Here is a 121,896-nt window from a genome sequence, read left to right on the forward strand (position 1 = left end):
TACAACAACCTGGATGAATCTCAAAGTAATTTTTCTGTGTTTAAAAAAAACCAAACAGAAATGAGTACATACCATATGATTCCATTTACATAAAACTCTAAAATATACAAACTAATCAATAGCAACAAAAAATACATCAGTGATTGCCTGGAGAGATGAGATGGAGGGTCCAGGAGAGAAGGATTACAAAGGGGCATGAAGAAGCTTTTGGGAGTAAAATGTTCATTATCTTGATTGTGGTGATGAGTTCATGAGTGTGTACATATGTCAGAACACATCAAATTGTACACTTTAAGTATGTGAATTTCATTATATGTCAGTTATAGCTCAATAAAGCTATTAAAAATAACATAAAAGTTTTCTTCTGCAGTAAATTAGCTTGTATTCTAAAGATGTTCAGTTGCATTTGGTGCTTTGGCATCAGTGCAAAAGACTCAGAAGTAATGAACAGAATGAGAGACATGGTCAAAGACCAGCTGCCTTGTGGGTTAAAAGAATGTAAAAATAACTTCAACCAACTGAAAAGTTAGTACAAAAAGGGGAAGCAGTTTTAGAAATAAATGGTAATAATTCCTCATTTTATAAATTATTTCTAAATATATTTTGTTAGTAACCTGTTTTATTCCTTAAGTTGAACTTTTTTTAATTTAAAATTTAAAAGATACATAAACACACACACATTTCAAGGAGGAAAGAGATTGCAATCATTGTGACCAGTTATTATCAAATAATGTGGCATGCTTTGTAACGTAAATTAAAGCTGAGAGAAGGCAAATGTTCTTTTAAGGTAATAAAACAGAAGTGTTACTTCCCAATAAATAAAAGTCCAGTATGTATTAGAGAGAAAACTGGATTTCTCTTATAGGCCTTTGTCTTTTGTCTCTTATAGACAGACTTTTGGAAGAAAATTAATTTTTGTGAAGGCAGGATGTGTTTGATTTTAAATTCTCTAGAAGATCAGCTAGAGCTCGTCATTCTTCATGTCCCCCTTCTCTATGACCCTTTTCCAACAATAGAGACCACCACAGTCTGAGCTTATCTGCCTTAGAGCAGTGGTAACTAGAAGGAAAGGAAAGGCATATTGAAATTAGGGGTACCTCAAGCTACAAAATCTGCAAAGCTCCAGAAGAGACTAATGGGTGCTGTGACTTAATTATTTCTACTGGGGAATTTGGCAAATACTTAGGGCAAGGCCTATCTCCTGCCCTACCCTTTACACCAAAGGAGAAGACTAAAGAGAGAGAAATGGTTTGGGAAACATACCAGTCTGAGTCAAATCAAGAAAGAAAAAGCACACAGAGGAAGTTTGATATAAAGAATTATTAATGAGAAGTGACATCAGCAAGATAGCAGAATAGGAGATCCCAGCCCTCATATCAATACATGCATCATGGAAATCTCAGAAAGAGAAGAAAAAGAGAAAGAGGCAGGAAGCTTATTAAAGGAAATAATGACTGAAAACTTCCCAAATCTGGGGAGGAAAATGGACATCCAGATTCATGAAACCCAAAAGATTCGAACAGGTTGAACCTAAAGAGGTCTATACTACTACACATTATAGTTACAGGCATACCTTGTTTTATTGTGCTTCGCTTTATTGTGCTTCACAGACATTGCTTTTTTTTTTTTTTTAACAAATTGAAGTTTTGTGGCAACCCTGCATAGAGCAAGTCTACCAGTGCCATTTTTCAACAGCATTTCCTCACTTTGTGTCTCTGTATCACATTTTAGTCATTGTCACAATATTTCAAACTTTATTATTATATTGTTATGGTGATCTGTGATAAGTGTTCTTTGATGTTACTATTGCAAAAAGATTACAACTTGCTGAAGGCTCAGATGATGGTTTTAGCAATAAGGTGTTTTTAATTAAGGTGTGTACTTTTTTTTTTAGACATAATGCTATTGCACACTTAATAAATACAGTATAGTGTAAACATAACTTTTTTTTTTTTTTGGCCACACCGTGTGGCTTGTGAGATCTTAGTTCCCTGACCAGGGATTGAACCCATGCCCCCTGCAGTGGAAGCATGGAGTTGTAACCACTGAACCGCCAGGGAATTCCCGTAACTTTTTTTTAAATTGACATATAGTTGATTTACAATGTTGTGTTAATTTATGGTGTATAGCAAAGTGATTCAGATATATATGTCTGTGTGTGTGTGTGTGTGTGTATTCTTTTCCATTATGGTTTATCACAGGATATTGAATATAGTTCCCTGTGCTATACAGTAGTACCTTGTTGTTTATCTATTTTATATAAAGTAACTTGTATCTGCTAATCCTAAACTCCTAATTTATCCCTCCCCCCCTTTCCCCTTTGGTAACTGTAAGTTTGTTTTCTATGTCTGTGAGTCTGTTTCTGTTTTGTAAATAAGTTCATTTGTATCATGTTTTAGATTTTACATATAAGTAATATCATATGGTATTTGTCTTTCTCTTTCTGACTTCATTTAGTATGATAACCTCTAGGTCCATCCATATTGCTGCAAATGATATTATATATTCATTCTTTTTTACGGTTGAGTAGTATTCCATTGTGTGTGTGTGTGTGTGTGTGTGTGTGCATGCGCGCGTGCATGTGCACACGCACATACACCACATTTTCTTTATCCATTCGTCTGTTGATGGGCATTTAGGTTGCTTCCATGTCTTGGCTATTGTAAATAGTGCTGCTACTAACACTGGGGTGTGCATATATCTTTTTGAATTAGAGTTTTCTCCAGATATTTGCCCAGGAGTGGTATTACTGGATCGTCTGGCAACTCTATTTTTAGCTTTTTAAGGAGACTCCTTAACTGTTTTCCATAGTGGCTACACCTATTTACAATCCCACCAACAGTATAGGAGGGTTCCCTTTTCTCCACACCCTCTCCAGCATTTGTTATTTGTAGCCTTTTTAATGATGGCCATTCTGACCAGTGTGAGGTGGTACCTCACTGTAGTTTTGATTTGCATTTCTCTAATAACTGGCAATGTAGAGCATCTTTTCATGTGAATATTGGCTATCTGTATGTCTTCTTTAGAGAAATGTCTATTTAGGTCTTCTGCCCATTTTTTGATTGGGTTGTTTTTTTGATATTGAGTCATATGAGCTGTTTGTATATTTTGGAAATTAAGCCCTTGTCAGTCGCATCATTTGCAAATATTTTCTCCCCATCCATAGGTTGTCTTTTCATTTTGTTGATGGTTTCCTTAGCTGTGCTAAAGCTTTGAAGTTTGATTAGGTCCCATTTGTTTACTTTTGCTCTTATTTCTATTGCCTTGGGAGACTAACCTAAGAAAACATGGATATGATTTCTTTCGGAGAATGTTTTGTCTATGTTCTCTTCTAAGAGTTTTGTGGTATCATGTCTTATATTTAAGTCTTTAAGCCATTTTGAGTTTATTTTTGTGTATGGTGTGAGGGTGTGTTCTAATTTCATTGATTTACATGTAGCTGTCCAGTTTTCCCAACACCCCTTGCTTAAGAGACCATCTTTTCTCCATTGTATATTCTTGCCTCCTTTGTCAAAAATTAATTGACCATAGGTGTGTGGGTTTATTTCTGGACTCTCTATTCTGTTCCATTGATCCATATGGCTGTTTTTGTGCTAATACCACACTGTTTTGATTACTGCAGCTTTCTAGTATTGTCTGAAGTCTGGGAGGGTTATGCCTCCTGCTTTGTTCTTTTTCCTCAGTATTGCTTTGGCAATTCTGGGTCTTTTATGGTTCCATAGAAATTTTAGGATTATTTGTTCTAGTTCTGTGAAAAAGGTCAGGGGTAATTTGATAGGAATCACATTAAATCTGTAGATTGCTTTGGGTAGCATGACCACTTTAACAATATTAATTCTTCCAATCCAAGAGCATGGGCTATCTTTCCACTTCCTTGAATCATCTTCAATTTCCTTTATCAATGTTTTATAGTTCTCAGCATATAAGTTTTTCACCTCCTTGGTCAGGTTTATTCCTAAGTATTTTATTATTTTTTGAAGTGATTTTAAAAGGGATTGGTTTTTTTTTAACATTACCTTTCTGATATTTCATTGTTAGTGTAAAGAAATGCAACAGATTTCTGTATGTTAATCTTGTATCCTGCTACCTTGCTGAATTTGTTTATCAGTTCTAGTTGTTTTTGTGTGTAACTGTAACTTTTGTATGTACTAGGAAACTAAAACTTGCTTTATTGTGATATTCACTTTATTGTGGTGGTCTGGAACCAAACCCACAGTATCTCCAAAGTATGCCAATAAATTGTCAAAAGTTAGAGATAAAGAGAATCGTGAAAGCAGCAAGAGAAAAGTGACTCATTACATACAAGGGGACTCCCATAAAACTAGCAGCAGATTTCTCAGCAGAAACCTTGCAGTCCAAGAAAGAGTGGGATGATATATTCAAAGTGCTCAAAGAAAATAACTACAAACCAGTAATACTAACTGTACCTGACAAAACTGTCCTTTAAAAGTCAAGGAAAGAGGGACTTCCCTAGTGGTCCAGTGGGTAAGGCTCTGCACTCCCAATGCAGGGGGCCCTGGTTCGATCCCTGGTCAAGGAACTAGATCCCACATGCATGCCACAACTAAAGATCCCGCATGCCACAACTGAGACCCAGCACAGCCTAAATAAATAAATAAGTAAATATTTTTTTTAAAAGTCAAGGAAAGATAAAACTTTCCAGACAAACAAAAACAGAGAATTCTTCACCACTAGACATGCTTTACAAGAAGTGCTAAAGGGAGTCCTTCAAATTGAAATGAAAGGACACTGAACAGCAACACAAAAGCATATATATGTATAAATCTCACTGGTAAAAGTAAATATATAGGCAAATATAGAATAATGTGATACTGTAATAGTGGTGCATAGAACACATTTAACCCTGGTGTTAAAAGACAAAGGCATTAAGAACAAACATAAGCACAAAACTTTGTTAGTAGATATATGATATAAAAAGAAGTAAATACTGGTATTAATAACATAAAGGAGGTGGAGTTAATATGTAGAAATGTCATATGCAATTGAAGTTAAGTTGTTATTAATTTAAAATAGAGTAGTATAACTATAAGAAGTTCTATTCAAGCCTCACGATAACCACACAAAAAAACTACAGTAGAAGTAAAAAAGATGATTAAAAATAATCAAAGTGCATTACTACAAAAAAAATCAAATCACAAAGGAAGACAGCAAAAGAGGAAGAGAGGAACAAAAGCACTACAAAGCAGAAAGAAAATAATGAACAAAACGGCAATAGTAAGTCCTACCTGTCAATAATTACTTTAAATATAAATAGATTAAAGCCATTAATCAAAAGATACAGAGTGATTGAATGTATAAAGAAACAACATATGCTGTCTACAGGAGACTCACTTTAGATTTAGGATGCATATAAGCCGAAAGTGAAGGGATGGAAAAAGATATTCCACCCAGATGATAAACAAAAGAAAGCAGAGATGACTATACTTACATTAGACAAAACAGACTTTAAGTCAAAATTGTCACAAGACAAAAAAAAATTACATAATGATAAAACTGTCAATTCAACAGGAAGATAGAACAACTGTAAATATATATGTACCCAAAATCAGAATGCCTAAATAGGTAAAGCAAATATTGACAGATCTGAAGGGGAAATAGACAGTAATAATAATACTAGGAAACTTCACTAACCCAAATTCAAAAATGGTTAGATTTTCCAGACAAAGTCTTTAAGGGAACAGCAGATTTGAATGGCACTGTAGACCAAATGAACCTAATAGACATATATAGAACATCCAACCCAACAGCAACAGAATACACATTCTCCTCAAGTACATATGGTACATTCTCCAGAAGAGATCACATGCTGGGTCACAAAATAAGTCTTAACAAATTTAAGAAGACTGAAATATTTCTAAGTATTTTTTTATGACCACAATGGAATAAAATTAGAAATCAATTGCTAAATGAAAATGGGAAAACTCACAAATACATGGAAATTAAACAACACACTCTTGACAACTATTGAATCAAAGAATAAATCAAAAAGGAAATTAGAAAATATCTCAACAAAAATGAAAACAGAACATATCAAAACTTATGGGATGCAACAAAAGCAATACTAAGAGGGAAGTTTATAGCACAGATGTCTGCATTAAAAAAGAATATCTCGGGCTTCCCTGGTGGCGCAGTGGTTGAGAATCTGCCTGCTAATGCAGGGGACACGGGTTCGAGCCCTGGCCTGGGAAGATCCCACATGCCGCAGAGCGGCTGGGCCCGTGAGCCACAACTGCTGAGCCTGCGCGTCTGGAGCCTGTGCTCCGCAACGAGAGAGGCCCGCGCAGCGCGATGAAGAGTGGCCCCCGCTTGCCACAACTGGAGAAAGCCCTCGCACAGAAACGAAGACCCAACACAGCCAAAATCAATCAATCAATCAAACATACGCATCTGATTCAAGATCCTCATTAAAAAAAAAAAAAAAAAAAGAAATTCCTTTCTTTAAAAAAAAAAAAAAAAAAAAAAAAAAGAATATCTCAAACAATCTACACCTCAAGGAACTAGAAAAAGAATAACAAACTAAGCCCAAAGTTAGTAGAAGGTAGGAAATAACAAAGATCAGAGCAGAAAGAAATTTAAAAAGACTAGAAAGACAATGGAAAAGATCAGTGAAACTAAGAGCTAGTTTCTTTTTAAAAAATAAACAAAAGTGACAAACCTTTAGCTAGACTAACTAAAAAAAGAGAGAGAGAGAAGACACAAATAATCAGAAATGAAAGAGGAGACACTAAAACTGATAACACAGAAATACTAAGGATCATAAAAAACTACTGTGAACAGTTACATGCCAACAAAATAGGTAACATTTAAGAATTGGATAAATTCCTAGAAACATACAACCTACCAAGACTGAATCATGAAGAAATAAAAATCAGAATAGACCAATCACTAATAAGGAGATTGAATCAATAATAAAAAACCTCCCAAGAAAATCCAAGGACCAGATGGCTTCCAGGTGAATTCTATAAAATATGTAAAGGAGAATTAATACCAATATTTCTTAAACTCTTCCAAAAAAGAAAAGAAGAGGAAATACTTCTAAACTCATTTTACGAGACCAGCATCATCCCAATACCAGACAAAGACACCACAAGAAAAGAAGTCTACAGGCCAATTTCCCTGATGAACATGGATGCAAAAATCCTCATCAAAATATTAGCAAACTGAATTCAACAGCACAATAAAAGGATCATACACCATGACCAAGTGGGATGCAAGGGTGACTCAACATATATAAATTGATCAATGTGATATATCACATTGACAGAATGAAGGATAAAAATCACATGATAATCTCAATAGAAGTAGAAAAAGCATTTGACAAAATTCCATACCCTTTTCATGATTAAAAATAATCTCAATAAATAAGATAAAGAAGGAATTTACTTCAAAACAATAAAGGCCATATTTGAAAAGTTCACAGCTAACATCATAGTCAATGGTGAAAAAATGAAAGATTTTCCTCTAAGATCTGGAACATGGCAAGGATGCCCACTCTCAACACTTCTATTCAACATAATACTGGAAGTGCTAGGCAGGGCAATTAGGCAAGAACAATAAATAAAAGGGATCCAAACAGGAGAGGAAGAAGTAAAATTGTCTCTGTTTGCAGATGGCATGATCTTATATGTAGAAAACCGTAAAGACTCCCCACATGCCCAAAAAAATCTGTTAGAACTAATAAATTCATTAAAGTTACAGGATATAAAGTCAACATTTTAAACACCAGCAACAAACTATCCAAAAAGGAAATTAAGAAAACAATCTCATTTACAGTAGCATCAAGAAGAATAAAGTACTTAGGGATGAACTCAACCAAGGAGACGGAACACTTGTACACTGAAAACTGTAAGACATTCATGAAAAATGTTAGACACAAATAAATGGAAAGAAATGCTATGTTCATTGATTGGAAGAATTTTTGTTAAAATATCCATACTACCCAAAGTGATCTACAGATTCAGTGCAATCCCTATCAAAATCTGCATGGCACTTCTTATAGAAATAGAGAAAACAATTCTAAAATTTATGTGGAACCACAAAAGATCCCGAATAGCCAAAGCCATTTTGAACAAAAAGAACAAAGCTGAAGGCATAACACTTACTGATTTCAAAATATGTTATGAAGCTACATTAATTGAAACAGTATGGTCATAACATAAAAATAGACATATAGACCAGTGGAACCAAATTGCTTGGAAATAAACCTACACATATATAATCAAATAATCTTTGACAAGGGTGCCAAGAACACACAATGGGGAAAAGATAGCCCCTTCAATAAATGATGTTGGATATCCACATACAAAATAATGAAGTTGGACCCTTATCTTACACCATACACAAAAATTAACTCAAAATAGATTAAAGGCTTAAAAGTAAGACCTGAAACCGTAGACTCCTAGAAGAAAACAAAGGGGGAGAGCTTCTTGACATTGGTCTTGGTGATGATTTATTTGATATGACACCAAAAGTTCAAGCAACAAAAACAGAAATAGACAAATGGGGCTACATCAAATTAAGAAGATTCTGCACAGCAAAGGAAACCATCAACAAAAGGAAGAACAACCTACAGAGTGGCAAAAAGTATTTGCAAACCATATATTTGATAAAGGGTTAATATATAAAATATATGGGGAATTCCTATAACCCAATAGCAAAAACAAAAAAAAACAAAACACAATTTTTAAAATAGGCAAAGGGACTGTATAGACATTTCTTCAAAAAACACATACAAATGGCCAACAAGTATATGAAAATGTGTTTAATCACTAATCATCAGGGAAATTCAAATCAAAATCTCAGTGAAATATTACCTCACACTTGTTAGGACGGCTATTATCAAAAAAATAAAAGATAACAAGTGGCAAAGGTGTGGGGAAAAGGGAACATTTGTGCATTATTAGTGGGAATGTAGATTGGTACAGCCTCTATGGAAAACAATATGGATGTTCCTCAAAAATAGAACTACCATATGATCCAGCAGGCCCACTTCTGGGTATATATCCAAAAGAATGGAAATCAGATCTCAAAGATATATCTGCACTCCCATGTTCATTGCAGCATTATTCACAAGAGCCAAGAAATGGAAATAACCTAAATGTCCATTTAGGTATGAATGGATAAAAAAGATATGGTATACATTTACAATGGAATATTATCCAGCCTTAAAAGGAAGGAAATCTGTCATTTGTGACAACATGGATGAACCTGCAGGACATTATGTTAAGTGAAATAAGGCAGACACAGAAGGACAAACACTACATGATATCACTTATATGAGAAATCTAAAATAGTAAACTCATAGTAGCAGAGAGTATACTGGTGGTTGCCAAAGGCTGGGGGAGAGAGAGAATAGAGAGGTATTAGTCAAAGGGTACAAATTGTCAGTTATGCAAAATAATAAGTCCTTGACATCTACTGTAAGGCATAGTGCCTATTATTAACAATACTCCATTGTATACCAAGAAGATAGATTTTATGTTTAGTGTTCTTATCATATAATATGTCAATAAATGAAGAGGGCAGGAGGAAACTGTTGGAAGTGATTGGCATAGATTGTGGTAATGGTTTCATGGGTATATAATTATCTCTAAACTCATCAAGTTGTATACATTAAATAGTTACAGCTTTTTATATGTCAGTCATACTTCAATAAAGTGGGTTTTTTTTTTTTTTTTTTTTTTTAGTACTAGGTTATTTTTTGTAGGGTGGTTTACTTTGTTGTTTTTTTTTTTAATTTTTTTATAGCTACTTTATTTATTTATTTATTTTTTTTATTTTTGGCTGTGTTGGGTCTTCGGTTCGTGCGAGGGCTTTCTCTGGTTACGGCAAGTGGGGGCCACTCCTCATCGCGGTGCGGGGACCGCTCTTCATCGCGGTGCGCGGGCCTTTCACTATCGCGGCCCCTCCCGTTGCGGGGCACAGGCTCCAGGCGCGCAGGCTCAGCAATTGTGGCTCACGGGCCCAGCTGCTCCGCGGCATGTGGGATCTTCCCAGACCAGGGCTCGAACCCGTGTCCCCTGCATTAGCAGGCAGACTCACAACCACTGCGCCACCAGGGAAGCCCAAGTGGGTTTTTTTTAATGAGCAAAGAATACAAAGAGGCATTTCACAGAGAAAGAAATAAAAATGCCTAATTAAATTTTTTAAAGAATCATTAAGTATCACAAGTTGGGATAATAAGGGATTGCTTAGTAAAAGGTAAAGAGAACTCTACAGAATCTAGGAATAGGAGATGTAGAAGCAGCCGCCACTCCTAGACCCAATCCAGAGCTTGCTAAGAAGTCATGGCCATGACTCACTGGATGACAGAGAAGTCATTGTGTTGTCATGTCAGCAGAACTTGCTGGAAACCCACTCTAGGAGTCTTCTAGGATTCCTGGGAAGCTGGTCACGGAGGTGTCTCACAAGAGTCACTCTGCTATAAAACCACTGCAGATGGGAAGCTTCTGGACAGTCGGTGCTGCTGGATTCCGTGCACCGCGGGAGCTGGGCGCTGGAGAAGTTACCCGCACTGGGGCCACCCAGCATCCTGAAGAAGCTTGCTGAGCAAGCACATCAGACCATGACCCAAAATCCTTTCCTCTCGCGATGTCCCTCCAGCACCTTCTACTGACAAAGCTTCACATTGTGCAGCTGGCAAAGGAAGAAGATCTTAAAAAGTCCAGACCCATTTTCCCATAGCAGGGGAGAAGGGTGTATTTGAAGCTTAGAGTCAATGTATCAATACCTGGCACAGGAGGTGAGAAAGGAGGAGCGGAGGGGTCAGTGAGCAAGGTGATGAAGGCCTAGGGAAATGTCCGCACGGCACACCTCCCACGTACCCACCACGTTCTGAGGAACAGGGAGCTGAATGCACTGGTCCTCCTCAGCCCTCCACCCGTAAGGTTTTGAGTCAGCTACTAGCTCTCTGCAGGTAAGAACAGTTCAGCATTTGCTCTGGGCCCCGTGTGCCTTCCCTTCAGAAAACTATGGTATCTTAGGCCGGAAGAAGTATCCTCATCCTCCAGGCTCTTCAACTCTCACTGGCTATGTTTATAACGTGGTTTGATAGGAGCCCAGGAGCATTTACCCAGAGATGGTGGCTTGAACAGACTAACAGTATAGTCATTTCCCCAGCTTAACCTTCCCCAGCAGGCGACCAAAAAGAAAAGGAAGGGTAACGTAAGAAACATTTATGAAGTGTTCTTTACCACATACTGTAGTGGGCACTTTTATTACATTATATGTATACGTGTGCATTTATATACATACATTTTACAGAAGAGGCATCTGAAAATTAGTTAGTTGCCCATGTGGCAGAGCTCTGACTTCAACTCGTACCTTCTGACTCCAGTTCCAGAGTTCACTAATCCATGTGGAATACTGGCTCCCCATAAATATCACTGAGATGACTTGCTGACAAGACATAGCTGAGTGTATTCTTTTTTTTTTTTAACGTCTTTATTGGAGTATAATTGCTTTACAATGGTGTGTTAATTTCTGCTTTATAACAAAGTGAATCATCTATACATATACATATATCCCCACATCTCTTCCCTCTTGCGTCTCCCTCCCTCCCACCCTCCCTATTCCACCCCTCTAGGTGGTCACAAAGCACCGAGCTGATCTCCCTGTGCTATGCGGCTGCTTTGAGTGTATTCTTTTTTTTTTTTTTTTTTAACTGCATTTTTTTTCACACTAGTGGCTTGCTTTTTTTTTTTTAATTTTTTATTTATTTATTTATTTATTTATTTTTGGCTGTGTTGGGTCTTCGTTTCTGTGCGAGGGCTTTCTTTAGTTGTGGCAAGTGGGGGCCACTCTTCATCGCGGTGCGCGGGCCTCTCATTATCGCGGCCTCTCTTGTTGCGGAGCACAGGCTCCATACGCGCAGGCTCAGTAGTTGTGGCTCACGGGCCCAGTTGCTCCGTGGCATGTGGGATCTTCCCGGACCAGGGCTCAAACCCGTGTCCCCTGCATCGGCAGGCGGATTCTCAACCACTGCGCCACCAGGGAAGCCCCGAGTGTATTCTTACTGCAGTAAAAAAGGGCAACCTTGGCAGAATCTTAGGTGGGGAGGGGAAAATCAGGATATTTATGAGATTTGGAAGTCTGGATTAAGGAAGGCCTTTCGATGAGGAGTCTTGGCTAGGATTAGGTAAGAATTGTGATATATGATAACACAGTTTTAAGATTGGTGGACATAGCAAGGTGAGGGTTTTCAGGGCAAGGAATTGAAAGTCTGGGCATGTAATGTGTCTTTCAGAAAGTTCCCAGAATGAGTGATAAAGTTATTTGCAAATATTATCTTCTTGGGCAAGAGTCTGCGGAGATAGTAAATTATGGTGATGAAGACAGTGGAGCACGGAGGAATAAAGTCACATTAATAATTGCGGACAGTAAGCTGTGCGGGTAGATGGTTTTGGTTGTCATCCATAAGGAGTCTTTTCTTTTTCTCTTTTTCTTCTTGGTGAGCGAGCATGATATGCGGCAAATTATTCTGTTATTGATCATTAACCAATTTATACATTAAAACTAGTCTTAGCACAATAACTAACTCTTACATAGTACTTTCTATGTGTCCTTCATATACTAGGTCATTTAATCATCATGACAATTCTATGAGGTAGGTGCTATTTTCATCCACATTTTATAGATGGTAAAGTGATGCACAGAGAGGTTAAGTAATTTACTCCAAGTCACAGTTCAGTAGACAGCTGAGCTGGGATTTGAACCCAGGCCGAAAGGATTTTAGAGTCCTTTCTCGGGAACTAATTAGTATACTAATTATTCCACGCTAGGATTTTACAGCTACCACTTCCTCAATTCATGTGCAATTCATATCATTCAGATCAAAGAGGTGATTCAGATCAATCCGCTGCTCAAGGTCATTCAGTTAATAAGTTATGGCCTTAAAACGAAGTTTTTGGACTTCCCCACCCCCACTTGGTCTTCTATAACTACCCCTTAATTTCCAAAGAACAATTAAATTCCTTAAATATTGCCCAACAAAGATTAAACACACAAAAAATTTAGTTCATTATTAAGTTAGAGTTTTTTTGCAAGTTAGAGCATTGACTAAACTTCGATTCCTGCTATAAAATGGAATAAGAAATAGACACAATTTTCATGTTCTCGTAGCTTTGAAGTGGCTTCACTAAATGACTTTCATTAAAAGAGGTGACTGAAAGTAATATTTTATTTAAAACAAATATTCAACTCTTATAATAGAAATGTAAACAGATTGAATACCAACTTTGCACATGTAACTGTGCCTTAATGTGTCTCTATGGACATTTGGGTCCCTTCCCAATCTCCTTCCCTATTGTTATCTACGAAATTCACTGGTGGGAGAAGAGTAGATCTCATTTTCCAGCTAGGTTTGAAAAATTAGCAGGTACTATAGCTGTCATGTGTGGATTTATTTTCCTATATTTATGGAGAACATCATGCAGAATCTTTTAAGTAAATTTGTAAGAGATTACAATCTGTAGCTCTGTCCTAACATATTAGGCCTGTTACCTTAGCATAGATTAGATTATTATTTTAAAATTTATTATTAAAAAAAAAGCAGGTTAAAAAAAAAGAAAGAAATGTAAACAGAGCAATGGTTTGTGATTTCTCAATATGTTTTTCCTTGCTGAAAGGACCTATAGTCAGGATAAGCACAGTGCAAACTTAAGATTTATAACATAAGGACATGCAGACAGGAGAGATAAGCCATGACGTAAACCTTTTTTGGAAAAGAAAAAAAAGCATGGCACCATTAAATTTCTGATGCTAAAGATGTTTTCCATTAACCCAGGAAATAAAGCTTTATAAAAGTCATACGGTTGACCTTCTTTAGATTTTAGCAAAATGAAAACTCTTTTGTCTTTTACTTGATGTGCCCTTTGTTCTGGATTCCAAACTCAGTGGGCAAATTGATATACAGTCACTCTTTTCTCACCTAAACCTCTAGAGTAAATTTTGTGTATGTGTGTCTTTGGGTGTGTCACGCATGTGCACCTCAAATAAGTATTGCTAACTTATATCTTTTGTCAGTGAAGAGTGATGACGATAAGGGTGTTTTAGCAAGGGCTTTTGTGAGTGGTGGAACTTTCTCAGGAAATGTGGCAAGGGCAGAGTACTGTGGCAGCGTATTTTCACACTAAGAATGTGGTTGTGTTGGTGGGTGAAGGACTCCACAAAAGGGCAAAAGCACTGATGCAGACATAGGGCCAACAAATACATCTCAAAATAAAAGGAAGGGGCTTCCCTGGTGGCGCAGTGGTTGAGAATCTGCCTGCCGATGCAGGGGACACGGGTTCGAGCCCTGGTCTGGGAGGATCCCACATGCCGCGGAGCAACTGGGCCCGTGAGCCACAACTACTGAGCCTGAGCGTCTGGAGCCTCTGCTCCGCAACAGGAGAGGCCGCGATAGTGAGAGGCCCGCGCACCGCGATGAAGAGTGGCCCCCACTCGCCGCAACTGGAGAAAGCCCTCACACAGAAACGAAGACCCAACACAGCCAAAAATAAACATAATAAATAAATAATAAAATAAAAATTTTTTTAAAAAAATAAAAAAATAAAAGGAAGGGAGAAAAGGTAAAGGAATTAAACAATTGGGAGTCCTATTTGCTTCCCAGGTTCAACTCAAGTACCAAACTAGCATAACAAGTTTTCCTTTAGGCTACACTAGACAGAGGCACTGTCAGTGTGAGGTTACAAAAGCACATTCAGCCTCTATAGATTACTAGCATTCCAACCCCTCTGGCTCACGTTGGAAGCATCCCTCTGTAGTCCCGGAAGTGGCCAGTGTCCTCATGTCTTGTGGCAGGCCGAATAATGGTCCCCCCAAAATGTCCATGTTCCAATCCCTTGAGCCATCCCATGTTCTAATCTCGTGGCAAAGGGGATTTATGGTTGCAAATTGAATTACGGTTGCTAATCAGCTAACCTTATGATAGGGAAATTTTCCTAGATTATTCAGTCGGCCCAATGTAATCATAAGGGTCCTTAAATATGGAAGAAGGGGACTGTCAGAGTGACGCAATATGAGAAAGACTAGACTGGCCATTGCCTACTTTGAAGATGGCCTGAGTCAAGGAATGCAAGCAGCCCCGAGAAGCTGGAAAAGGCAAGAAAAGGGATTCTCCCCTGGATCTTCCAGGAAGAGAGCAGCCTTAACAGCACCTTGACTTAAGCTCAGTGAGAGCCATTTGGGACTATTGACCTCAGAACTGTAAAATAATAAATGTATGTTGCTTTAAGCCACTAAGTTTATGGTAATTTGTTACAGAAGCGATAGGAAACTAATACAGGTCCCATATGGCTTCTTGGTGATATTTTTAATATATATTTTTTTACTTTATCGGATTTTTATTTTTAAAAAAGTTTTCTGTTCTTCCTCACTAATCCTGCCCATCCAAGGTTATAATGTAATAGTTATCCTTCCCCAGGTTTTTTTAAATGAAAAATTTCACTTTTGCAACTTGCTTTTTTCACATAAAATTCCATGGACGTTTTTCCAGGTACTTTCACATGGATGTAACTCAATATAAAAGTTAAAATATTTATTCTTTTTATCAGGGAAATATAAAGAAAAATATACAGAAAAGTCTAAAGTTAAAACAAGAAACATAAAGAAAAAAATATTGACCCATGACTCCACAACCTACATAAACTCTGCTGACAATTTCAAAATATCAGTAATAGATGTAAAGGAGTAGAAAATCCATACTGTACAGATGGGACAAGATGTTAAGTAAAAGATTTCCTTTTTCTCTTCTTCCATATCCCTTTCTCCAAAGGCAACTACTCTTCAAAGTTTCATGTGTTCTCTTCTAGAATTCATACATATGTGTGTATGTGTGTATGTTTGTATGTGTGTGTGTGTATATGTATGTTCCATACACATCAGGGACCATTCATGATTGTGTACCTTTTTTTCTCTTAATAATTTATCTTAGGGAGTTTTCCCAGTTTGACACACAAAGTCTCATTTTTAGTGGTTATATCATACTCCATCTGAAGGATGTTCCCAATCTATTTCACCAGTTTCCAATTAATCAATGCTTTAGTGATTTCTTTTTTTCCTATACAATAATGTTGTAATGAACATCCTTTTGAAAACACTTTGAAGAACTTTTCCAAGTGTATTTCTAGGTTAAATTCCTAGCAGTGGGATTTCTGGATGAAAAGAGCATTTAAATGATTGGTAGTTCTTGCCAAATTGCCCTCTAGAAGTCACTGCTGTCGATTGACACTCCCTCCAACACAATATGAGAATGTCTGTTTCTCTAAACTCTCACCATCACTAGATATCATAATATATTTTAATTTATTACTAATCTTAGATATATAGCATTTTATTATTTCAATTTTCACTTCTTTATGCACAAGGTTGGGGTAATAATACTTTTGACATTGAGTTACTCTGATGGATAATGTGCTTATTTGGAGGTATGACAAATCTGTTTATAAGAAAATAAGTAATACTTGTACATAGTCTAAATATTAATTTGCAACTGACAAGCTCTGTCACTTTGAGGCATCCCTTAATCTCCCTGGGCCTCAGTGTCCTTATTCTCAAAATGAGAAGGTTTAACTCGATAATCTCTAAGAGTATATCTAGTTCCAAGTCTACAAATAGAATTGATAAAAGAAAAAAGGATCAACGGGTATCACAATTATAAATAATAAATGTCTTAGTCCATTTGGGCTGCTATAACAAAATATCATAGACTGAGTGGCTTATAAACAGCGAACATTTATTATTTCTCACAGTTCTGGAGGCTGGAAAGTCCAAGATCAAAGCACCAGCAGATTCGGTGTCTGGTGAGAGCCTCCTTCCTAGTTTATATAGCCGTCTTCTCACTATAACCTTACACAGCAGAAGGGACAAGGGAGGTCTCTGGGGACTTTTATAAGGGCTGAGCCCTCATGACCTTATCATCTCCCAGAGGCCCTACCTCCAAACACTATCACATTGGGGATTAGGTTTCAACAGACCAATTTTGGAGGACACAAAAATTCAGTCTATAGCAGTAAATAAACCACAATTTGTAGATGTGAAAAAAAAGTTTAAGATAATAATAATCCACAGCCCCAAAGAAGAATTTTATCTCTGACTTTTAATGTATTTTCATATTTTTATGTCTATACGTGGTAGAAAATAAAGTCAAACCAAAATAATTAAATGAGAGGAGAAACCTTCATTTAAAAATTATTTGTTATGGGACTTCCCTGGTGGCGCAGTGGTTCGGAATCCACCTGCCAATGAAGGGGACACGGGATCGATCCCTGGTCCGGGAAGATCCAACATGCCGCAGAGCTTAACTAAGCCCGTGAACCACAACTACTGAAGCCCACACACCTAGAGCCCGTGTTCTGCAACAAGAGAAGCCACCGCAATGAGAAGCCCGCACACCGCAACGAAGAGGATCCCCCACTCGCCGCGCACAGCAGTGAAGACCCAACGCAGTCATACATACATACATACATACATTAAATAAATAAAATTTGTTATTTAGCAACAGGGTCCCTTCCAACCCTACTGCTTATACTATAAATTTTATAAGGCTGGCATCAACATCTGTACATTGTTTTACTTAGCACTATGTTATATATTTATTTACATATATTTATATGGTCCAAACATTTGTCATTTCTAATGGGACTATTAATCCATTACCCAAACAGATCACAGTTTGCCTAGTAATTTCTCCACAGTATTTCAGATACTTCCCAGTTTTGCCTGGAATATGATATGCAAATGTAAACGTCTTTCTACAAGATGGTCTTTTTCTTTTCTTTTGAAGTATTTCCTTGGGAAAGATTGTGCACATTCTATCAGCACTGTATAAGAATATCTTTTTTTCCCACAACCCTGTCAAGCAATGATCTATTTAAATTGATTTACTTTTTACTAATGATAGTTACAATGATACCATATAGTTGCTCTAATTCACAAAATTTTAAGTTCTTCTGGGAGCTTAACTTTTAAATAACATTTGGGTCTTCCCTGGTGGCACAGTGGTTAAGAATCTGCCTGCCAATGCAGGGGACACGGGTTCAAATCCTGGTCCGGGAAGATCCCACATGCCGCAGAGCAACTAAGCCCGTGCGCCACAACTACTGAGCCTGCACTCTAGAGCCCACAAGCCACAACTACTGAACCGACGTGCCGCAACTACTGAAGCCGATGCACCTAGAGCCCGTGCTCCGCAACAAGAGAAGCCACCGCAATGAGAAGCCTGCGCACCGCAACGAAGAGTAGCCCCCGCTCGCCACAACTAGAGAAAGCCCGCACACAGCAACAAAGACCCAACACAGCCAAAAATAAACAAATAAAATAAATAAATTTAAAAATAAATAAGCATTTGATTACTACATATATTTTTTCTTATGCAACTGTACATTCATATTCTTTGACCCTGCTACCATTAGAAAGTAGTTATTGCCTTTATAAACCAGTATCTCTCTTACTTACATATTTTGGATCCAAAATTTTTATTCCTACATATCAAGTACAAATATCTTTCTCACTCAGTTGTTTTCATTTTATTATTCATTGTTGTGGGAAAACATTTCATTTCCTATTTTATCCATTTTACCTTAGATATTTTTATTAGTTTAATTATCAAGAAATTATCTCCCTTTCACAACCAATTTAAGGTTTATGATTCTATTTTCTTCTGGCCTTGGTCATAGATGGCTTTTTAATATTTAACTCTAATTTGAAATATATTTAGGATATAAGATATTACTATAAATTAATTTTTCTTCATATTCCTATCCATTTTCTTCAGCACATTTATTAGTGATTCATTTTTATTACTTTGTGTCACTTGACTTGCTATATATTGCCATCTTAAAATGGTTTTTTTTTTTTTAAAGCACAGTTTTTTTTTTTTAAATTTATTTATTTATGGCTGTGTTGGGTCTTCGTTTCTGTGCAAGGGCTTTCTCTAGTTGCGGCAAGTGGGGGCCACTCTTCATCGCGGTGCGCGGGCCTCTCACTATCGCGGCCTCTCTTGTTGCAGAGCACAGGCTCCAGATGCGCAGGCTCAGTAATTGTGGCTCACGGGCCTAGTTGCTCCGCGGCATGTGGGATCTTCCCAGACCAGGGCTCGAACCCGTGTCCCCTGCATTGGCAGGCAGATTCTCAACCACTGCGCCACCAGGGAAGCCCTTAAAATGTTTTTAATATCTATTCTACTTCATCATTCTGTTTTCTCTCCAGAAAATTGTGACAGTCATTTAAAAGTTTGGCAGAGCAAATCCTACACTTTAATCTTTTTTTTTGTAAAAACATTGCTTGCTTGAATGTTTTTCCATAAAAAGTTTACAGATAATCAAGTTCTGTTAAGTAGTCTGTTGGAATCACCATATAATCAGTTAACGTTTTCTAGTTTACACAGCATTTTCCCATCAATTATCTCATTTGAGCTTCATACCAACCTTGGGAGGCAGGTCAAGTTCCAGACTTGTGACTTCAGAGATGAACACATGTAAGAAGTTAGCCCAGAGGTCACTCAGCAATAACTGCTGGAAATAAGTCTCAAACTCCAATCTAGAACTCTTTCCACCTCCTTGTTGTATTGCATCAGAAAACAGTGAAATGCCGATTTTTTCTTTGTTATTATTATTCCTTAACTGTCATTTCCTTCAGATCAATAAAAATTCATGAAGGGTCACATGGTACAGGGAAAAGCACAAAAATCCTGGCACAGTCATTTATTACTCTTGTGCTAATAAGCAAGGCTTAAACTCTTTGAGCTTTGTCTTCCTATTTGTAAAATTGGAATACCACTTGTCTACTTTGCGAGATTTCAGTGATGAAATGGCATCACACATATGAAAATCCTAAAGAAATGTTACCCGGCAGAATCATCAAATTTCTCTGAATCTAATATTTAATGTGGAAAATGAGGCGTGATCTCCAGGGTTTTACCCAACACAAATATTCCATCATTCAAGGCTGTTAATTAGGGAAGCGATTTACATTTAATTTAAGGATATAGTGTCCTTACTAGATAATTGCAATTTCCACCTTTTACTGAGGGTGGCAGTGCTGATCTCTGTAAAGACCAGAATTTTTGGAATTACAGCAATCTCTAGATTTTTACCCTTATTACCCCTCTTAAATGTTATATATGTATATGCACATGTGTATTTGTTAAGTGGAGATGAAGTGAAACTTTTTCTTTTGAGTTAGAATATAGTAATATCCTATTATTTTTTTAAAAAGTTCACCATTGGGATGTCACTTGTACTGAGGTTAGAATTTCAGTCATTTGTGCAACTCCAAAATAGTTCTTTACACTTGAATGTTATAATATTCTTGCTGGCTGCCATCACTGCGTCCACATCAGTTCTTTAAGTAGGTTAGAAGTCATCCTTTACCTCCACCCTTTTTATTACCTATGTGAAAGGCAGTGCCAACAATTGAAAGCAGAGGAGTCCCTGGGAAGGCATTAAGGCACTCTGGTCCATCAACTACCAACATTGGATTTTGTATACTTTATTAAGCAGAGTTAGTCTTGGGCCAAAACTGTGAAGGTTATGTCATTTATCCTCCAGCTCCTAACTTTCCTTCTACAGCCTCTCCTTGACCTTTTGCCCAGTTCTGTCCTTTCAAGAGGAGCCAGATCTGAGAGGCAGAATATAGAGGAAGGAGAATGGCTCCGGCATCAGAAGACCTATGTTGTCACCCTTACTCTGCTACTTTGAATTTGATTGACTCCAGGTTAATCATTTAAACCCTGAGCCTGGTTTCCTTATTTATAAATTGCAATGAATGATAGCTTATCGAAGGTTGCCAGAAGACATGACAAATAAGAAAGTTTTTATATAATTGATATACATTCTGGTTATTAATTTACCAAGATCTAAACATAAATGTTTAATGTATTGCTCCTTACAGCAATTTGTGAATAATCCCAGGGTCTTTGCACATGCTGCTGACTCTGCTTGAATGACTTCTGCCCTTTACCCTCCGGATTCTGGCTCTAGAAGGCTGGCTAGAGTTCCCTTCTTAGAGGCTCCATAGTACTTATGCTTACTTCTGTTTAGTCTTTACCACACGTTTCAATTCCCATTCACGTGTCTACATCTCCCTCTAGACCAACGAGAGTCTTCTGAGGGCAGAGACTTTGAGAACAAGCATCTTTAGAAGTCCAGATAAAATATAGGATGTCCAACAGATAAGTCATACAGAGGGAAGACGAGAGAAAGGATGGATAAAACAAGTAAAATAATAATACAGGGCAGGCTGTGAGATGTTCTATGGGAGTTAAAGTAAGAAGAGGTCATATTTGCTTGAGGAATCCACTTGATGGAAGAAGTCGAATTGGAGATAGGCCTTGCAGGATGAGAATAATTTGATAAGCAAAAATTGGAAACACAGCATCCTAGATGGTGAGAACAGAGCAGTCAAAGGCACAGAACAGGAAAAGAGCAGGATGTCTTTGGGAAACAGAAAGCACGCTCGTTGGCAGTGGGTAGAGTACAGATGGGGAAGTTGTGGAGGATGAGACTGTAAAAATAAACAGGAGCTTACTCTGAATTCAGAGATGAGGAAGTTTTAAAGAGTTCCCACTGCTGCTTGGCCAACGTCCATTTCTTCCCCTAAGTGCTCGGAACAGGCTCCGCCCCCATTTCTCCTCTGCTTACAGTCAGGGCACAGCCTCTTTTCCACCATTAGTAACTAGCTTGTATTGGGAGCCTCTTCTGGGACTATCAGAGTAAACCCCTACTAATGATTTACTTTTATTGCCTCTTCTTCCTACCATCAGTTTACACATACTGGGTCTTCTGACTTTGTTACCCTTATTTCTGTTCCTTAAACAATCAGAACCAACCACATGGGCATGGGCCTGCCCTGATTTTTATTATTTTAAATAGTCACATATGATTTTTCACATGATCCACACTTGACAAATTAACCAGATAAGGCGGAACATGATAATTGCCAACTGAATCATTTAGACAAGCGGTATAGCAGGTTAAGGGCTAGAGGCAGTGGGTTTATGAGACAGAAAAAAGATTGTGAGCTAACAGAGTTAGTCCATGTTTTTTTTTTTTTTTCTTGCCAGGCGCTGAGGACCTTTAATAACTTTTCATGTCTGGCCCTAGCCAAGCCTGACCAAAGCAAACCTTCCGGGGCCTGAAGTAGTCTTGTGCTATTAACCTTGGCCCAGTGCTTGCTGTCATGCTGCCACCTTGACTCTGACCTCTTCTGTGTCAGCCAGATATATGACCGTATGTCCGTGTTGCTTTCCTGATATACACAGCAGTGTTCTCATTCCAGGGTACTAATATGGCTCTGCCCCGAACAACCTGGCTGGCCCTCTCCAGTAGGGTCTTGTCATGGCCTAGAGATTGCAACTGTGGTACCACATTGGATCTCCTGGAATAACAGTGCTGAACCAGAGCAAGCCCATATCTACCAGGTCCCTTTAAACTGTGTCGTTTTTGCTGCTGACAATCTTAGAAGCCATTCCTACAGACTAGTTCTTGTAGCCCCTGGATCCATCTCTTCCTGCTCTTCACCATTAATCACCACCATGACCATCTCTGCTGGTCCAAAGACGAGCCTATCAAAGATGTGAAAAGGGGAAGGTGTATTAGATTGCGTTGTTGGCCCCAATTCTTCAGCCCTACCTGCAGGCAGACACTTGTCATGGTCTCATCATGGGTGGAGTGGATTTCCCTGCCCCTTGACCTTGGGCTTGGCCATGTAACTTGCTGTGATGAATGATATCTGGATAGAAGTGCCAGTGTGACAGTTTCGAGCCTAGGCCTTAATAGGCCTTGCACGTTTCCATTTGTTCTCTTGCACTTTTGCCATCACCATGAGATAAACATGCCTAAGAACAAGCTATCTCACTGAAGCAAGGAAGGAAAGAATACACATGGAGTAGAGTTTCCCTATCCAGTACACAACTAACAGTGAGAAAAAGGGCCACCTGAGCTGCCACAGCTTGAAGCAGTGGCACCCAGCCGAGTCCAGCCTAGATCAGCAGAACTCAAGACAACCAGCAGATGCACAGAGTCCTTGCCCAACCTATCTGTCCCATGTCACCCTTGATGACTCAATCAGGGTGATCACTTGATTAAAGGGAAGCTTACTCATAAGCAGTAGGCAAATGAGTCAATTAAATTTTTGAGGGTTTATATTTGGAAAAGATTGTAATCAATAAGGGATGCAGTCTTCTAGACATGGAGACTGAGGTGTCATTTGAAGCCCTGTGCAACTTGATGAATAAACAGAGAAAGCTAGTCTTCAAAATTAAGTAGGAAAACAGAACAGATGCTCAAAGAGTTTCAGAGAAGAGTCCCAGAGAGACCAAAAAAAAAAAGAAAAAACAAGATTAGAGTAGACTTATTTCTCAGAGGCTTCCCAGCACCAGCAAACATAAAGCCTGGTTGAGCCGCAGGTCTTGTGTATAAGACGTTGTCTGTTTTGTCATCAAAATCATCCCTTAGGGGCTTCCCTGGTGGCGCAGTGGTTAAGAATCCTCCTGCCGATGCAGGGGACACGGGTTCGAGCTCTGGCCCAGGAAGATCCCACATGCTGTGGAGCAACTAAGCCCGTGCGCCACAACTACTGAGCCTGCACTCTAGAGCCCGCGAGCCACAACTATTGAAGCCCGTGCGCCTAGAGCCCGTGCTCTGCAACAAGAGAAGCCACTGCAATGAGAAGCCCGCGCACCGCAACAAAGAGTAGCCCCCGCTCGCTGCAACCAGAGAAAGCCCGCGCACAGCAACAAAGACCCAACACAGCCAAAAAACAAAAAGACCATCCCTTACCTCACTTAGCATATGCACATGTGCAGCTGCACACACATACGCACATATATACACACAGAGTTTTATTTTTAGCTAACTTAAATGGGTTTTGTTCCTTGTAACTAAAGAACTGGACTAAGATATTGCCCTTGGGCTTCCCTGGTGGCGCAGTGGTTGAGAATCTGCCTTCCAATGCAGGGGACACGGGTTCGAGCCCTGGTCTGGGAAGATCCCACATGCCGCAGAGCAGCTGGGCCCGTGAGCCACAATTACTGAGCCTGCGTGTCTGGAGCCTGTGCTCCGCAACAAGAGAGGCCGCGATAGTGAGAAGCCCGCGCACAGTGATGAAGAGTGGCCCCCACTTGCCACAACTAGAGAAGGCCCTCGCACAGAAACGAAGACCCAACATAGCCATAAATTAAAAATAAATAAATAAAAAAAAATTAAAAAAAATACAGTCAAAAAAAAAAAGATATTGCCCTTAATGGAAGAAGAGGAAAGATGAGCAACCAGTTGTGTGATCGGTATTCCCTCACATGATAGAAAACCAAACTGATTGAGACTGTGTATCACGTAGCTTTTGCTGCATAACAAACCGTCTTGAAATTTAGGGGCTTAGAATAACAAAATATTTTATTTAGTTCACAATTCTGTGGATTACCTGTGATGACTGGCACATTTGTGATGGCTCTTCTGGACGAGGCCAGCTGGGCTGAGGCTAGACATTCTAGGATAGCCTCACTCACATGCCTGGTGATTGTTAAGCTGGTTTTTCTAGTAGGGCCTCAGTAGCAATGACTTGTCTCTGCTCCATGAGGTCTCTCATCCTCCAACAGGCTAGCCCAGTCTTCTCCATGTGGTACTTCGAGGACTACCAAAGGAGCAACAAAGGAGCCCTGGACCAAATGAAGAAGGTTGTTTTAAGTCTCTGCTCATGTCATAGTTACTATTGCTCCCTTAGCCAAAGCAAGTCACCTGGTCAAGTGTAAACCAGGGTGATGGAGACTAAGCAAGGGCTTGGATACAGGAAGAAGTGAACACATTCAAAGCCATTATTGCAACAACATAGGGCAAACTACAATGGGCAGGGAGGGAGGAGGGAATATTGCTAAAGAAGGACCTGTGAGCAAAGGCCAAAGGCCAAGGGAGTGGTATTTTTAAAGGAGTGAGTCTAAGAAAACCTCCAGTTTGCTACAACTTGTCCTACATACCTTTAGAAGAGATCAAGATTTTAACTCAGAGACTCGTGCGACTCTAAAGCCATAGAAATACTGGTCTAAATAGTTATAAAACAGAATGAAATCTTGCCATTTGTGACAACATGGATGGAACTTGAGGGCATTATCCTAAGTGAAATAAGTCAGACAGACAAATACTGTATGATCTCACATGTGGAATCTAGAACACAAAACAAACAAAACACAACTCATGGATTTGGAGAACAGTGTGGTGGTTGCCAGGAGCGAGGAAGGTTGGGGGGTGGGTGAAATGGGTGAAGGGGTTCTGGAGGTACAGACTTCTGGTTGTGAAAAGTATAGGTCATGGGTATGGTGAGCAGCATGGTGATGATAGTCAATGGCATCGTCGTGCATGTTTGAAGGTTGCCAGGAGAATGGATCTTGAAAGTTCTTATCACAAGAAAAAAAATTGGGGGGGGGGACTTTTTGTGGTGCTGGATGGTGACTAGACTTATTGTAGTGATCATTTTACAGTGTCTGCAGGGTCGAATGATTACATTGTACACCTGAAAGTAGTATAATGTTGTAGGTCAATCATACCTCAATTTTTTAAAAAAAGAAAGGAAAAATGTTATCAAATATACAAGTATCTGTAGTATTTTCACTCTCATTGGAATATATAATCTGCCTTCCCTCCTTTAGAAGAAAAGAATATCAGTAGAATTAACAGGGGGAAAATATCAAAAGATTGAAAATAGTCTTTCCTGAATGCAATCCACATAACAAGCTCTCTTATACTTCTTAGCAGAGAAGGCTCCCAAATAATAAATGTAATTATAGAGGGAAAAGCTATTCTGCTGCAAAACACTTCACTGAGGGTACCACAGAAGGCATCAAACCCTTACTTGAAATGGGGCTTGTTCCTTTAAGCTTCATAACCACATAGCTGTGAATCATCACTCTGTCCTCTATTTCTGAACACATATGCCAGTGTGGGTGTCCATATCTGTGAGACCAGCAGACTGGAGATCTCTAAAGGATGAAGCAATATGGACTCTGTCACCTGTGGAATATGCAGGCATCTCAAAGTATCTAGACATTGGCACTGCATCAAAGCAAGTCCTCTTTAATGGGCAGAGATGTCCTCTCACCCCATCCAAAAGCAAAGGAGGTCATGAGAGGAGAGTCATACAAACTCATGGTTTCTTCACTGTACAAATACTAATTTACAGATAGAAGTTATTTTCCCCTTAACCAGGTTCCTTTTGCTATGTTGCCTAACCAATGATTGTGACATCACCATCATTTCCAGACATGAACTACAAAGAGAAACTTTCCATTTGTGCACTGTAGTGTCATGAACCAGCAATTAGGGAAAAGGGCATGAAGGGGAGTGGAGAAGTTAAGGTATGTTTGAAAATGTAAGTACAAAGTGTTCTTGAAATTCTCCTGAATAGCAGGGATTTGGGGACCAACTGTTCTTAAAAGGCAGAAAAAACCCTCTGTTCTCCAGAAGTTAGTGATTCCATGATGTGCCAATTTGCACAAAATATTTTAAATAGCCTTAGCTTTAAAAACTTATTAAGGGCTTCCCTGGTGGCGCAGTGGTTGAGAATCTGCCTGCTAATGCAGGGGACACGGGTTCGAGCCCTGGTCTGGGAAGATCCCACATGCCACGGAGCGGCTGGGCCCGTGAGCCACAACTGCTGAGCCTGCGCGTCTGGAGCCTGTGCCCCGCAACGGGAGGGGCTGCGATAGTGAAAGGCCCGCGCACCGCGATGAAGAGCGGTCCCTGCACCGCGATGAAGAGTGGCCCCCACTTGCCGTAACTAGAGAAAGCCCTCGCACGAACCGAAGACCCAACACAGCCAAAAAAAATAAATAAATAAATAAATAAAGTAGCTATAAAAAAAAAAAACTTATTAAATTCATAAGCTTATTAAAATACAACTAAAAAGAATTCTGATAACATTTAATTTATCATAAGCAAGGAAATATCCCAATGCAAGCAATGTGGTCAAAAGTAAAGGAGGTTGAGGGAATTCCCTGGTGGTCCAGTGGTTAGGACTCCGCGTTTCCACTGCAGAGGCATGGGTTTGAGTTTGACCCCTGGTCGGGCAACTAAAATCGTGCATGCCTCGAGGCGCTGGCCATAAATAAATAAATACATAAATAAATCAGTAAGTAAGTAAGTAAAGGAAGTCGAGACCAGAGAATCGAAATGGCAGTGGGAGGGAAAGAGTGGTGATTTCTCAACCAAAGTAATGAATGCTCAGTAACATACAGCCAGCTGAGGAGGATAAGTAGGGGACAGAACCATTCATATCTATCAGAACTATTTCTACAGTTTTTTTTTAAATAGATTTTTTTAGAGCAGTTTTTGGTTCACAACAAAATTGAGCAGGAAGGATAGAGAATTCCCATATGGCCACTGCCCCCATACCACAGCCTCCCCCGTTACCAGCATCCCCTACCACAGTGGTACATTTGTTACAACTAATGAACCTACGTTGACACATCATTATCCCCGACTGTCCATAGTTTACATTAGGGTTCGCTCTTAGTATTTATATTCTGTGGGTTTAGACAAATGTCTAATGACACGTGTGCATCATTATAGTAATGATACAGACCTGAAAATCTTCTGTGCTCTACCTATATTCATCCCCACACATCCCCACCCCACAACCCCAGGCAAGCACTGATCTTTTTACTGTCTCCATAGTTTTGCTTTTTCCAGATTGTCACATAGTTGGAATCCTATAGTGTGTAGCCTTTTCATATTGCCTTCTTTCACTTAGCAATGTCCACTTAAGATCCCTCCATGTGTTTTCATGGCCTTGATAGCTCATTTCTTTTTAGCGCTGAATAATATTCTATTGTCTGCATGTACCACAGTTTATTTATCTATTCACCTACTGAAGGACATCTTGGTGGCTTCCAAGTTTTGGCAGTTATGAATAAAGCTGCTATAAACATCTGCTGCGGGTTCTTGTGTAGATATAAGTCTTCAGCTCTTCTGGATAAACACCGAAGAGCACAGTTGCTGGATCCTATGGTAAGAGTTCGTTTAGTTTTGTAAGAAACTGCCATGGTGTCTTCCAAAGTGGCTGTACCATTTTGCGTTCCCACCAGCAATGAATCAGAGTTCCTGCTGCCCCACATCCTTGCCAGCATCTGGTGTTTCTCTATGGTTTTTTTTTTTTTTTAAAGAAATTCACGTTCTTTTATTTATTTATTTATTTATTTATGACTGTGTTGAGTCTTCGTTTCTGTGCGAGGGCTTTCTCTAGTTGCGGCAAGTGGGGACCACTCTTCATCGCGGTGCGCGGGCCTCTCACCATTGCGGCCTTTCTTGTTGCGGAGCACAGGCTCCAGACGCGCAGGCTCAGTAATTGTGGCTCACGGGCCCAGTTGCTCCGTGGCATATGGGATCTTCCCAGACCAGGGCTCGAACCCGTGTCCCCTGCATTGGCAGGCAGATTCTCAACCACTGCGCCACCAGGGAAGCCCTCTCTATGGTTTTTAATTCCTCAATCTGTAACATAGATTGGTGATAGAGATGAAGACCTAGGTTTTGTGTACAGTGGTGAGATATGGGCCTTGGGAGAATGGAGTACAAAAAGTATGGTAGAAAAACTCTGAAAAAAGGCCACAGGGAATTCCCTGGTGGTCCAGTGGTTAGGACTCTGTGCTTTCACTGTCAAGGGCACGGGTTCAATCCCTGGTCAGGGAACTAAGATCCCACAAGCCACAGTGTGGCCAAAAATAAATAAATAAATAAAGAAGCCACAGGTTTTTTTCACTGATGGCTCAATAATTAATATATATAATGTTTATATGTTTACAGTATCTTTGGAAAGTAGTACTGTTGATTCATTGTAGGTTGGCATATACTCTGAGTTCTTTTTTCATGAATAGTAGCAAATTCATAAGACACACATGTGCATCTCACCACTTCGTGACCAACTTCATACATTTGAGTGACCTTGGACAAGCGACTTAGATTCTTGCCTTTATTTTCTCCCACTCTGATAAGTTCAGCTGAGCTAGGTAATCTGAAAAATTATTTCCAATCCTTTAATTAAAAAAATAAATCCATATGTTTCTTCACACGTAAGAAGTTTCCCCAAAGACACAGATGATTTCAGTGGAATGTTTCAAAAATGAATAGTCTCCCATTAAAAGAACAGTGAATATACTTCAACTAAGATCACTGTTCCTCTTTCCTTACATGCCATTACTGAGTGATAAATGATAGATTTTCCTCCAATTTTTTTCCTAGTCAAGTTTAAATAGGGAGCTTAAACAAATAAACTGTAAAGTTACCTTTTCTTTTCAAGAGCACACATTTTTTTTCAAAGAATCAGCAAATCAATTATTGTAATCTCACTGAGATTAGTGAATTCCCTTCATCCATTCAACATGTATTTTGTGCCTACTATAAGACTTGTCAGAAAGGCACTAAATCAATTTTCTTTTCTCTGTTTGATATGAATGTGTGAATGGAGCGCTGGAAAAGTCATTGCCCCATGATTATGAATGTAATGCATAATTTCTAATCACAAACATAATTGAACACAATATTGAACATAATTGTGGTTACTTTGCATTTTGGTCATTATTCATACTTTTTACATCTTTATAGTGGCAAAAGGCAGAAAATAAAAAGGAACATACATCTTTGTCTTCTGTTAGCCACTGGAGGCTTGGAGGTGAGCATATAAAAAGGGAAAGACAAACAAGCACACAAAAGAGAAAGCGTGAGGGATTTAAGAGGAATGTGAGACTAGAGGGCCAAACAGATGCTGGGGGAAGGAAATAAAAACAACCAAAGTGACAGTGGTCCCACCTTAAGCACCACTGCCCTTAACAGACCCAAGCAAGACTTCAAAGGCATTCCAGGTATCATCCCTGCCCCAGAACCTTATCAGGAACAGGTTTTCAAATTGAAGGCTTCTCAACTTGCATCACTTGAAAGTTTTTGGAAAACAAGAAAGCTTCTGGATGCTCATACTTTGATTTTTCCAAAAGAGCCAGTGTCTTGGTTGTCACCAAATATGACTAAGAATTAAATTCTGTGAGGAATAGAGATCACACCAAAATGTACTCACTGTGTCATTTCTCTGTTGCTCCAAAACCAAGTGGCTAAAAACAGCAACCATTTATTATCTCTCATAACTCTGTGAACCAGCTGAGCGTATCTGGTTTTCCTGCCTTAGGTGATATTGGCTAAGGTCACTCATTCAACTAGGCCACTCATTTAACAGCTGCAATCAGCTGGGAGCTCTGCTGGGGCTGAAATATCCAAGATGGTTTCATTCACATATCTGGAAGTTGGTGTTGGTCAGCTAGAATGCCATAGTTCTCCTCCACTTGGCTTCTCATTGGCTAGTTTGGCTTTCTCATTGGTTAGTTTGGCTTTCTTAACAGCATGGCAGCTCAGTTTCAAGAGGGCATATGTTTCTTGTACAAGTACTTATCAAGTCTCTGTCTGCATCATGTTTGCTAACATCCCATTGACCATGAAAGTCACGTGGCCCAAGCTAAATCTCCTCTGCACCTGTGAAGGGACAGAAGTGAGTTGTGACTAGTTTGGATGAGTGAGAGTAGAGTAGTTACAGGAGATGGAAATGTTTATAAGGTAATGGATGGGTTTTGTCTGCTTATCAAGGGAAATGTTACCACTTTATACCAAAGGCATTAATATGGACAGGCTTTGACACAATGTATTCCAAAAAACAAGTTTATATTTTGAAATGGTTTTTTACAGCTTAGACTTTGTATGTACTGCCCATGATACCTGTGACAGTTGTCTGCCTTTATTTTGTATCCAGCAGCAAAGCCTATATTAAAACTTTAAAATAATCCCCCCCCCAACAAATGTGGGAAGTTACAACACAAGGACATTATTATCAAAAGGCATGATTCATTAGGAACCGCCTATGTAACAGTCTATCACATTGATTGATTGATCCATTCAACCATCACTTATAGAACACCCAGACCCTAGGGATATAATAATGATCAGGACAAAATCCCTGGCACCAAGGAGCCTCGCACATTGCATTTGAGGGGTCGGGGTAGGGAGAAGGTGGCAGGAATCTGAATCCTTAACAAGTGCCCTAGGTGATTCTGACACAGACTAATGTTTGAGAATCTCTGCCTTGAACCTTTACTACCAAATATTCTAAGTGGATTATTCGATTGTTAGCAGAAAACTAACATTTGGGACAAAAAGGTCTACACAAGTCATAAGACAAATTTCTCATACCTCACAGTTCTGCCAAATCCTAGAAAAATAGAAATTCCAGCATACCCATAGCACAGTGGCTCTCAAAGTGTGGTCCTTGTACCAGCAGTATCAGCACCACCTGGGAGCTTGTTAGAAATGCAAATTTTCAGAACTCATCTACTAAACCAGAAATTGTGGGGTTGTGGGCCCAGGTTTTAACAAGTCCTCTAGGTGGTTCTAATGTAGGTAAAATTTGAGAATCACTGCCATATCCTAACTCTATTACAGCTGTAACATTGCATGAAGTGATACATAATATTAAGTTGTTATACTTAGATTATTAACATGCATGTGAGTGGATTGTCCAGTTCGCATGGGGAGAGGGGAAGGCGCCCAATTTGGCTGTTTTTATCAAGTATATTTAAATTTTGGATCTGTCTTTAACTTCCTCTGCTACCTTGGGCAAAGCACTTTGTATATCTGCCTAAATTATCCCAGTTCCGTAAAATAAAGGAGTGCTGCTCCCATTTATTGTCATGCTTTCCAGCACTAACTTTCCATGTTATGGTGTTTTTTTTTTCGTATCTATATCAATCCATATCCAAGTAATCATTAGAATAGCAGGGAGAGATTAAGGAAAGGCTAGCTTTTCAAATAGACTAGACTAGAAAAAACAAGACAGGCCAATATGGAAAGACCAAGAAGCACTACTGGACAAAAAAAAAAATTCCCTAAGGAAATGTAGCCTTTCTGCTTATATAAATTCTGTGTAAATTAAAGAACAAGAAAAACTAGAGGAGGAATAAGTGAAACAGCCAGAGACTCTCCAAGGGCTGGGTGGGGAGTTAACACTGATTTCTTGCTCTACCAGTCAGGAATATTTCACAGTGAGCTTTTGATGACTCAGCCTACTTAAATCATTTGCATGAAGGACCTTGGTCTTTACCTCTGGATTTCTTTGATAGAAACACACTTGCCAGTGAGACTACATCTTGCCTTTCATGATGAACTGTGCTGCTTGTAGAGTGCTTTCACAGACACTATGTCACTTCAGTCTCACATTAACCCACCCACATCAGTGATTTTCCCAATTTTACAAACAAGCAAAAGAAAGACATGGGAGGCAATGAGTTACTCAAGTTTAGGAAGATTAAGTGTTGAATGCCAGGGCCAACACAAGACCAAGGTGCTTAGTTTTCCAATCCAGTGTTTCTTCTACCGCTTTGCCTTCAAATCTCAATGGGCGTTGGGGAGATCAAGGCAGACCATCCTACCTTCTTCCTTTTTATCCATTTCTCTTCCTAGTTTTCCTCAGGTTGCTATCAAAGGGCACTAGACTTGTGTCAAGGAGATGGAAATTCTAGTCTTGGTTCTACCACAGAAGGACTCAGACGAGTCACTTATGCACTCTGGGCTTCACATGGACCATTGTTATGATGAAATTAAATTCATATTTTATGGCAAGACAAGAAAAATTTAAACATAAAATTATTCTCTGCCTGTTTGGGCTTCCTCCCTCCTCTTTAGTGTGTATTGTGCATCTGCATTAACCAGACCTCCTTAGGAGATAACATTCCTTCTTAATTTTGTAAAGAGACAGAGTGACCCACTACTAGCTTTCTACGTGCAGATCTGCATTGTGCAAACTGTCAATATGTCATTGGACATATCACCCTTTGTCTCAAAAACATAACTGTGCTGTGTCTTCTAACAGTCCTCAGAGCTTTCTAAAAAACTCTCTCCTGGGTTATAATCCTCAGGTTGGCTCGAATAAAATTTTCCATTTCTTTCTTAGATTGATTATTGATTATTTTTTTGTTTTGTTTTTGGCCGTGCCACACAGCACATGGGATCTTAGTTCCCCGATGAGGGATTGAACCAGTGCCCCCTGCAGTGGAAGCCCGGAGTCTTAACCACTGGACTGCCAGGGAAGTCCCTTGATTAATTTGTCATCAACAGTTATTTCTTACTTTTTCTCAATCATAGTATGAAAAATGGAATCAGAAGATATATTGGTTGACTTTTACATTTATATAGATTTAAGTTTACAGAGTGTAGCTGGGGTTTAAAGGGATGAGAGAGGGCAGGCAAACGGGGAGATTCCAAAAGGATAAAAGCAAATAGGTTTATGACAGTCAGAGTAAATATTTAGGGTGTGGAGTTGAGATAAGGCTGAGCTGGATTCTGCCATTTAAGACCCTTCCCTTGGTATCAATAATCAGTATCAAGGCTGCAAAACAAAGAGCTTTGTGGGAGTCTTAGGAATTGCAATTCTGGAGACACAGATTCAGGTTCTGTTCTGGGGAAGAGAAAGAGTCAGGGGCTTAAACAGTCAAAAGCCATAAGGTTGTTCAAGAATTACAGTTGACCCAACACAAGAAAGGAAATATTTGTCTTTAAGGAATCGTGAGTTATTTTAGGGTAGGGGTCCGATAAGTATCTTGAGTTTCTGGAACATTGGGCAGATGTTCTGAATGCCTATGTTACTATGTTAAGACAAGAAGGGATCATAGTTCAGATTCCATCTGGGATGAGACGTGCATAAGTCACATTTCCTCAGTGGCCTAAGTTCTGTTTTGGTGAAAGGAATAAGGATGTGGAACACAGACTATTGTGGGAACCACAGGATCAATAAGTTTCAGAATCTCTCGTGTACGTCTAGCCCCACTTTTTCTGAAATGTCTGAATTCTGATCACATGATGCTGCTGAACAAATAGTTTGCTGTCCTGTTAGAATCTGAGAGTCAAAAGTGTGTGAAAGTTCAAACATGGTCAGGGATTTTTTTTTTCTTTTAATGGATCAAAGTGGTAGGTTTGGTGGCTTTTTTTTTAACTTTTTAAAAAATAAATTTATTTATTTTATTTATTTTTTAAATTTTTGGCTGCGTTGGGTCTTTGTTGCTGCGCGCGGGCTTTCTCTAGTTGTGGCGCATGGGCTTCTTATTGCAGTGGCTTCTCTTGTTGTGGAGCACAGGCTCTAGGCGCACAGGCTTCAGTAGTTGTGGTACGCGGGCTCAGTAGTGGTGGCTCGCGGGCTGTAGAGTGCAGGCTCAGTAGTTGTGGTGCACGGGCTTTGTTGCTCCGCAGCATGTGGGATCTTCCCGGACCAGGGCTCGAACCCGTGTCCCCTGCATTGGCAGGCGGATTCTTAACCACTGCGCCACCAGGGAAGCCTGGTGGCTTTCTTTTTACTGCCTGTTAGTGTCAAGGAAATCCTTATCTATTTCAGTCAATTAAGTTTTTCAGGGTGTTTAGGGGCAAGTTAGCCTAGTGCCTTTACATGTGCCTGTATGCCTGTCTGTGTCTCTTCCTCTTCCAGGAAATTCAGAAATACTGATTCATCTGCACTCCTATCCTAAAGCAAGCCAGTTTATCAGTAGTTACCAAGTCCAGCATCTCTACAAGTAGGCCTCATCTGGAACACTAGAATTCGATTTCTAGACAGAGTATAGGAAAATTTGCTTCCAGAGCAAGAGTTGTAAAACTATAAACACAGAGATGAGTAAGTGAGGTGGTGTAGAGGAAGGCGAGAGGGGGGAAAAATAGAAATGATGTTCCAGAACCGTGAGAGATTGGGGAAATGGGGTGGAAAAAAATGTGAGAGTGGGAATAGTACAATGCTTTTGAAATTGATTGAGCATGCTGGTTTACAAAATCAATTTAGTGATTTTTCAACCAGCATTTTTTAAAAAATGATATGCAATAGAATAAAAAAGATACAGAATGCATAGCATTGAAGGATAAATATTGTTTTGGAAACATTTAAAATATATGTAAAAATGTATAAAATGTATTTATATATATGTAACTATATAAATTATAAATAAATGCGCGCCCGCGCGCGCACGCACACCGCCCCCCCCACCACCACCCACACACCAGCACACAGGCCCGGGGTTGTTTTGTAAGCTATTTCTCACACTGGGTCTCGGTCCAGAGTTTGAAAACTCCTGGAACATAGGATCTAAGAGAATCCAGCAAGGTAAATTCAAGGTCAAATAAGCAGGACTCTTTTCTCCTTTTGCTGTCCACATCATTTACCGGAGGGAGAGGAAAAGGGCGTGTGAGGGAGGGGACATCAGACTGAGGTCAAGCGAGGAGCAAGGGCGCATCAGGTGGAGGAACCCGGCGACTTCTTTCCGGATAGTCTACTGATGACCCCAGAAGGTTGATTTTTTTTTTTAATTTTATTTATTTATTTATTTATTTATGGCTGTGTTGTGTCTTCGTTTCTGTGCGAGGGCTTTCTCTAGTTGCGGCAAGCGGGGGCCACTCTTCATCGCGGTGCGCAGGCCTCTCACTATCGCGGTCTCTCTTGTTGCGGAGCACAGGCTCCAGACACGCAGGCTCAGCAATTGTGGCTTACGGGCCTAGTTGCTCCGCGGCATGTGGGATCTTCCCAGACCAGGGCTCGAACCCGTGTCCCCTGCATTGGCAGGCGGATTCTCAACCACTGCGCCACCAGCGAAGCCCCAGAAGGTTGATTTTGAACGCTTCCCTTAAACGCTAATCCGAAAGAACTTCCTCGTTCATTATCCCTGAAAAGCCTCCAAAGGCGAAGGATTCGCGCTGCTCCTGAAGGTGACACTACATAGGGTCAGTCCCAGTAGAGGGGATTATTCTTTTCTTGGACGAGGAACCAGGAAGTGGGCGGGGCGTGGGAAGCGCGGGAAGGCCCGGTAGGGTCGGTCCAAAGAGTGACTCACGTCTTGCTCTGCACAGCCCACCAGAGGAACAAGCAGTTCTGCACTTTGGGACCCATCCGCGAGCGGAAGCCCCAGGGCGCTGGTAGGGTTGTGCCCTTTCCGCGGGCCAGAGACGCTCCCTGACCGTGGGCACCACCTGCCTCAGCCCCGGACCTGCGGCAGGCCGGCCTGGCCGGCTCGGCCGCCTGGTCGCCGGGCCCACGTGACCTGCCGCGCGGGCCACCGCCTCCGCCGCGCCCAGGCCCCGCCCCCGTGACGTCTAGCTACCTCAGATTGTCTGAATGTTCCTTCTCTTTCCGCTTTCGGTAATTGGTCGGCCAGGCAGACAGCGCCCCCCCTCCGCCCCGCCCCCGGAGTCGTGGGGAATGCTGGTGGGGGCGGGACCTGGGCTGGAGGGGCGGGGTGAGAAGGCTCCGCGCCGGTTAAGGGGCCGCCCGAGCGCGGTCCGAGCCATCTACTGCTGCCGGCCACCCGGACCTCCCGACTCGCAGCCCGCCCCTTCCCCGCCCGCCGCCGTCACCAGGGAAACGGGCCGCGACCGCCTGCCGACCCCAAGCTGGTTTCATGGCAGCCGCGAAGAAAGCAGTTTTGGGGCCATTGGTGGGAGCAGTGGACCAGGGCACCAGCTCGACGCGCTTTTTGGTGAGCCCGGGGTGCCCCTGAGGAGGTGATGAACCGGGGCGGGAGCCTTGGAACGCCGGGGCTGGGTGTCGAGTCCCCATCCCGTTCTTCCCACGGCCCGGGGCCCCGGCCGCCAGGCAAGAGAAGGAGGCCAAGAGCCCCGGAGCGGGACTTGCCACGCTGGAGCTGCCCCGCCCGGGCCTGGGGGAACGCGGCCTCTCGAGACCCCCGCGGCTGAGCTGAGCAGCCCTGGCCTTGAAGGAGGAACCAGGCCGCCTTCTAATGGAGGGACTCCTCCCCCGAAGGGAGCTAGGACTCGTCGAGCGTCCGTGAAGAGCAGCCCGCCTGCAGCCAGGGACAGGTGGCCACATTGACCGCTGCTGCAGTCTTCCCCAGAAGCATTTGGCCTGCCGGGGGCAGGACGTCCTTGGATGGGGGAAGCTGTGTCACGGCTGTGGTAGCCTAACAGCGTCCTTTGGAGCGGTGGAACGAATATAGTATTAGCGTGATGATGCCTTGTCATTCTCTCCCACAGACATTGCAGAAGGTAGAATGCTAAGGCGGGGGGCGGGGCGGCGAGTGGCAGAGCACATTAGGAAGAAGTCACACTACACTGCTTTTACCAGAATCTTAATTTAATTTCGAAGATTCGTAAATTTCAGTTCTGATACTTTGCCCATTGCAAAGGTGACTGTCCTCTCTGCGCTTCACAGCATAAAGCGACAGGGAAATTCTATTTCTCTTTTTATTTACCATGTCTGACAGCAGAGTTTTGCCATAATGGAGTGCTATTTAAGTGACTTTCTGCTGATTAATTTGTTTTGGGCAATTAGAAAACTTGCTCTTAAAGTGATCTAGCACTGACTTCAGTAAGATAATTTAAAAGTAATTTTAAAAAACTATTGTTGTTTAAGAGCCCATGCTTTCAGTGGACATTTGACTAATCTGGCAAGTTGATGTAAATATTTAATGACTACTTAGCTCCCTCTTCACTTCTTTGTCTCAAATCATGTTCTCATGCATTATTTAGTATGTATATATACTGTATGTATACATTGTACATACAGTATATGTATATTTTTCAGAGCTCTGTTTAGTTGACCACTTGACCAAAACCTGCATTTGTACCTTCATGTTGATACTCATCTCTCTTGTCTAAAGTCAAAAGCCTTCAGTCCAGTTTTAGCTTGGTTCTTATTTAATGACTTACCCTGGTTTGAGCTGCCAAGACATAATTCTACCATCTCTTACATTGTTTACCTTCTGATCACCCAGGGCAGGTTTCACTATGTCTTATTTTCATATAAGTGTCTATAAAGTAATCCTGAATCATAAGTAAGAAACTTAGCCTAACTGGATTTGATTAATAAAATACACAAGCATCACTGCCATCTTCCCAAATTAAGAAAGACCATTAAGACAGTGCGCTAACTGTGGGTTGAGTTTTGAAGCCGTATTCAAGAATTGCCCACACAAATGCCTGCAGGGGCCAGGCAGGTAGAGGGAGGAGGGCAGACTGGAGAGCAGACTCAGGCTAAGGGGAAACCTATAGCTGCCAGGCAGGAACACTGGCCCCGTGCTGCCAGATCTTCAAATTCTTTAAGAAAAGCTGGTAGTCTAGAGTTTTCAGTGAAATCTTCCTGTTCTTAAATGTTGGCAACTAGTTCCTAATGGATTGTAGGGGCCAAACCAAACATGGCAGTTGTTCTCAAGTTTATGCAGCCTTTGCCCTCTATGAAAGTGGGTAAAATATTTCATAACTCTGTAGGCTGCCTTTTTAGTTGCCAGCCTGACTGTGCCTTTCTTCCTTTTGACTTTTCACTGTTGCTGTCCCTATAGCCCAGCAATCTTCTTTATCTACTGCAGGTTGTTCCTGGTCCCTCAGATTTTGTTGCCCAAGAGGCATCTTTCTGCATTGGTGGGGAAGGAATGAAAACTTCGTATCATCACAATCAGTTGTTCAGTGTCATGAGCCTTTAAAAAAGTTGGGTGCTGTTTACTGTGGCTTGATCTCAGTGAGTAAGCTAAGGTACACATTCAGAAGGTTCCCATCCTGCTTATAGAATGATGTTTAAAAGTTGATCAATAAAGTTTCCTGCTGCTTGAGAAACAACTATGCAAGAAAGCTTCAGAGGTAGATAAAAGACTACCTGTGTGAAGGGATCCTGTGTGAAGTAGAGAAAAACTTGGGAATGGTTTAGAAAGGGTTTTTTTTTTCCCTTGGTTATAAGGAAAGAGATTTGCTAAAGCACTCCCTACAAAATACAGATAATAGATTTGCTGAATAAGTGCTTCAGTCACAAGGTGATTCCCAAGGAGTTGTTCTAGTCATATTGTTCCACGTTGTAATTATGACTCAAAAATATTTGCTTACCTTCTCAGGAAAGAATACAGCAGATAAGAACTGTCATAAGGAAGCTTATAGAGTGAAAGGTATTAAAATAATTTCCTGACCATTATTCATTAAATTGTCATATCTCATTCAACATTCACAAGACCAATAACCTTGCTAAGCTTTCTTTTCCCTTTTTCTATGCCAGCTATATTGGCTTTCTCCCATAAGGGACACAAGATTTCTTTATTCATGTTCTTTCATCCAAGGGAAATGCCTCCTCCCTGTGAAAATTTCCCATATCTGCTTCTTGAAATTGTGCTCTACCTCCAAATTTTACTCCAAATTTTACCTCCAAATTGTACTCTACCTCCAAATTGTACTCAACTGCCATCTCTTGGTAGAAGTCTTCCTCAAACCCTTAGTCAGAGTTTCTCCCCCTTCCTATAGCATTCTTTTTTATCTGTTAATAGCTCTTAGCACCTACTTCGTGTTATTGTATATCTGCTGTACTTGAAAGCAGGAACCTCCTTTTTAAGACTTGTTCATCTTTGTATTCCTTAAAATATCTTGGTCAACATGACAAATGAACACCTGTTGTATCTACAGGGAGCACTTTATACATATTTGTTGAATAGATTTTTATAGGTCAACTGAATTTTAAATCTGGTTTTCTTTTTTATCTTGTCAAAAAATGTTAAAACTCTCTGACTTAGGTATGTTTGATTACTTAATTTCTTTTTTTTTTCTTTTTTTTTAAATGGTGTGTTAGTTTCTGCTTTATAACAAAGTGAATCAGTTATACATATACATATGTTCCCATATCTCTTCCCTCTTGCATCTCCCTCCCTCCCACCCTCCCTATCCCACCCCTCTAGGTGATCACAAAGCACCGAGCTGATCTCCTTGTGCTATGCGGCTGCTTCCCAGTAGCTATCTATTTTACGTTTGGACCTGCAATTTTAGAACATGTTCGTTTCTTCCTCTAGTTGTCAAAGACTTAAATCTTGGGACCCTATGCTTATGTTTTGTACCAAAGGAAAATTTCCAACTTGTCTGATAGGAAAGTGAACTGGGCTTGGCATGTGTTTACCCAGATTGCAGAGTAGGAACTTCTTGGAAAGAGAATTAGTGTAACAGGTTTAAAGGAGGAGCCATTTCTTCATAAGACAAAAGCTTCAGCTTGAACAGTCAACTTCCTTCTTTAATTTGGTAACTTTATTTTTTCCCCATTAAGTTGACTGTTAAAAAAACCCCAAAAAACAAAGGCTTAGAATGTGTTGTGACTTGAAATGTGTCAGGCACTGCATTGAGGACTTTTCCAGCGTTATCTCATTTAATCCTCATAACAAATATGATGTAGGTAGTATTATTAAGCTCCTTTACCCAGATGATTAGACCGTGCTGAAGAGTGTGCCCAAGGTTACAGAGTAACGTGGAACTGGGATTCAAGTCCAGGTCTGTCACAGTCAGAAGACTATCCTCCTAACACCTCCTGCCTTAGGCTCCCGAGCTACCTGAGTACAGTCAAACCTCGGTATCTAGGAGACTGGTTCCAGGATGCTCATGTCCCTTATATAATAAAATGGTGCATTATTTGCATAAAACCTATGCACATCCTTCCATATACTTCAAATCATCTCTAGATTATTTAAACCTAACACAATGTAAATACTATGTAAGTAGTTGTAAATACAACGTAGATGCTATGTAAATAGTTGCTAGGCCCAGGGCAAATTCAAGTTTGGCTTTTTGGAACTTTCTGGAATTTTTTAAAAAATATTTTTGATCTGCGGCTGGTCGAATCTACAGAAACGGAACCGTGGATATGGAGGACTGACTGCACTGTGAAGGGAAGATGGGAGGCTGGGGAAGGCCATTTACCAGTTCTGATTATGGTCACAGATGAATCTTCACCAAGAAAAATGTACTTACACACAGGTTTCACAATATGTAAAAAATTGTTGCCTTTGAAAAAGTACTGCTGGTTTGGATCATCTTGTGACTCAGATTAAGCGGGGCCTGGGCAGGGCTTTAGGTGTAGTCACCATGGCTAATGGTTGCGTAACCATTTTGTTCCAATAGCCAGCATCTATGAAGAATGACTTGAATTGTAGCTCCGTGCTTATTTTGGCAGGAAACATTGCCTTGACCCCGGTTGTCTCATCATACTTAGAGATCTCAAGGTTAAGGGATAGATTTCCGCTTTCTTTCTTTCATTTATGTATCCAGCACATAAGTATTAGGCACCCATTAAGGGCCAGGAACTAATGAACAGTAAATCTGGTAAAATTAATTTGGCTCATAGCTCAAATGAGGCCCCTCTTATAATAAATGTAACTGTGATTCTTTTGTGTTCCCCGCCCCCACTAAGTTGGTTAGTTTTCTTGACCATCACATTACGGACATGGCAAGAACATGTTCTCATCAGAGAGCTGCCACACTCTCTTGTCCTCTTGTCTCATAAGCGTAAATGTTCAGAGCCTTCAGTTTTGAGTTCCTTGAGGGGCAGAATGATGTCTTTTTTTCCCCTCTCCAAAGCCTAATACAGCATCTGGCGTCTGGTCGGTGCTCATTACATGAATAGACATCAGCAGAGAGAGGCCTCCAGGGCTTGATGTGTTGACTACAACTCTTGGACTGAAAGACTAGAAAGGGAGAACTTGCGGGGTCTTGGAAAAAGTTGAATTTGGCAACTATAGCTATGTTAGATGTATGAATATGCTATTTAATATAATTTCCTTTTTTAGGAAAAATATAATGCCATTTGCTGTGTTTACTTCTGTGGCTTGTTGGAGATGCCATTATGCCTTCTGTGGTCAAGTTTGCAATGTAACATGTTTGTAGCTAGTATTTTTATTTTAGGTCCTGCAAATTTACATAGTGTTTTAGAGACGGAGTTTATATTCCTGAAGAATGTCTTACTTATCACACAGTAAAGTTGAGTATGGCATGAGTAGGCTAATGGGGAAACCACGTGGGGAGGGAAGTGAATGCATGTTTATGATGGGATGGCTGAGTTAGTCATAGGGTGAGTGAGGCAAGCGTGAAAGACAGTTACTTAGTAAGGACTGCATTTCGTCTTCGTCTCTCCACTACTCCCCTTCTGCTGAGACAGAAGGCATGTGTTGTTTCAGAAAGTCCTTTTAAAACAGTTTTTATAGTAGTAATTTTCTTTGTTTCTTCAGCTTTTTAACTGTCCCCTTCCTCCAAATCTGCAATTGACCATGATTTAAGCACAATGGTAAATATAGAGCTAATGACTTCTAATTCTAATTCTCCTCTTATAATAGAAGTAGTAATAGTAGCAGTAGTAGTAATAATAATAATAATAAGTAGCAGTAGTAGTAGTAGCAGCAGTAGTGGTAACATCTTTTGGGTTTATGCTATGCGCCTGCACTGTGATGAATTCCTTTCCTATGTGAAGTTGTTTCTTCAGTTTTTAATTGCCCTCCCCCACCAAAAACAAAATCTGGAACTGAGACAGGATTTGGGCTTAGAGATGAATACAGAACTGGTGATTTTTTTAAAAAAAATATTTATTTTATTTATTTTATTTTTGGCTCTGTTGGGTCTTCATTGCTGCGCGGGCTTTCTCTAGTTGCGGCGAGCAGGGGCTACTCTTCGTTGCGGTGCATGGGCTTCTCATTGCGGTGCCTTCTCTTGTTGCAGAGCACGGGCTCTAGGTGTGCGGGCTTCAGTAATTGTGGCACGCGGCCTCAGTAGTTGTGGCTCGTGGGCTCTAGAGTGCAGGCTCAGTAGTTGTGACACACGGGCTTAGTTGCTCCGCAGCATGTGGGATCTTCCCGGACCAGGGCTCGAACCCCTGTTCCCTGCATTGGCAGGTGGATTCTTAACCACTGCGCCACCAGGGAAGCCCACTGGTGATTTTTTGAATCCTAACTCTTATCACCTATCTGCTGTGCTGGTGGTAGTAGTAATAATAGGAACAGTAATAAAAATAGTACCAGTTGTAGCCACAACAGTAATGGTAACATCTTTTGGATACATGCTATGTGCCTGCCCTCTACGAAATACTTTTCATACATTATTTTTTTGATTATATTCTATATATTTTCGATGTTTTAAATGAAAAAATTTAAAACACACTGAAAAGTAAAAAGACAAACGTAATGAATGGCTGTGAATCCATCACCCAGATTTAACAATTATTCATACTTGTCATATTTTCTTAATGTAGTTTTTTGGTGAATTTAAACCTGGAGTCAGCTATTTTTTCCAAATATTTCTCCAAGTTTTCCTTTAGTGATTAACCATATTTAGAGATGGAACTCTGAGTTCTAGTGTTGGTCATTGTCACAGAGATGTCACTGTCTCTAGGCTCTTTCAGGGGACAGATTTTAAAAGCCTGAGTTCATATTGATATTTCCAATTCTAATTAACTTTACAGTTCACTTAACTTCTTTCATTTTATATTTATTTCCTCTTGCACTGAAAAATCTTGGTTCCTGACAATATTAGCATACATTATTTTATTTAATCCTTTTACAGATGGAAAAGTCCAGGCTTAGAGAAGTTAAAGTCAAACAGCTGACATGGGCAGGGCTGGGCTTGACCCCCAGTCCCAGCTCTCCCAGGCCCATGCTCTTTGCCTCCATGTTACACCAGGCATAACGTTCTCAACTGCCTTTTCCGGCCCACATGAAATTCTAAGACTGGATCTCTTTTTTTTTAATTGGCATATAGTTGACATATAACGTGGTATAACTTTAAGGTGTCCACCATGTTGTTTGATACAATTGTATATTGCAATACGGTTACCACCGTAGCATTATCCACGTAGCTCTACCATGTCACATAATTATCATTTATTTTTTGTGGTGGAAATAATTAAGATCTACTCCCTTAGCAACTTTGAAGTTTATGATACATTACCATTGACTATAATCACTCTGCTGTGCATTAGCTCTCCAGGACTTATTTATCTACTAGTTCCAAGTTTGTACCCTTAATGGATCTCTTTCTTTAAGCTTATGACCTAAAACATAAGCAATTGACTACTGGGTGTCTCCACTTCTGTGCCGAGTTACACGTTATCTAAAATGAAATTTGCAATCTCCTTACCCCCTTCTGTACCCTAACTACTTCTCCTTACCCTACCTTTGTCTTGTAAACACTGCCTACTCTAACTTGTAACCTGTAACCTGTCAACCTTGAGTATTCCTCCTTTTTCGTCACTCCTCCCCATCCAAGCCCTTGACGCATCTATTTGCTTATACCTCCTAAACTGAATCTCTCTCAGCAGTGCACTTCATTCAGTCCCCACTGCTGCTGGCCTCCAAGTGGGGCCCTCCAGATGTCTTACCTGGATCGCTGCAGACACATCTGCAGCTGCTCTCCCTGCCTCAGCCTAGCTTCCCCACCGTTCGCAGTCCCACTCGGACTCCCTTGTATTCACCCTTAAGTCTTAGCCTGGAAGTTACCTCTTCTGAGAGCCCTTCTCTGACCCCACCAGTCTGGGTTGGATGTCCTACCTCCTCGTTGTAGCATAGGCAGCCCTGTGTTAGAAAACTCCTTTGTATTCACTGCCACTTAATGAATGAAAAAGTCCTGATTAGTATCGGTCTGATTTTGTACTGGAAAAGCTCTGCATTGGTATTTAGAAAACCTAGAGTTTAGCCCTGTTTTGTCAGTATTATCCGATCTCTTGGAGCTCCCTTCGCAAATAAGAGAGCATTCCATTAGGGCCATGGGTTTCAGTGTGTGTTGTCATTTTGTTTTTTTGCCTTGGAACTCCATTGTTAAGCTCTCTTCTGGAAGCTGAAGTCAGTAAAATGTGAAATCTAAGGGACGGCGTGGTCCAGAGGCTCAGCACGAGCTCCCTGTCGTTCCCTCTCAGCTTCTGAAGGGTCCTAGAGATGCGGGCAGCACACTTTGAAAACACTGGCCCAGAGGAACTCTAGGATCTCTTCTAGATCCCATAGACTCTTGTGTCTTAAAGTATTTCTTTAAATTAATTTTCTTAGAGTTTTCTGTTCTGTGCCGTTGTGCGTCTGAAGTTTTAACTAATTTTTTTAAATTAATTAATTTATTTATATTTCTTTTTGGCTGTGTTGGGTCTTCGCTTCTGTGCGAGGGCTTTCTCCAGTTGCAGCGAGCGGGGGCCACTCTTCATCGCGGTGCGCGGGCCTGTCACTATCGCGGCCTCTCTTGTTGCGGAGCACAGGCTCCAGACGCGCAGGCTCAGTAGTTGTGGCTCACGGGCCTAGTTGCTCTGCAGCATGTGGGATCTTCCCAGACCAGGGCTCAAACCCGTGTCCCCTGCATTGGCAGGCAGATTCTCAACCACTGCACCACCAGGGAAGCCCTTAACTAATTTTTAAATTAGGTGAATTTCAAACTTGAAAAGGGAGAAAAAGATGAGGAGCATCTGTAATTCTGGGGTGTTTCTCCCTTGCCATCTAATGATTTTTAGACAAATGACCGTGCTAGACCTTTTATAAAGCAAACTGTATAGCCACTGCCATCTTTCATAGACAAGGGCTTTTGAAATCTACTTGAAAAGAACAGACTAGCACTCTCGCTACTCGGCAATGTGTTCTCATACGGAGTGTCTCTCATACTCTCCAGCCATAGAGTCTTATGGAAACATCATTAGCCTGCTTTGTATACTTGTCCGTCTGCAGACAAATGGATAATCAGGCGGCTTCATTACAGTTCCTCACATGAGCCTAGATATATGAGAAAAGCAGTACTCCACAACTTCACTGTCCAATATGACAGCCACTAGCTGCAGGTGGCTATTGATCACTTTAAATGTGGTTAGTCTGAATTGAGGTGGACCATAAGTATAAAATCTATACCAGATCTCAAAGACTTAGTACTAAAAGAGTGAAAGATCTAATTAATTTTATATTGATCACCTGTTGAAATAATTTTAGATATATTGGTTTAAATAAAATGTTATTAAAATTAATTTCACCTGTTTTTTTGTGGGGTTTTTTTTGGCTTCATTGGGTCTTCGTTGCTGCGCGCGGGCCTTTTCTAGTTGCAGCAAGCGGGGGCTACTCTTTGTTGCAGTGCACGGGCTTCTCATTGCAGTGGCTTCTCTTGTTGTGGAGCACGGGCTCTAGGCGCGTGAGCTTCAGTAGTTGTGGCTCATGGGCTCTAGGTGCACAGGCTTCAGTAGTTGTGGCACGCGGGCTCAGTGGTGGCTTGCGGGCTCGGTGGCTTGCGGGCTCTAGGGCACAGGCTCAGTAGTTGTGGCGCACTGGCTTAGTTGCTCCATGGCATGTGGGATCTTCCCGGACCAGGGCTCAAACCCGTGTCTCCTGCATTGGCAGGTGGATTCTTAACCACTGCACCACCAGGGAAGTCCCCATTTCCCATTTTATTTAGTAATTTTTTCTAATAAGTACCCGATAGACCACAGTTTTTTAGATATTCAACAAATATTTATTGATTATCAAACCCTATGCCAGGCACTATTCTAGGCCCTAGAGGTACTTCAGCAAATAAAATGGGACAATTGGAATGGACATCCTAGAGACCTACCCAATGCTAAGTTGTAAATTACTGGGCTATTACATGGGCGTCAGCCAAGTGCCTTTTATTTATGATGTATCAAGTTAACCTTTGCCCTGCAAGATATTTTATCTCCTCAAAGGACTTGAGAATTTGCCTTCTTGCTTTCATTATGTTTATTACTTCCTCCCCCAAAAATGATGTGTGTGGTGGGGAGGAAGGGGAGCAGCAACCCCACCCACTGTGTGTTTTCCCTTATTACTTTCTTTGTTAGTCTGCATTCAGCAAGTAATTTTCTCCCACAGGAAACCTAGGCCTGGAAACACTTTCTTAATTGAATGTGACTTTACTGCTGCAATTATAGTGATTTTGGAAGTTAGTTTTAATTAAAATATGAATCCTTAGTCTGAAAGACTAAGTAATTTGATACTTAAATATAGGTACACCCAGGTGAGAAATAAATATATCTGAAAAAAAGGTTGCTAAGTTTTTAAGAAGTGTTGTTTTAGTGGTTTTAAATTTGTGGAGGCTTGTACTGCACTTCTTCTTTGGTAGCTTTCATTCATTGGTTTTAATGTTTTATCATCAAGGGTCAGCAATTCATGACAAGCATGTCACAGAGAGCACTCAGCTTGATGCCATGGTACTCTTCTCCCCCTGCTGATATGGCTCTACTTACCTCTCCTAAGAGCTAGACGCATTGTTACACTTCCCTTCAAAGGAATTTACACAGTATACTTTCCTGCCTGGGCATCTATGACTCCTGTCTCCACATCCAAGGTGGATGCAGAATGGAACCTTATACTATCACTATCAGCATTTGGCCAGCTCTCTTTTATTTTTGGTTTTCCTATTCTCTAAAAGAAAAATCCATACTATTAATTGGTTGATGTATTAAATTTCCTACACCTGGAACCATTTGTTTTAAAGAATGAGGAATTGCCTCTTTAGCTTTATCTTTAATAGATTTTCATTTATCTAAAGAGAAGTTATTATTTCTGAAGCTACATTATAACTTACATGATTCTATCTGAAGAGAAAGTAGAACATCTTGTAAGGCATTTCATCTGAAATGATTTTTCTATCAGTGAATAAGAACTTCAGTTGCTGAATAACTTTTAAACATCTTTGCTCTCTACCTGCATTTTTACCCTAATATTGCAATATATTTTTCAGGTTTTCAATTCAAAAACAGCCGAACTACTTAGTCATCATCAAGTGGAAATAAAACAAGAGTTTCCAAGAGAAGGGTATGTTTCCCAATTTAATATGTAAAGGTACATCATGTTTATTAGTCCATCTCACCCCGCCTGCCCTGTGCTTTTGTAAAGTAAACTTAACCAAACACCCTCCTGAGAAGACGTGAGGGATAGGTATTAGTCAAAAAAAGAAGCAGTAACTTGGTAGCTCAGCAAAAACATGTGGATGATTGATGGCTTAGGAATTCAGTGACAAAAGGAAGCGATAATAAAGTAATAAAGCAAAGGAGTATTAGATATCAGAAATTCCACGTTGACTTTGAAATCATTTAGTTCTGTGTCTCCATCATTGCCAAACTGCCGCTTTGCTGATTTGCATGTAAGGGTTTTTTCCTTAAATAAAGATATGTTTTTAAGAAAACATTCATATATCTTATCTAATACTAAAATCATCCTTTTGGGGAATAATGGTCATATATAGTAATTGTGATATTACTACTTATATATATGTATTATATAGTACATATGCATATATTATACAGTATTTTATTTAAAATTTGATATTTATGATACAACCACTTTGAAAAACTGTGTGGCAGTTTCTTATAAAATTAGTCATACATCTGCAACATTCCACTCTTAGGAATTTATCCAAGAGAAATGAAAGCATATGCCTATAGAAAGACTTATGTACATGAATGTTTATAGTAGCTTTGTTCATACTAGCCCAAACTGGAAACCCCTCAAATGTCTGCCATCAGTAGAACGATAGCAATGAAATACTGTTTGACAGTTTTTCAAAAGTGACCTGATACATGCAATGACATGGTTGAATCTCTTTGATATCCTGGAGAGTGAAAAAAGCTGGCCACAAAAGAATACATCCTGCATGGCTCTATCTGAAATTCAAGAAGAGGCTAAACTAATTAGGATGATGGAAATCCGGAAAGTGGTTGCCTGTGGAGTGTGGGATTGACTTGAAAGAGGCATGAAAGAACTTTTCTGGAGCAATGGAAATATTCTATATCTTGACTGGGGTGTTAGTTAGATTGGTATATACATTTGTTAAAACTCAACAAATTGTGTGCCTTCAATCTGTTCATTTCATTGTAAAATTTACTTCAATTTAAGAAAGAGAGGGAAAACAGTGTCTTACCAAATTTTCCATTAAAAATTTTCTCCTAGGTTTTAGAGAATTCCTTTGTTTAATAATAAAAGCTATTGATATGTTAGCAGCATTAGAATGACCGTCCACAGGCCTGATCCCAGTGCAATTTAGAGAGAGAACAGCTAGACTTGGAGGGACAAAAATTAGAAATATGTGGAAGGAGATTGGGTTTTGGAAAAAGAGAATTTAGAGACAGAACTCAAAGCTCAGGAAAGCCAGGCAGGCCTGAGGAAGGCACAGAAGAAAGGCATTTGGAATTCCCTTGCTACTTCCAGATTCTAGCATAGGATTCTTTTAACTTGTGTCATTTCTACTTTTGCGTAGAAAAAGTATGCCATTTGTTTCTCCCAGGTATTCTTCCTTTTCATTTATTATGAGCCATTCATCCTTCTGAGGTCCTTGTACCTTAACCACAATTGCACTGGGATTGGGTCTGAAAACTGGGACCAGTCACTTGTCTACATGAAATAGTTATTGGAAGGAATGTAAATTTTTTCCCTAAATTCTAACAAAACATTTTAGGAAACAAAATGACAAAAGAGATTAGTATACTTATTTGACTTTTTAGAATTTGTTTTACTTCATAAATAAATAAATACACAAATATATAAGTAAGTAAATGAGGAAATCAGTGTATCAAAAGAATAATATCTATATCTAGTCTGTTTAAAAATGACTAATGACTAGTGAAACATAAAGATAGTACAATCAGAATTCATCACACCCACAGAATATAAAGAATTGGGGAACCAGTTTCTTATTGGATTTGAAAAATAATTTAAAAATAGGTAGAATATTTGCTCTTTGTGGCCTGGTATTACTTACCTCCTTTCAAATGATTAATTACTGTATGAAGAATAATAAAAAATGTAAAGTAAATAGGCTCTTCGTTAAATCATTTCTTTAGAATATTGGGTGTGCTTTGCTTATCTGATTTTCTTCGATTTATGCAGCCACTCCCTCATAAGTGAACATCTCTAGAGAAATAAATTATATCTGTCTTGCTCTCTTGTGGACTAACCAAATACATTCTTTTGTTTGAAGATGGGTGGAGCAGGACCCTAAGGAAATTCTGCATTCTGTCTATGAGTGTATAGAGAAAACGTGTGAGAAACTTGGCCAGCTCAATATTGATATTTCCAACATAAAAGGTATTTTTACTGTTTTACTCTATATATGATTATCTCAATTAAATTCATTCATTCAGCACATACTTGAGTGCCCATGCAGTGGCAAGCATTTCTTTGAGAACTGAGGATACAACAATAAACAGGAAGATTAGGTCCCTGTTCTCATGAAGCTTTTATTTTGGTGGGGGTGAGACCAACAATAAGAGCAGATAAGTACCAGCTAATTTCAGATGCAGATAAGTTCCATACAGAAAGTAAAACCCAGTGATATGCTACAGTGTGCATAGAGAGGCTTCCTTTAGATTGGAAGGCCAGAGAAGTCCTCTCTGAGGAGGTGACACTTTTGCTGTGGTGTCAAAGGCCAAAAGGGGCCAGCCATGCAAATATCTGGGGGGAAAATGTTTCAGGAAAAGAAAGCAGCACATGCAAAGGGCCTGAGGTGGGAATAATTTTGGCCCATTCCTGGATCAGAAAGAAGGCCAGCATGTCAAAAATACAGTGGAAGAAGGGTGACAGGTGAGGGTGGGTGGGTAAGGGGTTTCAGAAGGAACTGAAATCTGAGAAGTGGATGGGGCCTTGTCGGCCACAGTTAGGAGTTTGGATGTTATTCTTAGTATCACAGGGAGCCATGAGAAGACTTTAAGCAAGGCCATAGGGGGTGACAGGATCTGACTTGCAGTTTAAAAACAACTTCCTGCCTGCTGTGTGGAACAGTGTGGAGAGTGAACAGTAAAGGCATAAGTGTGGACACAAGGAGACCAGTGTGGAGGCCGCCGTGGAAGTCCTGAGAGAGAGGACGATGACTTGATTGACAGTGGTAGCAGTGGAGGTGGGGAGAAAGGGCCAGAACTTGCTGATGGATTGGATGTCAGGGTAGCAGAGAGAGTAGTAGGGTGGGGGAAGGGATGGGTCACAGATGAGGCTTGGGGTTTTTGCTGGAGCTCCTGGATGGACAGGGATGCCCTTTACTGGGGAGAGAAAGACTAGAATAAGGAACAGCTTGGGGAGGGGGGAGGTTGTTAGAAATCAAAGCACTTCACTTTTGAAATCTCCCTTAAATAATTGTCTGAGAGTGTTAGGTTATCACAAGTATCTCCCTTTAATTCCTAGTAGTTTAAATAGAATATCTACCTGAATTTGGCTTTGCATCATTCATAAGGGAGAAAAAAAAAACCCAGTCATCTAAAATTGATATGCTACTAGTGTAAAGGGTGGAAGCATAATGTGGTAATTGCCATCTCCTTAGAGTTTAAATTTTTCACGTTCATCATTCAAGGGCTACTTTTTTTTTCTTTCTTAGGTAATTTGACTGTAGATAGGGGGAACCATCAGTTGTTGTTGGTGGTGGTTCCTTAACTCACGTCATCTTGGCTCTGAAATTTACCAGCACTCCTGTGTTGAAACATTGATTTTTTTTCAGACTTTCCCTTATTTGTATAAATAAGACTCACTTAAAAAAAGGCTAAGTATAATCAAAACCAGTCATTCAGCAAACTCAGAGTGCCTACGATGTGCTAGGTGTGCTAGGGCAACAGTGGAGCACAAATAGGGTCGTGCCAGTGTCCAATGGGGGAAACATGTTAATCCAATCACAGATTAATGGAAAATTGTAACAGTGATATTTCTGTTACTGCAGATTTTTAAAAGAAATACCCATGTACGATTTGATATTTTGTTAACAATTTTTTAATATCCTACCTTCATTTTATCCCTACATCTAAGTGAAGTACTTCAAACTTCTTTTAGAGTTTCATTCACCAAGTTTTAGATGAGTCCTGTGTCAAAGTGATTGTTGGTCAATTTCCTTGAACTGTCCTCACAGCTTTCATGGTCTAAACAGTGTAAACACGTAAGAGGCATTCAGTAACATACTCTGTTGTCGAAATATCCATTACCAGTGATGTGAATAATCTAGGTGGCGGAATGCCATGTTCAGGATGTAGATTCCAGAGCCATTGGCCATGATTTTGACCTCATTCTACCTCCCTTTCAGGTAAGGTAGGCTGCGGCATGTTGGCCTTCTGGACCCACTCAGGTGGCATTCTTTTTTCTCTTGTTTTTGTGGTGTTCGTGAAGATGACACATAACTCCAGTCCAGGTCACTTGTCTTCCACTTGCACTGTCTGCAAGAATACTGAGCACACAGCTCTCTGCTCTACGCTCCTCTGTGTCTGGCCAGTGTGAAACCCATACCTGAACCAAAGTGACCCAGCACTTCCTTCTCAACAACTACCAGCCTATGGCCAAGGAAGAGAACGTTCCACAAGCCCCTCCATACCAGGCCAGTTGTGTTAAAAAAACTTTTTCCCAGATAATTTATTGAATTGGCACTGTCAACGGCCAAGCTTTTGCTTGCCTATGTAGAGCTCTAGGTCACAGAACCCTAATGCTGTAAAGGATCTTCCATCACTTAGACCTAGCTGCAAATGAGAGAACAGGGACCCTTTGCAGGTCGTGTAGCTATTTAGTGGTGGTATAACATGAAAGCACAACTGCCCTGTCTCCTGGTCCAGTGCTCTCTTTCCTGAGCCACACTGATAATAACCTCAAAAACCACTTGAGTTTTTGGTTCCAAAGTGGCAAAGAAATGAGTTTTTTCCAGCTAAAGAGTGATTCATTTGTCATCTTACCTGGTAATCATTGAGTTCATCATAGCTGGTTGTATTTCTTTGGCAAACTCCTGTTTCATTGGTTTTAGTTGTCCTCATCTGCCAAAGTTTGTTGATTTCAGGTCCCTATGAACAGTGTCTCCAAAATTAAAGTTCACTTTCCAGTTTAACAGCTCACGTGAGCCCAAGACAAGTAAATAGGCTGCTTCTTTCCATCTTGGCTTAGAGAGCTGGGCCGCTCTGTTTGCCTGTCACTGGACTGAAGGAAATACAAACTCTAAAGAGTTACAGTACCAGATAGTCTCATTCATCCTGCCTCATGAGATACAAGCAAAATACAACATACACTGTTACAAAGTTGAGGGCATCAAGTCCTCAGCGATTAGGTTAGACAGTACTTCTCACACCCTTAGAGGACAGCGAAGCCCGCACACCCACTGCCTCGCCCTAGCCAACACATCCACCCACCTTTCCTTCGCCTCTGAGACTCGGCCTCTCAGAAAGGCACTCTTTGTCCTAAAGGGCCTCCCAGCAATGGCCACATCTCCCTTGCAAGTGGTATAACTTGCCACAAGCACACGTCTGCCAGACATGGAAGCTTTCCACCTCTTCCCAATGGCGCCTTTAGTAGTCCCAGAGCCTTCCTCTGGGGCTCATATTGTTTTGCTATGTGCGTTTATTGGGTTGTTGTTGTTGTTTTCTCCAGAAATGTGTTCCAATTAGAAATTATAATTTCATTTTTAAATAAGGGTGCATGTCATCTATAATTCTACCAAGACAACAATGATAACATTCTGGAGTATTTCCAAAGGCTTTTTTCTAAGTATATTTTCTTAACTGTGATTATAACTTTTCACAGGCAATATTAAGCAAAATTTAACCAGATTTTGAATATAGCATTTAACTAGTTAATTGTACTAGTGACACTCAGTTTTCAGGAAAAAAAATCCCCTGAAAACGAATATATGGATGAAGAATGGACCTACTAGATACGAGAGTAATGTGTTGGGTTTTATATTGTCCAGTGATTTTAGTATCTGTAGCTAAAAGACTTGCATGTCACATTCATTTGCTCTTGTGGTAGGTGAACTAGGGTGGAGGATTATAAAGCCTAAACATGTTATTCTGAAAAAGAAGGAATTAAAATTAGGAACTATTAAGAGAAGCACATGTGCTGGGATTAGCAGTCAGGAAAGTTTTCTTTAAGAAATATAGAAAAACATAGAGGACTTTAGGGTAAAAATGACAAGAAATTAGCACAATTAGAAGTTCAGAAGTTCAGAGGCAATGCATAAGGCCTGTGTCGGGAGAAACTGGTACTAGACTTGTTTGTGGCTGGAAGAGAATCCTGAGAAGCTGGTTCACTGGACTTTGATTGTCTGCAAGAAAAGCAATTTTGCTTGGCACGAAGGAACCAAATTAAGATAGAGGGGAAAGAAGAAGTGGTTAGAGTGAAACCTGTGACTAATGAATCAGATCGAAATAGCTCTAGATAATGTTCTGAATACCAGTTAGAATGAGCCAATAAAGAAAGGTAGCGTGAAGGACATAGAATAGAAACTCCAGGATTGGGACTTCCCTGGTGGCGCAGTGGTTAAGAATCCACCTGCCAATGCAGGGGACACGGGTTCGAGCCCTGGTCCGGGAAGATCCCACATGCCGCGGAGCAACTAAGCCCGTGCGCCTACAGCTACTGAGCCTGCGCTCTAGAGCCCACGAGCCACAACTACTGAGCTCACGTGCCACAACTACTGAAGCCCACGCGCCTAGAGCCCATGCTCCACAACAAGAGAAGCCACTGCAATGAGAAGTCCGTGCACCGCCATGAAGAGTAGCCCCCGCTCGCCGCAACTAGAGAAAGCCCGTGGGCAGCAGCGAAGACCCAACGCAGCGAAAAATAAATAAATAAAATAAATAAATTTATTAAAAAAAAAAAAAAGAAACTCCAGGATTGCAACTAAGGAAGCAGCCAGCTAGTTAATGGGAAATTAATGCAGTGGGGAAGAATAGGAGAGTTTAGTAGACCATGAATTCATTGTGAGCCCTCATTGTAAAGTTGTCACATATCACGTTCACAATACTCCACCTTAACAACCATTGCCAAGGTCCTGCCGAGGTCTCTGGCCTCTGCTGTGCCCACAGTGCTGCTGGGGAATTCCTTTATGTGTCCCACTTAGCTCAGTGCCATTCTTTGCAACTGGTACTCCAGTCTCTGTGTAACAATGATGACAATGAATGGCAGCAATAAGTGACATTTATGGAGTGGTTACTATGTCCCAGGCACTGTTTTAATATGCATTAACTTAGGTTTTCCTTTTTGTAACCCTGTAAGATGGGAACTTTTATCATCTCCATTTTACAGAAGATAAAACTGAGACCCAGGATCATGCTGCTAGAAAGCAGAGGAGTTGGAATTTGAACCCCAGCAGTCTGGCTTCAGAGCCTGAGCTCTACTGAATAGCGCCCAAGCTTCACAGTCCCTGTTTTAACAGATAACCTTGCGCCCTACTTCACAGAGAAAGTTGAGGCTCTGGGGTCTAAATTCCTCAACTTCCTGTCCCAGTACTTAATGTCTGGCTCTCTTGCCCCCTTCCCTCCATCACAAGGGAAGCAGTAGCCTTCCGCCCTACTGAGGCTCCTCCCTCCACCTGTGTATTAATCCCATCCCCTCCTGTCACTGCAAGAATCAGGACCGTGTCCCATTCATTTCCAGACCCCTTTCCCCCCACATTCTCCTTTCTCTTCCTTTATTCCTACAGACCTTTTGGCCTTCTGTTTTTTAAAAAACACCCCCAAATCTCTTCCTTTTACCCTATGCCTCTAGGTTTCCTGGTAGTAGAATCTCATTCATCTTTATACCTCTAGAAAAGGTGTTAAATAAAGTAAGTATATTTGCGTTGGATAAAGATTATTTAGAACAAGGGAACTGCTGGTCCCCTTCAGCTCTCTGTTGGTCAGAACATTCCTAGTATGTCTTATTCTGGGTGTACAGCTTGAGTAATTTGGACAGATAGTTGCATGTTCCTAGGAGAGGTGGTGAAGGGACTTGAAACCATGCCCTATGGAGGTGGGGCAGTGGAAGGAAATTGAGCTGTTTAGTCTAGACAGGGGAAGAGAAGCCTGGAGGGACAGAATAGCTGCTTCAAGTGTGAAAGACTGACATGTGGAAGAAGGATTCACCTTATTCTTTGTATCTCCAAAGAATGTAGCAAAGATCTATAGGTGGAAGCGATGAGGAAACAAATTCTTTTTAAATAGCAAAGCTGTAAAGTAGAGATTTGTTTGCCTGGAGAGAGGTAGTGAGTATCTTGCACTAGAAGTGCTGTCTGAATGGTCACGTAACAGGCAATTCCAGAGATTTGAGCATAAGATGGGTTGATTATGTAGCCTTTAAGGTCTGTCCTAATCTTAAATTGTGGAAAAGCTCCATCCTTTAGCCCAGTGTGTGCAACTCTGCACAGTAGAATCACCTGGGGGAGTATTAAGAAAAAATAGCAATGCTCAGATGCTACCCCAGGTTAGTTAAATCAGAAGATTTGGGTCAGGGCCTGGGCACCAGTATTTTTTAAAAGCTCTGCAGTTGATTCTAATGTACAGCCAAGTCTGAGAACCTCCAATTTAGCCAAATCAAGCCGAATTGAATAAGATGGTATGGAATGGTATTTTACTTATAGTAACTTACTGTAACTATAGCCCTTGAGTTGTATATAGGTTAGTATAATGTAATTGCCATCACATACTGTACTTATGCCTGATTCAAACTCTGTGTCTTTTGTTTGTTTGTTTGTTTGTTTGGTTGCGCTGGGTCTTAGTTGCGGCTCACGGGCTCCTTAGTTGTGGCTCGCCAGCTCCTTAGTTGTGGCACATGGGCTCCTTAGTTGTGGCATGCGAACTCTTAGTTGCGGCATGCATGTGGGATCTAGTTCCCTGACCAGGGATCGAACCCAGATCCCCAGCATTGGGAGCGTGGAGTCTTAGCCACTCTGCCACCAGGGGAGTCCCTCAAACTCTATGTCTTGTAACATATTATTAAAATACATGAAGAAAACTGAATTTCTAACCAAGCATAATATGAGTTTGCCCAGCATGAAGGATTTTATCTGTGACTATTTTCTTAAAATACAGGCATGTGTGCACACACACACACGGAGGGAAATTTCTTGTGGCAGTTAGTAAATAAATGAATGAGGTTATTGTTGGTCTCCTCAGCATGATAAATTGGGTATCGTAAATTTGGGAAGTTATTGCATTCCCTGTTTATAAGGCAACCTGCGAGTCTTTCATTTGGCTATTGATCTGGGTCCATGTCATGGTGTGCTGGTAGTGAAGCAGGAAGAAGTCTGTAGAAAGAAAAAGAAGTAGTTGACATTGGTGGTTCGCTTTTCCTGGGCCAGTCAAAGAAAATCAACTCAATACCACTACAGACGTTCCAAATGTTTTTTTTCAAATTTTTATGTTTAGTTGTGCCTGTAAAAAAAAAAAAAAAGTGACAACTATCCTCAGATTTCTGCTTGTTTTTTTAATCCTTTCTGTTTAACTTTCTCTTTAAAGCTATTGGTGTCAGTAACCAGAGGGAAACCACTGTAGTCTGGGACAAGTTAACTGGAGAGCCTCTCTACAATGCTGTGGGTAAGCTGTTGTGCATGGATGTCAAACTCAAGGCCTTTCTCCACTTGCAGGTGTTGTCATACTAAAACATCTGGCTAACAAAGCATGTAGTCATGTTCCCTATAATCTCATGGGTTGGGCTGAAGAGTCCTCTAAGAAATGAGTTGTTATATATTTACCATTTTCAGATAGTTATTCCCAATTTGAATTAACTCTTTCCTATGCCTGCCCCTTCCTGATAATTTGTATTATACAAATGAGTCAATGTTGCCAGAACTTTTTATAATCCCTGCTGTTTCTGACACCTGATAGAGATCTCACCTCCTCCTCCCCTCAAAAATCAAGATTACAGATGTCCCCAGTCCCTTCTCTACCTTTCCATAAAGTACTTGTATAGTTGTTCTTCCCATCTAGAAATTTGAATCGACTCTGCTGAGCTTATGAAAATAAAATGTCAAAAGTTGAGCTCCTTCTGCTACAAACTTGGCTATTTCAGCAGGGATTCAAAAGCTCAATCTCAAATATACCACCAATAGATATCACATCTTATTAAATGTAAATAACCATGGGTATATTTTAGCCTCACTCTTAGTAGCACATGACAGTTGAGCACTGGATGACACTGTCATTTGCTAAAAGGAAAGTTTTGTTCTAAATATACAATCGCTAAAAGGCATTATTCTGTCACAAATAGCAAAGCACAATTTTTTTGTCAATAAAGTAACAGGTTGTGGGTTGGACAGTGGAGGCAGAAGTTGTCAGAGATGGGATGATTTATAGAGTGAGCTCTTTTTACTTTACAGTTACTTTAGTAATATATTTAGTTACTTTAGTATTGATTGGAAAAAAGTGATATTCAAGCAGAAAATATACTAACAAGGTGCCTTGTAAGAGTAGTGTGAATTCCTTTGGAAATAATCTTTATAAAAAATGAAGGTCTTTAATGTTGTTGTGTTATAAGAAAGCATTTAGTATGTCTTCTGTATCTGTGATAAAAAATTCAAGATGCAAAAAAGGTCAAAGAATTGCAACCAAAGGTTCTCTTACACAGAAGTACCTCTTTTAAAGCTTTATTTTGTTCTCATTCTCATGAGCAGCCCATTTTGAATATAAGCAGGATATTACAATTTTAATGACTAGTATCTAGGAGAGTATTCTTTCACAGACCAATGTTAGCCAACTTCTTATACTAGTTAAGGTTTTACTTTTTGTTTTCCCCCTCGTGAAAGGAAGGGCCTACTCACAGGAACCAGAAAGTTCCTGTTAAACTCTAAACTTTGAATTGTAAAAATGCAGCTTTGGACTTTGAGTTGTCATTTTAAAATAATGCAACTAGGTTAGTTGAAGTTATGCATAAGTGAAGGATTTCAGTAAATATTTTACCAGAAAAACTTTTTGAGATGTGCTTATTTACTCATTCCTTTTTCTTCTACAGTTTTTAGTTTTCTATTTAAAAAATATCAGGCATTCAAAACAGAATGACTGAAAACCAAAAGAAACAACTGACATTAGAAGCAGACCAATAAGAAATCCTGATATTAGAGTTATCAGACTTTAAAATAACCATCATCTACATGTTCAAGGAATTCATTGAGATGAGTGATAATCTTAGCAAAGAAATGGAAATTTAAAGATCGAAATTCTAGAACTGTATTAAACTCAGTTGTTGAGTTTTACATCGTATTAGACACAGCTGAGTTAGTGAACTGGAAGGGAGATCAGAAGTAAATATCTAGACTGAAGCACAGAGAGACAAAGGTTTAGAAAATACAGAAAAGAATCTAAGAGAAATATGGGGTAAGGTAAGAAGGTCCAACATATTTGTAATTGGAGACCCAAAAGAAAAGGAAAGAGAGATAGATGATAAAAGTTTTTCAAAACTGTTGAAAGATATCATGCCACAAATTCAAGAAGCACTATGATTCCCCAGGCAAGATAAATACACATAAAGCCATACACAAACATATGCTGAGACCTGAAGATAAAATGAAGGATTTTAAAGTAGCCAGAGGATATGACCTTCAAGAGACCAACACTAAAACTTTCAGCTGATTCTCAAAGAAACAGAGTACAATGGAATGAAATCTTTAAAGTGCTAAAAGACAATAACGTGAACCTAGAATTCTATATTTAGTGAAAATATTCTTAAGAAATGAAGGTGAAATATAAAAGCAAAGACAAACAGAGACTTATAGGAATCATTACAAGCAAACCCCTACTAAAAGAAAAACTAAATAATGTTTTTCTGGTAGAAGGAAAAAAATGTTCTCAGGTGGAAATTTGGCAATGCAGGAAGGAATGCAGAGGCCTAGAAAGGGTAAATATGTAGGTCAATCTAAATGAATTTTGACTGTATAAAGAAATAATGTATTGTGATATTCAAAATATATTAAAATTTTAAGTACTACATGGCAACAGTAGTACATGAAAGGAATATGGGGTAGATGAGGTTAAAGTGTCTTGTGGTCCCAGTATTGTCAAGGATGCATGTTGTAATCTCTAGGGTAAGCAGTAAAAGAGTGAATAATGTATAAGTCACAAGCTTATAAAGGGGGAAGATGGAATGACTGTAAAAAAGAAGGCAAGAAAGGAAAGAAAAAGGAGTAGAAACAGGAAGGAAGGACAAATAGAAAGCATTTATATCCAGACATGTAAGTAATTATATTAAAAAGGACAAGATTACTCTCTTCAGTAAAATCTAGCAAAGGACTTAATTGAGACTGCTAATGAGCTAATGGGATTAGAGCGGTAAGAATGGAGAGACAACTTTGCCAGACCTTTCAGAGGAAAGATACAGCTGGTATGTTTGGAAATTGAATAGGGCATAAAGATGAGGCAAAAAGAAAACAGGGCTGCAAGATTTTTAGCCTGAGAGAACAGAAGGAAATTAAGTAATATTTAAAGAGTACCAACGTGGGAGAAAAATGGCTTTCTTTCTTGGACAAGGTTAATATTGGACTTGCAATCAAAGCTCATTTCTGGACAATTAGAATTTGTAGCTCTGTTGTAAAGAGATTGTTCAAAATGTAGACTTAAAAGTTGCTAACTTAGATAGTCTCAGTTTATTACAGAAGAATTCACCATAGGAATGAAGGTAAAATTAATTGATTCAACAGAAGTTTAGATACCTTTCTGTAGACAGGTTCTGTGATGACCCCTAGGCATGTAGTGACAAACCAGGCAATCACCATGCTTGCCTTTGTGACACAGAGGCTAGGGATAGGAATTTGGAGGATAGACGAGGAAGGGGCATAGAAAAGGAGGACAGAAGAGTAATTAGCTGGGAAGAGAAGCCACTAAGTAATCACAAGGGTAGATTCTACCTCCAGTTTTATTCCATCTAGGAAAACACTAAGGTGTCATATCTCCGTGCAAGTTTTCAGTTGAGAATATCAACACAATATTAAATCTTTAGCAGCTTTATCTTAAAACAACACAAGGTGGGATTGATGGAAGCAGAATCAGATTTTTACATATCTTCGTCTTTGAGCTTCTTTGTTTATATCAGAGCCTGTGGGTTTTCTACTTTTCCCCTCTCTCTCTGTATGTTTTCTTCCTTCCTTGTCCCTCTCTCTTGTAAATCTCTGTCACTGAAGGCCTATCCTGCTCCTCTTCATTCTTCTCTCTCTTTACTTAGTAAATTATATAACTGATGAGCAGTATTTGTTACAGACAAGCAAATGAGAGGGGCAGTCTACATTCTTTTAATTGCCTTTTGTGTCGCCATATTTATGGCTCGGAGTCCTCGATAAGCAATCCACTCACTCACCCCCAGTACAGTAACAGAGAGGAGAATTTCAGGGGCCTATTAGTGGACATGAAATAGGCTAGGTGAAGAAGTTGAAGACTGAGAAAGGCTATTTGTTCTTCCTCGCAATAAAGGTGTATTTGTTTACTGACATCTTTTATAATGGTATGCTTATGAGAGTAGAGGTGGCCTGTTTTAGAAGTTTCATATTGTTTTAGAATTCATGTGTTAGTTCTGTGATAGACGAGGTGAACACTGCAGCCATTTACCATGATGGCCTCACAGGTGGATTGCAGCAGCTTTGTGGCCCTGGATCTGAATGAAGCAGGCCTTTGACTTCTCTCCCCTACCTTTAGTTTTCCTCATCCCTCTGGCACTTTTTTCTCTCCCTCTTAGCATTATCTTCATCACTATTCTCCAAAGAATTCCCTCCACCCCACTCTCCACCTTTTTCTAAGCCTTTTCCTTCCAAAACCAACTCTTTTTTAGTGGTCTACAGGCCTTGCTGTCTTCTAAGTAGTATTGGAAAGAAGGTTTGGGTTTACAAATGCACCATAGACTAAATTGATAAAGAAGCACAAAACTACACAGGTGGTTCAGATGTTGAGTGGGGGAAGGCTTGAATCAATTGATATTTAGTGTGTTCATATTCACATTTCGCTAATGTTACCGGTGAAACGTTCTGGCCTAACTAGGATGGCCCAGCTCTTTCCCCTCTTCTTGTCCAGGTTTCGTCACTCACTATTGAAGTTGATTGGTGTACACGGCAAGCCTAGTGCAATATGACCCTCATCTCGGTAGCTTTCTGTAGAGTACAATTCATGATTTAATATAAAAATATTATTCGTAGTAGGGACTAATATCCAGGAAGGCAAGAGTCACTAATTTTGAGTGACTATGGTATACTTAGTATACCTTAGTACAGTATACTTTACTATATACTAAAGAGAAGTTTAGTATACTAAAGAAAACCACCAACAAAATCATGTGTCTGTGAGTCATTATTCCTTATTTAGACGGGATTGCAAACATTTTTTGTAAGATACTGGATTTAAAGTTCCCTATGACACATAACTCTTTCTGCAGAGCATGGCAGTTTTAAACATTGGTTATCCTCTTTGCCTTTTTTAATTTTTACATGCTAGTTAACCCTGGGCCAATGATTAAACCTGGTTAGTCATCTGTTGAGATCTGAAGGAACATTGAGCTCAATTCTTCTATCTTTTCTGGAACTGGGTTCTGTTTCAGAGTATCAGCATGAAAGAAAACCATAGAAGGCAAACCAGCTAAACCTCCTAAGCACGCTTAGCCTTAAACAACAAAGGTGTGGTTTTGTTTTTTATTGTTTTGCTATGGAAGGGAGCAGATTTTTTACTTTTGTAAAATCTAGAGTATTCAGCCCTATCACGATCTACTTATTTTTCATTTTGTCAAGTCTCTTATTACATGGTTCTTTGAATGCCTTACATCTCCTTCAATCCTGGATGAAGAAATACTGCCGTATTTTGCAGTGATTGAATTCCTCAACTCTGGCCAGTTTAAATAAAAAGAAACTAAATTAGAGTTCAACTGTATTTTTTCATGTTCTATTTAAGACTATGACTTCATCCTGACTGTACCTATATCGTAGAGATTTCATTCTGGATTCAGACTCTGCCTTTTCCATTTACTACCATTCTGTGCCTGTTGCCTCAACAGTTAAGCTGGAGAAACTAAAAGTATGGATCTCATAAGCTTGAGGTGAAGATTAATGAGTTAATACATGTAGAACACTTAAAACAGTGCCTAGCAGACTATAAGCCTTCAGTAAGTGTTCAGAACATGGCCACTGTTCTGAATTAGATGATAGCCTTTTCAGTCCAGGAATGCCAGATGAAATGGCTGATTTATATACAACAGGTGTTCTTAGGGAAAATGCAGAGCTTACCTGGGGTCACACACACTCATGTCAGCCATTGGCATTTTGGCATTTATACACCTAAGAGCTGAAATAGGTTTCAGCCCCCAAAGTTTGACATGCATGTTTTAATTCACACCCCCTCCCCAACTCTCCACGTTTCTTTCGGCCCCACCTGATTTCTGGAAATGTCATCAGGTGAGGGACAGCGTCTTTCCCATTGCAAATGACCTCATAGCAATTAAATCTGGTTTACTAGATGTAATGTCTACTGTGGGCAAAACGACCCGATAACACTTTGTATAACTGTCAGCAGTCCTTGCTTAGGGTGTGTTCCAAAACCTGGAGGCTTACCTTCATCTCCCTTTCTGTCAGGCCAGTAGCACCTCATAGCAAACCATCCGGAGGAGATATATTATTTGCCTTTGCTTCTAGTCAACTGAAAATAATTTAGTTTATCTTTAGTGTGTTTGCTTATTTTTTTTTCCTTAGGTATATTTCCCTTCTATTGTTATGACTAACCAAAACTGATGCAAATTTCTAAATATTCTAAAAATGATTTCTTCCTCTACGCTGTCACTACATCACTAAACTAACCTTGGTCCGTGGGCTTTGAGGCAACTGCATTTTTCTTCACTCTTAAAACTTTGTTTTCAGAACAAACTAAATCCACCAGACATATATTGGATGTGACTTTATTTAATACAAATAAAAATTTCAGATAACCCAAGTTGGGTTTTTTTAACCTATTCACTTGGTGGTCTGAACCATTTAAATCCAATTTATTTGGTCTAAGTAAGGGACATGCGTTGTAGAAACAGGCTGTATGGTATTCTGGACTCTATTTTCCTTTTTCTGATGTTTTTCTGAATCACTTTGGAACTTAGCAATTCCCTGTTCCCTTTAGATATGCTGTTGCTTTTTGTGGAGATGAACTTCATCTCCTGCCACCCTACCAGGGAAGTGCTTTCCTGGAGCCGTGCCCTCCCAAAGCCCCCATTTGTGTCTTTCTGCAGGTGGCCCCAGCAGAGATTGTAGCACTGCTACAATGCTAATGCTCCTTAGCATTCCTTTCAGAAGTCCCTTAGGGATGCACTCTCTCACTGCTTCACATAGCCTTTCAATTCAGTGGTTGGGTGAAAGTCAACTGAGCCACTTTCCTAACTAGGACGCAGATTTGTGACAAGGTAGGGAAGAGTCATCCTGAACAAGAAGCAGTTACTTACCTGGTCTTTGTCCAAACGGAAATGCTGTTGAACCAGAGACTCTGACTGGACTGCCTCTGTTCCCCTTCTACTCCATGTCTCTTCCTTCTCTTTTTCTACGCTCAAATGTGTAGGAAAATGTTCATCCTGATGAACTTGCCCATGTGATCTACCATTTCCTAAGTGGTCAGGAAGAAAACGCAAACCTTGAACCTGGCCATCTCTAGCATGAATTGCCATTATCTCTCCTAATGCTCCAGCTGCTCCAGTTTCTCCTGGCCCTTCAGATCCAGCTGCCGTTGTTCCCTCTGGCTCTTCAGTTCCAGCTGCTGGCCCTTCCTCAGGTATTGGTGCTCTGGCCCTTGCTCACTTCCCGGCCTTCCAACTCAGACACATTGGGGGAAATTGACTGCTGCTGCTGGATCTGGATCTGGCACTTCTTTTGATCGTTCTCAGAAATTATCTCCACGAGGGGCTTAGTCCTCCAGCCTGGGGTCTTCTCTTTGGCTTTTGGTCTCTTATTCTGCAAATGTAATTCTGCCATCTTAGCTTCTTTAATGAGTTGTCTAATTTTTTTGTTCTTAATTCAGTTAATTTTGAGCATTTGTGAATTGCTTAGTAGTATACCGACCACTGACATTTTTCTCTTTGGCAGTTTTACTAATTCATTCCATGTATTCTAATTACTTTAAACTGTTGGGTTATAAAAACAAAGTAAAAATTATGCCAGCCTTCTGTGATCATGGAATAATGGAAGGAGAGGGACTTTTGAGACCATCTAGTCCAAACTGTCTTATTTTATATTCTGGAAACCCAGGCCACGAAGGGTAACACGACTTGGCTTGGGTCACATAGCTTGTTGGTGGCAAAGCCAGAAGATGTAGATTTCACCTCCAGTGTTTTGACTCTTTTTGGTGAAGGGTTCATTCTTCAAATACCACTGTGGCTACTTGGAAGCTTTCAAGTGAGGAGTGTAGTGCCCAATTACTTAAGTAGTCCTTGTCAAGGAGCAGTAGAATCACAGAGCCCCTGGGACTCACAGAGCCACTTGATCATCAGTTTGTCTTTAGTTTTGTTTTTAAATTAATGATTGGAACAAATTCAGTATCCTAAAGAACATGCCCTAAAAAAGAGGTTCTCAAGCTTTAGTATAACACTGAATAACACAGGTAGAAAGACTCAGGCCTTCCTTGCCTGGACTTGCAACCAGAATCCTACAATGTAGGGACCGGGATGTGTGATTTCAAAGTTTTCCGGTTGGTTCTGGTGTGCTTTCTGGATCAGAACCACTGATGTTGAGTCTTAAACCACTGCAGTGTTTCTTAAAGGGGAAGGGCATCTATTTAAAAGGTATATTTCTGGGCCCCCTCCCCAGACCTACTATCCAAGAATTTCTGAGAGTGGGGTTTATCTTTAAGCTCCCTAGTGATTTTTATGTCCATTTAAATATCGAAAAATGCTGATCTGGAAGGTTTTGAGTCAGTAAACAAAAAGCCTACAGCAGTGGTTTTCGTGTCCCTTGGTAAGAAGTAGATTTTACCTCATGATTCAACAAGCCAGCATAACTAAAACAAAGTTTCACAGGTCAATATTTATCCTACAGAGTTCAGTGAATGCTGACATTTTCCATCCTAATGCATCTTATTTCATTTTTGTAAAGTAGGTAATGGAAACTATTAATACACTGATTTTTAAACCCCTAGCCCACTGTAGTTTCAAACACTTGAGGATTGAGATGTGCTGTTAATTCTGCCTGTCATAGGTTTAAAACTTTTCTTTCAACCTCCTCTACTTTTCCCAACTCCTCTGGTTAAGCTTTTAACACCTGCTAGGGTTGCTTGCCTATGAGGAAGGTCCACCTTTGTCACAGTCGCACAACACTGCCACTGTGTACAAAGCAGATTTCCCTTGTTCCCTGGACATGGGAGACCTTGCCAACTCCACAATGCTGCTGCTAATGGCTGTATCGATCACAGGGCAAGTAATAGAAAACTCAACCCCAAGTAAGTGAAGTTATAAGGGGAAAAAAAGGAATTCTACAAGTAGCTTAGTTCAGGTGCTGTTTGATTCTCAGGTCAGACAGTATCGCCTGGATCCCCTGCAAATCTGTCTCTTCTGCGTTGGCTTCAGATGTGGCCGATTCAGCTCTCTATTCAAGAGGGCAGCAGGCCCAGCTACACACTCCCAAGCTGAGCTGAGAACAGGGACTCTTGCAGACTGAGCACAGATCTCAGTTGGGCTGATTTGACCACATCAGAGCACATCAGAGGCTGATTTGCTCCTCTCCTGAGCCGCTCACTGGGGACACGATACCGGACCTTGGGGGTAGGGTTGACTCTCAGGCCGAGGATGAGGGAGAGTTGACTTCCTAAAGAGAATTAAAGATACAGCTCCCAGCAGCAAGAGGAATGGATGCTGGGCAGCAAATGCAGATGTCATTGCTAGGCTTGTATTTCCATGGTCTTCCTCTTTGTGTCCTGTTTCCTTGGTTATGATGAGCCTTGTTTTCTTAAAGTTTTCCCCACCTTTGGAAAGCAGTATAGTGTCCTGAAGCCCCTGATTTAATTCTTATGCAAAGTAGCCACTGTCAAAATCAAGCACAGGCAAGCCCTCAAGGGAAATGATGCTTTAAGTAATGAAAAAGAATTGGTTAAAATTCAGGACAGGAAATAACTGGTTTTTGAATGAAGAGAAAGGAATAGTATAGGTAAGGATGAGCCAAACTAGACAGTAGCTGCCAGCCCTCACACGTGTAGTGGGCAAGCATGCATAATCTTCCTGGTGCCCTTTAAATAAACTGTGTTTTTAGGAGGCATCTGAGCACAGTCAGTGCCTAAAAATATCGAGTGACCACTCACAGATTAAAAGTTATAAAAGTTAAGTACAAACCTGAAATCTGACAAATAAAGCTCAGCTGATCCTATTGTTTACCTTTCGCAATTGCTCTATGTACTACTTAATGCATTCTCTTTCTCAAGCCTTCTGTGGTAAAGCAGAACAGAACTTTCTACTAGGGGGATCAGAAAGTGGATGATAGTTATTTAGTGAAAACAACATTGATCTGTTAAAATGGAGAGTTTTTTACAATCTAGCATGGAGAAAGAATGGTGACCTTTAAATAATTCTTGTAGCGATTCTGGATTCTAGCCTACTTTGAAAGAGTTTAATGTAAATAAGCATTTTGTACATAAGCAACTGAATCTTATTTTTTTCCCCCTCTATAATAGTATCAGGTTCTCTACTTTGTCACAAACTGCTACCAAGTTTTTCTAAGGTACATGCTTTATACATGGTACAGTGATCCTGGGCTGTGCATTTTGCCCTGGCAACTAGCCTGCCTAGCATTTAGATTTTCTCTGCACTCATCTATGCATAGAAAATCCATATCCAAAACAATTTTTTCATTTTTTTCTATAAAAAAGGATACAAAATCAGCACCCTAAGGTATGTATTGTTCTCCTAACTTGACCTATAATTTTGCATAAAAGCTTCAAATTCTCCCTCATAAATTTATTCTCTCTTCTAACAATATGCCCATTCATTTCTAATTTTCTAATTTCTGTCTTTTGAAAGCCATAGCATTTTAATTGCTTATGGAAACTAATCAGTCTCCTATCCTTGACAGTGATTTCATTAAGATCTGATTTTTTTAAATGAAGTTTTTCATATATATTATTGTATTTTGGTCTATAGTGTGGCTTGACCTAAGAACCCAGTCTACCGTTGAGAGTCTTAGTAAAAGAATTCCAGGAAATAATAACTTTGTCAAGGTAAGAGATCTCTTCAAAAGTATACTATAAAAATGCTTGTTTAACAAAAAAAGTATGGAGATTTCACCAGGCCTTACATCTTATTGCACAATAGTTATTTGATACAATTGATAGAATATTTCTCCACAGATAATTACCTTTCTATCTTCCTTGCCCTGTGGTGGATTGGAGGAATAATATTCCAAGGTAAATAGGCTGGAGGGGATAATAAGGTGTCCCAGTGGCTTAAACCATACTCCTCACGGAGTGCTTCCTATAATTCAACCGTGCTTTCCAAATCCTTCTCTCTCTCTTTTTTTTTTTTTTTTTTTTACTGTCCATCAAAGAAAGTTCTGCGTGCTTTTGAGTTTTTAGGCATCTGGATTCAGGGAGAGAAACTAGAAGACACTCCAGCCTTTACTTGAACTCCTCTTCCACTTTCTTCATATGAAGAAGCCAGTAAAAAATGCCTAATTTTCAGTCCTTATATAGATCTCTCTTCAGACAAATAAAGGGAGAGAAAATTTTTGAAACAGGCGAGGTACTTTTCTTAGCAAGGTCAAGGCCAATTTCTCCTACTGTCCAAAAGGAAATTCCATCTTTTTTTCTTTCTTTTTTTTTGGTTTATTCCCTTTATATTTGTCAGTGGGACTCGTAAATGGCAGTTTCTTGTGGTTCTTGGTTCTGAAGCTAGTGCTCAAATCCCATTAATTGCAGCAGTCTAACAAACCATCCCCTACACTTACCCACCCAAATAACCTCAGTCTTGTCCTGAGTATACCCTCACCCATTTCCTATTCTGTTCTCTTGGTCAACCTGCCCAGCCTTCACGCCTACCTCCAGCTGCACTTTGCTTCAAGGGGTGCATGTTTTTCTCTCCAAAGCCATTTTAGGCAACTTTTATACCTTCTACTTAAATCATGAAAATGAGATATTTATATGCTACCTCACTATTTGGTTTGTGGGATGACCCTTGGTCTTTCAAATCAAAGAAGCATATTCCCATATATTATTTCCTTTTATTATTTTTGAGCATTGATCTTTTTTTTCTAGGAAAGCTAGAAAACTGTGAGTTAAGATTCTTAACTTACAAGGTTGCATTAAAGTGTTAAATCCTTTGGTTTGAGCTTTTTTTACTAAACATATCCATGGGAGATGAGAAGGAAAAGGGATCACTTTCTGTAGTTGGGTGATAAATGAGAATAGGGATCAAGAAGGGGAAGATAGTTGCATTATTTTGATGTATGTATTTTCTTAACCACTTTCACCAGCCCTTATATAGTGTTTAATATACTAACAAAAATGAATTGGACCTGATCCATTCTCAAGGAAGATTGATAAGCCCATGTTTCGTTTTTACCCTTTAACCTTTATTCAGTTCACCCTCCCTTTGTTCAATCTATTTGCTGAATTTAGGCAACTACTTTCTTTTATATATATATACTATTTTGTTTTAGTTTATTGAGGTAACGCTGGTTTGTAACATCATGTAAGTTTCATGTATACAACATTATATTTCGAGTGGCAGCGACTTTCTTAAATAGAACAACTTTGTGTTGCTTTAATCTGGCGTGTCTTTGAGCTCTACTTTATTCTCCACCAATTTTATGTTATTTGAATATGTGTGTTGAATATGTATTTATTAGATTTTTTACACACATAAATATATTGTTAAGGCTTATATGTTTTAAAACAATCTTCTGGTTGTGGTCATTAGTTTATGAATTGATATACTCTCTGATTTTCAATAGTTTAAATATCACTTTCATGGAATATAAAATAAAAAGCAGAGTTTTGGGCTAGCTTCTGTATATAATCCTAACTCATCACAAAAGTTAACATCTATGTCTCAACTATGTAGATTTCAGGGCATGTGTCATTTAATTTTCTCTTAATCTTGGTACGTGGATGCTCTTTGAACTGCAAACATACCACTCTGATCTTTGTTCATGAACATGCTTTCCTGTGCCATGAGATAGGAAAAGTATTTTTATCCATAATACTGTAGGATTGCCTTTAGGGCCATTGAATATTTTGTGATTTGTTGAGTTTTTTGATTTGGTGTTTTATTTTAAGCTGTTATGAATTTAATTTCCTGGCTGAATTTCATAACTGTTTTTAGTCCAAGACAGGCCTTCCACTTAGCACTTATTTCAGTGCGGTGAAACTTCGTTGGCTCCTTGACAATGTGAGAAAAGTTCAAAAGGCAGTTGAAGAAGATAGAGCTCTTTTTGGGACCGTTGATTCATGGCTTATTTGGGTATGTTTAAATATCGTGTGTGTGGAGAAAATTTTTTAAATGCCTATCTTTTTTCTACAAAGAGTTTCAAACTTTTTAGTTGGCAGTATCATTAAGAAAAGCCATTCAAGAAACAGCAGAACAGTTCAGCCTCCATTTGAGAGGCATTTTTGCCTGCTTCTTCTTGATTTTTTCTTGCCTTATTTCAGCAAAAATGGAGGATGATTACCAAAACCACATCTCATGTCTATTACCTTTAGAATAACTAATTTAGGTAATTAGCAATTAGTAAATTTAAGTAGCCTTTATCTGCTGCCTATCATACAGTCCCTTGCTATGTGCAGGGGCGTGGTTCTAGGACCCGCCGTGGATAGTTAGCTGTCTGTATCTGCGGATCATGTAGTACTGTATTATTTATTTTTAAAATCCACGTATAAGTGCACCTGCACAATTCAAATCTGTGTTGCTCAAGGGTCAACTGTACTTCTTTTCCACTAGCCATTTCTTAGAAGAAATTTATTTATTTCTTCTATTTTCTACTATTTAACATGATAAAACACCTGGGCTACGTTTGAACATTTGCTTTCAACATCACATAGCCGACTTTTACTTAAGTCACAATATGAAAAATCATAGTGGAAATTTCTAATATATAATCTTTTTGCCTAAGCTGAACATGGATGAGTAGAAACAAACATTTCCCAGATATCTATATATCTTAAAAGTACATGTTCGTTCTCTCTCCTCTCTCTCTCTCTTTCTCTGTTATTTTTATTAAGGGTATTTTCAAATACACCCAAAAAGCGGAGGGAATAGTGTCATGAACCTCTAGAACAATGAGTCAGCTGCAGTAATCAGCTGTGGCCAAACTTGTTTCAACTGTGCTCACACTTTCTCCCCATGGATAATTTTAAAGCAAATGCCAGACATATAATTTCATTTGTAAACACTTCTCTAAGTATGTGATTATCTTTTCCAACATTCAGGGGAGCTTCAAGGGAACACTGCCCCTATTCTCACTTGCCAGATCCACAGAGCAGATCTTTCAAACCCCCTATCAGGAAGTGGCGCCTTCTCCATCCCTCCTGTGCTTGGCCAGGGCATGCTGTGCGTTGTGCTCATGGCCAGCAGTTTTTGTACGTGTCGGTCACAGTCGAAATAATTCTGACAATAATTCTCACAATTGCCTGGAGCCAGACTAGGACAAGATGTGGAACTGTGAGCTGCAGGAGACTTGAGGGAGCACATTTGGCTGCAGCCCCTGCATGATGCTGTTTCTCCACTTTTGTTCCTTTCTTACTTCTCATTGCTTCTACATAAAAGGAAGCAGCAGTCCTTGCAGTTCAGGTACAAGGGTATTAACATTAGAGAGTTTAAAACTCTGCTTTCAGGTTATGTGCTTGGGTCACTGCAGGCACGGCCCAATGAGAATTGTTATTCCAAAACATGGACGCGTGCACACACACACACACACACATGCACACAACAAGAACAGCAACAGCAGCACAGGGTTCAGTAAGATCCTAAGAGGCAGGCATTTCAATGTATTTTACTTTGCCAAATTTAATAAGACTGCATCTTCCAAAGATAAGAGGATGAAAACAAAAACTGAATTTTTTCTTAACCATCAATTAGCTAGAACTGCTGTCCAGTATGGTAACCACTTCGCCACATATGGCTATTGAGCACTTGAAATGTGGCGGGTCTGAATTGAGATGTACATGAGTGTAAAATATGCACTGTATTTCAAAGAGTTAGTACAAAAAGTAGAAGGTAAAATGTCTCAGTAATAATTTTTTATATTGAAAGGATATTTTGGATATATTGGATTAAATAAAATATATAATATTATTAATTTCACCTGCTTCTTTATATTTTTTAAATGTAAGTACTAGAAAATATTCAAGTACATATGTGGCTCAGTGTGGTTCAATTACATTATACTTCTATTGGACACTGCTGAAAACTAAAAAATTAAGTAATTGAAGTGTTCCATTCTCCTGCCTTATGTGCTCTGCAACTGATTATGGCTCTTGACAAAGTGTAAATAAAATTGCAAATAAGTACAGATTTAACATGTCCTTTTCATTCTTTCCAGAGCTTGACAGGAGGAGCCAGTGGAGGTGTCCATTGTACAGATGTAACAAATGCAAGCAGGACGATGCTTTTCAACATCCATTCTTTGGAATGGGATAAAGAGCTCTGCGAGTGAGTTGTGTTTTGCCCTAAGTATAGTTTTCCAAGTGTGTTGCCTATTTATAACCTAAATCTTACTATTTTCAGATGTCAGTGGAGCTGCAAACTTTAACTGTTGATATTTCAACTACAGTATACAAGTGCATGTTGTATATTCTTTTAAAACAGACTATTATTGCATATATAATAAATAGGCCAAATTAAGTAATTGTCTTGATTATTTTTCAAGGAAAATTAGGTTCCTCTATAAAAGTACTTTGGTTTTTGTGTGCTTTTTATTTTGTATTGATTTGTTTGTATAAAGTTAGAGTGTTAAATACCCAAGCATACTGCTGGCTTATTTATTTGTTACTATTTAATTGTACACTCAAATACATTCATTTTTAATTGTTGTTTACATGCCTTTAAATTCATATAAATGTTTCTAGATGTTTATTTAAAATAGTTTTATATACCCAATCTTATTGTTTTTTAGATTTTTTGAAATTCCAATGAAAATTCTTCCGAATGTCCGGAGTTCTTCTGAGATCTACGGCCTAATGGTAAAAAATAATAATAATGATAATAATAATAATTTTTATCTTAAAAAAGGCTTTACTATTCAGAATTCAAAAGTCAATTGTGTTACGTTTTATATTTTGAGACCTGTACATTTTGTGAATGTTGGCAGTATGTAAAATAAGAATTTAGTATTGTTTAAGTAGTTTTATAACTTAAAATTCTTGAGTCCTTCTTACCAGTTTATATTTTATATAAACTTTATATAAAACTGTATATAAAAACTTTATCTATTATAAACTTTATTGGCTTTTCTTTGAGTATTTTAAAGTATTAATGAGATAATCTAACTACAGAGGGTGGTAAGGGAATGTTTGAGCCAGTTTATTCTTTTAATCCAAATAACTGTTTAGTAGTTGTGATGCCTGCTTTTAATTTATGGGAAGGTCTCTTCACATTTTAGTGGTGTTCTTTTTCCTGTTGAATCTCCTTTAGTGGCCAAACCATGTCGCATATTAGATTCTTTGTCAGCCTGAGCAAAACTTTAGCAAAGAAACTGAAAGCAAAGAGTCTGTTCTGATTTGTGATTGCTGATTAAACTGGTTTTCATCATGGACATTTTTACTATTGCTTTCATTGAAACCCACAGAAAAAGTAGTCTAAGCAAAAAGTACACTTAGCATCACTGAGTATCTCTGATTGCACATCAGGGACGAAAACCTCTAGGAGCATTTGAACTGATGTTTAAGCTCAAAAAACTAGAATTTATGGTAAAGATTAAGAAAAGTCTTAGATTAATTGCCAAAAAATAATGTTTTGACATTTCATGACAAATATTAGAAACTCTACTTATAGACTTAATAATAATAATAATAGAGTAGAACACTAAGTGTTCTGGATAAACCTTAAGCAAGAATTCTTAAATGTTTCATTTATAATAAAGCCCTTTAAGGCAAAATGGAATTTTTTAAGGGAAGCATAGTCGTTGCTTATCTACAATTTAAAAGTGCTTTGATAATTTCATAGCTACCTATAAATTGACTTGGGTCAGAGGAAAAAAAAAAACTATTCTTGAGAAACAGTTTCAGAGGATGGTTAAAAAAACATTTAACTGGCCTAGTTTTCTCTTGCATTTAAAATATTATGCTTCTGTCCCCCTCTCTCCCCTTGCTGACTATAGAAAATCTCTCATAGTCTGGTGAGTAGGTTGCCCACCAATTATGCTACCCATTCATTTGGAAAAGATACAGTGCATTTCCATTTAGTTTTAGATAAGCAGAAGTCCATTTACTAAGCAGATTAATCTAGAACCTTCCATGACCCTCCAAATTATTATAAGCTCTAGTCAAGCTTTAGGTATTTTTAAAATGTAATCTTATTTATTTTTAAGTCTTCCATAAGGCTGAGGAAGACTAAGGTAGTTTTCTGGAATGAGAAATTGTGATGGTCCCTATTACAAAGTACAGTTGTGATGTGCTTTGGGCTTTAGCACAATAGGGAAATTAGGTGTAGTTTTTAGATGTCCTAAATATCTATCTTAAATGATATCTTGCCCAACCTTTCAGACCAGTTAGTTGGAAATGCACTGTCACTTTTTCTGCATGCTTCACCAGAGGATATTCCCAGGAATCCTCCAGAGACCCCCCTTCCTGTGAAGAAAAAAGAGCGCTTTCCGTGCCTGACTGCACATAGTAGATTCTGCTGGTAGTTTGATAATAACTTCAATAGTATAAGCAAAGACTTCTTTTAGTATTTAAATACATTAAGATATCTAGTCTATAGGTTTCCTGATTCACTTTCAGCCCTTCACTTATTATCCAGGTTCAGATTTTCTAAGAATATATACAGTAAATAAAAGACAGGTCTTGGATTAACCCAAAAGCATGAAAGAAATAAAATGTTATCCACTAGCTAGAGGGGATTTTTTATTTTGTAAAGGGTTTCCACACACCTGCTATTATTTCCTTATCATAGCCATGTGAGGTGGCTTCTGTTCTTACCCTCACTGTCACAGATAGGGAACCCGGAGCTCCCAGAGGCCAGGAGATGGGCTTACAAATGGCAGACTGAGGGGTAGGGCAAAAGCTTTAGTTTGGTGCTCTTCCTAATACATCACAGGTACTTCAGGGATCATATTCCTTTCCCCTAATTCCTTAATATCAGTACAAATTGCTTTGTATTAGTGTAAGTTGTTTGTGGTTTTTTTTTTCACAATTAAGTTTGGTAAAGTCCACAGACAGTCACTTAAATCTCATTTTTTTCCCTAGAATGCTGGCCATACTTGATCAAAGTCAAAACCACTATTCATGGCATAAATTAACTCTTGCTTATCAAAACTTGAAGAACGATGTTGGCTATGAACAAATAATACCCAATACCTGAACCCTCTCTTGTTTCTTACTTATCTTCAGAGCAGTTTGGGTAGGAAGAACAGTTGGTAAAATACAGCCTTCCAAAGCAAACATGTTCCATGCTGGTTTAATAGCTATTTATATGTTCATTTTAAAGGATGTGTTAGTCTTTTCTTAGTAACAACAATAATAGCAAAGAGCTAATGGCCTTTGGCATGCGTATAAGCCCAGGCCCATTTTGTAGATAAATAAATTGAGGCATAGAGAAGTTTCAGCGGCCTGCTGAGTGACCAACTAACTAACCAGGAGTAGAACCCGCGTCTCCTGACTCTCAGTCCAGTGTTTCACGTCCGTGTCTCTTCTTGTCATTCTAGGAATATTTCTAGTATCTCTCTCTCTGAACCACTCATGTAGTTGAAACACTTGCTTTGTCTTGTCTGCCCACATGCTCTGGCATGTTGCTATTCGTGTTCATTCCTGTTGCAGTTATGTTAGTAGAGCCAAATTTGTGATTATTCATAATCCTTTTTTAAAATTTTATTAGAAAGCTGGGGCCTTGGAAGGTGTACCAATATCTGGGGTAAGTTTCATCACCAAACATCTCCCTGCTACCCGCCCCCTCCCATGTTATGGCTTTCCTTAATCAATCTTCCTCCTTCCTTAACTATGGAAAATGAGTAAGAGCAGCAGAATTGGCTAATTCTTGTTTCACTGTGACACAGTGTAGGCTATTGAGATATTTTTTTGAATAAATTAATTCTAACTCTCCCTTCCTGTACCTGTCTGGAGTGTTAACACATGGGTAAATGGCCAAATGGAGGCAATGCAAAGAACATAAGACAATTCATTCCTTCATAAATAAAGAGGGGAAAATAAATCTTATGGCTCTCCTAGAAAGTAAATGAACAATATCGTCTTAGTCAGTGTTCTTTATTGTCATGTATACTTTCAGTGTTTGGGGGACCAATCTGCCGCATTGGTGGGACAAATGTGCTTCCAGGATGGACAAGCCAAAAACACGTGAGTTTTAAGAAACAGACCTGAAAACCAGTGGTGTTTTGTTTGTTTTTCCCTTTGGTGTTTTGAATGAGGAAATGCTTTTGAAGTTCATCCAGGCTGAAAATTAATAGCTTAAGAGTTCCAGTACAGGTATATATACTTTTTGCCATTTGTTTTTCTTCATCTCCTTCACATAGAATTCACTATGCCATATGTAAACAAACTGATGAGGCTTGTGAAAACCTTAATTTATAAAATTCAGTACCTTTTCCATCCAGAAACTAAATGTTGGTTTTTTCGTTTTTTTTTTTTAATTTTTTTTTTAATAACTTTATTTATTTATTTATTTATTTTTGGCTGTGTTGGGTCTTTGTTTCTGTGCGAGGGCTTTCTCTAGTTGCGGCGAGCGGGGGCCACTCTTCATCGCGGTGCGCGGGCCTCTCACTGTCGCGGCCTCTCTTGCTGCGGAGCACAGGCTCCAGACGCGCAGGCTCAGTAGTTGTGGCACATGGGCTTAGTTGCTCCGTGGCATGTGGGATCTTCCCAAACCAGGGCTCGAACCCATGTCCCCTGCATTGGCAGGCAGATTCTCAACCACTGCGCCACCAGGGAAGCCCCTAAGTGTTGGTTTAAAGTATTCTTGCCTCAGGACTTCCCTGGCGGTCCGGCGGTTAAGACTCCGAGCTTCCACTTCCAATTTTCAACATGGTGTTCCTGCCCTAGACTTTCTCACTAATTATAAAGTCATATTTTTGTGGGATTTTCAATGTTATTTCCCTGGCACTGTGCTTTCTCCCTGTCATCTGGAGTTTCTCCTTCGACAAGAAGCAGAAGGAATGACGGAAGCAGAGATTTGGTGCATTTTTCTCCTAATCTCAGCTTCTTACTACTCATACATGCAGTCCGTGACAAGCCCCATATTTAAGAATGATAAGATTACTCCCACTTTAAGATGAGAAAGATTCTCAGAGAGGTTAAGCTAGTAAGTGAGCGCAGCAGTCTTTGCACCCAGATCCAGCTGATTCAGTTTAGCCGGGGTGCTTTACCTCTGTACTGTACTGTCCTCCGTGTGGAAGCGTTCCATAGACCTGGCAGGAGACTATCTACGTTTAAGTGTTTTTCTCTTGAGGATTTTCTAATTCTCTCATTAATGTTAACTTCAGTGGTTACGTTCTTCTTTTGTCAATAATAGAATGTCTTTACGTTTTAGATTAAGTGTTCTTGTACTCTAGTAGGGTCAGAAGTCCTCATGCCAAAGTGTGACATTATTTGTGTGAGAGTTTTTTTGGGAGGGAAGATGGGAAAATTCTTTGCAGGTCATGGTATCCTGAGGTTACTATCAAGGAGTGTTTGAGTCAGCGTGCATCTGGAAACATATTCTTTGAATTCTGGGTCCCAGGTAGCTGAGTCAGGGGTCAGAGAAGCGATAGAAATGATAGAAAAGTAAGCTGTCCCCTCCGCCCCCTTCTTTCGTCCTCTGCCAGACACCCTAATGCTAGTAAATCAGATGCTATCTCTTTTTGTCAAGTACCTAACACTACAGAGCACATGGGAGGCACCCAATAAAGTTGCCAGATTTTCCCTCTGTTTATACTCCCCTCCCCCTTAAGCATTATCAGCCAAGTCCCGAAGTGATGAATTTAAGTTAGGGGGGGCTTGCTGAGTACCTCTGCAGCCATTGCAGGTTGGCAGAGGGGTATAATAGCAAATTGTAAGATCTTTGGGCTCATGTTTCTCTCCCTGAGGGGAAAGGACACAAATATACAGTTCATCATATTATAAATCAGAACTTGGAAGTAAAAAACTTGGAAAGTAAAAAACTTGGAAGTACTGCTGTTGGGTTTCAAAGGGAGGGGAGAAAAATCACAAAAGATTGTTAGTAATGAGATGTTTTGAAGACTGAGCAATATTGGTGAACGCATGGAACACTGAACCAAGATGCAAACAGGGAAATGGAAGACTTTATTTAGAGAATGTGGAGAACATTTGGGTAGGGAAGTGGTTATGGGAAAATAAGGCTAGGGTGGCGGTGTGAAACCCTAAACTTGAGACAGAGGATTTTTTTCTTGAAGGCAGTGGGACACTTCTGAAGGTTTGTGGGCTGGTGTTCAGAGATGACTGGAGCTGTTCATTAATGATATGGCAGTCCTGGGTTAAAGTGGGGAGAGACTAGAGGCAAAGAGGACACGGAGGAGGCCACCGTGGCATCTCAGTAACAAGGACAAGGACTAAGAAGGATGAGGGCTGAGGGAGGCGTGGGTGGATGTCCATGGCGCTACAGAGGGACAAGAGACAGGAAGCGGGTATGGAGTCTAGTCCCCTGGGCCCAGTGGTTAGATTCAGCCAAAGTAGGGAATGGGTCCAAGTAGAAGAATTTCTGTTTGGGACACGTTGGCAGTACTGGTAGACTGTACATTACACACATATGGTAATGGGGAATGAATTCAGTATAAAAGTAAGGGATTTTGAATTGCCCATATTTAGAGGTGATTTTTGAAGCAATAAGAATAGATAAAATTACCAAGAAAAAGTATATAGGTAGAGGAGATATTTAGAAGAAGGAAGAGATGAAGGGATGTAGAATTCAGACAAACAGAATGTAGTTAGTCATTAAAATGGAGATCCAGTGTAGAGCTGTTTAAGAGAGGGGCTTGGTCAGCAGTGCAAAATAGTACAAATAGGTCATGGAGGCTGAGAACGAGAACAGACCATTGTACATAGAAATCAGGTCTTCAGTGGTGACCTCCAAGAATGAAGTTTTAGTAGAATGCTCAAGATGGAAGCCAGGTTGCAAGTGGCCAAAAGAGATGCGGGTAGGTAGAGAATAGAGATAGCAAGACAGAATGTGCTTTGCAAAAAGGCAACTATTCAGGAACGGGAAGTGAAGTACGTAGTTTGTGAGGTTAACAGGATCATGCCAAGTTTGGGGAATTTTGTTTGTGTTTTTAAGTTAAGTTTGTGTTTTAAGTGCCTCCTCCCCCCAGAGGCCCTAAGTGTCATAGAGGAGTCCTTCCGCCTCTTTCACAGCTTCGGCCAGGGCCACTCACGCTCCCCCTGTGTGCCATCTTTGTTTGGCCCACTTCTCCGTGGAGAGTAGCAAACAACCTTTACCTTTCCAGAGCTTAGAAAAGTCAGACGTCTTTCTGGGATGTTTGAGGAAGGATTGGTAGACCATGTAAATGCTGAAAACCCCATATATGTTTGATGACTGGGAAGAAAAAAATAATAAAACTTAAGAGGAAAATAATTGCCTGTACACTGTTTTGAAAGCTGTGGCCTAAATGTAGCAAGGAGGTCTCTTCATATGTTGATAATGCTCATTAATTACTTATCAAGTATATACAAACTTAAGAATTCACTTTTATTAAGTACCTTGAGCCTCTGCATCAATTTCATACTTTAAGACTTGTACACTACCATTCAGTATACAGAGTGTTTATATGGGGACTAAATCAGTACAGATTTCTCCTTTAAATAGTGTGGAACAGAAAATTAACTTCCATTTTTACGAATATTTATTAAAGGAGATTGACTTAAAATATATAGCTTTTTCAGCGTCACAGAAGTAAAAAGGCGTAGCGATTTATGTGTTTGAATTCGTAAATATATTATTACCCATACCTAGTGTTATTTGACTGGTGTCTTTGAAAACTTAGATATTCATGAATCCCATGCAGGCCGACAATCAAGCAGAAGAGATAGACGGTCTTGGGCTAATTCTTATTCACAACAGTGGTGCCTGGAAAAATGTTTATCAGAAGAAATTGCCCCGGCTTTCTGTTTGCTCCACAGGACAAACACAGCTGAGGGGGTCTGTTGGCTTAGCACTGACCGGTAGCAGCATCTGCTGAGATCCCGCTGCCCACCCCTAGGCTGAGCGCTCCCCCTCCTCCCACCTACCCTAATGAATGTCGCAGAGCACAGCAGCAAGGCCCGTGGGGAGGGAATCCCAAACAGGGCAGGATAGCTGTGGAGAGCCAAGGATGATAGTCACAGCCAACTCATTTGAAAACCGTTGCCATGTGACCCTTACTGATATCAGTTTGGGCTGCTTATCTGCCTGGCACAAGTCAAAATCACTCACTCATGTCCAAGCGCCAGATTTGTTGCAGAGTCCGAAGCTTTTGCTGATAAGGCTGTCACAAAATAAATTCAGTTCTTCCACGGCAGCTGTGTTACGTGCTGGCTATGACTCTCCCACCAGTGTTGGTAGAACGCCCTGTCCTGCGCAGAGAATGGGGAAAGTAGACCAGCAATAGCTTTTCCCTCTGGGCCCCTCCTTTTCCCAAAGTCCACCTACACTTTCCTATACCCTGGACCTACCCCCTCTCCATGCCAGAAGTTTATGACTGTGCTAATGATGGAGCTAGGCTGGCCCGCCCCATTGCTGAATGCCTGTTAGTCATGATGCTTCACTCCATGGGGATTAGTAGCAATGTAAGTGTGACAGAATTTAGGATTTATTGTAACTCAGTGCTATTTTATAAACACGGCCCTGGGCTATGACTAAGTGCCAAATACTATACTTGCATTTTTCCATTAGGATTGCACTAAGTACATTTTCTTCTAGACTGTTCTTTAAAACATTATTCCAAAGAGTCTGTGATGTTTGTTAGCTTTTAGAACTTTTCTAAAACTTTAATATAAATTACTTTTATTGTTCTAAGTTAAATGTTAGTTTTGTATTATTAATGTTTCATCATTTACTTTTAATAAAATTGTCCTACTGTTCATTCTTCCCCCAACTATAGGTATGGAACAGGCTGTTTCTTACTATGTAATACAGGCCATAAGGTTGGTTTTTTTCAAATTAAAAGATTAGTGAAAGTCTTCTTTAACTTCATATAAATAATACTTGAGCATAATTTGCTATTAAGTTACTTTTGAGTTAGGAGCTTTTATTTAATTTTTATCAGGGTTTAATTTAGAGCTCAGTAAAAAATGATGAAAATCACTACATTTGAATGGTTCTTGTAAGAACCATTTTAGGTTCTTTGAATTTTATATGTGTGTTTTTAATTGTGTTAGTGGGATATCTACACTAGGACCTTGTCAGATTCTTAATGCAAATCTAATTTGGAACGAGGGATAAACTTTTGTACTGTTTAAGTGTACTGTTCTTAATACTGGTAATTTTGACTTTTAAGATCTATTTTCTAAATTGTTATATTTATTGAATTATGTTGTAACTAGATCATTTTTGCTTTAAAAATATTCTAATGCTATCTTTTTGTTTTCCTGACTAATGAAATCTTTTTCTCTTTCCTATAGTGTGTATTTTCTGAACATGGCCTTCTGACCACAGTGGCTTACAAACTCGGCAGAGACAAACCAGTGTATTATGCGTTAGAAGTAAGTACATTTCATTCAGTATAGATAATGTGACAAACATTCAAAGCTAATGAAAACCACAGTGTTGTCTGTAAGAATGAGAAGCAACTCATCTGTTACAATTTTATAATGACATTGCAACAATTCAGTCACATCTTTATTTTTATTATTTATTTATTTATTTTTGGCTGCATCAGGTCTTCTTTGCTGCACGCAGGCTTTCTCTGGTTGCAGTGAGCGGGGGCTACTCTTTGCTGTGGTGTGCGGCCTTCTCATTGCAGTAGCTTCTCTTGTTGCGGAGCATGGGCTCTAGGCGCGCAGGCTTCAGTAGTTGTGGCACACGGGCTCAGTAGTTGTGGCGCACGGGCTCAGTAGTTTTGGCACATGGGCTCAGTAGTTGTGGCGCACGGGCTTAGTTGCTCCGTGGCATGTGGGATCTTCCCGGACCAGGGATCAAACCCGTGTCCCCTGCACTGGCAGGTGAATTCTCAACCACTGCACCACCAGGGAAGTCCCCAGTCACATCTTTAGGCTCCACTTCCAATTCTAGTTCTCTTGCTATTTCTAGTTACTTCCTAGAAATAGTGTTGAACCTCTCAAAGTCATCCATGAGGGTTGGAATGAACTTCTTCTAAACTCCTGTTAATGTTGTAATTTTGACCTCTTCCCATGAATCACAAATGTTCTTAATGGCATCTAGAATGGTGAATCCTTTCTAGTAGGTTTTCAGTATACTTTGCCCAGAATAGATCCATCAAAGGAATCACTGTCTATGGCAGCTCTAGCCATACAAGATGTATTTCTTAAACAATAAGACTTGAAATTCACAATTACTCCTTGATCTATGGGCTACAGAATGTATGTTGCACTAGCAGGCAGGAAAACAACAAGAGTCTCATTGTATGTCTCCATCAGAGCTCTTGTGTGACCAGGTGCATTGTCAATGAGTGGTCATATTTTGGAGGGAATCCTCTTCTGAGCATTAGGTCTCCACAGGGAGTTTTAAATATTCAATAAATCATGTTGTGAACAGATGTGCTGTCATCCAGGCTTTCTTGTTCCATTTATAGAGCACAGGCAGAGTAGATTTAGCATAATTCTTAAGGGCCCTAGGATTTTCAGAATGGTAAATGAGCATTGGCTTCAACTTAAAGTCACCAGTTGTGTTAGCCCCTAACAAGAGAGTCAGCCTGTCCTCTGAAGCTTTGAAGCCAGGCATTGACTTACCTTCTCTAGCTATGAAAGTTTCAGATATATCTTCTTCCAGTATAAGGCTGTTTCATCTACATTGAAAATCTGTTGTTTAGTGTGGCCACCTTCATTAATGGTCTTAGCTAGATCTTCTGAATTACTTCCTGTGGCCTCTACATCAGCACTTGCTGCTTTACCTTGTACTTTTATGTTACAGAGACAGTTTCTTTCCTTAAACTTCATGACCCAACCTCTGCTAGTTCCAAACATTTTTTCTGAAGCTTCCTAATGTCTCTCAGCCTTCATAGAATTAAAGAGAGTTAGGGCCTTGCTCTGGATTAGGCTTTGGCTTAAGGGAATGTTGTAGCTGGTTTGATCTTCTATCCAGACCACTCAAACTTCCTCCATATCAGCAACAAGGCTATTTCACTTCTTTATCATTTGTGTGTTCACTGGAGTAGCACTTTTAATTTACTTCAGGAGCTTTTCCTTTGCATTCACAATTTGGGGCAAGAGGCCTAGCTTTCAGCCTATCTCAGCTTTAGACATTCCTTCCTCACTAAGTTTAATTATTTCTATCTAGCTTTTGATTTAAAGTGAGAGACATGTGATTCTTCCTTTCACTTGAACACTTAGAGGCCAGTGCAGGGTTATTAATTGGCCTAATTTTTTTTTTTATTAATTAATTAATTTACTTATTTTTGGCTGTGTTGGGTCCTCGTCTCTGTGCGAGGGCTTTCTCTAGTTGTGGCAAGCGGGGGCCACTCTTCATCGCGGTGCGCGGGCCTCTCACTATCGCGGCCTCTCCCGTTGTGGAGCACAGGCTCCAGACGCGCAGGCTCAGTAGTTGTGGCGCACGGGCCCAGTTGCTCCGCGGCATGTGGGATCTTCCCAGACCAGGGCTCGAACCCGTGTCCCCTGCATTGGCAGGCGGACTCTCAACCACTGCACCACCAGGGAAGCCTGGCCTAATTTCATTATTGTTCTGTCTCAGGGAATAGGGAGGCCTGAGGAGAGGGAGAGAGATGGGGAACGGCCACTTGGTGGAGCAGTCAGAACACACATTCATCATTAAGTTCGCTGTCTTATATAGGCACAGTTTATGGCACCCCAAAACCATTACAATAGCAACACCAAAAATCACTGATCACAGATCACCTTAAACAACTGTAATAATAAAAGTTTGAAAAAATGTGAGAATTACCAAAATGTGCCACAGAAACACAAAGTGACCAGTTGCTGTTAGAAAAACGGCACCAATAGACTTGCTCTGTGCAGGGTTACCACAAACCTTCAATTTGTAAAAAACACAGTACCTGTGAAGCACAATAAAATGAGGTATTCCCCACTGTGGGATTTGTGCCTCGGTGACCATAAACACTGTTTCTGCTACTCTAGCCTGAGTGTTCATTAATTTAGTCTAATAACCCCATCATATCACTGGCTCCAGGAGCATATATTAAAATATCTAGCTCTTTTTCAAATGAATTATTATCAAGTCAAGTCGATGCCATTTTGTATTTGCACAGACGATCTTTTGTTAATCTAAATTGAGGTCTTTCTTTCTTCCTGTTAAATTTCAGGATAGTAATTTCAGCCTGTTCTGACACAGTCTGAATGCTTTTTCACTCTTCACACTGTTCCTCTTCCAGTTTTGTCTCATCTGGAGACTTAACACATAAGCTTTATGATTTCGTTTTGATTCATGTAATTTTTTTTTTAGTTGCATAGAGTTTTAAAGCAGAGAGGGGCAGTAGATTAGATGACAACAGGCTTTGCTGCACCCTGCTATCCCCTTGTTTTATACATGAAGAAGACAAGTGAAATTGGAGTCATTTGGCCAAGGTAGCTTGACAGCTAGTAAGTAGCCAGTCCTCGACGCAAATCCCGGTTATTGGGCATCAAAGTCTAGATGCCTAGGCCGCGCCACTGTGCCATCTCCTTCCTTGTAAATCTGAGTATTCAGGGCTCCAGTCTACCAAGTCCAGTGTTCTTTTCAGTGCATCTCCCATATGTCACACCCTTCTACTAACCTAGCAACTTGGCCACAACACACACACACTAGTATGTTAACAACAATAGATAGAATCTTTTTTCTTTTCCGAATTCTTTTCAGTTAACAAACATTTTGTAAAATTAAGAAAATCAAAAAAGAGTGCAGAGAATAAAGCTAGGTGGGAAAAACTTATTCTCAGTGAATTCATGCAAATTCCACCTGGTCACACTGCTTCCTTTTTGGGTAAAGTGCTTACAGAGCGGATATTTAATACCCATTTCTTTCATTTGACAGATTGTTATTAGGCTTGGCAATCTGAGGTGTTCAAAAAAGTAACTTTCTACCCTTTTTGAAAACTGAAACTATAACTACCCCTCTTAGTTTTTAGTCTTCTTTCATTCTCCCTCTGCTGATTTGGAAGCAACATAACGCATTTCTCATTTTTTGTTGTTGTTTTGGGGTTTTTTGGTAGTACCTTCAAAATAATAACTATATATTTTTCTAAGAGTGCTTATAATTGTTTAGTATTTTTAATAACCACCCAACCATGATGAGGACCTTGAATGCTTTACCCCTGCAACCTCCATCCGTAATCATGTTATTGAGTTTAAAATTTTCATTTCCCCTTTTTCTTAAATATTCAATAATTCATACTGTTTTCTTTTCAGTCAATCATAAATCATATCAATTGACATATTTTGTCAATTTCTGTGTCCAGTATCGTTTCTTTGGTCCCAGACCTTTTATATCGTCCCCCCCACCCCCAGTTTTTTCTTGCTGAGGGATAGCCTTTCATAGTTCATAGAGTCTGGGGCGGTGAGCCTATTCTTTTTTAGGTTTGTCTTTATTTTGCTCTCTCTCTGGGGTGGATATAAAACTCAGTTGTTTTATCTGCATCCCTTCTGGCCATTTTTTGATGCTGATGAGACCTTCGCTGCTCTGATTTAAAAGTGGTTCCTTTGTAGATAGATAATCTGGAAGTTTTAAATGTTATATCCTTATCATTGATGTTCCATAGTTTTACTATGATGTGCCTGAGTTTGGATTTATTTTTACTTATTCTGTTAGGTACTTGGATACAAGTCTGTCTTCAGTTCTGGAACATTCTCAGCAATTATCTCTTCAAATATTGCTTCTCTACCATTACCTCCATCCTCTTCTGGAATTGCTATTATACGGATATTGGAACCTTCCAACCCACCCTCCATGTCTCTTAACTGCCCTTTTATATATTTTTAATCTCTTTGTTTCTCTGTGCTGCATCCCTGGTGAGTTTCTCAGTATCTACCTTACATTTCCAAATTCTCTCTTTAAAACAAACAAAACAAAAATGTTTTAATTGTGAAATGTAACACATGTATAGAAAAAAATGCATAAAACATCAATGTACAGCTTAACAAATTATTATAAGAAGAAGACCCATGTAACCTCACCCAGGTCAGGAAACAGAAAACTACCAGGAACCTTCTATGTGCCCCTCCCAATCACATCCTCTTCCCTTTCCCCTAAGTTAACCCTGCCCTGACTTTTATTATGATCACTTTCTTACTTTTCTTTACAATTCTAACTCTTAAATGTGCAACCCTAAACACGGAAGTTAGTTTTGCGTGTTTTTAATACTTTATATATTAAAAATATAAGAGAGAGACTGAGTAATACAGTATGCAATCTTTGATCTGGCCTCTTTCACTCAACATTTTATTTGGGAGATTCATCTGTGTTGTTAGATATAGCTATTGTTTCATTCTTTTTCATTACCATGTGTAAATACCACCAGCAGTATATGGGAACACGACTTTGCCTATTTTCTCTGTCTATTCTACAGTTTATCTCATCTATTACATTTTTTAATCTCACTCAGTAATTTCATTTCTAGAATCTTTAACTGGTTATTTTTCATGTCCACCTGATTTTGTTTTATTTCTCTTTTCTTTTGATTTGTAATTCATGGGGTTTTTTTCCATGGAAATCATACCTTAATCTACCTCTTTGTGTTTTTTTGTTGTTACTGTTTTGTATTGTTGTTGTTTTTTTCTCTTTTTGGTGGTGCTGCGGACATGCAGTGTCTTAGTTCCCTGACCAGGGATTGAACCTGTGCCCCCTGCGGTACAAGCGCAGAGTCCTAACCACTGGATTGGAATGAATTCTATTCCAGATGTTACGTTTTGTTGACTGATGTCATTTTTTCCCCTTCCATACATTTTCATTAGAAGTGATGCTTGCAAGCTAGCATATGATATGCTGTAATGTCTAATTTATATAGTATATATACAAAGTATATATATTTTTTTAATTTAATCAATTTTTAATAGAAGTATAATTGACTTACAATATTACATTAGTTTTAGGTGTGTAGCATAGTGATTCAGTATTTTTGTACATTACAAAATGATCACCACAGTAAGTCTAGTTAGCACCTGTCACCATACAAAGTTATTACAATATTATTGACTCTATTCCCAATGCTGTATATTACATCCCCATGCCTTGTTTATTTTATAACTGGAAGTTTGTACCTCTTAATCTCCCTCATCTATTTCACTCATTCTGCTACCCCCTTACCCCCTGGCAACCAGCATTTTGTTCTCTGTTTCTATGAGTCTATTTCTCTTTTATTATGTTTACTCGTTTGTTTTATTTTTTAGATTCCACATGTAAGTGAACGCATGCTATATTTTCTTTCTCTGATTTATTTCACTTAGCACAATACCCTCCAAATCCATCCATATTTTCACAAATGGCAAGATGTCATAATATTCCATTTTATATATATTATAAAGCTATCCATTTTACCCATCTATTAATAGATGCTTAGGTTGCTTTCATATCTTGGCTATTGTAAATAGTGCTGCAATGAACGTAGGGGTGCATATATCTTTTCTAACTGGTGTTTTTGTTTTCTTTGGAAAAATACCCAGAAGTGGATTTGCTGTATCGTATGGTAGCTCTGTTTTTGATTTTTTGAGGAACCTCCACACTGTTCTCCACAGTGGCTGCACCAACTTACATTCCCACCAACAGCATCCAAGAGTTCCCTTTTCTCCACATCCTCGCCAAAACTTGTTGTTTGTAGTATTTTTGATAATAGCCATTATGACAGGTATGAAGAGATCTCATTGTGGTTTTGATTTGCATTTCCCTGTTGATTAATGATGTTGAGCACCTTTTCATGTGTTAATTGACTATCTATATGTCTTCTTTGGAAAAATATCTACTCAGGTCCTCTGTCAATTTTTTAATCAAATTGTTTGTTTGTTTTTGATGTTGAGTTCTTTGTATATTTTGTATATTAACCCCTTATGAGATATATCATTTGCAAATATCTTCTCCCATTCAGTGGGCTGCCTTTTCGTTTTGTTGATACCTTCCTTCACTGTGCAAAAGCTTTTTAGTTTATTTTCGCTTTTGTTTCCCTTGCCTGAGGAGACAGATCCAAAAAAATATTGCTAAGACCCGAGGTCAGAGAGCATACTGTCTGTGTTTTCTTCTACGAGTTTTATGGTTCCAGGTCTTGCGTTTAAGTTTTTAATCTATTTGGAGTTTATTTTTATATATGGTGTGAGAAAGTAGTCCAGTTTGATTCTCTTGCATGTAGCTGTTCTATTTTCCCAACACCATGGCTGATGTTTTAATAATAGATTTCTTCATGTATTTTGAAATTTTCCCTTCCAGCCTCATTTTCCATTAAGCCAATAGCCTTAGTCAGCACGTAGACAATTGCTTGTTTTCCAGTACCGCTACACAAGCAGGAAAGCACTACCTAGCCCCTGGCTTCAAGCACTGACACTATTCCTGATCTTACACAAAGCACTTCGAATCCCTTTCCTCTGCAGGAGTCAGCTCTGGCCACCACTCCTGCTCCCTGACACATACAGAAAAATGAATTGGAATCCATCATGCCTGTGGCCTCAAATCCTGCTTAGCCATGCATTTCTGTTTCTGTCCACATCGATGCTAGTCTCTATTTGAGTTAGCATGTGTTGTTTTGGTTTTTTCTTTTTACGTTTTGCCTGTTATCCTCTGTTAGGGACAGAGGTGATTTTTTTTTTAACAATGTAGTTTGTTTGTTTGTTTATATTTATGGCTGCATTGGGTCTTTGTTGCTGCGCGCGGGCTTTCTCTAGTTGCCGCAAGCGGGGGCTACTCTTCATTGCGGTGCGCGGACTTCTCACTACAGTGGCTTCTCTTGTTGCGGAGCACGGGCTCTAGGCGCGCAGGCTTCAGTAGTTGTGGCTCGCGGGCTCTAGAGTGCAGGCTCAGTAGTTGTGGCTCATGGGCTTAGTTGCTCCACGGCAGGCATGTGGGATCTTCCCGGACCAGGGTTCGAACCCGTGTCCCCTGCATTGGCAGGCGGATTCTTAACCACTGCACCACCAGGGAAACCCAGGACAGGTGATTTTTAAAGTGCAAACTCATCCATCTCTGTTGATAGGGATGTTTACCTCTTTTTTATCACCAAGAATATTAACATCTCTGGGGCCTTATTTCATTATTAGTAAAAAGGAATTGGGACACATGATGCTTCAGTTGTTTTGAGACTTTAAACTCGTATTAAACTGCTAAAATTTGTCCCACTCTTAATAGTTGGAAAATTTTCTTAGTGGTGGAAGATACTGAAGCAAAATAGAGCAAGAATTACCAAAATAGAACGAGTAGTTCTGCCTTCCCTCTGCCATCTGTGCACTATCTTCCCTAAGCTGTGCTTTTCCCTTCCTTGTTCATCTTCTTTTTCTTAATGTTATTTCACAAAACAAAATTCTTTTGGGGGCCTTTAATCTGATTATGAACTTGAGCTTACTTTGGATTTGAGACTTCCACGTTCTGTATTCTGTCACTAGGATATAAGTTCCCTGAGGTCAGAATATTTATCTGTCTTGTTCACCACTCTATCCCAGAGGCTGGCATATAGCAGACACTTAATAAATATTGTTTATATACCAAATCCTATGTTATGCCATTTTTGTCTATTTAAACATGAGCTTCAAAGAGGATTCCTTATATCCCCCCATTGTTTTCTTTGAATGTCCTTTTTCTCCTCTCTTTGGTATGATTTGTGATTATATTGTTAAGTTTTTGTTTTTGGAGTTTTTCATCCCTCTTCAGCCAGATATTCCATTTCAGGTATAAGTCTCATATATTAGTTAACTGTTGCTGCATAACAATATTACCACTGATGTAAGCGGCTTAAAACCATACCCATTTATTATCTTATAGTTTCCACGGGTCAGGAGTCCAGGCAAAGCTTAGCTGGATCCTCTGCTCAGGGTCTCACCAGGCTGCAGTCAAGGTGTAGGCTGAGGCTACAGTCTCATCTGAGGCTCCATCTGCTTCTAGGTTCCTGCAGATTATTGGCCGGATTTAGTTCCTTGTGGTTGTAGGACTGGGGGTTTCAGTTTCTTGCTAGCAGTCAGCCAGAGGCTGCCCTCAGCTCCTAGAGGCCGCCTGAAGTTCCTTCCCATGTGAGGACTTAACGCCAGCAAGGGAGGGAGAGAGTCCAGAAAACAGGTGTGATAATCTTATGCAACGTAATCACATGCATATCATCATATACGTCCCATCACCTTTGACATGTCCTGTTGGTTAGAAGCAAGTCATAGTCCCACCTCACTCAAAGGGAAAGGATCATGGAAGCCCATGAACAGCAGGAGGCGAGGATCATGGGGGCCTATAAACATTGTTTATGGACTTTTCTAAGGTACTTTCTTGGAAAGTGTACTTTCTGAGCAATAAGTGTAATTCCCTAACTGGTTATCGAAGTATTAATGATACAGATTACATTTCCTAAATGCTTCCCCAATTCAACTCTGTGCTCCTGTTCTCTTTTCTTTGCAATTAAAAATGCTATAGAGTTAGATTTTGCATTTGTAATCATACAGAAGTTAAGTACAATGTAAGTTATATATGTAGTGTTACATATGACTGTAGCATACACAAAACTATGTTTACTGTGCCTAATGGTTGATTTTAAGCAATTTACGGATAATCTTAATTTTACATAATTTTTCTCCACACTTACTGATTTTAACCATAACTGCATTATAATATACATCCTGCATCCTGAAATATCTGCTTTATACAGATACTGTTCATGGCAGTGGCATTCATGTCAAGGAGCTTTTGAGGGAAAGTATGTTTGCCTACTATGACATTATATCAGATCTACTTGATTATTTTTAATCTAATCTTCGCATAGCCTGTTCCTTAGCCTTTCACTTTCCAGGCTATGTGTCTAGTTTTTGAGTAATTTATTTCTCTTGTCCAGTTATCATAGAATTTCTTCTTTTTACCCTCTCATTTCTATTATGTTTTTCTTAGAGAGCCACTATTAGGTTTGTGTGCAGCTTTCCCAGTGGATCATGACTTAGAATAAGGGTTGATTCATATTTATAGTTGATGAGCTGAAGTATTGAATGTTTATATTTATGATATAATTGACAGTAACTTATTTGATAGCAAGTAGACAGTCACCTTCTATCTATCGTTTTAGGTTTCCATTCCTGTACTCTTTTTTCTGCCCATCTTCAAAGCATTATACCATCTTCCACTTTATCTCCTGCCTCTGGATTCAGAAGACTACATCTTTTGTGAATTTGGAGATTTCTCTTATTTTTATTAATTTTTAAAAAGCTATACCAAGTATTATATCCTGATACCAAAATTATATACTTCTTTCAGATAAGTGTTTTTTATATTGAACCTACTTCTTCGTTCAGTAACAAAACACTCCTGTGTACTCCTGATGACCAAATTTAGAATAATTTTCTTTTGGAGCCTTGACAGTGGCTTTGTATTTTTTTTTCTATTGTTTTAATCTAAAATAATGCCCTCTGGTCCTCAACCAGTTACCTTTAATGAAAACCTTGATTTTCCTTTTACTGCAACCACATTGCTTCCTCTCAAAAAAAATTGAGCATGTAACATCCTGCCCTTTCCAGTGGAAGTGAGGTACATCGGCATTTGATTTCCCAAAATATAAAGTTCCACTAGCTGGTAGCTGCAAGACCACTCCACTAGACTTCTAGCTCAGTGGCTTTTTAAAATTCGTTGCTTACTCACCTAAAACTATTGGAAATATACAATATACACATTTCGTGGTTAGATGCCATGTAGGACCAGTGTCTTTTTGAGAGTATAGAACATCTGTGTTTCCATTTAGATCTAGAACTGTGCTGTCCAATATGGTAGCCACTAGCCACACCTGACTACTGAGCACTTGAAATGTGGCTAGTCCAAATTGAGATGTGCCGTAAGCATAAACGATATACCTGATATCAAAGACTTAGTGAAATATATACAAATAAAAGATCTCAAGTTTTATATTGATTGCATGTTGCAATGATAATATTTTTAATATATTGGGTTAAGCAAAATATATTACAATTAATCTAACCTTTTTAAATATGGTAACTAGAAAATTTAAATTACATGCGTGGCTCACATTATATTTCTATTAAACAGCACTGTTCTAGAAAAATCTTACATATTTTCTAGCCTTTGGCAGCTACTATCTCTGAATTGTTTGCTTCCAGAGGATGTGTGAGAGTTGAACTATTGTCTCCAAAAGCAAACAATTTACTTAGTTCTCCTTGATGGTCCCACTCTGTACCTAAATATATAATATATCAAAATTAGGAAGTGTATTAAGAACTTTCTTTTTTGGGGCGGGAGAGACATTGGGTTAGAGTCCCTTGTCAGGTGTTTGCTGAATTGTCTTTGTCCTATTTTTAAAGTCTGGTTATATTTGCACAGGGATGTCAAATCTGTTCCTCAAATAATTTTTTATAGCTGAAAATTCACTGTATAAAAAGAGCAACTGTGATGTTTTGCCAGCTTTGCAGTAGCATATAGTGACCTGTTCTCACAGCAGCTATGAATGATAGGACGTATCAACACGTTCAGCATCTAGTTTGTTTACATCCTGAAAACTGATGGCAAGAAAGGGTAACCATTTGTAATTCAATTAATTTAATTGGGGACAGGGAGGCAGGCGACATATAAAAAACATTCTGCTTCCTACACTTAATATTACCTGATGTTTTGGTTTGGGGTGACTCTGTGGAAGTAATTTACATTAATAATCTATATGAAGAAAAACAGAAGGAAAAAAATAATCTATATGAATGAAGCATCAGAACCAAAAAACTTTTTTTTTTGGAATTCCTAATGGTTTGTGCTGATACTTCTTTTGCCCCCAGAATCTTTTTATAAACATCTTTATTGAGATGTAATTCCCATATCACATGATTCACTCTTTTAAGGTGTGTAATTCAGCGTTCTTTAGTATATTCACGAAGTTGTGCAGCCATCACCACAGTCTAACTTTAGAACATTTTTATCACCCCAAAGAATAACTCCATCACCTCAACCCTAGGCAAGCACTAACCAACTCTTTGTCTCTCTGGATTTGCTTATTCTGGACACTTCATATAAATGGAGTCATGCAATATATGGTCTTTCACTTAGCATAATGTTTTCAAGATTCATCCATGTTGTAGCAGAATTTCATGTCTTTTCATGGCCAAATAATTTTCCATTGTGTGGATATACTACATTTTATTTACCCATGCATCAGTCAGTGGAATTTGGCTGATACTTTTTTAACACTTAAAGAATTAAAGAAGCTAATATTTACATTCAGTAAGAACCTTCCTGTGTACTCCTGTATACTTCCTGTATTGAGCCTCGTCGTAATTTCTTTAGGTAACTGTTGTTATAGTCACCACCATTATATAGGTGAATAAATGGAGTCTCAGAAAGCCTAACTAATTTGCCTAAGATCACATAGCAGTTAAGAACTAGAACTCGGACTCAAACTAGTTCATCTGACTCCAAACTGTATGTTTTCTTCCTTATTGTCGTAGCCATACAACTTCCTCCAACCCATCCCTTGGTGATTTTGTTGGAAAGAACAATTACTTTGTAGTTAGCTTCTTTGCTAACTTTTTTATTGTGGTTGCTAGATTTAATATAATGTTAGCTATGGGAAATGGGCTTGAAAAAACTCTCAGGGTGGCCTTTCCCAATAACTTTGTGGATAAGATGGGAATGTACTCTGGGTGATAATATACCTCAGTAGTTTAGCAACAGATAGAACAACTGTACAAGAAGCAAACTGCTCAACACACTGGTGTCCACCTACGGGCACAGGCGCAAGGGTGTACTGGAGGGCTGTCTTCTCTGTCCCATGAAAAACTTCTGTGATGCCCTAGATAAACAATGTGTGTAGTAAAAGACCTAGTTTATGGTATTTGTAGAAGTCCCAATGTTGGAATTTTTGAATTTTATCCATCTGGTAGTGTCATACACAGAGAATATGCTCAATCAAAACTTTTTATTGTGATAACGTATATTCTGTCTCGGATTCCTTTTTTCCCGTAGGGTTCCGTAGCTATAGCCGGTGCTGTTATTCGCTGGCTCAGGGACAATCTTGGAATTATAAAGACCTCTGAGGAAATTGGTGAGTATGCTCTAACAAAGGGCTAGAATCTAAATAATAAGAATTTTCAATATTTTCCCTTTGCAATCTGTTAATACATGTGCTTTGCCCCGTATGTGACATTAAATTATATGAACCCCTATTATGAGTTTGATTTACACATAAAAGACTATCTTGGGAAGATTTATAAAACAAATTGACATCCTTAGTGGTGGCTATTAATAAACTGGCACGGTAGGGCATAAAAATCACCCAAGTGTAAAACTGAACACCAAAGATTGCCAGAATCTGCAGTTAAATTTATCTGATGAGAAAAAGCTTTAAGTCTTATTAGAGTGAGAATTAAAACTCTCCAGTACCTGTAATTTAAGTATTAATATGGCTATTTTCAGACAATGGATAATTATTTTGAACCCCCCCACCCACTCTCCATCTACTTGTTTAATTTCGCCTGAAGGTGAGACAATCAGGAACACATTTCTGATTAGGGACACACTGAAAGCCACTTCTTCATCTGCTAGTCAGCAACCTTAAAAATAGTGGAAATAAGCTAAAATACCTTAACAAAACTAATCCAGTTCCTTTATTTCTTGGGCTGGGTTACATTTTACTGGGGGGTATTCAGTGTGGAGAAATTTGCTTTTGTTGTTCCTCACATTCTGCTGTAATAAGGAACATTTTGCTGTACTAAATAACAGGAAACCAAAAGCTCTGTCCTAATTTTTTAAACACGTGTGTTTATTGACGAAAATAAGTAGCATATAGTAGAGTGATTTTTGTTTGTTTGTTTGTTTTTAACGTTAGAAAAACTTGCTAAAGAAGTAGGTACTTCTTATGGCTGCTATTTCGTCCCAGCATTTTCAGGGCTATATGCACCTTATTGGGAGCCCAGTGCAAGAGGGTAAGAATTGAAAATAAGGTATGCTTTTGTCGGTCTTGATTTATTTACTATATTAGCTAATAACTTATTAGTTAATAGTTTTCTATTTTCAAACGATTTTAAAGTATTGAGGAAACCTTTTACACTTGGCAAGTATAATTTCAGAACCTTTAAACTCCAAGAAGTTGGGAATTCCCTGGTGGTCTGGTGGTTATGACTCCGAGCTTCCACTGCAGGGAGCACAGGTTCGATCCCTGGTTGCGGAACTAAGATCCTGCATGCCATGCGGCATGGCCAAAAAAAAAAAAAAAAAAAAACCTCCAAGAAGTTATAATCATCTGACAAATAAGCCCCCACCATATCCATATTCATGTTAGTGTTATTATCTTTTATCTTCAAGGCACCTGCAAGTTATGTCTCAAAGGGACATCATCTAGATGAATATTGATTTGGTTTTATATTATTGTCATCTATTCGGATAGATCTTGAACTTTTTCGTATGTGGATGCAGCATTGTAGACTATAAGGACTTTCCAAGCTACTTAATGTTTATGTCCAGTTTTGTTTTTTTTAATGTCCATTTCCCCCCCACCCTGTACACTTCTACCTACCAAATTCAGTCTTTCCATATTTAGGACATTTCCAGTTGATGACTCATTTATTCCACTCTAATCTTAAAAATCTTTGTATTTTTAGGATCATCTGTGGGCTCACTCAGTTCACCAATAAATGTCATATTGCTTTTGCTGCATTAGAAGCTGTTTGTTTCCAAACTCGAGAGGTAATAAATATGGGCCCTTTTCTTGTACTTAATCCACCTTTATTATTCCTAAACAAATTATATATTAATGCCAGAAATTTATTAAAATTTATAAGCTTACTAAATATTTAATCAAAAATTAAGCCTGCCTAAACATGAATGTAATAACTGCAAGTTTTTGTTCTTTTCCCAGCTGTCATTACTTTCTAAGTTCCTGTTAGCTGCCAGGCGCTGGGCATTTTACAGTTGAGGGGATGCTGAGTGGTGCATATTAGGCAAAGCGGATAGTAGCACAAACATAGGCACCATGGCAGGAAATCAGGGTGCAAAACAGAACTGTTTGGCTTGACTGGATATAGGGGTGAGTGCAGAGGTGTGGTGAGAGAAAAGGTTGGTTGTAACCAGATCAAGGAGGGCCTAGAAGACCAGCCTAAGAAATCTAAATTTTTATTCTGCAGGCTTTGGGGAGCTTTTGAGTGTTTTTGAGTAGAAGATGACTATTTTCAGAGATGTTACTATGGAGTACTTTAGTTATGTTCATTGCATTGGTTTATTTAAGATTTTGGACGCCATGAACCGTGACTGTGGAATTCCGCTCAGTCATTTGCAGGTAGACGGAGGAATGACCAACAACAAAATTCTGATGCAGCTACAAGCAGACATTCTGTATATCCCAGTAGGTTAGTAAGCCTTCATTCCTTTAAACTCCAAGACTAATGTTTCTTCGGAAGAACTGGTTTTTTTAGGCATATGTAACTGCAAACATACTGATGTAGCTCTCTCCCCTCAGTGAAGCCCTCGATGCCCGAAACAACTGCCCTGGGAGCTGCCATGGCAGCAGGGGCTGCAGAAGGGGTTGGCGTTTGGAGTCTGGAACCTGAGGACTTGTCAGCTGTCACAATGGAGCGGTTTGAACCTCAGATCAACGCTGAGGGTACTTGTTTTTTTTTAATTTTTTTTAATTGAAGTATAGTTGATTTACAATGTTGTGTTAGTTTCAGATGTTCAGCAAAGTGATTCAGTTATACATACATATATATCTATTTTTTTTCAGATTCTTTTCCCTTACAGGTTATTATAAAATATTGAGCATAGTTCCCTGTGCTATATAGTAGTTCCCTTTTGGTGAGGGTACTTGTAAAGATTGAAGATTGGTATACTGTGGAAAGTGAGAGAGAGTTTGCTTTTCTGTTTATTCATAAGTTGAGAAAGTAAATAAGATAGCAAATGCTACTGTTTCAGGTTTGGCTACTAAGCATATTTGGATACACTGAATGAATGTGAATGAGAGGAATAGTTCCCTATTTAAAAAAAAAACTTCTATAATCACCTTTCTACCATTCACTTCTAGCGTTTACAGTCCTTTCATGTAGGGGGATAACACTGCCACACTATCAGTTCTAGCTTGTTAGTGTAGCCTTTCCTGACAGTGACAGGGGAGATATATCGGCCACCGACCCCTCATGTCTGCATCGGATCATCTTTGGTGCCAGTGGCCAGTTTTAGGACAGGATTATGTGGGGTAAGGGATATTCTGATAACTTTTAAACACAGCAGGGCTAGCCTGACAAAAGCAGCAACAATTTAAATAAATGAGCATTAAATATTTGTCTTACTGTCGTAATAAACAAAGCTAAGCCACAAGCTCTGACCAATACCTGTATTAAATTTGTGTATGAAAATAAGGTTTTATATATTGAATTTGGTTTTAAACCTTTTTAAAAACCTATGTATAAAATAACGTCAATGTGGATTTTGTATGATATCCCAAGCTCCTCCACCCTCCCAAAAAAGAGAAAATAGGTCAAGTAGGATTCCCCTTTCTGATTCATCACCACTTGCTTGTGAATGGCCTGGTGTTAGCAGGTAGCCTGTTTCGCCATCTCCCTTCATCGTGCAGACCAGGCTGAATTTCCCTTCAACTTCCAAGCAAGCTTCTCTCCCAGTCACTGGTAGTCACTAGCAACCATGGTCTCCGGAATCTGAGTCCTGGTAAAACTCCATGTCAGCTTAATACAATGTAACAAACATCAGTTTAATATGTGTAACAATTTGTCAAGAGTGCTGAGTGAGGGACTTCCCTGGCAGTCCAGTGGTTAAGACTCCATGCTTCCAATGCAGGGGGCGCAGGTTCGATCCCTGGTCGGATCCCACATGCTGAACGGTGCAGCAAAAAAAAAAAAAAAAGAACGCTGAGTGAACATAAGTGTGGGACTTAGAACATCTCAGTAAACTGCCTTTCTTATGTGTGGTTTTCCTACCTTCTATGTCTAGAAAGTGAAATTCGTTATTCTACGTGGAAGAAAGCTGTGATGAAGTCAATGGGTTGGGTTACAACTCAGTCTTCAGAAAGTGGTAAAAATGTTTTTATTATTATTGCCACTTTGCCCTAGTATGTTAAATCGCTTCTTTAAGTATCTGGCCATTTATACTTAGCAAGGCTGCTCTGAAGAAAAGCATTATTATAAGCTTATAGTTTCTAATGTTTTGAAAACACTTTAAAGTTCTAAACATAAAATGTAAATTATCATGTTGATATACGTACTTAACTCTGTCCTGCCATATCTTTCCTTATTAGTTTATTCCTGGTACTTCAATTGATAACTTAGTTTTCTAAAAGTAAAATTATTTCTAGTCTCTTCTTAATGAAAAAAAATCAACTAGACTTTTTTTTTCTTCTTCTTCTTAGTGTCTGACTTTGCCTTTCTGGGGGGCTGTCTTCATGACCTGAACCAACCGAAAGCTGTATTAATTTCAGAATATATTTCACTACTTCCTAGACTGCTTCCAAGCCCTTAGTGAGTGTATGTTATGAGAACTCATTGGAATCAGAGGAAGAAAAGTACCAAACATAGTAAATTAGAAATGTCATAATTGGCAAATGCTCTTGGCAGAACATAGAGGACTGTTTTTTTTTCAGTCTCTTAGGTGGGAAAGTATTTGCCTTAAGTAAACCATTTAATTGTAAATAGCCCTGAGCTGCCTTTAATATAGAAACAGCCTTAAACATGCCTTTAATATGGCATAATATTTTAATTCTTTGCTAAATGCAAGATTTTGAACGTAATGAATGAAACAATGGTCAATAATATATTGAAGCGTATAGTTTAATGGAGAAGAGAATATAAATGAAATATAGCCTGCCTTCCAACCCCAAAGCGAGTATAGAACCACTTTTAATGTATCTGGCTTTTAGGAGAAGCTTCTGGGATCATCTAGTACCACAGATCACTGTGATCTGTATTTTCAGTCCTGGATGTTCCTACTTGAAGCTTTTGTTTATTCTCCTAAATAAGCTTTAAGCTTAATATCCATTTTCTTTAAATCTTTTGTCCTGAGACTCACCTTTCTTTCTAAGATAGTGGCAAAGCCTTTCTTGCTAAGACTGTTTGCAGTTTTGAGACCCTTTATAGCTAAACTTCTCAATCATAGGTATTTTTGTAGCACAGTGCTAGTTGCTTTGAAAGATAGACATGCACTCGACTTATTTTCTGGTTGCCCTTAATTAATGGCTAATGAAAATGAGTTATATGATTTCTTTGACAAGTTAGATTTTTTTTAAACGGCACAGGGACTTCCCTGATGGTCCAGTGGTTAAGACTACGTACTTCCAATGCAAGGGGCCTGGGGTTCGATCCCTGGTCAGGGAGCTAAGATCCCATATGCCACGCGGCATGGCCAAATAAAATAAGATGGCACAATCCTACCTGTTCCCGCACTCCACTGCCCCAGCTGCCTCCACGTCAATGCCACACATCCTTCTCCTTCCTTGCAGTTGAAGATATAATTTTAATTGCAAAGTTCCCACAAAACCAATTGATCGTTTTCTCTCTGTTTGCTTACCTTACCTGTCAGTGAATTTAAAATGCCAAGAAAAAGTTGATAAAAGAAAATTACATGATTCTATTGTTTCTGCCATCAGCATTGATGATAAAGTAATTTGATTTTTTGAGAGCTTTCGATTTTTCAAACTTTGTTGTTGTTTCAGTTAGGCTGTAGTGGATTTAAGGCAAAGTTTGAAAAAACTTTTGAGTAGATTTATGAAAAGCACTCATGTATAATATTTTGAGAGTCTCTAAACTGTATAATAAACAGGCTAATAATATTCAATTAGTGAAATGCTGATTGTATTCCTTAAGCAATATAAGCTATATAACTGTATGATTTATCAATAAGCTATCTGATAATAGCAGTACAGACAGAATCCTATTTTGATGATCTTGAAAGGATATTGGAATTGCTACCTGGTCTCTTATCCTCTTTAAATAGGTTTAATTTATGGGAAGAATATTATGTTAGCTTAATTTCCAAAGCATTTTGCCAGTTTTGAAGCATTCATATTTATTTTCTTGTTTATAACTATATTTGAATGGATTGTAAAGAATTTTTAACATACATTCAATATGTTTAAAATGTTGTAGAAGTGATTGGGGGTTTGATATTTTTTGGAGAGAGCTTATCATAAATGATGACTTCTTGGCTTTGTACTCCAAACCCACCAAAATATTTTTTCAAAGAGTGTTAAATATTCTAGATATATAATTTTTATATTCAAGAAAAGCATCTATCTATCTATCTATTCTTGGAAGGGCTTCCAAGAGAATTCAGGTTGGAAAATATCAAAACAATCGTATTCTCAGGCAATATTTTAAAATGTAGATTAATACAGTTTGGTTTTTTAATTATACTAACATTAATATTCAGGTGCATTTCCTTATACACCAAGTCTATTTAAAAAAGAAAATGAAACCAGTAGGGTTTGAAATTCATTTTCAGTAGACGAATATAACTCTTCTCTGATAGCCAAAGGATCTATAATTTGAATTTGAGGGGAATTGGATTGCTCATTTAGTATCTTTTGGGGAAGAATCAAGAAAGCTAAAATCAACAGCCTCCCAAAAAGTTCTCCATCAGCTTTGGCTTTGCCAGTGGAAGGTTTATGTTGGTCTGTATGTTCTATGTTCTTGGCTACTTGTGGCATGCTATCTGCATTGTTTGTTGACTGTCATAAGCCTCCAATATTGATTCTGTTTTTGATTTGAAGTAATAACTCTTTGCTAGCTTTTATGAATATACTATTTTTATAACTTTTTTTTTGCTATCATGTGATTCTTAACACAAATATTGTAATTATGTGTCTCTCTTTTGGTTTGCTTGACTGGAATTCCCTCCTACTTGGATGACCACAGGTGACCCTAGTATCTTCTGTAGTCTACCCTTGGGCTTTTTTATAGTGAGTAGCATGGTAATGTTAATCGGAGCAAGGTACCGCTCAGGTCAGTTCCTCTTTACATTAGACAATTGTATTAGTTAGCATTAATGTATTTGTGTATGACTCAGCAGAAAGTTTTCGGTGTTTTTCCTTCTTCCTATTCTTAGGAACCTGGAAAATCTATTAAAGGTCTAATTAGTTAGACCAATTGATCTTTGGGGGCAGTGACTCTGCTTTTATTCTCTTTTTAGTAGATGATGATTTTCTTTGAGGGGCTACATTCTGCTGTCAGCTGCAACAATAAGCACAAGTGAAAGTACTACTGTCAATGCTTAAATGAAAGGACGTTCAGAGTGATAGATGAAATTTATAGTATTTGAAATCAATTAAATTGGCTTGCAAATGTACATAAGTTGTTTTTCATACTTAATGAAAATCTGCTACACAAGTCTTAATATTTCAATTCTGGTAAGAATTTCAGCCAGAGTATGTTAGCAGAGTTTCTGTAAAACTCTACAGCTAGGGAAAATTTACCATCACTTTTATTTTAGTTAAGAGAATACATTTGGTGAAATGAAGCTTTTTAAAAAATTATTATTGAAATAAATTGGGGTCGAAATTCAAACTGAATTATTATTTTGCATATTAACTTCTGAATATTCTTATAAGAGTAAAATTGCTCAGTATTTTATAAAACACATTGCATAACCTGTATTAATTTAAATATAATAATCATTTTTGGAAGATGTTGCTGATGATAGCTCTCAGTTTTTCTTCAAATTAATGGCCTGAATGGAAATGACGTATTTCATATGTTGCCAAGAAAGTGAAACGTTTTAACAATCTTCCTAATTAAGGAAAGAGTTAAATTATTTTTCTTAATTAATTAGAAGATGACCTGGGTGTAAAATATAAAATTTTTTATTAATATGGGAGAATATCTATTTATAGAAATCTGACAAGCATTAATCAGCTTGACATCATCACCAAAGTGCTATATACAAATATGGAATGAAAAGTTATTTACATCAGCAGAAATGGGATGAAAATTATTTATATTAGCAGAACATTAAATTATCTTTTAATTAATGATAAAATTTGGGTTACTTGCATGAGAATTTAAAATTAGATTGCCTTTTTCTATATTCTTCATGTTCACGATAAATTTGTTCAAATCTTCTGCTTCCATAATAATCATACCTTATGTTGGTATTAGTGCTTTACACCTTACAAAGGGCTTCTGTATACATAAATCTATACAGAATTAGCAGATGCTTATTTTCTTTCTGCTTCTTGGGAATGTTTGGTGGAACAGTCCAAATATTCCCCAGAAGAACTGTAGTTTAAATTTATTTTTTTTTAAATGCTGTTTAAGGAAAAGTTCTATTTTTTTTCTTTACCATGAGTTTTTTTGGCTGCATAATGATGGTCTGGAAAAGGAAAGAAAATAACATTGCAGCTGAATGTTTTCATTGATTTTTTTTTCCCCTTCTGTTTCCCCTTTGATACCAGTACAGAATGAAAAGGCTTGGTCTATGAAAATTAGGATATGTAGCATATCTCTAAGCTAAAGGATACAGTAAGTGTCCAAATTCCTAGGCTTCCAAAATAGATATGATTGCCATCTTTAGGATCTCTCTTGGTAACATATGCTGAGATTTGAGAAGAATGGGGATGGCTTGCCTTGGTAAACAGTTAGCAATAGTGTTTATTTGCTAATTTTGGAATTGACTCAGTTATATTTGTTGCATTTTTACCTGTGAAGCAATATTTAGGAATCATATGGAATTTCTAGCTCAATATATTATTTAATTGTCTTCATTGTTTTAACTCCTGAATTGCATGTATATTATTATTGACATATATGATTTTTGTCCCCCATTTTAGGTATGCCATAAATACTACCAACTCATGGATTCCAAAGATGCGAGCTCTTTACCTATCGAGAGAATCCAGTGATTCTGTCTCTTAATGTGATGACACTACTCATAGACTCTGATTTTATTTATAAGCCACTAGCTGCATGACCCTCCAAGTAGACCTGTGGCTTGAAATAAAGAAAATGCAGCAGAAAGAATGCTATAGAAACATATGGTGTGTTTTTTAACATCGGTAGTTAAGATTGGACCAGCCACCTTTGGGGCTGACCCGCTCCTTTGCCATCATTTCCTGCCTCATTCCCTCTAAGATCTAGGAAGAATTCAGATCCTGTCCATTGGAATCTTTATCACATATATTCAAACTCTGATGGGCCAGGATTTGATTCCTGCACTACACATGCTTGATTAAGGGGCTGTTACTAACAGGCTAACAGTTTGTGACCTTTTGTTTGCTTCTTTTTAACAGACCCCCCTACCCAAAGTCCTCTTTTCTGCATATTAGGGAGACCACAACATCTTCACTGAATGTTTAAATGGAAGCCTCTACTAAATTCTTAAAATGGAAATTTAGTACCCTCATTGCTTAGGTATTTCTCTGAAAAGTATTTGCCAAAACTGAAAATTCTTCATATATTGTATTTAACGTGGTCTCACTAATTACACTGAATTGCTATCTGGATCTTATAGGGAAGGACACTTTCCTTTTTCTTTCTTTCATCTCTCCTTTTTATATATTTTTTTACTTTGTATGTCTAACATACATGCCTATATATTTTATATACCGAGGGTAGCCCATTTATAAAAAGAGTACGTGTTCTCACTGATTACACTGAATTTCTGTCTGAATCTTATAGGGAAGAACACTTTCTTTTTTTTCTTTTTGTCTCTCCTTTGTATATTTCTTACTTTGTATGTGTAACATACATGCCTTTATATTTTATATACTGAGGGTAGCCCATTTATAAATTAAGAGCACATTGTATTCGGTAGGTTATAATGGGGCTGGTCTTAAGTGGACCTCTATGTGTATAAATATTTTGGAGAAAACAGCTGTATACATTTTTGGGCAATGGTTATGCATATTATTTACCAGGAGAAATTTTTCTTAAAGAGCCAACATTTAAAATTTAAGTATATGTTCTATGTCAATAAAAGAAAATGTACTTTATTGTGACTATAATTTCTTATACCATACTTTTATATGCTAAAAAAGAAAAAAAGAAAAAACTGGAATACTACAGCAAATATTGTTTTCAAATACAAGCACTAGTTCATATAAAGTTATTTTTCCTTTGACGTAATTTTAGACATATTTAGGATCCTTTTGAGGGGATGTCAAAAAAGGTTAAAATACTTAAGTGGGAAAAAAAGCCAAGAATCTCTTTCCACCCAAGTATGTTATCAATTGCTGATAAGCAATTAAAATTTCTATTTGAGATGACAGATAGTTATCTCTGCTTATTGTCATATTACAACTGAAAAAAGAAAAAGGTTTTATTGATAGAAATGGCTTCCAGTAAAACCAAGAATTTCTTTCTCCCCCCACCCAAAACCAAGAATTTCTCAAAAAATTTAATGTTATGTGTTGTAAAAACTTACCTAATCTAGCTTCTTAATGTCAATTTTAAAATATCTTAAAATTAATTTCTGTTTACTACAAACAAGAAGATACTGCCTTCTAATTATTTTCTTCAATCAGCGATGAAAATGGGAAAGTATTTATATATTAATATAAAAGGTTTTGTTTTGTTTGGAATTAATGGTAGCTTTCATTTGCAGTTCTGATTATGCTGTTTCTAAATTATTGAATCTGCTGGGTTTTATTGATGCAGCTGCCACTTTAGTGACATAAATATTATAGAAAGGTACTATGAAATTATTACTTTGTAGCAAGGATACTTTTAAACATAATTATGTTTCTACAAAGGTAGATTGAGTTAATGTAAATAGTTGTGAAAATCGTTGTTCAAATAATTTTAAGATTACATTAATTTTCTATAAATTGCAATATTTATAAATGTTTGAAATTATATATGTTGATATTTAATGATAAATTTACTTAAAATAAATCAACCCTCATTCTTACTTGCATTTCTCATTTACAGACTAGAACTTAGATCAAAGTTAAATTGAGAAAGAAATTGCAGGAAACGTGACGCTCAGCTGTTAGCACTTGATCAGGCACACTCTGAAGAATTAACCTACAGCCGAAGAAGTAGTTTCTGGAATGATGAGCACCTTACTCGTTCTGTTAGAAAAGACTACAGTGTCCCATCTCAGCATCCAGAAAATACCCTGCTGAGGTCAGCAGCCATTATCAATAGGGTCTTGTGGTCATGCCCAACCATGACCTACTGGTTCCACTCTCTGCTTCAGTTTCTCTCTACCTGGGTGATTTGGTGGAGTGAAGTACACCATTGTTCTCTGAATTCAATAGCCAACACCTCAACCTTTTGTTCTCCAGGTAATCAGTAATATAAGTAATGCATTTTTGCTTCTGTAATAATATCTTAGAATTTTTTAGTGTGTTTCTTTTGAAATGCCTAAAGGTCAGTTCTTTGGCTTATGGGTATTTTGTATCATGTGGGAATGAAGAATGATAGCTATTTAGGAGGAACCACCAATCAAAATATGTCATAGCACAGAAACTGTAACAGTATTGGCAGTCCTAGTAGGTAGTATTTACCTCACAGTGTCTACCTAATCGTAAATAGAAGTTCAAAAATTACTATTTTTATAGCTTTAATGAGGTATAATTGATATACAGAAAACTGTACATATTTAATGTATATACTTTGATGAGTTCAGACATATGCATACACCCATTATCCCATTACCACAATCAAGGTTATAAACATATCCATCACCTCCAAAATTTTTCTTATGTCCCTTTGCTTGTTGTGTTTGTGTGTTAAGAATGCTTAACATGAGGTCTACCCTCTTAAATTTTTTTTAATATTTATTTATTTATTTTTGGCTGCATTGGGTCTTTGTTGCTGCGTGCAAGCTTTCTCTAGTTGTGGTGAGCGGGGGCTACTCTTCATTGCGGTGCGTGGGCCTCTCATTGCGATGGCTTATCTTGTTGCGGAGCATGGGCTCTAGGCACGCAGGCTTCAGTAGTTGTGGCGCACAGGCTCAGTAGTTGTGTCTCTCGGGCTCTAGAGCGCAGACTCAGTAGTTGTGGCGCACGGGCTTAGTTGCTCCACAGCATGTGGGATCTTCCTGGACCAGGGCTTGAACTTGTGTCCCCTGCATTGGCAGGTGGATTCTTAACCACTGTGCCACCAGGGAAGCTCTACCCTCTTAAATTTTTAAGTGCACAATACCGTATTGTTAACTCTAGGCACTATGTTGTACAACAGATCTCTAGAACTTATTCATCTTGTGTAATTAACTTCATATCCATTGAACAACTCCCCATTTCCCCCTCACCCCAGCCCCTGCTAGGCACCAATCTCTTTTCTGTTTCTATGAGTTTGACTTTTTAAGATTCCACACATGAAGTAAGATCATGCAGTATTTCTTTCTGTGTCTGGTTTATTTCACTTAGCATAACATCTTCCAGGTCCATCGATGTTGTTAACAATAGTAGAATTTCCTTCTTTTTTTAAGGCTGATCAAGATTCCACTGCATGCACATACCACATTTTCTTTAACCATTCATCTGTCAGTGGACATTTGGGTCATTTCTATATCTTGGCTATTGTGAATAATGCTGCAATGAACATGGGAGTGTAGATATCTCTTCAAGATCCTGATTCCAATGCTTTTGGATATATACTCAAAAGTGGGACTGCTGGATCATATGGTAGTTCTATTTTTAATTTTTTTGAGGAGTCCTCATACTGTTTTCCACAGTGGCTGTACCATTTTACATTCCCACCAACAATGTTACAAGTGTTCCAAAAATTATTTTTTAACTAGAACTTTGTAATAACTTGTTTTAACTAATAATATTTAAACAATGAAGTTTACTTGATCCGTTCTAGCAACCTAACAATTTGTAAGGTCACATAACAGGCAATTAGTGGAAAACTGAGTGGCTTTTTTAAAACCAACTTGGTTGCTACTTGGTCTATACTTTATAGGTACATATCTTAGTTCTGGTCTTATGATAAAGTATAAATTGTGTTAAGTATCATAGACAAAAAACTCTCGCAAGTGTTTCCAAAGGTTTCCCTGTCATCAGATTCAGTGAAAATGACCTATTAAATTAAAGTTGGGGACTGTAAAGATAAATATTCTGAGAAGCATGAGATAGTTTAAAAACAAGTTGCTCAACTAGACCAATATCTCTATTTACCAGTTTTCATCCTATTTCAGGTAACTAGTTCTACCTGACAGCATAATAGTTGAGGATAACAATATTTTATTTTAAAAAGCAGCCTCAGGCCTTTTTCAGTTTTCCTGTGTAGTATTAAAATTAAGTAGCTTCTTTTATTCCCCATTATTAAATCTGATATTATTTATGTCATTGGTTGCTTATTATGATATGACTAGTTTACAAGTGGATTTCATAAATATCAGATCATTTAAATCATCTCCAAAACACTCATCAAAAGGAGGCTGGTTAAATTAACTGTGCTACAGCCACACAATATAGAACATGTAGCTTTAGAAGAGCATGGGGACGCTGTCTAGAAACATGGAAACATCCAAGATAAGTGAAAAAGCAAGGTGCAGAGGAGTGCATAAGTGTGCTACCTTTCCATTTAAAAAAAAGAAAAAAAAAAAGAAAAAACTAGGATGTTTGCCTATGCCGGACGGACACATAAAGAAACTGGGAAGCTGCTGCATAGCACAGGGAGATCAGCTCGATGCTTTGTGCCCACCTAGAGGGGTGGGATAGGGAGGTTGGGAGGGAGACGCAAGAGGAAGGGGATATCGGGATATATGTATACGTATAGCAGATTCACTTTGCTATGCAGCAGAAACTAACACACCATTGTAAAGCAATTATACTCCATTAAAGATGTGGGGGGAAAAAAAAAGGAAGCTGTTAAATAGTACTGGAACAGAACGCAGTGATCAGGCATGTGGGAGACAGGAGTAGGGAAAAACATATAAAAGTTATATATTTGAACCATGTTAATTGCTAGTATGTGTAATATTGAACCATGTTAATATATTAACTATTTGCAAAACTAATTTTAAATTTTTGAACTTAAATTCAGAGGCCATTGTACATGAATGTTCATGACAGCATTATCCATAACAGCCAAAAAGGAAATAACCCACATATCTATCAGCTGATGAATGGATAAGTGAAAGTTGGTATATCCATACAATGGAATATTATTCAGGTATAAAAATGAATAAAGTACCGGATACATGCTACAACATAAATGAACCTTGAAAACTGCACAAAGTGAAAGAAGTCATATACAAAAAGCCACATATTGTATGATTCCAGTTGTATGAAATGTCCAGAATAGACAAATCCATAGAGACAGAAAGTGGATTAGTGGCCAGAGTCTGGGGGGAGGGGAAAGGGGACGTGACTGCTAATGGACCGGGTTTCTTTTGGGGTGATTGCACAACTTTGTGACTATACTAAAAACTGAATTATACACTTTAAAGGAGTACGTTTATGGTATATGAATTATATTTCAATAAAAATGTAACTTTAATTTGCATTTATGTAAAATAAATGTACATGACCAGTCCCTGATGGCATGTGAACTTGTAGTCCCTGAAATGAGCCCTCTGAAGGAAATAAATTTTATTTGCTCCTTGAAAAATGGAGGTTAATAAATTTATCTCCTTTTTATTTCACTTTCATTAACTATTTTTTAAGTATCTAATACTGGAAATAAGAAAAATGCTTTAGTCACTGATACATAAAAGATTATGATGAAGTAGAAGATCTGGGCTCCCGTTCAGTTTCCCAGGCATTTTCATGGTCTGTCCAAGAGAATATAGTGATAAAAAGGATGCAGCTAACTCGTTTTCCCCAAAGACTTGATAAATGAGGAGGCAGTCTTCTGAACGTATTAAGCAAATCATATCACTATAATTACCAGTAACTTCACTTCTAGTTACGAAACTATGCTGTTTCCTAATTTTCTTGAAGGTTTAGCCTCATCTGTTTATCATCTTCTTTCTCCTCAAACTCATTTTAAACCTTTAACCTTTCATTAATTTACCACCACCTCCTTTTCTTTACTACTGTTTATAGGAGGAAACAATAGGTCTGTTTGTCATCTACCTCTTCAAATAATTGTAAATCTACTTCAAATGGCAGTGAATGTTTACAAGTTCACACTCTACATCACTGGTTTCTCAACAGCCGGGGGAGCACTTTGTAAAATGAGCATTCCTGTCCATTTAATTCTTTTGATCAAATTGTTTGTTTGGAAATCAGAGTAATACTGCTCTTAGAAAAATTAGAAGATAAGAGGTTACAAAGAAGAGTAGAAAATCATTTATTTTTTCCCCAAAATTTAAGGTGGTATTTTCATAGATCTTGAATGTTCATAAACTTTATATAAAAATTTTAACCTGCACAACAATACAACGTATCATGTGTATGGACACATACAGTTGAACTAGAAGTATGAAACTTGCATAGGGATGATAGATACCAAGTTTAGGATGGTGGTTACTTCTGGAAGGCAGAGCATGGAATCAGGGCAAGAGACTTCACTGGAACCTGAAAAGTTGTGTTTCTTAAAAAATTAAAAGCTAAAGCAAATATAGCAAAATCTTAAGATTTGACTGAGTGGTGGAGTATGGATGTATTTACTATATTCTCTACTTTTCTGTATGCTTGAAATATTTCATAGTAAAAATATAAGGTGTATCGTCCTCCTAATTGTATGTATCTAAGTCCACCACTCACTGTCCATTATTGTAATTTTGTTTATCCTGACACCCTTCCCAATTAAAAGGGCTGAAATCTTATTGATCTTCTGGCACAATTATTTCAAGCACCTCATATAGAGCATCAATATTCAGAATAAATAAGGTGTATTAGAAATTATATCCTTGTTTAGCCATTCATCTGTTATGAATTCCATGACTCAATACTTATCTTATTTCCAATATAGAACCTTCCACAAATTTTAACAGATAATTGCACTGCTGACAGCCCACCGCATTTATAATTACATATTAAGGCTAGAAAATTTCTGGGCCGAAAAGTCTCAATTCTAGATTTAAGTTTAATATCAAGGGGAAAAGATCATTGCCATTATATTGGATTTCAAATCAGGCACAAAACCTGTTTTATTCTATTCCAGGTTCTAGTTCATTACGGTTGAAAGAAAGCACTAAATAATAAAATTGGATGAAATTTGTTTCCTTCCAAGCATGTGTTTAAAAGACCACAAAGACATGGGTAAAATAAAATGGTAGGGTGGCAATCGAAATGATTAGCACCTTCTGTGGAAGGGAAAATTGGGCTCTGAAACTGAACAGTTATCCCCATAATTTTCAAAGAACTCTTAATGGCTGTCATATTTCGTCTCAGGAGTTATGGTAATTTATTTAATCACTCTCAAAGGGATTACTTCCGTATACTTTTTTGTTTTTGAATTTTTGAATTTTATTTATTTTTTTACACAGCAGGTTCTTATTAGTCATCCATTTTATACACATCAGTGTATACACGTCAATCCCAATCGCCCAATTCAGCACACCACCACCACCACCCCCCGCCACTTTCACCCCTTGGTGTCCATACGTTTGTTCTCTACATCTGTGTCTCTATCTCTGCCCTGCAAACCGGTTCATCTGTACCATTTTTCTAGGTTCCACATATATGCGTTAATATACAATATTTGTTTTTCTCTTTCTGACGTACTTCACTCTGTATGACAGTCTCTAGATCCATCCACGTCTCAACAAATGACCCAATTTCGTTGCTTTTTATGGCTGAGTAATATTCCATTGTATATATGTACCACATCTTCTTTATCCATTTGTCTGTCAATGGGCATTTAGGTTGCTTCCATGACCTGGCAATTGTAAATAGTGCTGCAGTGAACATTGGGGTGCATGTGTCTTTTTGAATCATGGTTTTCTCTGGGTATATGCCCAGTAGTGGGATCGCTGGGTCATACGGTAGTTCTATATTTCGTTTTTTAAGGAGCCTCCATACTGTTCTCCATAGTGGCTGTATCAATTTACGTTCCCACCAACAGTGCAAGAGGGTTCCCTTTTCTCCACACCCTCTCCAGCATTTATTGTTTGTAGATTTTTTGATGATGGCCATTCTGACTCGTGTGAGGTGATACCTCATTGTAGTTTTGATTTACATTTCTCTAATGATTAGTGATGTTGAGCATTCTTTCATGTGTCTGTTGGCAATCTGTATATCTTCTTTGGAGAAATGTCTGTTTAGGTCTTCTGCCCATTTTTGGATTGGGTTGTTTGTTTCTTTAATATTGAGCTGAATGAGCTGTTTATATATTTTGGAGATTAATCCTTTGTCAGTTGCTTCATTTGCAAATATTTTCTCCCATTCTGAGGGTTGTCTTTTGGTCTTGTTTATGGTTTCCTTTGCTGTGCAAAAGCTTTTAAGTTTCATTAGGTCCCATTTGTTTATTTGTGCTTTTATTTCCATTTCTCTAGGAGGTGGGCCAAAAAAGATCTTGCTGTGATTTATGTCAAAGAGTTTTCTTCCTATGTTTTCCTCTAAGAGTTTATCCCTCTAAGGGATTACTTCTGTAAACTATTCTTTTTAGCCCAAGCTCCTAGGTCAGAGCCACTAGGGTGGGGGCGGGGGTCAGACTCCTTTGGAGCTACTGACCCTCCTGCCCCCACCCTCCCAGCATTCATTGCCCTTGGCCTCCCTTGTTCCTCAGCTGGAATCAGTCACCCTCCCTTCAGGCCCATCCCTCCTGCCCCATGACATCAATCAACCAATAAGCCACTACCAGGTGCCTAGCCCCATGCCAGCAGCTCAAGGGCACCCAAGAGAAGAGGGCTTAACCTGCCTTCAAGGACCCTGGTGTCTGTCTGGAGAAGTAAACCATACACAGTAGGAACCAGAGAGGTGGCACACTGAGGGACAGGGTGCCCAGAAAAGCAGAGAGGGTGGGTTGGTGGGAGCTGTTCACCTGTGCTGCATTTCTTTTTCCCCATGATGGCTGGATATTTCACTTCTCTTTACTCACAGTCGGGGAGATGTGACTGCTAGTTAGTTGCTTTGTCTAATAGACTTGTAAAGGAAGAGCCATGACTAATGAATAAAACTAAATTGTTTAGATTTTTCCTTGACTTTTCAGTGTTATGTTTACATACCCATCCTGCAGATTGGGGTAATTCTCTCATTCTCTTTGTTAAATATGTGTGTATATGTGTATCCTGCAGGGATACACATTCATCTCTCCCAACACAAACACACACACACGCACACACACGTGTGCGCACAGAGTACATATTTTCAGTATCATCATCACATGTGAATGTAAGAGAATTTCTTAAGATTTTCTGTTAAGTAGGTGTAATTCACAAAACCAGAGCCATCCTATGGGTTATAGACTTCTATGGGTTATAGATAATAAGAATTATTGGAGGGGAATTTTTGCCATGTCTCTAGTGTGTATATGTGTTCACGAGAGCCACCAGGTGCCCCTTCCTTCCTTCTCAGAAAGAGGCACCCATGTATGCCAGGCCTGCCTGGGACCATGCCTCTAACACACAGGGCTTAGTATGCTCTGAAGCCTGTTGCTGCTTATTACTGTTTCCTAATTAACTTTGATCACTGTGTTTGGCTAATTGAACTGCACTCACTGGTAATTGCATGGGCCTCCCAGAAAGAAGGTTGCCTTTCAAGACTGAGGCAAGAAAATCCCCATTCCCAGGTCCTTGGCTTGAGCCAAACAACTGTGTAGTTCAAGCCAAGGATTTGTGTCCCACAACTGGTAGAAGAACTGGTGAAGGTACAAGTGTTAACGTGGGTTTCTTTAATCTGGTCATAGTAGATAGGATTTCAAATGTAATGGGTTTTTTTTTCATTGAGTTATACTTTGGACACTGTAATGCCAGTATTAAGTGATTATAACATGGATGGATGCTGAGCCATTTCTGCTGAAAAGTCTCAGATATCCAATCACAATGCGTACCATACAAGATTCCCCTATGTTTCCAAAGTCCATCACTTGTAGTCTAAAATCTTTTATCGGCTTCCTAGAGGTCATGTGGAATAGAATCTAGGGACTGATTACCTTTTGAAAAGCTGGCTTGTTATAAACAAATTCACCTCCTAGGTGGTGCTGTTTTCAACACTCAGGCTTTTCTGTCTTCTCAAGTAGCCTTCCTTTCCATCAACGTGTACTGCAGAAGTGGCTGGGGTACTTGTTTTGGGTAATCATAATTACATGAAAGCATCGTAGTGATAATAGGAGATGTCCAGGATGCCTTCATGCTAGGATCATAAAAACCAAAGGCTTAAGTGAAGCCATCAATCCATTTACACTTTCCTGCAGCTCTGATTTTTCTTAGACTTTTCAGCTCATGAAAAAACTCAGATTTATAGATAATTTTTTTCATCATCTATAATTTAACATTTAACAATTTAAAAACTGAAATATCTCTGCTAATTACACATTATATACTCTCCTAAATTTATTCAGTCATAAAGATCTTCATAGTTAGCCTATTTTCTTAAAAAAGCCTTTTTAAAATACCTCTCTTCATAGTTGACTCTTGGGATGACATAGTAGAATCAACCAATTCCAAGGCAATATTGTGCATCCATTATTTTCCCTGATACCAACCAAATTATTTTTCGTTCTTATTTTATTGTTTCTGCTTCACCTATGCAGTTCTAGAAAATTATAAAGAAATAATCTCTTTATAACAATCCAGAAATATGACCAAATCAAGGCAAAATCGTGTTAATTGTACCTTATGTTGATACCATCATTATTGTCTCAATACCAAGCAAGTTTCTTAAAACTCTATTATCACTGTCATTAGCTTCTTACATATTGAGTTTTACAGTTATTAAGAAAATATTCTTTATTGCTACAGTCCTTCAGCATGTTGATCATATATCCACTGTAAGCACTTTAGCATCCAAATATAACAAAACACGGGACTTCCCTGGTGGCCCAGTGGGTAAGAAGCCGCCTGCCAATGCAGGAGACATGGGTTCGAGCCCTGGTCCGGGAAGATCCCACATGCCGCAGAGCAACTAAGCCCGTGTGCCACAACTACTGAGCCTGCGCTCTAGAGCCCGTGCTCCGCAACAAGAGAAGCCACTGCAATGAGAAGCCCGCGCACCGCAATGAAGAGTAACCCCGGCTCACCGCACCTAGAGAAAGCTCACGTGCAGCAACAAAGACCCAACGCAGACAAAAATTAATTTAAAAAAAAATATATATATATATAACAAAACGCAACTAATCTGGAAAATGGTGAATAATCTAATTTACATAATAATTTGTAAACATTTTCCACATACAATTGTATGAGATAAAAGGTATACTTTGAAAAAAACGATCACTCATATCAATGTTAGTAAGCTACAAATAGGATTAAGTTCCTTTCATCATAAAACAGTTGTTGAACCAACAATTTGAACAATTTATTCCTTAGGTATCTTTTGGGTAAACTGTATTTTAAATGGAATTCTTTTTCTATAAAATGAAACATTTTTTCAAAGAAATTTTGTTGAATACACCACTCTGAAAAGAATCATAAACAACTTTGGAACTGAGTAATCCAAATTAATTTTTATTTAAGAGAGGTAATGCTATTCTGCTTTGCATTGTACTATGAGTAAGAAATTTAGTTGTAGATGTATAGATGCTAAAAATACATAAGCAGGAAGATGTAGTGAAAGATTCTTTTGCTCCGAAAATTCTTTTCGGAGCTTTGCTGTAGAAAAGACATTAAAAAGGCTTTTATCCAAAACACGTGAGTAGGATGTTAACTTGAAACAAAGTGAATGGCCGTAGAGTTATATTATTCCCTTCTCTACACTCAGGTTTCTAGGTTAAAGAATGAGTTTTGTTTATTTTATTTTATTTTACTTTATTTTATTTTATTGAAGTATAGTTGATTTACAATGTGTTAATTTCTGCTGTACAGCAAAGTGATTCAGTTATATATATATATATATGTATATATATGTATATGTATATATATATATTCTTTTTCATATTCTTTTCCATTATGGTCTGTTACAGGATATTGAATATAGTTCCCTGTGCTATACAGTAGGACCTTGTTGTTTATCCATCCTATATATATATTAGTTTGCATCTGCTAATCCCAAACTCCCAATCCTTCCCTCCCCCACCTCCCCCTTGGCAACCACCAGTCTGTTCTCTATGTCTGTGATTCTGTTTCTGTTTCATAGATAGGTTCGTTTGTGTCGTATTTTAGATTCCACATATAAGTGATACCATATGGTATTTATCTGTCTCTTTCTGACTGACTTTGCTTAGTATGATAATCTCTAGGTCCAGTGAGTTTTGTTTATAAAATTGCTTTTAGTGGAGCTAATTTTAGTCCACTTGGGGAAGGGATTGGAGAAAGGAAGGTAGAGTTCTTCTTATCATGTTTTATTGATCAACTGGCTTTAGTATATCCAAATGGACTTGGCCATTCTAATCATGTATGCTTAAAGATTTTCTGGAATCAAAAGGAAAAAGATTAAAATCCAATTCTGCCATCAAATATTTAGTTACTAAAGTAGAATATACTTAGATTATTAACAAATTTTGCATAAATATCATCTCAAAATAATAAATAAAATTAAGTTAGTGACGTTGTTAGCATCAAAATTTCAGTTTAGGGTAGTTGTAGTTTTTAATAACTTGTGAGCTGGGTGTGTCAGTTATCTATTGCTGCATAAGAGACTGCCCCAAAACTTTGTGGTTTAAAACAACGGCAATTTTATTGATCACAATTCTGTGGACCATCAGTTTGGCCTGGGCTCATTAGGGGCAGTTCTGTTGATCTTGCTTGGATCATTCATGGGCCTGCAATCAGGTGACAAGTTGGCTGGGAGCTGGCTGGCCCCAGTTGACCCTAGTCACACATCTGACAGTTAGCTAAGACTGTCAGCCAGAGCACCTAAGTTGCTCTTAATTCTTCTCGTGGTGGCTGGTTTCAAGAGGACAGGAGTGGAAGTTGTAGGGCTTCTTGAGGCTTTGGCTTGGAAGTCCTACAATGTCACTTCCACTGCTTTCTGTTGGTCAAAGCAAATCATAAGGCCAGCCTGAATTCAAGGGAAGGGAAAATAGTTTCCATCTCTTGATAGAAAGAGCTGCAGATAGTTTGTGGCCATATTTATCTATCACACTAGGTTATTTGGATCAACCTCCTCATTGAAAATGTTGAAATAATACCTTAAATGTATTAAAGAGCTAAGAAAACAATAGTGAACTCCCAGGTTAATGTTTAATTTGGGGATGATAGCCTGTAATCCGAGGTATAAGCTATCAGAACACCAAAGATGAATTGGCTTTACACTTGGGATCCAGATGTCCAGGACCAGGACACTTCAAAATAAAGGGAGTCTTACAGGTGATTCTGCAGCATTATGGAAGGACCCGGGAAGATTGCACCTCCAGGATAAGGACTAACCCTCACCCTAACCCTTACTCCCTATCCCAGGAGACTACAGATAAGGCTGCTTGGCTCTGAGCACAACTAGAGAAGAAGAAAGAGAAGGAAAAGAGTCCCTGAGAAGTTGGCACATGCCTGTCTCATGCAGATTTGTACCCCCAGAACTCATAGCTTCAATGAGCTGGGTCCCTCAAACCCTGAACTTAGTTGATGCAATCTGAACAGGAAGTGCTGCAAGGTGTCTGACCTAATTGAACCACAAAGCCTCTCCATCCTAGGCCTTTGGAGGCCACCAGAAATAATTTTCCTGAGGCATCAAGCAGCATGGAGTCCACGGTGCCACTAGAAGACATCATGAAAAAGAACCTGCTGAAATAACAGCAGAAAGAGATTTTTATAATTTCAGATATTATCAAACAGGTTTAAAGAAATCAATGACAAACTCGAAAACATCCGCAAAGCAGTTTTGAAAAAGAATCTGTCTGAACTTCTAGGAAAGAAAAATTCAATAACCAAAATTAAGAATGCCATGAATGTGTTGAGGATTGGACACCTCAGAAGAGAGACTGAGTAAACTGGAAGATAGTTCAGGACAAATTATCCAGCAATGAGCACAGAAAGAAAAAGTGGAAAACCTCTGCCAGCCCAACAGGGAGTTCTGGAGGGAAGATTGACTGTTAAAGGAGCCCCGCATTGGGCAGAAATGGCCAGACCTGAGTACCACCACCTGCTCAGTCGTTGGCCAGCAGCCACCCCAAAAAGCATGAGCCCAGTTCAGAAACTGAAAAGGAACCCAAAGGAGCCAACAGCTGCTAACCGCACTCCTCGCAGGTGAGCAGAGCCCCTTCCATGCCTGTCACAGACATCGTAAGAAGTGAAAACGCTAGTCAGGGAGGGGACAAATATTTGCATCATATATGACCAAGAACTTGTATCCAGAATCGAAAAGAACTTCTCTAAATCAATAAGAAAATGGGAGACAGCCCAATTTAGAAAAATGGCTAGAGGAATGGAGCAAGCACCTCACCAAAGAGGAAATCCCAAAGGCTATACTATCTTTTTTAGGGAGGCATATGTAGGTAGTAAAACTATTTAAAGTGCAAGGGAGTGATTAATGTGCAAGTCAGAATCGTGGTTACCTCTGGAAGTCTGTGGAGGGTATTGGGGTTGGGCCATGTCTTAGTCCATTCAGGTTGCGATAACAAAAATACCATCGACTAGTGGCTTAAACAACAAATATTTATTTTTCACAGTTCTGGAGACTGGGAAGTCCAAGAGCAAGGCACCAGCAGATTCAGTGTCAGGAGAGGGCCTGCTTCCTGGTACATAGACAGCCATCTTCTCACTCCGTCCTCACAAAGTAGAAGGGACAAGGGAGCTCTTTGGGGTCTCTCTTATAAGGCCAGTAATGGCATTCATGAGGGCTTCACCCTCATGACCTAATCATCTCCGAAGACTCAATTCCAAACACCATCACCTTGGGGATTAGGCTTCAACAATATGAATTTTGGGGGGACACAACCTTCAGTGTATAGCAGACAGTAACATGTGGGAAGCATGTAGGATGACAGCCATTGTAGCTCATGAGTGGAGTGGTGGGTACATGGGTGTTCACCTTATAATAATACATCATCTATTTAATTGCATATTTACATCTTATGTACTTTTCTCTATGTAAATTCCATCTCACAAAATACTTAAAACAGCTGAGACCATAGAAGAAAATATCTTAAATGAGAAATAAGCAACATGAGTAAAATCTCAGGCCTATCCAACACTTTTTTTTTTTTTTTAATTTTATAGCTACTTTATTTATTTATTTATTTATTTTTGGCTGTGTTGGGTCTTCGGTTTGTGCGAGGGCTTTCTCTAGTTGCGGCAAGTGGGGGCCACACTTCATCGCGGTGCAGGGACCGCTCTTCATCGCGGTGCGCGGGCCTTTCACTATCGCGGCCCCTCCCGTTGCGGGGCACAGGCTCCAGACGCGCAGGCTCAGTAGCTGTGGCTCACGGGCCCAGCTGCTCCGTGGCATGTGGGATCTTCCCAGACCAGGGCTCGAACCCGTGTCCCCTGCATTAGCAGACAGATTCTCAACCACTGCGCCACCAGGGAAGGCCCTATCCAACACTCTTTACTCTGATATTTTTCCTCCATAATACTTACCACCTTCTGACACATTATGTATTTTATTAAATGACTTTGCTTTGTTGTCTTTTTCTCTTACCCTCCTCTGGAATGTATGCTCCATTTAGACAGGGAGTTTTTTTCTGATTTGTCTATTTCTTAATCCTAAGTACCTAGGAGTGTGTAGCACGTGGTAGGTGCTGAATATATATGTGTAGAATGAATGAATGAATGAATTGCATTCTAAGAATTTACCTTTAGCTGCAAAAGAGATTGTTCTGGTGGTTTGGGAATGGCCGTTTTAGGATGCCACTTTATGAATGATGGAACTCCTGGTGGCTTGGATAATGATTTTTCATCATGTATATGGTGATTGGTCACTGGAGTGTTCAGCTTCCCACAGAGTTTGGTCTGAAGGAGGGCTCATGGGCCATTTTATCTCCTAGGAGCTGCCTCTGGAGTCACTTTTCTACTTCTAAATTCTCCTTAAAGGTTGAGGTAAAGTGAAGAAAGTTTAACAGAGATGATCAGAACTCAGAAAGCAGTTCTGGACATAGTTCCTGCATATTATCGTCATGCTATTAGAAACGCCATGGTACTGGTTTTCTCCTACTATGGCCATTGTGATGTCAGTAGAGAATGCTACTGAGATTCATAAGAAAGGTCTACACTGAACAATTAATGGTGCTTTCCTAGTGGGGTATGGGGAAGGGGACTTTCCCTTTTACTGTATAGACATCTGTATTGTTTGACTTTTTAAAAGGTTTAATAAGAATTGCAACTGTATAGATAACAAACTGAAAGCAAATCACAACTTGTAAGAATCCTGAAGGAAAAGAAAATACGTTTTTAAAACAGAGGAAAACTAAGGGGAAAAAGAATGTAGTGGTTAAGATCTTGGGCTCTCTGCCTGGGTTTGACACACAATAATTTGTTGTGTGGCCTTTGTCTCGTTGTTCAGTTTGTTTGCATCATTCCCTCGTCTAGAAAATAAGGACAGTAACAATCCCCAACTCTCAGAGTTGTCGGGGTTAAAAGAAATAATACATACAAATTGCTTAGAACAGGGGTGTCACAGAGCAACTGCTCAATAAATGTTAACTATTATTATCTTTTAATAGGAAAAATGGTAATGATAAGGTGTTACAAAAGGAAGAGGGTCTACTGGGTTTTTTCTCCTTCCTTTTGCTTCCTTCTGGGGCCTTTATGCCTTGTGCCCATGTTAAAATGTCAGGTGCCCCCAGAGGCCAGACAGGAAACTTAAAAAGGGAAGAGAGGAAGTAAAGAAAACAGGGAGAGACAGAGCTCTAGAAACAGAGGCCACACACCCTGTGTTGTTGCTATGGGGGAATTCAAGCCCCTGTTGCATATCTTAGTTAGCATAATGCTACTCATATAAAGTAGACATTTGGGAAGTAAGAATAGACAACCTCAAATTCGGAAGCTCTTGGAAGATAGAAGAGGTTACCAAAGCCTGAAAAATATTGCATGTCCTTAAAAAGGGGGAGCCAGAATTTGAATTTAGACCTGTCTGTCTTCAAGGCGAAGTGCCCAAGAGGTTCAATATCAAGCGTTGACCCTCTGGTTTATGAAATGTTGCTCCTGTGAGGTAGACAATAGTAATAATATTTATTGAGATGTTATTATATATCCACATTAAGTGCTTTATATACTTTATCATATATTATCACATTGAATTCTCATCAATACCCTTAAAATTAGTTAGTACTATTTCACTCTGACTAGATTATTTATTGAGCTATTAGAATGTGTTTTGTTTCTGCTGTACTTTTTTTTTCCTTTTAGCTATTGGAGGGTTTTATGCTTGGCTGGGCATAGGGGGGTACAAAGATAAATGCTTCTAAGGGCAGTGAATGAGGAAAGAAAGGACACAGAGCCCCATGTCTCCACCAGAGGGGAGACTCAGGTTCTTCTTCCTACAGAAACCCCAGGAGGGAAATTTAGAGGCCTCGTGGGTGGGCAGGGGTGAGGAGGGGCAGATGGTGGAGTGGTGCTCAAGGAGGCTGATCTTAGGACTAGAATCTTCCCCAGGACAGACAAGCTCCCTGAATCCCTAGCGGTGGCTCAGGGATGTTGAGTGATTTGCCCAAGGTCAAAGAGCAAGTGAGTAACAGAACTGAGATTCAGGCCCAAGTATGTCAGACTCCAGAGCCAATGCTCTTAACCACACTACCAGATTTCTTAGCAGTACTGACTCTCTTCTGATCATGATTGACTGTTGTCCTGCCATATGCATTTCTGGGGCCAAAATCTGGGTGATGTACACATTCAGAAGTGTTACCAAGAAATGATGGTGGGAGAGTAGATGGTCATGTGCAATTCAGCCACATGCTCTGAAATCCTACTGGGTGAGCTTTGATTCCATATTCTAGTCTGACACGGGCTTGCTTCCTAGAAATGTGGCTCACTGTCATTCAGTAAAGTTACCATGATGAATATTTGCAGATGTATTTACTTGCAAGCCTTTATTTTCTACTTCCGTAACTTCTGCCATTAATATTTATGATTAATCCATAAAGCATACGTAATCGTACCTAAGTAGGTGACCCTAAATTAGCAAATTCCTATCCCATCAACCACAGAAGATTTATCCATTCTAGGAGTAATTTATTTTTTCATCACTGATTCTCTGAGGGAGATTTCAGAGCTTCTTTTCATGGCCATTGCTTCTCCGATAACTGGCAAAATAGCCTGAGAAGCCTCTGAAAGTGCTAGGTGTTTGATAAATGTCTAGCTAGAACTTTCATTTAAAGTTAAGGACAGAAAATGATCCTTCCTCTGTGAATAATGCCAGAAAAGGAAAGAATGTCTTGATATAGTTGGAATAAAAAGGGCACAGTGAGTGATACACTTGATATCTTAGTTTAGTGAACAAATTTCTTACCCACCTGTTCTGGCAATTGACAGGTGTAGAAACAATAGACAAACTAAAATGTCTCTATAAATTTCATAAATAAAGTGGATCAAAGAAAAGGCATCTTTTAAAAAATCATTTTAAAAACTGGAAAAAAAATTGGAAATAAAAAGTCAAAGCAACAAGCTACTGTGTCTTAAAACCTTTTAAAAACCACATTTTAAACACGGATGAGTGGGGTGAGGGGAGAGGGAGAGGGAGACGGAAGGGGAGAGAGAGGCAAATTAGAAAACTAAGCAAACCAACCAACTGGGGAACTCAGTGTGGCCAGTAGATTTAAAAGATAAGTCATTACTGAAAAATCCTTATTAGCTAACCCTGCGGATTAAGGACAATAAGATATACGTGGAGCTGACTCAGATGAGCTGAGATCAGCAGACTCCCCAGCTGGTCCACAGACATGTGAGCAAAATCAGTGTTTATTGTTTTGTCAATTACATCCTAATAGCTGACTGATAGAATCAGTATGTCTGTTAGGAAATGGAAAGCTAACATAAGCAAATGTATCCCGATCCCAGAAACACTTTAAGTCAAATACAAGAGAATGGAGACCAAAAAATAATTCCAAGTTTCCTCATTAGAAGCACAAAACCAACAGGGGCTGATACTGCAGGGGCTGGAGAGCTTGCTGGGAATCAGTGCATTAGAGCTGTGGTGATCCAGGAGGAGAACATCCGTGGGATGAGCGTCAATT

The 121,896-nt window shown here is 38.9% G+C and overlaps 1 protein-coding gene across 8 annotated transcripts; it reads left to right on the forward strand.

The window, feature by feature from the left end:
• Positions 1–36,321: 36,321 nt before the first annotated feature.
• Positions 36,322–109,519, forward strand: GK (glycerol kinase). Of its 8 annotated transcripts, XR_450409.3 has the most exons (23): positions 36,322–36,538; positions 47,511–47,584; positions 49,746–49,852; positions 56,992–57,069; positions 64,159–64,242; positions 67,592–67,668; positions 69,770–69,907; positions 71,985–72,094; positions 72,558–72,624; positions 73,761–73,778; positions 75,476–75,511; positions 75,884–75,951; positions 80,682–80,724; positions 81,202–81,282; positions 93,827–93,905; positions 94,689–94,785; positions 95,461–95,545; positions 96,084–96,204; positions 96,315–96,458; positions 97,799–97,879; positions 100,714–100,800; positions 102,624–102,830; positions 104,722–109,519. XR_450409.3 is itself a non-coding variant. In XM_007175268.2 (22 exons), the coding sequence occupies exons 1-22, from the start codon at positions 36,461–36,463 to the stop codon at positions 102,632–102,634; spliced, it is 1,764 nt and encodes a 587-aa protein (XP_007175330.1). In that variant the 5' UTR covers positions 36,322–36,460; the 3' UTR covers positions 102,635–104,701. The 8 variants fall into 8 exon arrangements, 7 of the variants coding, with proteins under 7 accessions (XP_007175330.1, XP_007175334.1, XP_007175331.1 ...); XM_007175268.2 differs by lacking the exon at positions 104,722–109,519 and having other exon boundaries at positions 102,624–104,701; XM_007175270.3 differs by lacking the exons at positions 36,322–36,538; positions 104,722–109,519 and adding an exon at positions 36,598–37,064 and having other exon boundaries at positions 102,624–104,701.
• Positions 109,520–121,896: the final 12,377 nt, after the last annotated feature.

Source organism: Balaenoptera acutorostrata, chromosome X (genome assembly GCF_949987535.1).
Source record: "Balaenoptera acutorostrata chromosome X, mBalAcu1.1, whole genome shotgun sequence".
NCBI lineage: Eukaryota > Metazoa > Chordata > Mammalia > Artiodactyla > Balaenopteridae > Balaenoptera > Balaenoptera acutorostrata.

What these genes read in the sequence shown, in the direction of transcription:
- GK (XM_007175268.2), top strand. Translation starts at nt 36,461, where the DNA reads ATGGCAGCCGCGAAGAAAGCAGTTTTGGGGCCATTGGTGGGAGCAGTG. An exon ending in TGGGATAAAGAGCTCTGCGA is followed by an intron (nt 72,095 to 72,557) that starts GTGAGTTGTGTT and finishes ATTGTTTTTTAG; the next exon opens with ATTTTTTGAAATTCCAATGA. An exon ending in ACCTCAGATCAACGCTGAGG is followed by an intron (nt 96,459 to 97,798) that starts GTACTTGTTTTT and finishes TTCTATGTCTAG; the next exon opens with AAAGTGAAATTCGTTATTCT.